The 133198-nt window shown below is 47.7% G+C and overlaps 1 protein-coding gene across 1 annotated transcript; it reads left to right on the top strand.

Annotated features, from left to right (window-relative positions):
• The first annotated feature begins 36750 nt into the window (after nt 1-36750).
• LOC119375974 (N-acetylneuraminate 9-O-acetyltransferase) lies at nt 36751-121491 on the top strand. The gene is made up of 4 exons (XM_037645986.2): nt 36751-36945; nt 37000-37096; nt 37163-37346; nt 121170-121491. The coding sequence occupies exons 1-4, from the start codon at nt 36810-36812 to the stop codon at nt 121449-121451; spliced, it is 699 nt and encodes a 232-aa protein (XP_037501914.1). The 5' UTR covers nt 36751-36809; the 3' UTR covers nt 121452-121491.
• Nucleotides 121492-133198: the final 11707 nt, after the last annotated feature.

Below are 133198 nucleotides of genomic sequence, written 5' to 3'. Positions count from 1 at the left end.
ATGGGTTGATGCCAGATGCAATAGTGAATGCATTAGCAATGGCAAAAACACCACAGTCGTATAAGTTCTCTTGATGCTGTACTGCCTTAGTGTGAATGGTAAGAGTGTTTGAAGCAAGATGCATTATGTTCATTACTTGAGCTGCTACACTCGGTCCCTGCCGGTGGCAAGTTATCTTTTGGTCCACTTTCTTCACCTTTATATTCTATATACTACAGATAACACCCCCTATACTTTCCTTGGCGTTATTGTCTGTTAGTTCTCATTAACATTGTGTCTAACAAAGAAAACGAGCCCTTAAGCGTCATCTCCTTTCCTACACTCGGCATAATGTCCTGGTCTAATGAATCATATAAAAAAACACTGTTGTTGGGGGCTTCACAGTTTGTCACCATAGCCCAATGCCCAAGAATATGCAGAATTTCAATGAATTTGTCTTGCTTCTTGAATTCAAGCTCTCCCCTAGAAGAACACCCTGAAAATTGCACGGACCAGGAACTCATGGAAATAATAAATTGCCCTGCATTTATCTTGCCCTGAAGCCATCCTATGCCTCGTAAGGCCACAAATTCCTTGCCTGGATTAGGAGGATGTCTTGCTGGAGAGCAGAGCAGTCTTATGAATTTTGTTATTGGTTGGTGCAAAACACGATCATCTGCAAAAAGGCATATCTTGGACCACACTTTGAGTGGAAGGTCTTTAATATATGTGTGAAATAGGAGCAGCCTAAGGACAGAGCCCTGGGCTGCTTCTCAATTATTTCAACCTCCAGAGCAGAGAAACTAAAGAAAGTGCACATATTTACAAAAAAGTAAACGTTACTGCCAATATATAGCACGCTAACTGCATTTTTCTACACTGAATTTTAAAAATTCTTTGCACCAGCAGAATTGAGACATGTTTGCCACTGAAGTTCCAAAACTAACAAAAAATTACATTCAATCTTACTTCATTATCTCAAATTTTGATGCTCCTAGGTACAGTGACCATCGGAAGTGGCTATCTAACTGTAAAAAATGCCTGTATCACTCCACAAAACACTTGTAAACTGCTTATAAGTCTGCATTTGGCGCATATACTGTCACTAAAGAACTCTAAATTTAAGTTTCCTTATAACGACTAATGTTAAAAAATTTTGGACTATGATCAACCTGTGCACGATGAACATATAATGCTGGAAAACCCATTGCTATATCTATCCTTGTGCCTAATGAAGAATGCACTGCACCTCTTAATATGACACATTTGTGAAAAAATTTTCTGTCTCCTGCAATGATTGCCTATGTGCTACTTGCCAGAATGATTATGTCGTGGTTACTCCAGTGATTGTTCATGTGGCTGGTGTCACAAAACTAATTTATTTGCTGAAACAAAACACTCACATCCTGGTTCTCAAAATTATGAAGAAAATACCAGTGCCCTTCTAATATTCTAACAAAGCTTTTTCAGCAATCAACGAATACTACGTCTACATTGCCTTACACTGTACACTACACTATATGGTATAAACTCAGCTTAATTTTTTTATATTTACTCATAAATTACATCATTCTCTCAATGCAATCATCATTCACAGAGTGAATTGTTTTAGAATTTGCTAACGCATTTGATAAGGTCTGTCATAAACATTTACTTTAAAAGTAAGTCATCTGGACTTCAGCACTAACATCCTTTATTGCATTGGATGCTTACTACCAAACTGCACTCACTTTGTAACCACAAGTGGCCATTACTCACAACTTTGAAGCATAACTTCTGGTGTACCACAAGGCTCACTACTCCGCTAGGCCCAATTTGTTCCTCATTTATACCAACAACCTCCCTTCCTTGCTATCACCTAACATTCACTCATCATTTGCTGATAATGGTGTTATCGCTTGTGAAACACAGACGATTTTAATCACCTGCCATAATTACTGTAGCTAACTGGTGTGAACATTGCTAAATGAAAGTAGCATGAAATGAATGTAAAGTCATGCATGTGTCCTGTTAAAGTAATTGTCCCTAGGAACTTGTTAGGTATTTTAAATACCTCGGTATGCAGATGTCTGTTAACTTATTCTGGAATACCCTTACTGACTACAAAATTAGCAATATGCTAACCAAGTGCTTGGCTTGTGCCATAAATTTTCGGCCACTCCATCCTTAAAAATACTTCTTTATTCTATCCTTGTACGACCAAACAAAAATATGCACATGCATGTGCCTTTACCACATTTTGTAAACAAATTTGTTCAGTGCCTACAAACAAGCCTTGCAAATGCCTTTTGCCCTGCTTGACACTTCAGTGGCCTCAGCGCACCGTAAGTGCACAGGGCCCCCCTTAAGAAAAACGTTATGGGTCTTACAGGTGACTTGATTCAAGACCAACTGTACAATGACGGTTGATTCAATGTGATATGATACTGTGGTTGATGAATGAGTTAGTTGTGGAGTGTTGGATAATATGGTATACCTAACTTGTGAAAAAGAACCAAACATGCAAATTTATAATGAGGAAACAGTGACATCAGTGCGAGATTGGTTTCTGTGGCAGATTCATTTGCAGTTCTATTGTAATTACAGAAGATGAAAATTGAATTATCTTGAGTGAGTACAAATGAACTAGTATTTAGTTTGTGAATAGCAGTACTATCCTAAAAATCATGCACAAGAGAAAGGGAGGTTTTTGGTACAAATGAGGAACAAACTGGGCCTAGCGTAGTAACATTGTAGTACACCAGAAGTTATGCTTCAAAGTTGTGAGTAATGGCCACTTGTGGTTACAAAGTGAGTGCAGTTTGGTAGTAAGTATCCAATGCAATAAAGGATGTTAGTGCTGAAGTCCAGATGACTTACTTTTAAAGTAGATGTTTGTGACAGACCTTATCAAATGCGTTAGCAAATTCCAAAACAATTCACTCTGTGAAGATGATTGCATCGAGAGAATGATGTAATTTATGAGTAAATATAAAAAAAATTAAACTGAGTTTAACTTTGATGTGTATTTTTAAATTCATACAGAGTAGTGTACTCTGCAGTGTAGGGCAATGTAGACGTATATTGATTGCTGAAAAAGTTTTGTTAGAATATTGGAAGGGCACTGGTATTTTCTTCGTAATTTTGAGAACCAGGATGTGAGTGTTTTGTTTCAGCAAATAAATTAGTTTTGCGACACCAGCCACATGAACAATCACTGGAGTAACCACGACATAATCATTCTGGCAAGTAGGACATAGGCAATCATTGCAGGAGATGGAAAATTTTTTCACAAATGTGTCATATTAAGAGGTGCAGTGCATTCTTCATTAGGCACAAGGATAGATATAGCAATGGGTTTTCCAGAATTATATGTTCATCGTGCACAGGTTGATCATAGTCCAAAATTTTTTAACATTAGTCGTTATAAGGAAACTTAGATTTAGAGTTCTTTAGTGACAGTATATGCGCCAAATGCAGACTTATAAGCAGTTTACAAGTGTTTTGTGGAGTGATACAGGCATTTTTTACAGTTAGATAGCCACTTCCGATGGTCACTGTACCTAGGAGCATCAAAATTTGAGATAATGAAGTAAGATTGAATGTAATTTTTTGTTAGTTCTGGAACTTCAGTGGCAAACATGTCTCAATTCTGCTGGTGCAAAGAATTTTTAAAATTCAGTGTAGAAAAATGCAGTTAGCGTGCTATATATTGGCAGTAACGTTTACTTTTTTGTAAATATGTGCACTTTCTTTAGTTTCTCTGCTCTGGAGGTTGAAATAATTGAGAAGCAGCCCAGGGCTCTGTCCATGGGCTGCTCCTATTTCACACATATATTAAAGACCTTCCACTCAAGGTGTGGTCCAAGATATACCTTTTTGCAGATGATCGTGCTTTGCACCAACCAATAACAAAATTCATAAGACTGCTCTACTCTCCAGCAAGACATCCTCCTAATCCAGGCATGGTGCAGCAAATCGTGCAGGTTCGATCATCATGCAGTGTGAGTAGGTGCTCCCACACGTCTTTTCATTGGGGTTGTAATTACATAGTGCCTTCCCACTACCAACTAAGAACTACATTTTAGCTCAGTGAGAGGCGTTTAAGTATCTAGGAGTGCATATGTACCTAGTGACTTGTCCTGGAACCATCATATGAATGAGTTAACGAATTCCTGCAAATGGTTACTTGGTAATCTATGCCGAAAGTTGTCTTCAGTACCACCTATAGCTGCAGTCAGACGAGCTGCATGTAAAACCTCAATCTAAAGTAGAATATGCCTGTACTATTTAGGACAACCATCAAATTAGCATAATTAATTTTCTAGAATCGGTCCAGAAGAAATGTACCAGATTCATTCTTTTGGACTGCTCGTATACAACTGAAGTGTTTCTGCTCTAAAAACAAGGTTGTGTCTTCTCTCACAGGCCTCTTGCCGCAAAAGTGCTCGACAAAATTTTCTTACTATTTTCTTATTCACTGCCCCAGGAAACTAACTCATCATTCCAGCACATCGTTTCTCCCACCACATGCATCAGAATGCTGCTTATCTGCCACGTTCCCATAATACTACTTATCAATGTTCATAAATTATTTCTGCTTGCTGACAATGTCATGCCCTTCCTCCTGACGATGCCCTAATCACCAGTATATTTCTCGTTTCAAAGCTGTTTTTGAAGATGATCCGTAAAGTTACGAAATCTAACATGACCGGCCATTTTTTTCTGTCTGCCCACCCTTTATGCAATGTCCCATGTCGGAACCTTTGAGGTATCCTGAATAATTAGGTGAATAAATGAATAAAATGAAGATATGCAGTCTCACTTATAGTAGGTAGGTACATAATCTATGTATCATGGTAGAAGGTCAAAACAAGGTCAAGGTCGGGTGTATACACGCAACATCAGATGGTACACGTGTCGGTTGTGTTACTATTTGTGATAATGAAAAAACTCGGCACTAGTATTACTCCTTAGCTTACGACTGAAAAGAGAGAGCGGAGGAGGATGATCGTTCCAGGTTGTGTTTATAAGATTGAAATCACCCAGGAGTAGGATATGGATTACGAAAGAAATCACATGTGAACACGGTTTAATACTATCATATAGCTAATTGAAGAATATAGGTGTTGTGGAGGGTGAGCAATAACGCATGGTATATGATAAAACTATTTATGACTACGACATACATATGGCCAGACAGCTTCCAGATCCTTGCTTGAATACATAATAAAAGATGTAGTGTCATTCGCAATTGCCAACACGGCACCACTTCCTCTGCATGCAGCACAATTGTAGCAAGGAACAGAAAACTGCACGGCACCATTGCATACTTCTGTTGTAGTGACATGTGCACACAAGCACATTAAAGTAAGCATGATCATTTTCACAAAGCATGTGTTGATTGCAGACAATAACAAATGATATAGTTACAGACCCACTTAATTCTGACGTTGGAGAGAATGTAAAACTGAAACTTGAGGAAGTGAAGGAAATGGGCCAATGCCCCTCTCGCTTTCTATGCCGAAGGATGTGGCGGAATGGAGCATGCAGGCTCAACATTATAGCTATGTTACTTAGGTTAAAGAAATAGCACTTGGCAACAAGGCAGATGGTCTGCTCGGGTCGGTATTACTCTGGCAGCCAATCACAGAAGCAAACAATATTGACATCAAGCAACCTTTTTAAAATGGTTTTATTTGTCATTTTAGCATCAGTTCAATAAATGATCAGGCTTTTCATGTTCCACTTCAACAAACTAATGAAGGACATATAAATGTACCAATATTCGATTGTAACGCAACTACAATTGCAACACGAGGGGTGACTTTTTATTGCACCCAGGAAGAAAAAATAGGTATTTCGTGTGCATTTTGGTCTTCGATTGTAATGCGAGGGTTGACATGAGGTAGCAAAAATCTTGAAAAAAACTCGCATTACATTCGAGTAAATATGGTATGCACTTATATTATTGTTTTTGCAGTTATCGCTTTATTTTGTTTACATGAAAATTTTGTAGCGTCAATTACTTGTAGCTACATGAAGGAGCAGTGGCGGCTGACATTATAGGGCATGGGAGGGGTTTCAATACAGAACCAGTTGTACGTTTACTGTTCAGAACTGACTTATGATAGCATATCAGAAAAATTAATTGAAACGCTTGGGCGAGGCCTGGCTCCTATTAAATGCTATTTATTTGCCTTGTGTGGTATATGTGTAGTAATAAAAAAAATCTTAGCTTATACAGATGTCTTATTTATTTTTTTTTATTTATTTAATACTGCCAACTTGTTTTACAAGCCATAGGCAGGAGTGGATTGTACACAAAAGAAAATGTTGAACAATCTGTGAGAACGATTCCAAACAAATCTGTGAAATAAAACTAAAAACAGTGTTGAACAATCTTTTCAGTATGTGAAACAAGAAACAACAGGTTCCAGTAAAACACACACGATAATACAGTTGAAAATACTGGTAAGAAAATACATGGACCACAGAGTGAAAAAATGTTTCAGTTTAGGACAAATAAAATAACTACAAGGGGAAAAAAAGAGAAGAATGTGCAAAAGAGCGCATGTTCACGCAGTAGTCTGCTCGACAACGATAAGAAGGGTGTAATGGCTTTTGTTTCAATGTCGCACGCCATCTGGAAAGCGACAGACGCCACAGGAAACATCTCGGTCATAGATGAGCGAGAGCGTGCATAAACGACGACATGGTTGGGCTCTGTAATACATTTTCAGGCAATGCGTTCCATTCATGGATTGTACGAGGGAAGAACGATTTTTTGAACATGTTGGTTCGGCACGAGTATTCGATTAACTTGAACGAATGAGATGAACGGGTTGGGCGCCTACTACACGGTTTAATATACAATTCCCTATCTATTTTGACATGTTGTCGATAAATCAGGTATAACATCTTGAGCCTGTCTCGATAGCGTCGTACCTCTAGAGTTTCGAGGTTCGCGTCCTGTAAAAGAGCACTGACGGATGTATGACGACGGTATGAATTAAAGATAAATCTGACTGCTTTCCGCTGTATGTTTTCGATTTCGCTTACGTTTGATTGGGTGTAAGGGCCCCAGACAGGAGTAGCGTATTCTAGTAATGGTCTTATGAATGTCTTGTAGGCCAACAATTTTATATTGCTCGTAGATTTAGCCAAGGTTCTTCTCAGGTATCCAAGTTTCTTCATGGCCTTTTTTTTAATGTGAGCTACATGGTTACTCCACCTAAGGTCCGACGTGATCACTAAACCGAGGTATTTATATTGCGTGACAGACGATAAGTTATGGCCATTAATGCTGTACACAAAAGGTAACGACTTCTGTTTGCGTGTTATGGTCATCGATACTGTTTTTCTGAGGTTAATGCTCATTTGCCATTCTAAGCACCAAGTAGCTATAACTGATAAAGATGAATTTAGGATAGCCTGATCTGCCTCGCTGTGGATTTCATTGTAGAGTATGCTTGAATTAACTGCATAGAGACAGTTTTCGACATGGTTGTAGCATTGCATCATAAAAATTTTCTTACCTGGTGTCCTTTTAATAGCTCACAACTGATCTGTTCAATCGACGTCAATTTATATGCAGAGGATCACAGCACCATGTGTGCGTGTGTGTGCGTGTGTGTGTTTGTGTGTTTGTTGCATCATAGTCATGATGCAATATGATGATTCTATTATGCATATATTCCATCATAGAATAGTCTCCTGATTAAAATTAATTTATCAACTATATACCATGGTCACTTCAAAATACCATCCGAACATTACACAATTGCCCCGTCCATGTGCTTTGATCATACTCATCACAACAAGACAGTTAGACAACCATTAAGTCACCTCAACGTGCATCAATATTCATTAATTCCTCATGCTCTTTCATTGCGGAACAAATTACCGGAAGAAGTGGTTAATGCTAACACAACACAATCGTTTGCCCATCTTGTCACTAACCTTTCTCTTGATTTTTAAAATGCTCTTACATATTATTTATGTTCCTCATTGATGTTGAGAGTTTTTGTATTTTTTGCACCTTGTATTTTTTAGTATATATTACATTTGTGATATTGCCATTGACATTTATGTACCCACTCTTGCTTACTCTTCTGTTGATGTGAGACTGTTTGCAGATGACTGTGATATTCACTGGGGTAAAAAGTGTTGCTAACCACGTCTTGCTCAATGATGCTTTGTGTTCTGTTGACGAATGGTGTGAGAAATGGAACATGAAAATCAGTTTCAACAAAACTACCTGTTGGTCGATATCAAATAAGAAAGTGCCACTGCCGTTTACGTGTAAAATAAAAAATAAAGAAGTTAAGTGATCAAGTCAGATAAAATATCTGGGTGTTACAATTACTTAGAATCTAACCTGCAACAAGCATATTAAAAATATTTGTGCTTTGTCTGAATGTAAGCTGGGTGTTCTAAGGTGAAAGTTAAGAGATGCCACACCTAAAACAAAGCTGACAGCTTATAAAACAGGAGTGCGGCAAACTCCAGAGTATGCTAGTATAATCTGGGATCCATACAGTCAAAAGCTAGCTGATGAGCTAGAACAGATGCAACAAGTGGCAGCCAGATTTTATTATTCATACTACCAGATCACACAGTATTACTTCACAGGGCTAACCTCCAGACGCTGTCTACGTGCAGAGAAATCACATGCTTGAAGTTCCAGGACAAGCTGTATATTAAAACACTAAACATAGAGATCCTACCTTGTACATGCACCCTCTAGCCAGAGTGTCACTGCGTATCAATCATCCATGTGCTATTTTACCCTACACTATAAAAATTGATGTATTAAAGGTTTAGGTTCTGTACCGTACAATTATCGAATGGAACAAGCTCATGGGAGACTTAAGGCCCGGTCGGCGAAAGCTCTGCAGCACTATCAATAAAGTTGTTAGCAACCAAACAAGCTCGATTCCAGTGTATTTGTTGATTGTCACTGAGCAAGAGTTTTTCAGCAACATTTGAAACTGCAGTCTTTGTGTATGGTATTGTATAATATCTTTTACCACCCCTGTAACAGCCTGTGGTGGCTTACAGTATTGTCAAAACACACACACACACACACACACACACACACACACACACACACACACACACACACACACACACACACACACACACACACTTATATACATACATGTATTACATTCATGACACAGCACCTGTGTCGTGTTTTATTCATCAAATCTAGTGTTCCACTCTTGCACTGTTCAAAGAAGTATTTATAGTGCCCTCACGGAGGCCTCCACAATCAAACTGCATTTTGTGGACTCAAGTATATCAGGCATTCCTGCGGTTGTCCTCAGCACACCCTACAGGACAAGGATATTTTGGTCATTTCAGGACGTCCTGAGGATGTGTTGTGTTTTCTGAGGAGGTACGTATCAGCGCATGACCAATGCATGCAATCCGCTCTTTGTGCAGCCTTATTTTATCTCCAAAAAATCACGTGATGGCAATATCAGACGGTGAAGTTGAGCCTTTTTGGAGTAACTCTAGGCCTTTCCATAAATCACAGTGCCACGTCCTCCTCTGGGAGAGAAGTGCAAGGAGATATGACAGAAGAAAATGTCGGCCTCTTGAATCACCTGTGATGCCAAGCACAGCAATATTCAGTCGCGCAGTACGTGCTGTGCTTTACACAAACTATTCTTTAATTGTTCGCACTGCTTCATTCACGAAGCTTGAAATACAGTATGCCTTTTTACAGTGAAGCTTGTATTGGCTCACAAGTGTCGATATCGTCAGCATTAGATGTACAAAAAAATAATCATCGTGAAGGCAATGTATGAGCACATATTTCTTCTCTTGTGTTTCGAGCGTTCAATGGGACTTCATTTAATTACCAAGCCTTGCTTGTCTTAGTAGTTTGGTAACATGTGTGATTTCACTGTGGTTGTTTTCCTTACTTTTTTCTTCATTCCTTTTGTTCTAAATGTTCTACTTTTCTGTGTGAAAAACTGCCTCCTCCTTTCCTGATCTGAGGCCCTGCCTCAATCAAACCAGCTAACCTGCATTACAGACATTCAGCTCCATTTAAGTTTGCGCGAATAAACTGTATAAATCACACACTATACACTTATTTTGTAGTTAGGGATACTAAAAACAAGCTGAAGTAATAAAATAGTACTCTAAAATATGCAAAGAAATATACAATTGCTGAACAGGATTAGTGCGGCAGTGATTCCACCCCTGCACCATGCATGGTGTGCTAAACGGTATTCACAGTGCCATCCTGATAAAATCAATGTAAATTTCATCAAATAGAATATCGGATGTCATAGAGGCACGCTGCACACATCCCAGAAAGGGAATGGGTAATTATTTCAACCGCTATTTCTTTCTTTGCCTTTTTCTCCCTTTTCTTTCCTATTTTTTTTTCTCTTTAGCTGTCTTGCTGTTTGGTTTCTCTATATGTCTCAGTGTAGTCGGTCTCTCACCTTCTATGTTTTCACCTATTTCTTCTATCTGTTACTTCTTTCACTCCCCCCCCCCCCTCTCTCTCTGTTGTCGGTCTCTCGCCTAATACCTGTTTCTCTGTTGCTTTGAAACTCTTTCTCCGTCTGTTTCTTTCGGTGCATTTCTGTCTTTCTCTCTCTCTATTCCCTTGCTTATCTCTATTTTTTTTCTCTTTATCTTTTTTTTCTATGTCTTTTGTTGTCTCCCTCTCTCTGTGCAGTTGGTTTTGTCACCTTCTATCTTTTTTTTTCTCTGTTGCTTTTCTTTCTGTCTATTTCTCAGTTTCTATGTTCTCTCTCTCTCTATGTGTAGTTGCTTTCTCGCCTTCTAACTTTTTTCTCTGTCTCTTCCCTTTCTGTCTATTTGTCTGTTTCTATTTTTTCTCTCCCTCTGTACTCGTTCTCCCATCTTCATTTTCTTCCTGGTAACCCTCATGCCTCTCTCCTTCTCACCCTCACTTCCCTTTCTAATAACCTTGCTGAGCTGCATATACTATTCAAGGCTATGCTCTCCTCTGCAAGCGGGCCTGGATAGCCGAGTGGTTATGGTGCTCGCCTTCAAATAGTTAGTTCACTGGTTCGAATCGCGCCTCGACAAAATTTCTTTTTTCGCCAAGAATTTTTTGTTCTCTTTCCTTCTATTTTTTTCTGTTTATTTCCTCTCTCTCTCTCTGTGCTATGGTTCTCTCGCTCATGAAGTTATTGCATCGTTTGCCGGACAAATCGGCACGCGTCTTCTGGTAAAAAAGCAGAAGAGGAAGAAGGCGACGGCGACGACGAAGATGGCACGTGCTGGTTCATGGTGATGATCATTTTCTATCTACGGCACATGGCCAACCTCGACTTTAACAGCTGTGCTGTAAAAGGGTGGTTCGTCGTTGGTGGGGCCCATCTTCCAAAGCCACACTGGCCCAGGGTTGCCAGTTAGCTTCCCAGTATAGTCAGTCAAATAGTTGTGCCTCCCCAAACTACCTATATTGTGCGCACATAATGGACGACAATGAAGGCGTGGCTAAGCTTGTTGCTGACCTATCACCAGCCTTGCTGCAATTGTTTTAAACATACGAGGGCTATGTTTGTTTTCAAGTTCTAATTCGTTCAAGGTGAAAACCACAGCGAAATTAAAGACGCTTATGTTTGGAACATGTAGAAACACTTTCCAGTTGCCCCTGTTCATAGTCGCCACTGCAACTGAGGCATTTATTGTGGCGTTGTGCCAGCGTTCTTTATGGCCCCCACATTGAAGACAGCCACCTTTCAGCCAATTCTGTATGCCGCTCACTGTTGTCTACACATCCTGCTTCAATGTTCCTGCACTGTTGCAACACTTTGCTGTCACTCATGAAGGCTTTACCATACACAATACTCATTCAATGATGAATTTTGGCTGTATTGCTGCATGCATAAATCAAATGACACCACGCACTTCACACATAGTGGGAGACTTAATTGTTCGAGGCATGTTTGTGTGCCCAGTGTGTGCTCGGAATTCACAACTGCTACCTGGCAAGATCAGAGGACATACGAGAGGTGCTGTGCAACACGTCTGCACACAACGTCAGACTTTCACTATGGCTTTAATCGATTAAAAAACTGATAGGACTTCAAAAAAAAAAAAAGGAGAAAAAAAAATGAGCGCCGCTCTCACGTGCAAGGCAGGGTCACTGCAGAGTTGGTGAGCTTTTATCCTCTAAGCTCTCTCTTTCCCAGCCCTTTCGCTGTTCTCTCTTTTTCTATCTTCTTTCTTTGTGACTTTGTATCTCTTGCTCTCTCTCTGTTTATTTCTTTCTTTGTCTTTCTATCTTTTTCTCTCTTTTTTTCCTTTCTTGCTTGCTCTGTGCAGTCATCCCCTCACCTTCTATCCTTTTTTCTCTTCCCTTTCTCTCAATCTCTTTCTCTTCTTCTTATTTCTTTCTATTTCCATCACTCTCTGTCCTCGTTTGCCCCTCCTCCTTTCCTTTCTCCTTACACTCACATCTCTACTCCTCATCCTCAGTTTCCCTTTCCCACCCCCTTGCTATACTATTTACTATACAAGGCTATGTTATGCTCTGCTAACGTGACTGGATAGCCGAGTGGTGACAACGCTTTCCTTCTATTCGTTGGTCCGCAGGTTTGAGTCTTCCCTCGCCAAGAAATATTTTTGCCGAGAATTTCTCTCTTTTTCTTTCTTTCTCTCTGTTTGTCTCTTTCTTTCTCTCTATACTCGTTCTCTCGCCCATACGAGTTATGGCACCCTGTGCTGCAGAAATAGGTGCGCCTGTTCTGGAGCGAAGCAGAAGAGGAAGAAGACGGCGAAGAGAGCGTGTGCTGGTTCATGATGATAATGTTCTATCTACGACATATGGTAAACCTCAAGCATAACAGCTCTATTGTAACTTTACTCTGCTGTAAAAGAAAAATAGCTTTCGAGCAGATACTTTACTATGCCCTAGCCAAAGGCGAGGGCATAGTAAAGTATTTGCTTGACCTATCTGCATAGTAAAGTACCTAAAGTAACATAGTTATCTGCGTAGTAAAGTGTCTGCACAGCGTGGCATAAACTTTACTGTGAGTAAAGTTTATGCCACGCTATGATAAATGTCTCAGTTGGAGTGACGACAGTTTAGAGGTACCTGGAAAGTATGTGTAAGTGTTCCAAATAAAACAGTTGTGAATTTCATTTTGGTTAAAATTTTGCGACCAAGTGGGCTTTGAAAAAAAAAAAGGTCGCCCTCATACTTAAGGTTAAAAAGCACATATAGTTGTGATGAATTAGCAGTGCAGTCTACACTGAGCCATAGGGGTATGTTATATGTTGTGCTTACTGGTTTGCGTGTACCGCTAGCTATCTCCTTAATATTGGCATAAAGGGAAAGTAAAAATATGCATGTTCACCTGCTTTTTTAAGGTGCAAGCCTTTATGTCTCATGTGGAGGCTGCACCGACAAAATGGCGGCAGAAAACACGGTACAAAAATATGGCACAGATACAGAAAATAATGGTACTAGAAAAAAACAAAAACTGGCAAACTCAAAATGTCCTGAAGTAGAACTGCTGCAACCAAAGCTGTGTCTGAGAACACAAGGTGCCCAACCAAATGGGGACAGTCGGGGTGGCTGGCGACGTGTCGTATGATGCGCCGTCGCTCCTAACTCATTTCTTGTTCACTTGGTATGAACAAAAATTGGCATAGAAAGGTAAGAATGTATGACTGATTGAATGTTAACTTTTACAGCCTATGCCAAATTACATTCGCTATGATTTTGGAATCCCTAGGTAAAACGCATCCACAGGAATTCTTTGCTTATTATGCAGTAAAAGGAATTGATGCTGAGAAGTGGTGCATGCACCACGTTTGAAAGGCATTTCAGACATGCACTCTGTCATGGCAGAACCTGGCGCAAATAACACCAGAAGCTGTCGGCCACTGTTTGCAACATGTGTTGTGTATAAGACTCCATCGGTAACAAATATGATAAAAAATATTTCATCGCCTTTTCCCTGTTGCCATTGCATGATTAGACACTCTGAATTGTAAGCTGAATTGTAAGCTTTCCATTGCAATAAAAAAACAAGTACGTTATAATTTGGTTGCCTGTCCATTTAAGGTATAGATAAGAACTCCTAGAAATTTTAAAAACAGAAATACAGCATCTCTAGGAAATAATCATGCCCTTCGAATCCACAGAACTCTTAAGAAAGGGTAAGTGGCCATTGTATAGCTGGTAAAATCACTTTCCTAGATCGAAGTAGCCAGCTGCACTACATAAGCTCTCATGTTGAGTGCTTATAATCTACCAGCAGGGATGAAATTTGTCATACTTTTACACAAGTTTTCTGTTTATTTTGGTGTATTTAACATTTTGAAGCATTCGTAAGATATTAACAAAATATTCAGTTTTACACATAATGCTTATTGAATCGAATACGACAGTATTCAATTTGATGTGTTATATCATTGAATATTTGCACACCCATAGAATATTTGCAGTGTCGGAATTTTCCTGGTGCGTATAATTCTCCATGTTGGCTTTACGTGTTTCCTAGAGAAAGCTTTTGTTCCATGATTTGGAATAGAAGAGCGAAAACTCGTCGATGTGCTACATCGACAAGCTTTCACTCTTTTATTTCAAAACATGTTTCACCAACTAGCCCAACAGTTCATGCTTCTGTGCCATGATCATAAAACTATTTTAACCAAGCCTTCATAGAGAGTGTTGTACTTGTACTACATTTGCTTATTGCAAAGCAACTGTATGGTTCACATATATTCATGTTCGACAAGCACAGTTGTGTAGCTAGGTGAATAATATAATGACCCATCTGGCCTATGACCAATGGGAGGGTGGAGGGTGGAAGAGGGGGGGGGGGAGTTCTTAGGAGTGTACTTACAGGCTGTTAAGAGTGGACAGGCAAATCTGTCTTATTGTTGCATGAGTGGCAGAGCATGTCAGTTGAGAATAAATATGAGGTAAGGATTCGAGGCACGGGTGGTGAGAGAATGGCATGTGAACTGTTGGAAGCATTTCATGATGGGGAAGGAGTGATGTGTGTATTAGTGACCCATCTGTTGAAACTCGGAAAGGCAGAAAAGTTTCTTGAGCATTCTCTTGTGATGGTTGTTAATGTTAAATGGCTGTGACGTTGCACCTTGCCCTACTGCGCATGTGTCTGTTCCCTTACATATTTGCTGGCAAAGCCACAAATAAAGATAGATGGAAGTTAACACATATCCTGTGTTTCTTGTCGTGAGTGGTCACTTCTGCATTTTATTACGTCCCTGAAGATATGCACGTACATCTTGCCGAGTTGTAAGCTTTGTTGAACTATTTATTGTATGTGGCATCGTTGACACAAGATGACAACAGGGCATATGCTAAAGCTCCTGTAAGATCACAGGCCGAAGGTAACAAGCAGCTTACTTTTGTTAGCACAAAAAGCGCTGACATTTAGGATATCACTGTTCGCATATGTTGTAAGTGCTTCAGTGGAGTCTTGTGAGATTAAAATGTGGTGCTCCCACAAAGATTTTTTTCTTTTTGTACTGTCACCAACCTGGAAAACTATGTAGACGATAGGTAAAAGAGATCAGGGTTAGGCAGAATGATGTGATGCCTGACACTGCAAATGAATGCAAGAGTACTTAATTACCATTGTATTGCAAGTGGAATATTATATTCAATATGAACCTCAGCTTGCTTTGCCATGGTGTTCCTGTGGTTGTACACCTTCTTACGACCGTGGCAGGATTGCGAGAACTAACGTCTCTGTCAAAATCTTGTGCAGGTGTGTGACACAAGCAGTCACTGTTTACAACTTCAAGGTACCTCTTACCACCTGTGGCAGTATTGCCAGAACTAACGTCTGTGTCAAATCCTTGTGCAAGTGTGCAAGGGACAAAACAGAAGTGGTCACTGTTTACATCTTTAAAGTCCTAAACAAGCACACCAGAACATGAATGTACAGTGTCTGACAGCTCCAGTGGAATACACATCACGATGGCTGGAGCCATCCCTGTGTGGCACCAGCTAGCCTGTGACAAGCTGCATACTTTTGCTTGCGATAACTGTGTGGGAACAAAAAAGGGACACCGCACAAGGAAAGGCTTTTAGGCAATCTTAACGGCTTGCGGTGAGGGAATTCTGAAAAGGTCTGATGTGCCATCTTGCAATAAAGAAGCAACTTTTATACCTAGTCTGTCTTGTGTTAGTAGGAGTCTGATAAACGTAGACAGTACAAGTTCGTGGCTGGGGAAGGATGATGGTGAGGAGATGCCCTCTTGAAACGTTAACCGGCAGCCCCCTCCCATCCCCTTCTTGGTGCACCGGAAGCTTTGCCCTATAGGTATTAGTTCCTTCAGTGGGTGCTCCTGAACGGCTTGTGATTGAGCTTGCTCTTACTACCTGCTTTACCCAAGTACCAATTCTGGTGTTGGATTTTTCTTGCTCCGTAGCAATTTTGAATAGAAAAAGAGGCTTCAAACATTACGCAAACAAACAGAGCGTTAAATGATTACCATGGATATTCTGCACACAGACCTCCCCTATACAATTCACTAAAGAGTCTAAATTATATGCCTGATTAAACTGTAAGAAAGCATGTAGTTTCTTGATGTTATTTTTTTAAAACAGTACAATAACTTTGCAAAAACCAGAGTGTCATCAGTGGTGCTTGATATACAGTGCATGAAGCCAGTGAATATAAACTGCAATGATGCCACCAGAAGCATTAGCAAAAGTAAATTCACCCTGATATAAACCTCATTCTGCATTAGGACTGTCCAGGCATTATTAACAAAGTATATTCAATAATTTCATTACTTCTAATTGCCCCATTTGCATAATCCTATCTCATCCATAGCATGCTGTGAATCCAATAATTATTGACCTACGAGGGGTATTACTAAAGTTGCCAGCTCATTTAAGGTACCTGCTAGCCCCAGTGCTAACCTCATTAAATTGGAGGCTTTAATAAGTACTGCGTTGTGTTAATTCCTTCAAGAAATTTTTAGCATCCCCTTCATAGCTATTTTTTAAAGATTTGATGATGCATCTCCCCATCTGATGACAGGCACTTGCCTAATTACCACCCCATCTTTCCAACAAGCAGCCCCTGTAAGATGCTTCAACGCATGCTATCATCGCAGGTCACCATAAGTTTCCTGAAACCACCTTGCTTTTAGTTCTGGCACCGCATGGTTTTCGTAAATCATTTTCTTGTAAAGCGCAACTTGCTTCCTTGACAAACTGCACCTATAATTTTTTACCATTCTTCAATAGCTATTTTTCTTGATTACTCGAAAGAACGCAATAATGTGAACCATAAGCTACTACTTTTCAGAGAAAATTAATGAAATATAGATGATCATCTCCTATACCTAGCCTGAGTATATACTTCGTTAATAATCATTTACATTTTGGAGCATATATATGTGATGGCACGAAATCTGGAGTACCACTGGAGTCTGTCATAGGCATTTCGCACTTTTTTAAAGGTGTCATGCAACAATTTTGAATTAATCCTGCAATAAATTAGAAGAATTACTGCCTTGCCAATCGCTTGTCACATTTTTTTTTTCACAGAGTAAATTGATAAGGGCTCATTACAGAGGCTGGAGTTGGTGGTGATGCTGTCCGCCGCATCACCACTAATGAGACAGAGGATGGCGCGTGTATAATTAAGGCCCACACGCGCGCGCGCGTACTATGTGTGCTTCACCGCAATATACTCTGTGCACTTCACCGCATGACACAACTGTGTTGCGGCAATGTTGACTTTTAGAAAGACGTTTAGGTGTCGGGAATGCAAGCTAGACAATGCTCCTAACAATAAGATTTCTATTTTATTTACGTTTTCATTTGTACACAACTACCTAAAGAGGCAGTGCTTATAAAACCGATTGTCATAATCGGCGACAGCATATATGTTAAGCCACTCGACAATAACGCCCGGTGAACGCCGGTTCATATCCCGTCGCTTCCAGCTTGCGCATTCCATATCTGTCACGCGCAGTTACTCAAGACGAAGCTTAAATAAACGTGTTGGTCCAAGTAATTCGCCCAAATGACAGTCCAACTGATAGCGATCGATCCTCGATCACGCAACACACGCACTTCTACCACACATCCACGCACGCCACAACACTAGTTGTGCATCAAAGAGACATTCACAAATCGCATAACACATGGCCTTTATTTCATGCTCGTACAGCTCGTTATCATTGCTTATAGATTTGGCGGCCAACACTTCGGGAGATTGGCGTTAACTGCTAAGCACCGCGGAGAAGCTCCCTCCGCTCATAAGCGTCCACTGAACACGGTGATATCGTAGAACTGGCAGAACTAACAAAACGGCAACGACATGCAGATGAATCGCTTTCTACAACACTCTTACACAATGCGACCACGTAGTACGTCCCCACGGGCAGAGGCGGTTCTCGCTAGTGCACACAGCTCACTGTCAAAATCTACACCAACAACAGGACGGAGAACAAACTACCATAGAGTTTCTCACAGTTAGTGGGAAACTCTATGGTTACCGTACCAACCGTACCCCGTAAACCGCCTAAAAAGTATTTCTAGCCCAGCGATTCAGCGATTCTGCCGCCACCTACTTATACACTTCAAGCCAAGTCAAGCCGGTTTTAAGCGGCTATATGGGTGCGCCGAACGCTTTACCCCATTTTCGTCTCGTACAACCCGGGCGCAGCAACGCCGGCCCGCGCAAAACAGCAACGCGCGCTAGCCGCGCCCAGCAATCCGCCGGAAAGTTTCAGGTGACGCTGGGAGCCGCGCCGCCTGTCGGCGGCGACATGAAGTGCGTCACGCTCCGCCGCTCAGTGAGCGCACTACAAACTTCTAGAACACTGTACTGAAAGCTTACCTTTACCTGCTCCCGCCGGCTGTGCCCCCAAACGCACTTCTAATGCTTCTAGCCGCCCGCCGCTGCCGTTCCTCGAGAGTCAAGCCATAGAATAAAGAACCAGTTTAGAGAAGGGAAACTGTAGCCTTGACAACGGTACGAAAGATAAGCAGCGGTAGCGCATGGAACTACCGAAGGCACCAAGAGATGGCGCTGCGTAAACAGGAAGCGGAAAACAAAATTTATTGTTTATTTAGGTAGAAAAAAGCAAATGGCTGCCCTTTTTATTCCGTACCTGGTGCGTATGCGCATACGCGGGTGCCTCGGCTGGTTTTTTATTCTATTCTTTTTAAACAGAAGTGGACGAAAGAGGCCGGGACTCGTGTAAGGCTACGGAGGTCTCGTTATCTTTCGCCCGCTTGTTTTGAGCGCGTCGATGCGCCGAGCAGCATGCCAAAGCGCCCTTCGGAACGCAGTACCTGTGCGTACGAAGGTTACATGGAACCGAAAGGCATACATTGGCAACTGACACCAGTAAGAACAATTCACGAGTGAGTAGAAGAAACGATAATCTTTATTGACACTGAGCAAGCGGTAAAAGGCCCTTGTTCAGACATCGTGAGCTCGTAAACGACTAGCCTTCGCGGTACTTCAAAGAGACAAAACAAATTAGATGACGTTTGTTGCCCGTTTCCACCGTCAGCTAGCGCTCACAATAACCAACTTGTATTGTAGGACAGGCGTAAAGCATCAGCATTTTTTGCTACAGTTTTTAGTACTTGCTTTCAACGAGTACGCCTGAAGACCCCCGGGTTTGTTGTTATTACAACGTATTGCAGTCAGGCTGAGAATACCAAGCAGGTTCACGCAAAGAAATCACATTATATTGGATGCCTACAGAATGGCAGAAAACATGAGCATTTTAACACGTGATACCGATGAAACAACCCATAAATGGGATATATGCAAGGCCTCAAAGAGGTGCAGAAATACAGAGAAGGGAGAAACGATTTTCTATACCGGTCATTCTCTTATTGTGACATCGCCGCTGAAAAGTAGGCTTCATCAACAGTCTGGCCAAGTCGTGCTTATGCCATCGCATAATTCACTCGTTCATTTGAGCCCACCACACCTTGCAAGTACAAGGAAATAGCAGCTTTGTCCACACGTGTTAGCATACAACTCAAAAGCGAGAACAGTGAAGTGTGATATGCTAACGAGGTCACAAAGCAGAAAGAAAAACGCTGAGCTTGAAAGTACGTGTACCTGCCATCGTCGAGGAACCTGTGGAAACTGACGCCTTCGCTGGTATCGCAGCTCCTGCGGCAACATACAGTAGCACACCGACTGCCCACCATAATTGCAATATGATTACATCGGTGAATTAAAAAACTTTCATGCGTATTTTAGACAACAATAACGATAGAATTCGCAAGAAAACGGGCAGCAACAAACCAGCTGCCAACCATCGGACGATAACTGCGCATATTCTGCGCGTTATCTGCGGCACCCGAGACGCAGCGGCGCACTTTTTGCGCTTCGTCACTGGTCACAGCGACGGTTCGCTTGCTCGCTACCGCGCGCTGCCGTCAGCGGTGAGCGACAAGGCAGAGATGTTTTCAATCACTAAACAACAATTGACTCATCATTCAAACATTACTTTCAGTTACACAAGAAAAAACACTTTTATGCGGCAATGATAGCTGTATTTCTCTTAAATATTGCTTTTATTACGGCGCCCTCTGGCGGATTTTTTGGCGTTGCCGAGGGCAGATTTGAACGGAGCCACTATGGTTTGTTTGTTAGCTGCGACGGGGTCGATTTTTTCGCCCCCCTTCGGCGATGGCTGGAACTTGAGACTTTCCGAGGCCTGGTCAAGCGCCATACAAACCGGCGCCATGGAGGCACTGGAGGAGCGGCACTCTAGGGACTAAAACGGCTAGGGACGTTCGCGCATTTTGTGCCTAGGCCACGCGCGGTCGTCAGAAAAAGCACCTAGCTTCGCGCGCTCGTACTAGTTCACGCCGTGACCGCGCCGCGGCGCTGCAGTCACCGGCTGGGTTGGTCGGATTGTAAAAGCGCACCCTCGCTACTAGAAGGGGGCAGTGGAACGAACGAAGCGGCCGCGCCGCATCTCGGGTGATGCTCCGACGGCGATAGTAGCGGCGGCGCTGTAGTCACTTTGTACTGAAGCTGTGGAGAGCGTCTGCGTTTGGCGCACGCGCGTCGCAGCCTACGAAAGAGTGTAATTGCGCATTTTGAGCGCCTTTAATGCATTACTGAGCTTTAATCGGTGTCTCAACGCCTGCTAGGTGCATGGTGCACGAGTAAATATGCAGGTGTGCTGAAATTGCGCCGCGATATTCCCTGTTCTTGGAGCCTGTCGACCCCCAAAGAAGGCGACAATCGAATTTTGCGCACATGCACCTAGCTGCTCACTGATTGCAGTGCGGTTTGCAAGCAACACTTCGAGCCGCGCTACACTATAAGTGACTACGAACACTGACTACGAAGAAATAACAAACCAGCGACGAAAGCCTACAATCCTTCTGCCGGCAGCCTCTACGATATATCCAATGCGCTCGACTGTTTCATGAGTAACCTGAGTACAAATAACTCTATCACAATATTTATATTAGTAACGGCTGAGTTCTGCCAGTTTCGCGCATTTTCTTTAATGTCGAAAGGCTACCTTGTTTCAACAGCGTGCTTCCGTGGTTACTGTGGATCGGTTATGTGACCTCTGAGGGCTTAACGAGTACAAGGGTGCCGTGCAAGGTAGCCGAGCCGAAGGCGCGCGTTCACCTCCGAAGCACGAACTTCATGCATCAGGGCGTATTTAAAGCATATTGAAATGCGCAGATGTAAATATAGCCCGTCGGTTATTCCGCCTAAATTCACTACAGTCAGTTCTCCTCTTCAATGACAGCTTATATTGCACTTTTCCTGATCTTCTAAACGATGTCATTACAAAAGCTTCTTTTTTGGTAATGTTTTGTATTATAATTTGATTGCTTTATTTGTAAAGTGTCAAAGGGAAGCCAGGAGGGGCGGTGGTGCTCTATGCTTTGCGATATTATGCTTTTATATAACATATGTACGTATATATATTTACACGCACAAATACGGACAATAAAGTATCCCCTCCCCACCCGGCGCCTAGCAATAACAATATCCGTGCAACGCCCCTGAGGACGACCGTTATTTGTACCGGTCGAGTTACCTTTGAGTTCCAATACCTTTGAGCCCTCGTAATGTAGAAAAAGTCACATTTACACAGCGCCTTTGTAGATACACACCGTACACGCAGCTTCGCCAACGCGCGGTAAATGTTCGGTGTGCTTTCGGCACAATATCAGCACACAGATTTCTGAGCACAGTTGAATTCCATTACAGCAGCTAAGTTACTCGGAATAAACTAGACGCCGAAGCACCACCAGAAGAAGCATTAAGACAGAAGAAATTAGAATAAAGGCACGCGATTTGTTTCCTCTGTCTCTTTCTTCTGGCGATCGTTGAGGGTCTATTTAATTGACGCAATTGTTCTAACTATCCCAGCAATGAGTTCGGCTCAATTACACCGAGATCGTAAATCTTCACGGTCGGTGTCAGCCCGTTTTCATTTTTATATTTTGCGTACTTTCCAGCAGTCACTTCGGCTACAAGAATTGACTTGCAGTATCTCTCAAATATATGAAGCAAGCATCCATTAAAATCTTTAGAGTTTCTTCCATCAAGGCTTAGGACGACAAGTCCTACGCTTAATAATGATAGACACGCAACGAAAGCCGCATCAGTGCCGATTAGCCGGGCGCCGCCGACGCACGCTCCCAGTTTCTAGCGCGCGGCGGTGCGCGCCTTCAGTACCGAGCGAGTGCAGCGCCGCCGCTACGGTCGACGCGGAAGGCATCAGGCGGCGAGGCGCGTTCACGCCACTCGACAGTTCTAGTACACTCTACCCTCGCTTCGCGAGTGCGGCCATTTCGCTGGGAGAGTATTTCGGCCGCGCGTTAAAAAAGTCACGTGGTACACAGAGCTGCTCCGCGCGCGGCGGTCGCGGTTGCCTAGACGACGAAGACGCGGCCGCGGCGGCACTCCGACCGTCGTTGGGTTCTGCGGCAGTGCCATGTTTCCTTTGGTATTACAAAGTATTCAGTGGGCATTGCGATGAAGCAGTGACTGCATGAGCTGCACGTCACAGCGCACAAATGCAACATTCAAGGGTAAAATTTAGCACAGCTTCACTGACTTGGCGTCGCGAAGACTGATGAAACTGCGGAGCTGGTGCCTTTTCCTTGGCTTTGGGGTGCGTTTTTTACTAAGTACTATTTTAGCTGTCGATACAGTGATGATAATATGACGCCGCTAAACGGTCCGTGAGCTCCTGCTTTGGCCACTCGCAAGTCAGGATCGGATTCCCTTCGTTGCTGGGCGGCCGACGTCTCTCTTCCCGACGAGTTTTGTCGTGCAGTTGCGGCGACACGCTTCTCTCACTCGAAACTCGGGGTCGGCCCGTCATCGTTGGGCCCATATGCTCTAGCGAATTCCCATCATATTTCCCGCCGCGCCGCTTCTTCTCCCGAAGACAGAACCTTGTTCGTACTCGCCATACTCGTCGCCGAACGTCGTAATGCTCTGCGCCGACAGTGCACGCTTTTGTACTGCTTTGTTCACTCAGAATTTATACTTGCAGCAACAACGAAATGAAACAATGTTAGTGCTGTTAAATCAAGGTGTGCGGCCTAGAGGTAGGGGGCACTCTTGTAAGCTCAGTGCGAGCAGTCCGGCCGCATTAGAATTAACACCACAATTAAAGCACGATATGCAACACGTACGTACGAACTGACGGTCGGATGTCAACAAGCGTGCACGCTAGCAATAAACAAAGATAATGATGTGCGTCTATCCTGGCCTCTCCTAACTCCATCGCACAGTAGTCAGGGAACACCAAGCCCAGCTTTTTACTCTGCCGAAATAACATAACACTACCGCAGAAGGGGAGCGCATACTATCGATACGATGGCCGGAGCCACCGCGTCTCCGTCTCGCCGGTCTCGCTCGCCTGGCAACGGCCAGACGCCCGCCAGAGGGCCGCACCGGCCGCACTTTTTTAACGCGCGGCCGAAATACTCTCCCCATTTCGCTATCGCTTCTATCGCTCAATGGCCGGTTGGCAGGGTCAAGGTCACGCGCTACTGGCCGCTGTCGCGGCCACGCGCTGTTTAGCCCGCGCGCCTGCCCCTTCGGGGCAGGCGGAGGCGCACGTAACCCGCGAGCCGCGTCGCGCTTCTCTGGCAACAGACTTCAGCAACACCTGAGACAAAAAAAAAAAAAAAAAAGAAAAGAAAAGTCACGTAGCAGCGAGGATCGAACCAACGCCCTCGAAGTGCCGAGCACGACACGCTAGCCACAGCGCCACTGAGGCCAATTGGTTCAGTAGATCTGACGGGCTGTATTTGTATCGTCACGCTGGACGTAACTTTTAAGACTCGTTATTCTTACGTCCAGACGTAACTGCAACGGCTCCTACCGTTACGTCTAGACGTAACGCTAGACACTTCCTGTAGGGAAAGCTTTTTGTTTAACGTTGGCAGATCAATTTTTGTGCACTAATTAGTACACCACTTCTGACATATTTCGCAATGGTCAAACGAAGAATATGCACGCACAAAGTTTACTATTGGATGGCGGCGCGGCGGTCGCTCCCTGTAGTGGCCACGAAAACAAATTAAACAAATGTCGCAAGGCGCGTCGGTGGCCCCGGAAAGTCTCAAGTTCTAGCGATCGCCGCAGAGGGCGAAAAAATCGACCGCGGCGAGTTCCATCGATATGCGCGCAGAGTGGAGCTACTGACTCCTCTTTTAGCGGTCGGCTATCTTAGTTTGCATTTTCCCTGCTAGGGGCGCTAAACCACCCAAATTTTCAACTTTAAGAAATTGTTTTGCGCAAGCCAATCAATCATTCAAACATGTTATTTTGCTTTGGATAGCTAGAGGGTTACTTATGTTTAGACCTAATTTGTATAGCTGCTTTTTAATTGAAGTGTCAACGTTTTAAGACTTCAGTGGTGACTAACTAGACCAAAATCCAATTTGTATCCATCTTTTCCGTGGCCGTTGGCGTTCAAATTGTTCGGCGGCAACGTAAACAACGTAAATGCGGAAGCACCTTTCGCTTCAGTTCGCAGACGCCCTTTTATCTTTACAGCAATAGTAGCTGACTCAGTTTACCGGCGAATTTAGGAATGCCGCGGCGATCGAGATCGAGGGGTACGTTTGACGCTTTCATGGAGTCGATCTGTTGATTCCGCACCGTAAACAGGTAAGCCGGAGCGTCAGTTATGCTCTTGTTCAATGGTCCGTCGTCGTTTCTTTGACATTGTTTTTACATCAACTAATATATTGCTATAATGACGAATACATAAACCACATATTGTTCAGTGTCAGCTTTGCATTGCCGTGTAACTTGCACACGCGACACGTCTGGTTTGTGATTTCGGTGTACTGTACCTAAAGGGATTGCGCGTGATTTTTCAATAGGACGCCTAGGCAATTTGACGTGGCTGTGCGTGCAGCGTTTCTAATAATCGAGCACAAGTTTTTTAAAAGAGATTTTATATCCGCGAGGGGCGCGAACAGCGGTGATTATTGAACGTAATGGTAATCGCATTAGGTGAAAGAGAATGTTTAAGTGCTTTGGGGTTCTTCATGAATGATTACATTGTGTTAAACATTAAGATTATTATCAGTAGTCCTTAAAGTCAAGGGGGCTTGAAGTTAATGCGGTCTCTGGGGGTCTCATACCCCTCCACCGATATTGAGATCTAAGACCCATCTCGCCAGAATGTAGGGGTGTGTGTGTGTGTTGGGACCGTCGAGATTGTTCAGAAACTCTTATCATTTTCCTTGGTTTCACGATTACTATAAAATCTAAATTTTGTGACGAATTTTGCCTGATGAGTATTTTGTACCTTCCACCCTGTAACAGCAGTGGTTTCGCGAATAATATTTCTTATGTCACAAGTGTCGAAGCTTCGTTTCGCTGCTTCCATAGATGGTAATTTTGATTGTTTACTTGATTGAAAGTGTGTATTTCATCTGATGTGGTTTTTTTCTAAAGCGGATATAGAATTAATGTAATGATGTGTACTTTCAGAATACCAAGATTTCCCCGACTTCTCTCCAGAGCTCTCAGCATCAAGGCGTGAGACCAGTAAGTGGGAGCTTTCCAAAAATAAAGCGCAATGCCATTGCTCCTGCTTAAATTTATATAGTGATATACAGCATTCTTTTCCAGTGCCCCTCAATATCTCTCCACCAATACAAGAGCCAGCATCCCAGGGGGCACAGGAGCCATTGCCAACAGCACCAACTACACAGAGTAGGTATTCTTCCTCTTATTAAAGCAAGATTAATGCAAGATTACATAGTAATTCCAGTAAGTGTGTCTTCATTCTACAAAACAAAAAGGAATTATTCCCACATGCGTCCCCAATATATATTGGCACTACAACTGGTTAATGATACAGCTCATTACATTAAATAGATGCTTTCATTAAATAAATGCACTTTTGTTTTAACATTTTACTATCTGCCACTGGGTGTGTGCCTACTTTTGGCCAGTCATATACGTGGCTGTGTGACAAAAAATACATTTTGCCTGTGTATATTTTGTTCTCATAACATGCAAAAATACCAAATTAGCCTTTTACACTAGCCTGACCTGGTATTTCAATTTGGGCATAGCTTGCAAATTTTGTAAAGGATGCACACAAAATTCCAGGTAATAATACGTTGCATTAAAATACAAATGTACGTGTTTCTAGTGTACCAAACTTAGCAAACCATTTAACTAAAGTGTAAGTTTTAAAGCCTCTTGCTTAGACTTAACATTAGTGATGTGGCTTTTTGATTTTCCAGGAACCCCAAGAGCCAGGACCAGGACCCGGAAGGTGCTCACTCCACGTTCTATGAAGAGACTTCAGCACTACTGCGACGAGAACTCCCACCTCCATCAAATTGTTGCAAGACTTAAAAAGTCCAAGAAACCAATTGCACCTCATGCGCAGCTTCTTCTTGAAGCAGGCAGGTACCTAAAGAAGGACTTTTTCGAAATTCTAATGCATCTGCAACCACTGAAAAAACATGGGAGACGATCGCCGATGCAACTTAGACAGTTTGCTCTCAGTCTTTACTTTACAAGCCCTGAGGCATATAAATATCTATCAAAGGTACTAAGTAGGGGTGTGCGAATAGTGAAATTTCATCTCGAATCGAATAGTGCCGCATAGTGGCCGAAAATATCGAATAGTATCGAAACGTGCACTGTCAGTAACGGCAAGAGAAAGGAAAAATCAAGAAAGCTACGGCGTGGTGACAGGTTTGTTACGTGCTTGTTCGGGTGTTTTTTTTTTTTTTCAGGTTTTATGGGCTCGAAACCATGTTGATAGAAGAGCTTCCATTCCAGTTAGCCGTGCCACTCTTAACCTCTTGGGCAACAGAGGGTGGTGGTACGCTAGCTAGTTTTTTTTTTCGTATAATTGTACAATACGGCTCATCTGGCAACGGTCACATTATTGTGCTCCATGGCCATGCTCTGGGCCCAAAAATCTTCAGGCGCCCGTTCACAGCAGCGTTTTGTTTGAGCACCGGAACGATGGGAGTCTCTGAACGAGTGAAGCAGTACGGCAGTGGCGAATGTGCAGCGTGGTCAAATTTTTACATGTGAAGCCAATCCTCGATGGTTTCGCATGCCAAATTCGGGACGTTCTACAGCACTTGCGGCATACGCGACCGAACTATTCAAAAGTCCGTACCTTCGTTTCGGAAGTGAAGTTGAGAAGGGCTTGCCACTTTTCTTGTCTTTCTTTTTTTTTACGTTCTGAAATAACATAACCTCCTCTAAAGTAAACATGCGCTCATTTTCGAACCAGGAAATCGGTGAAAGTTTTAACAAAGGCCTATTGTAATGACGTTAGCGTTAGTTTTAGCCACCCCACCTTCACCAAGTTGCACCATTGGCCTTTGTTGCGTTTTAGATATTCGTACTGTCGAATTATACGAAAGTTTGAATACTAGCTATTCGAAAGTCGAATCTAATTATTTGATTAGTTAGTATTCGATTTGAATTCGAAACTCGAATATTCGCACACCCCTAGTACTGAGCCTTCCCACAGTAAAGTCCTGAAGGACGTGGCTGTCGGCCGTAAATATAAAGACAGGAGTTCTGCCTCAGATTCTCGAGTTATTCAAAGAAAATGAAAAAAAAAATTGGGAAATTCAAGACAGAGCTTGCTGCCTAATTTTTGACAAAATTTCATTAAAAAGAAATCTGCAGTATGACCCTAAGGAAGACATCATACATGGATATGTTGATAATGCCAGAGAAAGAACAAATGGCACAGCGCACACTGCAGCACTTGTGGTTTTTGGGATAGCGAAGAAATGGATACAGCCAGTAGCCTTTTTGAGAAGCGAGGGGACAGTTCGCGCAGGGCCCCTTTTAATGTCATTGAAAAAGCTAATCATTGAGCTAAAGGCATGTGGCCTCTTCGTCAAAGGATTGATTTGTAACCAGGGTAGCAGCAATTGCGTTATTGCAAGGACACTGGGTGTGAGCCCTGACAGGCCTTTCTTTATTGCTGATAAATAGATTTCTTTCATATTTGACGTCCCCCACCTGTTGAAATGTATGAGGAATAATCTGAGGAAGCATGATATTCCTGTTGGTGATATTGTTGCTTCCTGGGGGTATATTAAGATTTGTATGAATCAACTCATCACCTGAAACTAAAATGCCTACCTAAACTCACTGAGGGCACATCTATGAAAGTGCATTTGGTAACATGAAAGTAAAGTGGGTGCTCAGCAACAGTGTCTATCTAGCAATAGAACCATTCATAGCATTTAATGTTCTCCACCAGGAGCCACAAGCACAGTTGAGTTTGTTGTGAAAATAGATCACTTGTTTGATTCATTTAACAATTCTTGTGTAAAGATCGCTGAGAGAAAAATGAGGTATACAATTAATACTTCTACAGGGCACATTGAATTCTTGCATTCTTGGAAATTCAGAGAACCTAGGCAACCAAGAGCCATTTAGGGCTGGCAGGTGACAATTAAAGCGGTTTGTATGCTGTGGGCAGATCTGCAGGAATCCTATAACTTCCAAGTTTTTGCTTGCTCGTCGTCTGAATCAGGATCCCTTGGAGAACTTGTTTGGGATCATTCGGAAGCAGCACAGCTGTAACGAGACTGCAAACACATTTCAGTTCACTGCCGGTCTCAGGCATATCATTGTCGGGAAGCTCTTCAAGCTTTCAGATGGCAGCAACTGCCAAGCAGATAAGGCTGTTCTTCTAACTGAGCTAAAGAAATTAAGACTCGATCAAGAAAGTCTTACTGTGGCCGACACCTTCAGCTCAAACCTTTCAGACACCGAAGAACCAGCAGATGTACTTGAATCAAACATAGTTTGTTACGTGTCAGGATACCTAGTACAAGCATTTCTGAAAAAAGCACCATGCTTACAGTGCAAGGATCTCTTGAAAGACAAAAGCCAAGATTTGTCTTCACCAAACCAAATCTCCATGATGTTCAAAGCAGTGGAGATGCAGGACAAGACTCTAGGTAATTTAACAGTGCCCACAGAAGCAGCTTTCAATTTTGTCAGAAAATTGGAAGAAGCACTCTCTGTTCAAATAGGTGCTGTAGCACACTTGAGAGGGGTGTCAGAGAAACTGCTTCGTATTATCATGGAGGTGACTAATGGCCCATTTTGCAGTGCTCACTGTCGCAAATTGTTTCTGCAAATGTTTGTACTAGGGGTGTGCGAATTGTGAAATTTCACCTCAAATCGAAACGAATAGTGGCCAAAAATATCGAATAGTATACTTACACAAAATGTGTACCGCCAGTTACGGCAAGACAAAGGACAAATCAGGGATGCTACGGCGTGCCGACAGTTTCATTACGCACTTGTTCGAGAGTGGCTTTTGTTTCAATTTCTATGGGCGCGCAAGCATGTTGATAGAAGAGCCGCCATTCCAGTCAGCAGCGCCACTCCAAACCTCCTAAAGACTAACAGAGGGGGGTACGGTGGCTAGTTTTTTCCCCATGGTCGCGCAATACGGCTCATCTGACAACGGTAATGCTGTGCTTCATCGCCATGGGTGCTCCGTGCTCAAAAATCTTCGGGCGCCCATTCACAGCAGCGTTTCAACTGCGTGCCGCAACGATGGAAGTTTCTGAACGAGTGGTTCAGTGTGGCAGTGGCGACTGCCCAGCGTGATTTTACAAGCAAAGCCAATGACCGAGGGTTTCGCAGGTCAAAGTCGGGACGTTTTACGGCGCTTGCAGCATACGCGACCGAACTGCGCAAGAAGTCCGTGCCTTCGTTTTGGGAACGAAGTTGTGAAGGGCTTGACAGTATTCTCATGCGTTTTCCTACGTGCGGAAATGACAATCTCTTTTAAGATGAGCGTGCGCTCGCTTTTGAACCAGAATGTCAGTGAAAGTTTTAACGGAAGGCCTAGTGTAACGACATTAGCGTTAGTTTTTGCCACCCCACCCTAACCAAGTTGCACCATCGGCCTTTGTTGCGCTTTAGATATTTGTCCTGTCGAATTATTCGAAACTTCGAATACTAGCTATTCGAAAGTCGAATCGAATTATTCGATTAGGTACTATTCGATTCGAATTCGACACTCGAATATTCGCACACCCCTAGTTTGTACATATTAGGATTCTTTGGGTACTTGGAATTCAAAAACAGAGAATTAAGCCAGGCAAAGACTTGGAAGTCAGCTCCAGAAATTGACTTAGCAGTTCAAGACTATTGTTTTGTGCTCATACACTGCTGTGTTATAATTGTTCTAAGGAAAAAGGATAAGCAATCCAAGGAGCTCATGACTTGGTTGTACAATTTTACTTGTTGTCCACGTGTTTACAAGCAATGTACTGATATTTCCTACAGTATTGTTGTGACCATGAAGTGTTTGTTATGTATCTGTGTTGTGAATTAAGCTGGTTACTTACAATGTGGGAATGCACAGAATGATTAGACCATACCTATTAATTTCTGGGCACTTGCCGTGCTGTCAAGTGGGCTCTTTACCAAGAAAGGTTGGAATTTTCCCAGCCCACTTGTCTGCGTTCAGCTGCAAGCTGAAACAAATTTTGTGCTACTCCGAGCCATTACTTGCCTCTTTGGACACAACTTAGCCGATTGCCTCTGCAGAGAGAAACTAGACGTTAGGATAATTTTTCATCCAGGGCGAATTTATTATAGGTTCGCTCCACCAGTTAAAATAGTTTTGAATCCATAGAAATTTAATATATGAATTGTTTTTGGAGAATTACGTGCTGAAGCCACGATGCGATTACGACGCGCATCATAGTGGGCACTCCGCATCAGTTTTGACCACCTGGGGCTCTTTAATGTGCACCTTAATCTAAGTACACGTGTTTTCGGTTTTCGCACCCCACCGAAATGCCCGTCACGGCGGCCGCATCCATTTTGTCGCCTAGTTTTCCTAAGCGATAAAACAAAACAAATGCGGCCGTCGTGGAGGGAATTCACACCCACGTCCTTGCATTTACCAGCGCGGCACCTTATTTGCTATGCTAAACTTGTCAAGAAACAAGCCAGTAGTAAGGAAAATACGGATTCGGGTGGTTTGAAGTCAAAAGGTCGAGAGAAGTGAGTTTTGCGCTGCAAGCTATCGTATTCTCTCCGCAAGGCTACCGGCCAGGTGATGTCCCAAAGAGGCTACATAAAATTGGCACGAGGAAATAGGGAAATAATTATAGTGTACACGAGCGTATACATACGTTTCGTAGCTCTTCTTGCTCGTGCGTTCGCGCTTTATGAGCCACTACTTCACGATGTAACCGCGTTGTTTGCTTGTGTGAACGTTCAGTGGTGTACTTTGTCTTGTAATGATTTATGAATATGTAATAAAACATTATCAGGCTTACACATCGCCGGTGTTGTGTGCGTTAATGCCAGTTGAGGCATTGGCGTCTCCTGGCACCTTCATAGCATTTCACACAGTTGGGGCACGGAATACACACGAAAGGACAGTTCAGAAGATTCATTACGACACTCGCAGGGCTCGGCAAGTGAACAAAACGTGGCATATACATTTATTTCTTTTGTACGAGCACGGGCGACCGGAGCGCACTGCACAGTTGCTGCTCAGCAACCAAAAACGAGCGACGGCAGCCATATTGCATAAAACTCATTTCCGTTTCCTGTTGTACAACGGCATCTGTTGGTCGGCTACTTTAGTTCACAACGCCACCGCTACCCTTATTTCCGTTGCATTGTCCAAAGGTACAGTTTCCCTTCTCTAAGTGTATGGGTGTTCTCTGCGTCGGTGGAGTCGAGCCGTCGAGCCTCGGAGCAGTTGCCGACATCGCCGCTCGCGGCGGCATGATAAACATCGAGTACATTTTGTTTGTGACGTGAAATAATTCCTGATTGAATAAAGTGATGTTTCAAGTGCGCCATTTCTGCAAGACAGTGCCCGTTTCCAAACCACTAGCGAGATCGCGAGCAGCGATGCAAGGCCATATTCGCAAACCAAGTGAGCTGACTTGAAACGTCATAGGGCTCTCCATGCGGTGAAGCTGCCTTGCAGATGCTGGGAGATGAAAACTTTAAAATCAAACTTAAATATTTATACGTGTTTCCCGGATGTGGTGTGGGGAGAGCGTTAACACTACATGCCAAGGAACCGAAAACGTCCGTTTTGCTGCACTTCAAAATCGTGTCATACTCTTTTAACGTGCAGTGGCTTCGCACGTCACACGCGGTCCTCTAGCACATCCATCGAAATGCGATCGCAGCGGGTAGGATCGAACCCGCGACTTTCGGGTCAGCCGTCGCGCACCATATTACCACGCACGACCGAGGCGGACCACCATTGCTGCAGATCATTTTGCTGCCAAAGACGCTTGCAAAAGCCTAAGGTCTTCAGAAAAGGTCGCATCCGCAAAAAAGTTCCGTCATATCGTAACGAGCTTGAACCGACGTAGCGGTTGCGGGTGTGCGAATAGTGATTTTTGAGGCCGAATGGAATAGTGACAGAAGAATAGAACTGAACAAGGTATACTTTTTGAATAAGCTACGAATTTATGAAACAGCCGGTCTTAATTAGAACAAATGTAAATTGATGTTCTCGTCCTCGTATTCATTCATTCATTCATTCATTCATTCATTCATTCATTCATTCATTCATTCATTTCGCGCTGTTATCGGTATGAATATCCAACTAGCCCAGTCAGCTACCTTAGTAGGTTGGCAGGTTTCAGGAAATTTTATTGAGCCAATGAGGTGAAAATTTATTATTTATTTATTATTTATTATGCTCAAAGGTCTCAAACTAGACATTACATGAGAAGCAATACCAGAAAGAAAGGTCGCAGGCCCTTCACGGCCCGTGTGAATGGGTACATAAATACATGAAAGTATATACACTGCCGAAAATTCATGTTGAAAATTTAGGTTCGCCCATACTCATATACAGCTTTGCTGTAAAAGAAGGTCAATACGTATTAGAATGGGCGCATGCTATAGGTACACAGCATTGTAGGCGTATGGCGGGAGGAATGCACTGGAATGACAGTTATCGTACTTTTGCGCCAATTTGGGCTTTGCTTCATTGCAGTTGACATTTTGAAATATTCATAAAATATTCGGGCTTACAAATGACTGCTATTCGATTCGATGATAGAATCGAAGAAGGCACAAGAAATTTGAATATCGAAATTTTCGAATACTCGCACACACCCGTGAATACGTCACTGCAAATAATGTACCTGTGCATTCTGTTTCACGAAATCGGATGAAAATGACAAGACTTGTTTTTCTGGCTTTCTTGCTGGTTTTTGATTTGGTAGGCTTTTCAACAGCAGACGTAATACGTATTCAGGTGATTTTGGAAAATGATTGATCATTACGGGAGCCTAAGATGATTTGCGCATATTCTGGCGAGAAATTAATGCCAGTTACAACGGTAAACGGAATGAAGGTATATAAGCGAACTGTGCAGTGCTGCCTTTTTCATGTCCTGTCTTACATGCTGCTTGTTTCTTGTTATAATGCTCAGATACACTAAAACGCGTGTTTTACTCGAGCCAAGTGAAATGAGAGCGACTACCACATCGAGGTAATCGTTGTGGTAGTAGCTTGTCGACCCCTTTCAATCAGTAGAGCAGTAGCAGACGACCGCGCCGAGACCAATCCTAACTAAAGTCCGACTTTAATCCTAACGCGACCGCAGCGCCACCGCCTGGTTGGCGATCGCGGCGACCGCTCCGTGCCACTGGAAAGCCGCGCTCTTTGCCAACTGAAATAATCTAAAAACGTTGACTTGAGCTGACTTGAGAGTTCCGGTTTCCGGGCCCTTGGCTGGCCATGCTGTTGGTGTTGCGCTGGCACGAGACCTAAAAAGCCACCAAACATCGCCCAAGGTGTTAGCGGTGTAAGCACATTTCATGGTGGCTACCCTGTGCCACCGAGCAAACTAGCGTCTTTGTGTACCCAGAAATTACCTAGGAAGTCGCCAAGTGAAGTGAAACTTGAGGCACTCGAGAGCGTGCGTTGCGCATTTGCAAAATCTGCAAGGCGGCTTTCCTGCAAGGTTGTTTTTTCCAACCAAAACTCTCAATCCCCGACTGCTTTTCTCGCTCATTCTGTTTTTGCTTCTCTACCCCCTCCCCCCCCTTTTTTTTTTCTTACGAACGACGGCTGCCTTGTCCACCTAGCGAAGGCTGAGGGTTCTACGAGGCGGCCCCACGTAATTGTTGGGGAAAGTAGGTCGTTTTGGTCGTACTCGCGTGCCTTCACTGGAACTATGAGCGGTAAAAGTACAATGAGCGAGAAAACCAGTCTGCGACGGAGAGTTTTGGTTGGAAAAGCACTTTGCAGTAAAGCCGCCTTGGCAGATTTTTGCAAATGGTCCAATGTAGTCCTGCTTTCATGTTACATCGCGAAATTCGCTTGATTGATACAGATTGTTAAGACTATCAGCATCGCTAAGAAATTCATCATCTGCGCATTATTATTGACCTGAAATGTAGCCGTTTGAAGTAGACATCCGTAGCACCTATGCGATCATGCTTCAGGCCACCTTCATTGGTATATCTTGTAATAATCTCTGTTGGCATAAGTTTCTCCATGACACTATTCCAAGAAGTGGCTTGGTCTGTTCTCTAATGAAGAGGGTTGCAGCTAATTCAATTGAAGAACTTTTGCTGTGCACTTGCGCGTTTATTAGACGTTTGGGTGCTCGTACGGGACTGGACTGAGGGGCGCCTGTTTTGTAATTAAAGAAGACAAAGCGTTCAGGCAACGTAATATGGCAATTACGATTTCCCCTGCTGGTGGGCTTCGCTGCACAGCGAATCGTCGATACCGTAATGCACAGTACATGCTTTGTGGCACAGCTGCAATGCCGTTAAAGCTGACTATATGAATCTGTCATCTTGAAACCACTATATATATAATGTAAATATAGTGCATTGAATCCAAGTGGGGCAGTGCAAGCGTGGCGTGTAAAAAGCAGGGTTACGATTAAATATGGGGCGGCGTGCGCCAGCACAGTTTCTTTGCGCTCCACAATGAAGGAATTGCTTTGTAAGTTTTGCCGCTACACAGGGGTGTAATGCGACGAAAACTAAGTGCCACGCTGTGAAGTGCTGTGGCTGCAATTAGTTGCCGGTAGGGTATCGCCAGGTTGCTTCATGTGGCCAAGGTTCTTGGTCCGATATACGTACCGTTTCACACGACCAGGTTGATGAAAAATAAGTAATAGGAAAATTTAAACGGCTTCACAGCAGCTTTAGAACCAACATATTGTCTCGAGGTACAGTCCGAGACGCATCAACGGATCCTTCTAGAATGAATATTAAGTTCCAGACAGGCATTTTATGCATTTTTCATTAGGGTATATCGAACTATTTAGCGATATGCCCTTTGATTCCGATGTATGCGAGTTTTACCGTATATACACTTAGCGCGACAGTGTGCATTGGTAACATATTGGTCGGGTTTCAGCGAAGAGTATGGGTGGAGCATTGATTTTCCGGGCGTAAACAATACTTTTTTATTATATAATATTTAGGAGATGTTGGTGCTTCTGTATAGCACCGGCTACTCCTTTTTCACTGATGATAGGGTATGTCAAAAGCACAGCAATGAAAAAAAAACTATTTCATAAAAGATACAACAGAAAAAGTATTCACAATGGTTTTCATTACGTCTGCTTGATACCGCACGCATGCGATGGGAAACATATGTAGACCGGGAACTCCACTGATCTGATGAGGAAATAAGCAATCCGCATCGCGCCCCCTGTACACACATGCTGTGCTCCAAGTAGGAGCCTGCGCTTCGCGTGGACATTCGTTTTCGCGTGGTGGCTCGATCGCCCAAGCTTTGTTTAAAACAAGCAATAATATTGACATTCGGTGATATCAACGGAATATTGGAGCTAAACGTTTTTCCAAGGTACCTTTTGGGAAAAAAAGCTATTTTTCTGGAACTACAAACAAGGCCCAAGCAGAGCTCATATGAATATAGGTGCTAGCGGTTCCGATCATGTCTCAAACTCGTCGTCCAAAAAGAATCAGCTTCGTAAACTAAGCACTGTGCGGCTACGCCTGCACACGCAGAGGCATAATTGATCTCATTGAGCTAAACAAACTGATTCCCCCTCCTTGCGAATGCCCCTTTAGCAAAAAGTGGCCCTTCCCAAAAAAGCGCAGTATGCACCTTTATTCTGCGTCCTAAATGAAGTCACCTGCATTTCATGGTTAAACTCATGACTGCATTGCAAGCCTCGCCACGCCGTAGAGCCACGGGCCTAGGCCAGACCTAGGCTAGGTACATCTCGCTTGGAATTTCCTAGGGACAGCACCAAAAAGTAGTCTGGCAACGCGGGCATGTTTTGGTGGCTTTTTAGTCGCTCCGGTTGCGCTGCTCTGGCAGCCTGAAATTTTGCAGTTTAGTGTGCTCGATATGGTCGAGGAAGGCCGGCACATCACCGCCAGTTCTGAATTCATTCACCGCATTAATGCGAGAAATTGCAAACTAGTTGCCTGCTTTGTGGTCGTCGGTTTCGTCCTCTACCACGGCGTCATTCACCTGACGTACGGTGCGTCCTGGCGCCTTCGCGTGCGTTTGAGTGCATTGTCAGCTTTCCTTGCAGGCATCGACACGTGCAAGTGGCTGCTGAGCGATGGACGATTTCAGGGCTATCACGTGTGGCAACCGTACGGCTGTATGTTGCACACCTACACCAATGCGTAAGAATCGAACGTTTCTATGGAAATGCGCAGCAGAAAACAGCCGTGTGTGTATTGCTGTTTCAGGGAATCTCGCATGTGCCTGCGCTACATCGCCTATTGGGGGGGCAAGAACCACATTGTGTTCGTTGGGGACTCGCGCATCCGTCAACTGTACGGGGCCTTTGTGCAGCAGGTGCAGCCGTCGCCCGCACCCCAGCAGGGCCACCGGGATTTGCTTTACGAGGAGAAGGACCTGCACCTCACAGTGGTACGTTGCCCGCATCCGAGTTGCTGTGCGAGTCCAACTTTTGTTTTGCTGGGTGTCATCATCATCGACGGAGGGTGGGACGGGACAAGGGTTAACCCCCGCCCTGCCGGACTGACCTAGTAAAAAAAAAAAAAAATTGGCTAAGCTTGCACTAAAGGCTCTGTTATACTCCGGCGTCCGACGCGAGCGCCCGCGAGGACGTTGCGTTTCGTCACGCCAAGCTGGCGACGCAACGCCAGGCGCAAATCGGTCTCCGCTACAGTCGAGCCGGCTCCAACGCGCCGGTGCGATCGTATCTAGAGGAGCGCATGCGCAGTAAAGCGAAGAACGCCCGCGCCACCTGTCAGGAACCGACGGAAACAGCCCGCGAAGCAGTTTCCTGTACATGCGAGCCTGGCGCGTCTGGCGCGAAATGCAGCAGGATCTATTCGGCGCCGAGCGACGCCCGAGCGCGCCAGCAGCCGTCGGCCGCGTCGGCGGTCAGCCGACGCCGGACTATAGAGGGCTGTTTTTTGCGGACGTAACGTCGCCGTGACGCGCGCGCTCGCTCGTCGACGTTACGCTGGAGTATATCAGAGCCTTAAGCCGCGCTAGCCTTGAAACAGCGAAACTGGGCGATTCTGAAGACTAATCTGGTTGCTTTAGGTTGTTTCTAGTTTCTATGTCTTAACGACGACCTGCTGTACTCCATGACCTGCCCAGATAGCGGGGGTCCTATGGGAGCTCGCGTCCCCGCTCTCGTTCAGCCGCTCGCCGTAGGTGGCGTTTCCTATAACCTGTTCGTCTGCTACTCTGCGGACCGTTTGGACGGCGCTGGAGTAGAAACGCCTGTATTATGTGACGAACTGAAAAGCATTGTGTGACTGTTTCTGCAAACTTAGATGGAGGGCCAAGTAGCTATTCAGTGCGGTTAAGTATTTACTGCACAACTGGGTGACCTAACGTGAGAAGCCGTAGACTTGCATAGTGTAGGACGGCTGTGCCCTTTTAAATGCATAAAAATTCTATATCACTTTCCGTATTTTTCTTTCCGAAGTATTTTGCGTTTATGCACAATATTACACGATACAAGCGCTCTGCGCTGGCAAAACATCAAACATCGCCACAATCGTTAGAGCAGACTTCAGCAAACAGGTGCTGACTAGCGCCACAACGCTCATAGGTAACGTCCCTAGTGGCAGGAGGTATGAACTAGAATGTGGGCGCCGGAGAGGGGACATCTGGGCAGGCCAGGAGTACAGTAGGTCAGGGTCTTAACTAGGTGATGAGGGTTCTTTCTAGGTTCCTTCTAGGACGTTGGTAGGCTTTAGCTAGGTGATGCTAGGTTGTTTCTATGATGATTCTCGGTGCAGAGAGGTTAGTTAAATCACACACACAGACACAACATGGATGTCCAAACTCCTGGGACAGAAACTTTGTTGAAACCAAGAGTTCACACCTCTCATGCAGTCGCAGACACGACATGGATGTCCAACCAGGGACAAACCCTGCTGAAACCAAGTGTTTGCACTTCTCGTAGATCTACGGGCATGTCATCATTGGCGTAGGGCTTCCATTGCTTTGGGGTCTTCTCACAGCCGCTGTGTCATCCTGTCCCTAGTGTTAAACTGTTGCCTTCTTGCTTTTTAGTGGACCAGTGGTGAGTAGTGGGGTTACCCAATTCTGTGGCACATACCCATTTATGATGATGATAGTTTCTCACAGCTGTCCTTGCTAAAGCCCCTCCATCGTGTCTACTGCCGCTTTTTTTAAGTATGCCATCTATATGTTCGACGACGACGCCCACTTCCGGTTCCGGAGCTTCCGGAAGGAAGTTCTTGAGCCACTTCCTTCCGCTTTTTCCTTCCATCTTGTTTCTGCGTACGCATGTGCACACGCGAGAAAGCTCATATTTGCTTCTCGTTTCGCAAGTGTTGTTGTTTTGAGGTTCGTCGTAAACTGCCTGCCACCGAGCGAGTTTTCGCTCGGTGTTTCTGCGTCGCGAGGGCATGGGCGGGATCAGGCGGGCATGGGGCAGGTGCAATCAAACCGGAAAAGGCAGCAGAAACAGCATGGGGCACTTCGGCTTCCGCTATGCGGGGAACCGGTTGTAAAGGGAGAGGGGGCGGACGAGTTGGCGCTACTTAACCTAGCCGGCGGAAAACGCATGGAGGGGCTTTGTCCTTGCCTTTCCCGGTCCCTAGTGTTGGGCTAACTATTGCCTTCTTTTTTAGTGGACCAGTGGTGAGTAATGGGATTTACCCAGTTTCTGTGGCACCTGTTTATGATGATGACAGTCCTGATAGGCCGCAGAAATTTCTGTGGCACATACCCGTTTGTTGGGCTAACTGTTGTCTTCTTCATTTTTAGTGGACCAGGAGTGGGTAATGAGATTTACCTCATTTCTGTGGCACATTGTTGTCTTCTTCATTTTTAGTATACAGGAGTGGGTAATGAGGTTACCTCATTTCTGTGGCACATACCCGTTTATTTTTCGAGGTGGGGTCGGGGCTAGCTTAAACAGCTTGTTAAACTTGTTGTTGGGCTAGTTGGTACCATGCTACTGTAATAAAAAAAGATGCGTACCATCGAGGAAGAATTTAAGACAGAACAGAAAATGTGAGAGATATGTGTGTAAGTGACACATCTGTTGTTCTGCGTGGTGGTGAATTTAATTTCTTGGAATCTTTTTTCGATTAAGTCGTTTTTGCCATTCTTGCGAATGTATTTAATGAGCATGTGCGGCTATGTACGTATGGTTGCTACGACTATGTTATGTCGTAAGAAGTGGAAATTTTAAGGGCTCGTTTTCTTTGTATACACAATATTAATGAGAACAGACAATAATGCCAAGGAAAGTATAGGGGACGTTATTAGTAGTACCGTATAAACGCGTGTAAGGGCCGCACTTTTTTTCAAGAAATGAGGGCCAATTTTCAGGGTGCGCCCATACACGCAACATTTTTTTTTTAAAAGCAAAAACGCACCAGTTAGCGATCCGAAGAGCGTTTATTGCAGTAAACGACATTTCTTGCGACATACGTGCTCAATCGGTCGTCACTCGGCGAGTCCTCAGACTTGGAGTCCGAGATGAGATGGTGTGCTGCGAAGCGCCGTCACCCCACAAGCAGTCATCTTCTGTGCCATCCAAGCTGTTAGATATCCCGGCGTCTTTAAACTTCGGGACACAATGTGCGTCGACACCGAGCTCCACGCAGATAGGATCCACCCAAGTACAGTCGCCAAGGCTAGTCCCTTTACACGTAGCAGTCCGTTGTGAGTGCAAGACCATCATTCCGCGCTTCAGTCACATAGCGGAGCAAGTCTTTCTTCCAAATCGGGAAACTTGCACTGCCTCTCCTCGGAAAGCGCGCTTAGTGCTGTGGTGTTTCGCAAGGCTTCTTTTGAGCACACCAACGTCGAACACACTTCTCGTCAACGTCGAATTTTTCTGCCGGCGGCACGTTTCCCATGCTCGAGAGCATACTCGATCACCTTCAACTTATTGCCGGCAGTGTAGCTATTCAGGTACTTGCCCATCTTGCCAAACGTGAACGCCGTGTAGAAAACAAGCTAGCACGAAGGTCATCGAACAGTGCAGAAAACTACAGCAAATGGCTGGCTGAACTGCACAAACCGAACAACGCGAACGCCATGCCAAAGTTGGTGATGCTAATGCCGATATGGATAGCGCCGATAGCGCGTTTGTATAGAGATGTGAGAAGCTAAAGATAAAATCCTGCTTTAACCTTTAGTTGGCGGGTCTATGAATACTAATAAAATAGTTAAATTTTTAGCCCACTTCACGAACATCTTAACACGAATAAAATCCAAAAATATATATATACACTCTGGTGACGATGATGATGGTTGCGGTTCCTTGTGCCATCTATCGACTACGCTTAGAAGCTTACGCGCGCGCGCATTTTGAATACGTATTGGTTGAGGAAAGTGTGGGTGCGGCCCTTACGCGGATTTTTTTTTTTTAGAATATGCACTTCAAAAAAACGGGGTGCGGCCCTACACGGGTGCGGCCCTTACACGCGTTTATACAGGTAAATGTAATGTAAATGTGAAGAAAGAAAAGTGGACGAAAAGATAGCTTGCCGCGGGCAGGGACCGAACCTGCGACCTTCGAATAACGCGTCGAATGCTCTACCAACTGAGCCACCCCGGCGGCCATCCCCCCGTCCACTTTATGGGGTATATATGGTATTTAAAGTGGGAGCGTCAGTTAGTGCAGCCAATAGCCATGGACGGCGCGTGTGGAACACTCTTTTTCTGCCTGTGCACTGTGAACTTGTTACGAGCTGGCAGCTGACCAATAATCCCTCGCATACTACCCTGAAAGCATCAAGTCTTCCCAGAACGAGACCCTCGCTATTAATGAAGGAAAGAAGTGGAAATTACATTTACATTACATTTACTACTTAATAACGTCCCCTATACTTTCCTGGCATTATTGTCTGTAAGTTCTCATTAATATTATGTATGTCGTGGGTGTTCTGAGAATAAAGTTAGTTGCGAGTGGTGCCCTTTCTGTCTTAAATTCTTCCTCAATGGTACGCGTCATTTCGTGTACTTCAGTAAACAGCTCTGCTGTTAAAAACTTCAAAGTAATGAAAGTGGAAAAGGAGCGGTATTTGATGGTGTCCTTGAAAATGCGTGAACCATGCACCGTCTGTTGTAAAAGGAACTGGGCTTGTATTACATGGTTCCCACTATGCATCAATCTGTGTCATTGCTGCGCAGCGAGTGGCCTAAGGTCTAGTGTATGTTTGGTTGAAAGGGTCACCCCTTGAGCTTGTTGTAAAAAACACATCCTGCAGAAAGCTGCTGTGAACTGCTGAGCCAAATATTTCAGTCGTGCGTGCCCGTAAAAGCTACAAGCGGAGCGCGAAGTGCGCCCTCTTTTCAAACAGAGGCCGGTGCTCACTCTCGTCGGTGGGGGGGGGGGGGGCCTGTCAGTTGATGTCGCGTATCTGTTTCTTCTCTGCGTTGCAAAAGACGTAGCATCCTCATTGGCTGATAGCTGACTAAATGAAGAGCGGCATTCGTATCAGATGCGCTTTATGCCACGGGGTGCCACCACTTGCTGGTGCCAGCACTCCTCAGTCTGCTAACTTTACACGGTAGCCACACTTGCAGTCGAGTTTCATGATGCAACTTCTTTCCCCATCCCTCCCTTCCAGTGCACTCATCGGGACGAGAAAAGAGAGAGAGCGTGCGCCAAACCCCCGTAACTCCGCTGGTTCTTGACGTATTTGAGAAATTTTTGCGGCGATCGATTCGGGAGGCAGTGAACTCCAATACTGAGGTCATTAGATCATTACATTGAAAAGTAGTTCATGACCCCTTTAAACAAAGGTACTTTTCACCATTGCTACACATGGAAACAGTTTTGCATGCTGCCAGGTAGCACCAGTGTTGTACACATTTTTCTAAAACAGGAAAGAAAGTTCGTTCTTTGTTTCTTCCCAATCTTGAAAGGAGTTCCAGTTGCAAGTTCCTTTACTGTCAAAGGAACGCGTCCCAGTTACACTTCGACCATTAGAATGTATCGTTACTTTTAAAGTTACATTTAATCCTTTAATATATAGTGTCAGGTAATGCTGAGGTGATATAAGGTGAGCAATTTAAAACTCACATCGAACTATGTATATTAATACGAATTCGAATGTCGCTGGCAGCAGATTATTTGGAGATAGAACATTTATGCATTTGCACTCAACGTGAGAGCTGTAGGAAGGGGTCGCCTGCCCTTCGACGACACCAGCATTCACGGGCCAGCCTGCTTGGTGTGGAAGGACACCTTCGTTTGGGATGCAACCTCTCCCCTCCTCCTCGCCCTCACTTCCCTTCCCTACCCTCTACCATAGGGTGTATGCACAACCGACATGCAGGCAAGCGTTGCTGTGCACTCTGGGTAATCCACCATTTTGGAGCAATAACTTGCAGACAAGCAAAGCAGCGTGTACGGCCGGTCGATAGTTGCCATGGTTTGCTGCGCTGTTGTAGGCTGCAAAAGTCGTACATACACTAAAGCTGAGAAGGAGAAGGCAAAGCAGAAAAACCAGAATGTCAGCAACTTTCGATTTTTCAAAATTCCAAAGGTGCACTTCGGCAAGACGAAGCAGCTGTCAGAATGCCGGCAGTGCAAGTGCCTCAACAGGAAGGGTGTCTGAAAATCCGCACACAAAGTGTGTTGCCGACACTTTTTATCAGGTATGCATGTCTCGCACCTATGTTACCTATTTTAAAACGCTGCCCGTTCCTGACACCTAAAAGTATTATTTTGGGCATCGCGGATGCAGGCCTCTCTTTCGGCAGAGCGTATGCTTATAACATGTTTCAAGCCTACTTGACGATTCCAACGCGGACTGGGCCCCATCAAAGCATTTATGCTATGATGCCAAGAACGCCAACGAAGATCGGTGCAGCCACGAGTTGTCATTGTCCGTGCACGAACGCTCCTGCCACATGCGCACGCTGTACTTGATGTATAAAAACAGTTCCGCGACATGGGAGCACGCCTCGCCGTTCCCGGCCATGCACGTCTGTACAGTGTGCGGTGACGACTTCACATGTTGCTCTTGCACAGGACCCATGAATCAACAGGTGGCTTGTTCAGGCTCAGTGACTGTTTGACCTGGGAAAAAGATAACATTATATTCTGCTAGAAGAATAAAACGTACCTTTATCTTGAGAAACATGGAGTCTGAGGAAACTTCCTTAACCCATGGCTCGCGCACCCAACCGCTGGTCATGAAATTGTGGCCTTCTAATGTTTTTCATGCCTTCAGTTGCTGGCGGTAATGCACCTCGTCCTCAGGGCAAGGAACTCGCTGATGTCTGCGGCATTGACTCGTGGCCACAGGTTGATGTCTCTTACGCAGTCGCTCTCACGAAGCTCAAATTTGTCCACACCATACAGGGCAACTTTTTCACTGTAGTACGCCTGGTCTTTCATGCTCAGCGTCGCTGCAGCAAAACAATGCTGCATTCTTGCACAGAGATGCCAAACTGCATGCACGGAGATCAACTGCAACCTCTCATTGATGAGCTTTCCTCGCGAATTGTCTGCTTGTTATTTGCTTTCAACTGGTGGATTAGCCAGAGTGCATAGCGAGGCTTGCGTGCTTATAGCTGTCGATGCTGGTCATGCATACGGCTGTGCTATGCTTTAGGGACACTAAAAGTGTAACAATCAGTTGGTTTAGATTGATAAATTGTACTATGAGTAGGGGTGTGCGAATAGTGAAATTTCACCTCGAATCGAATAGTGCCGAATAATGGCCAAAAATATCATATCTCGAATACGAATAGTATATTCATACAAAGTGTGTACCAATGGCTACGGCAACACAAAGGAAAAATCAGGGACGCTACAGCGTGCCGACAGTTTACGCACTTGTTCGGGAGTGGCTTTTGTTCCAGCTTTTATGGGCGCGCAAGCATGTTGATAGCAGAGCTGCCACATTCAGCAGCGCCACTCCTAACCTCCTAACGCTAACGACTAAGAGAGGGGCGTATGGTGGCTAGTTTTTTTTCCCCCATGGTCGTGCAATACGGCTCATCTGACAACGGTAATGTTGTGCTTCATCGCCATGGGTGCTCCGGGCCCAAAAATCTTCGGGCCCCCATTCACAGCAGCATTTTAACTGCGTGCCGGAACGATGGGAGTTTCTGAACGAGTGGTTCGGTGCGCAGTGGCAACTGCCCAGCGTGAATGAATTTTTACAAGCAAAGCCAATGACTGCGGGTTTCGCAGGCCAAAATCGGGACGTTTTACGGCGCTTGCGGCATATGCGACCGAACTACGCAAGAAGTCCGTGCCTTCGTTTGGGAATGAAGTTGCGAACGGCTTGACAGTTTTCTCATGTATTTTTCTATGTGCGGAATGACATAATCTCCTTTAAGATCAGCATGCGCTCACTTTTGAACCACGATGTCGGTGAAAGTTTTAACGAAAGGCCTACTTTAGCCACCCCACTCGAACCAAGTTGCACCATTGGCTGTTGTCGCGTTTTAAATATTCGTCCTGTCGAATTTCGAAACTTCAAATACTAGCTATTCGAAAGTCAAATGTATTATTCGATTAGGTACTATTCGATTCGAATTTGAAACTCGGAATATTGCACCCCTAACTATGAACACTCCAATGTTGTTAATTTCGCCACTGTAGGTGTAATAACAGAGGAGAGAAATCAAGGTCAATGTTTCATTTTTAAATTTCAGCCAAAATCGCTGCGCGTGACGTCATAGATTTCAAAGCGTATTTTTCGTATTTCGGTGACATAGGCTCAACGAAAGTTCCTGAATCTTAATATGTTAAGTTACAGCCTCTTCAGAGGACAGTGTACTTGGTTTTACTGATTAGGACCTAGCAGATGCCATCAGAATCTATGACGCCACGGCGTTTGGTGCTGAATTTCAAGGTGGTGATGCCACCCGCATTTTCTTTTCGCACGTTTCCTCACTTGCCAAGTGCCTTTCGGGGCAGGTGTGGTAGTCTTGGAATTGTGAAAGTGTAATTTACTGATATGAGAAAGATCGTTTTTCTCTTTAGTGCCCCTTGAAACCTTGCGATTAAGCAACTGGCGACAATGAGAGCTCCTTGGGGCTTATGCGGTCGCCCATCCACCCGGCATAATGTGCTGCATGCGTCTTTTTCAATGCCGTGAGTTAGGGATGGATAGATGAGTGTTGTACAGTCCTTTGATTATCCAAGTGCACGCTGGCAATGCGAAGGAGGTAGAAGGCAGCGCTTTCAAGCCGATCTCGCCTGGCGGGCTGCACCCAGCGAATTCTCCAGGTCCGTTTCTAACCACTAATTCTCGCTCACTCGCAAACAACAAAAGAATTACACAGACTGCATATGCTCTCTCCAGTAAGGAGAAATCTGAAAAGGACGATGTTGACTTGGACTGCTGGTGGTCACCGATGTGCTTCCTTGGGACCAGTTGGTTCTTCGGCCACATGGCCTGGGCAGCGGGGCCCTACACCAGTGAGCCACAGCCCACTCATACTCTCCCAGACTGACATTGTGGAACATTTACAGAAGGAACGCCGTTCCCTCTACCGTTCCTTCACAGACGTAACCGTTACAGTTCCATTGGTCCTTAATGGAATGGTGGCGTTCCTCCAAAAAGGAATAGTTCCAGGAATGCTGTTCCGTACTACACTCAGTAGCACCCTATTTGCCCCAAGAAGTTGGGGTGCGCCGCCGGGTGGGAGGCCTGAGTGATGTCATGGCACAGACTTTTGATGCCCACCGTGGTGCGTCTACAACGTTCGTTCACTTCGTGCGCTGTTTGTGTTCACTTTTTCTTGTCTCAACTGTCAGATGAATGACGAGAACAGCATCGATAAACGTTCCCAGTAAAACGACAAAAAGCTATACATGTTTTCAGTACAATCGCCAATGGTCCCGCACTCATCATGCACACTTTGAAAGGGGTGATCAGGTTTGTTGTTGTGTCACGCTACTAACCTCGAGGATGGGTCTAACCACAGGAGCCGCATTCCGATGGGGCTAAAAAGCAAGAACATCCCTGTGCTTAGATACAGGAGCACGTTAAAGAATTTGAGGCTAATCTGCAGCGTGCCTCACAATCATATCGAGGTTTTGACATGCAAGACACTATATTCACATTATTAGATTGCATTGTTCACGGGTGATTCCTTTAAAATGGTTTCCCCTCCACAAGTGTTATCGGACGCATATGCGATCTGCGGACAATGTTTTTGCCGATGTGCCAAGCCCCATGCATAATTACAAAAAATGCATGCAGTATTGAGTCTTGCAAAATATCTTGAAAGCACTCGACCTGCAGCTGTTGTTTTAGTTTTTCTTCTGTACTTGCTCACTCGTCATGTGTATAGTTTCAAGTTTTTCCCGCAATAATTTCGGTGCTTCACTTCACTACAGAAATAAGTTGAGGTTTATTGCAGAAACTACTTATTAGTGTGAGATTGTGTTTTCATGCAGCATTGTTGCAATGGTGCAGTCACGCTCGTAAGTCCCAGCTTAGGTATCCAGAGCTCGTTTCCTTGCAGTTGATTACCGCTGAGCAGCATCAACCTGTATGTGGACCTTGAGGGGGTCCGCTCTATGCACGGCTGGTGCAGAAGCATAGCTCCGGTCCCAGCCGCAAATAGTCGTACCGTGCGCGTGTCAGCGTCCCCTTCCCGTAGCGCGCGTCATCGCAGCTATGACGGGTTCGGGCGAATAAGGCAACAGGCTAGCGCAACAAAACAACACTTTATTGCTACGCTAGCAATAACGCGTGAATGTCGCGTAGAGGGATAGTCCGCTCTAGTAGAAAACAAAGGGTAACACCTACACCTTCGGTCGATGTTCGGCTAGCGGAACTTGGGGCGGTGAGGTGTTACCTCGCAGGTCAGCAGGGCACAAGAGCCCGTCTGCCTGCCTGGTCGGCAGTTTTATTTACCTCCCGTGTCCCTCCCCACCGCGAGGGTTGTTTCCCTCGCAGGGCGAGTTCCCTTTCCCGCGAGCCGGGAAGCGATGATTGGCGCGCGTAGTGGCGGGAAAGAAGGGGTTGTCCGGAAAGGGCGACGGTGCTCCTCTCCTAGTGTCCCTCGGCTCCCGCCGTCAGTTTCTTCTTCTATGGTTATTAAGGAAAGGAAAAAGGCACCTAATTTCTGTCTGCCTATAGGCGACACGGCACAGTGCCTTGTAGGGGTGGGGGTAAGGAGGGAATAAAAGAATAGTAGGAAAATAGAGAAAGTGATAGGAGCAATCCATCCAACGAAGAGAAAAGAGGACAGGAAAGATGGGGAAACGGTCACGGGAGTTCAGGGACGGGTCCGCGAAACACAGCTAGAGGCACGGTGCACACATCGGCGAAGCGGCGAAGGCCCCATCGATGAGCGGCGCACGGCATAGCGGGCGAGGAGTCCGTCACGGGGCGCCGATCAGCGAGAGGTACGAGGAGTAATCCAGGACATCGCGGCCGGCACGTCCGTCTTGCTTGAGATCCAGCGAGCGAATCGACTCCGCCGTCAGCGTGCTCTCCCACATCCTCCTCCCCTTAAGAAAGCCTCGGACGACAGAGACTGCACCATGAGGTAATATTTTGTTATTCCTCATCGAGGAAGGCTAGGACGGATCGGTCCAGGTCCGTGCCCTCCTGCGGTCGGCCCTCTGCCGTGGGTGTCGCCGGTGCCCCACTGGCGTCGCCGCTGCCTCCAAAGTAGCCACCACCGGCTCGTTGCGGTCTTCGCTGCCGTGCCCACTTGCGTCATGGCTTCCCCAGTCGTCGCCTCCGCCGTCACTGCTGCGGTAGGTCTGGCCTGCTCCTCCCGCCTCGTGGTCCGGACCGCGCCTCCTTGGGCCCCGCCTCTCTGGTTGTTGGTGGCGATTGAGAGGAGCGAGTCAGTGAAGTTTTTCGTTCCAGGCGGCCTCTCCAGCATGGTTCGGGCTCCTCCGGTCTGGCGGGGCTTGGGGTTTTCGGCGTACTGCGCCCTGGCCTTGAGGGAGCATAGGCCATCGGGGTGTCCACACAACCCTGGCACGTCCTGGTGGCTGCGGCCTCCAGGCAGTTGGCTCTCCCAGTAAGGTTGGCATTGGTCTTCGGGCCTCTTGTGTGGAGGCCGGGCGGTGAGGTGATGGGGTAGCGTGGGAGTGGCGGTGGGATGTACCAGTCGACCTCCAGTCAGGCGTCCATGGCGATGTTTGCCGGTGGTGGTGGGGCTGCGACAACGACGACGTAATGTGGGTATGGGCTCGCCGTGAGGAGGCAGTCTCCTCTCCGAGCCGTCCCGGCGGCACCTATTTCCCTTTTGCTTATCCAACAGGCGGAGTTGTCTCCGCCTGTTTCGCAAGAAGTACCGCGGCTCAGGGCTTTTCACTCGGTTTCGAGCGTTCTCAGCCGCCGCTTGCATGCGGCTCGGAGGAGGACTGATAGTCGTCCGCGCTCCTCCCGTGACACGTAGCATTTCAAGTCGCATACGTGCACTGGTCCGCCGCTCGGTTTGCCTTTCATGTTCGCGAGCCGATAAACAAGCGAGGAAACCTTCTCTCGCACTCGGTACGGCCCGGACGCGTATTATGATATCCTGGCGCGGCAGCGCACGCGAGAGAGAAAAAAGAGAGAGCGAGGAGGACGCCAGCGGCCCCTCGACGAGCGCTTGCGCGCTATTGGTTCTTCTTGTGGGGTCACGTGGCTGGGCTGGCGAGCACGCTTCCGCACGCACGTTCTAGTACGTTGCACGCACGGAGGAGTGTTTACGGCTGTTCCATCGTTCGGAAGCACCCCTCGCCACGCCGAGACGCCGCAGATAAGCGGGTTTCGATAGTTTCGATGAGCAGCGTGGTTCCGAGTGTCAACGTAAAGTGCCTCCGCGTCGACCTGTGCACGGACGGCGACGCACACGAGTGGATCGCCAGCTACAGTAGGAAAACCAACACGACATGGATCGTCGACAGGGAAACCCGAAATCCAAAGAGGCAAGTTCACGTGTTCGTTTCTTTTACAAGTGGCGAATAGGCCCAGTCTAATCATATTTGATGATATCGACGCCAATGGCGGAAATGCTAAATGCGAAAGCGCTGAATGCTCGCTCATCGTATCGAAAGGCGCGACGCTGTGTTTTGGACTGAATGCTGCAATGATATTGTGCACTAAAGCCGCAGCTGCAGCATGGAAATGCCGCTGCTGAAGTCGGCAAAACTGTCAATGACTGGTACGAAAAGTGTACTTGAAAGGTTGTTTTGAACTGAAACCAAGAGGCCTCTGTTTCACTGTGAATTTCGGTGATATTGTGCGATTATTTTCCATATTTGGAAAGATATGCCTGAAATAGCCGCGTCCATTGAACCATGCTTAACTGCAGAAGGTTTTATCACCAACTTTTCCTATTTGCGGCCCTGTCGCCCGTTTGGCTCGTTCAAAAGTTTGAGTGGCAGATCGGATCGCGCCGCAAGCAACGCACTGCTGAAGCATTAACCCCCTAGCATACGGCCATGCAGGCCCGTAGCCAGGAATTTTTTTCGGAGTGCGTCCACTTGCTGAAAACTTTGACTATTTGAGCAAACGCCTATTTCCATTATTTATTTTCGGTAAAACACCGTATATCATAAAAATTTGGGGGGGGGAGGGGGCGGGCCTCCGCCCCCCCCTCCCCTGGCTACGGGCCTGCGGCCATGTAATGTTTGCATTTTCGATAGTCCATTTTCGCGTGTTTACGCCCCCCATTTAACATTTCTACATGTCACTGTACGTCCTAGACCACGCGGTCACCCTTAGCGTCGCGCCTTTCGATACGATGAGCGAGCATTTAGCGCTTTCGCATTTAGCATTTTCGCAATTGGCGTCGATATCATCAAATGTTATTAACTTGTAGAAGAAACGAACACGTGAACTTACCTCTTTGGATTTCGGGTTTCCCTGTCGACGATCCATGTTGTGTTCGCTTTCCTACTGTAGCTGGCGATCCACTCGTGTGCGTCGCCATCCGTGCACAGGTCGACGCGGAGGCACTTCACGTTTGATCGGCAGTTAGAACTTGCATCTAGCTCACGCGTGAACGTCCGCGTGCTCATCGAAACCTGCTCGACGTTACATGGGCTATGAGATCTGGCGTTTATTTCGCACGTAGGCGTACTCGTGTCCAACATGTCACTCGGAAGCACGTTTATTGAAACCCGCTCAACGCGAGATGGGCAAGCGGAACTCGGAACAGGCGCGCGTACTTGAGCGTCCGCCATGTGCATGGCGCGAATCTGCGGCGTGGCTAGGAGGAGGGTGCTTCCGTACGATGGAACAGCCGTAAACACTACTCCGTGCGTGCGTGCCTTCGTAAACGCTCTCGCGTGCCCAGCCACGTGACCCTAAGAGGAGAACCAATAGCGCGCAAGCGGTCGCGGAGGAGCCGCTGGCGTCCTCCTCGCTCTCTCTTTTTTCTCTCTCGCGTGCGCTGCCGCGCCAGGAAATCATAATACGCGGCCCGGACCATTTCGGTGCCATCGAGGCTGCAAACTGTTTGCTAGCGTCGCTAAGAACATGATGGCGTCGCAGCACCAGATCGCCCACTTCGTAATGTACGTTACGATGGGAGCGGTCGTACTGCGCCTTCTGTTGTGCCCTAGCAGTGCCGAGATTACTGCGTGCTTTACGTAAAACTTCCGCTAGCTTCTCGCGCAACTGCGCTGCGTATTCAGCTCGTGCTGATGACGCCACTGGCACTCCACTGCGATCCGCGAGTACCGTCTCCATCGGATTCGGCAGTTCTCTCCCCAGGTTTAGAAAAGAAGGCGCATACCCAGTCGAGCGGTTCACAGTCGATCGCAACGCAAACCCGATCTCTGGAAGGTAGGTATCCCAGTCCTTGTGCCTTTCAGAGAACGCGACAAGCATGTGCTTGATGTTGCGATTGACTCGTTCCGTGGGGTTCGACTGAGCATGGTAGGTGGTTGTTTCTTGTGCTTAATGCCAAGCGCGGCGCACGTGTCAACAAACGCCTTCGCAGTAAAATAAGACGCTTTGTCATCAACTGCTCAGGGAAACCAAACCTGGTGAAAACCTCCATCAACTTATCCAAGATCACTCGAGCCGTCAGCTTTCTAAGGGGGAAAAGTTCTACCCACTTAGTGAAGTGATCCGTGACCACCAGCAAGAATTGTTTCTGCTAGGAGTTGTGGGGTACGGTCCCATTACGTCACATGCCGCGATTTGCCAGGGAGTCTGGCTGGTTGATCGGCTGCATGAGGCCTGGCGGTCGTCCGCCTCGGGGCTTGACGCTTTGGCACACGTGGCACGAACGGGCGTAACGAATCACATCCCGCTTCATGCCTGGCCAGGTAGCGAGGCGACACAACTTAGCATAAGTCTTAGGGCCGCTCGCATGCCCAGCAATGCACGAGTCATGAAAGTAGCGAAGCAAGCAGTGCTCCTCTCAACTTGCGCGGTATCACGACCTTGAATGACTCACTTGTGTCATCGTCGGATGGGACGTACCTCAGCAGGACGCCATCAGAATCCAGCAGATAAGAATCCAGAGCGCTCACAGCATTACCAGCTGTTGCCGAGCGCTCCGCACAGACAGCAATACCAGCTGCCCCCGTGTGCGCGGTGGCCTCGCCACCCGGCTCCCGGAGCCCGTCGAACACCTTTCGACAAAACGGATCTTTCTGCTGAGCTTCTAACAGCTCCCTTCTGCTGAAAACAATCCCCGCGCTAACGACAGCCTCTACGTGGTTCACGCTTTTGCCTTGAACTGACGTTGTTCTACTGTTTCCGTTAGCGCTACCTCGAGTGTCTCGCTCTCAGTCCGTTCCGGGTCAGTCTCGTGACGGACTGGAGCACGCGATAGTGCGTCGGCCGCGGCATTGTCCTTGCGGTAGCGTACGGTGAAGTCGTAACGCTGCAGAAGCAATGCCCAACGAGCCAGGCGGCCACTTGGTTCGTTCAAGCGCCTCAACCACGTGAGCGCCATGTGGTCCGTCTCAATAACAAACGCCACTCCGTCGATGTAATAGTCAAACTTACGGAGAGCGAAAACTATCGCGAGACACTCTTTCTCTGTTACTGAGTAGTTCCTCTCCGCCGGCGTTAACGAACGGCTCGCGAACGCAATCGGTCAGAGGGCACCTCCATGCTCCTGAAGCAAAATTGCTCCTAAGCCCAGGTCGCTTGCGTCTGTTTGAATCACAAACTCCCTGTTCAAATCGGGTAGCTGCAGTTCAGCTGTGTTAGCCAGCAACTTAGTGAGGCGATGCAGTGCGGCCTCCTGCTCTTGACCCCAAGCCCAACGCTCGCCGTTCCGCAAGAGCTTTGTCAAAGGCGCCTGCACTGCCGCGCAGTGCAGGCGCCTTTGACTTCTATCGCGAATGAATTGGCGATAGTTCGCCATCCCCAGAAAGCGCCTCAGCTCACCGATATCTTTCGGCGACGGAAAGCTGACTATCGCTTCAAGCTTACCCTTATTCGGCAAAATGCGACCCTCGTCAAGCGTGAATCCCAACAATGTTATTCGGGTCGCCGCTATTTGAGCTTTAAATTGTTCGGGTTCAGAGTGATGCCCGCAGACCTCAGCCTTTCTAGAACGTCTCTTAAGTGGCGCAAGTGCTCATCGAACGTTTTCCAGTAAACCACTATGTCGTCTCGATATGCGAGGGCGTGCTGCCACTTTGCATCTCCCAGAGCTTGGTCCATTAGCCTCTGATAAGTAGCGGGAGCCCCCACCAAGCCAAAAGACATTCTCCTGAATTGAAAAAGTCCCCTGTGGCATGTGAAAGCTGACTTCTCTCTGTCCCGCTCGTCCATTTCGACCTGAAAATATCCACGACTAGCATTGAGCGTCGTAAAGTACTTCGCCCCGCCTAGGTTGGATACTAACGATGAAATGGATGGAAGAGGGTATGCGTCCTTCTTCGTAACCTCGTTCAACCTGCGGTAGTCTACACAAAGGCGATAAGTATCATCCTTCTTTGGAACTAGAACCACCGCGAAACCCCATGGGCTGTTTGACCTTTCGACCACGCCTGTGTCGATGAGTTCGTCCAAGGCGGCGTCAAGTGCTTTCCGCTTAGCCAAGCTAATCGGTCGGGGATTGCATTTCCAAGGTCGTGCGTCACCCGTGTCGATAGTGTGCTTGACCAGCGTAGTGCGGCCCGGGCGGTCAGTGAAAATCGCGTCGTACTCGTACAACAGCAACGACAGCTGCACCCTTTCCCTTTCTGGCATGCTGTGTGCTTCTGCCAAAATCGGGTGCACTGACCTTCCCTGTATCGCGGCACATTGTTCTGGCAGGGTTACTCGCTTACTCCGCGCGCTTTCCTCCTCTTCACTCGCGCTGCTCCCTGCGATTGGCATGCCGTTGTCAATGCGGGTGCTTTCGAGAAAAGCTTTAGCGCGTCTCCGTCACGCTCGGTTACCCCCTCTTGCAATGTCAATGACAGTCCCTGACTTGGCGAGAAAGTCTCGACCCAGGATTAGAGGCATTGACAACCCGGGAAGATGGACAAAGCGTTGTCGCCTCACGCGTCTTTCCCAGCGGATCACAAGTCTAGCAGCACCGCTCGATTGCGCTGTGCCCGAAGCAAGGCGGAACGCGGTGTTGCTTGTCTCAAGCGGATACTGTTCTCGCAGAGATGGTGCAGTACCTCGTCCCCAAATAATGAAGCGCTTGCCCCACTATCCAAAAGTGCTACAAAATTCTTTCGAGCTATCGTTATCTCGATTAACGGTGCGGGCGAGTCTACGGCATCACCTGCGCGACAGACTGTAGGTGCTAGTGATCCGAGCGCATCGGTAGGACTACTGATCGCCGCGCGGTGCCCGACGTGGTTCACCGGCGGCGTCGTCCGTTTCCCGAACCGCGTGTTAGCTCCTGAACCGGCGTGCGGCCGCATTCGCGGGCGATGTGCCCCGGTGCGCCGCACCGGTAGCAAGGACCGCGAAAACCACGCCGGCCCGGGCGCTCGTCGCCGCGATCCGGCGGGCCTCGCTCCGCGTTGCGCCGCTCGTCTGGGCTCGTGCTCTCCCACCATCTGTGCTCTCCCACAACCTGACGTGCGAGACCAGTCGTTGGTACACTGAGGCGAAGGACGTGTGATTATTATGTGGGTCCAATCTTTCAGTGTGCCTTCGAAACACTCGTTGTGGCACTTGTCTGCCGAGCGATTGCTATCAGCAGTTCTCCCACGTGAAATGAAACGTTTGTGACGTGACGGTTGATCGGATCAGTAGTTCACGCAAATCATTGTATACGGCTACATAATCCCCTACAACTGTTGAGAAGAAATCGGTACATGTGATCCAAGTATGCTAGCATCTCGGCATATCCAAAACCGTTGTGTGTGGCAGTATTATTTCTTGTTTAATTTTCCGAATATGCTAAGTGATTCTTTACGACAGACAGATTCATCTAGTCTCCTGTAGCAGAAAGCGCAGTCCTGTCAAATTGAGATTATTTACAGAGGCAGACGTAACTTGCATGATAAACAGTAATGTATTTAGTGAATTAAAACGTATTAATTTCATTTGTAATACTTTGGGACACAAGCTTTAACCTCGAAATCTATGCCGTGCTGTAATGAAGTTAGAACCATTTAGCATGAATATTTTCTTAGCACTGATTTCGTGGAGTACGGGGTGAAAACAACAAGTTTCTTGCTGTCCTGCATCAGCTTTTCCAGTTTTTTTTTTGTTTGGACGAGAGTTTCCCCATTCTAGGCTACATTATTCAGACTTTCCATAACTTTGTTCACTATTGCTAACAAAGAAAACGTCTGCCTTGGGAGAGTTGCGTCGCAAAATTGACGGGTAATCACCACTGTATTGCGAAAGAGCGGGTAGATGGCGGGCGCATACTACGATTCTCGGTGGCGGAGCAGGCAAGTCCTTGCCGTGACATCACATCGCCGCAACTGCAGCGACGCCATTGTTCGTTTTCGGGGCTAGTAGATGTGCTCTACACAGCAGCGAATGCCGCTCTGTTTCACTGAAAGGCATTTCATTCATATCTGATGCAGCAATTGGACATATTGGTACTGTGCTGACAGATTGTCCATTTTGAGCAAGGTTTTAAATTATATTGTTTTAAGGTGAAAATTTTAGTGATATCCAGGACAGACCATAAAGAGGAGACTGCTTTATTCTTCTGCAATGCATATAACCCCACAACCACGCATGGCGCATGCCAGAATTTTTTTTCAGCAGGGAAGGGGGGGGGGGTTCGTATATCCTTTATTTATGTTCATGCATGTTTGTATTGTGCGTGTATATGTACACATGCAAAATTAAAAAAATTGGGGAGGGGGATTGAAGCCCCCGCCTGGCTACGTCAATGGCATATGCATAACAAGACAGATAAGTGCCTAAGTAACATCAGAACTAGTTTATGAAAGCATATTGACTGAGTCAAGGTAGCATGACTGATACAATCATTGTTTCTCTTTGTGGGGTACGCTCCCAAGGCCAGTCATGCGCATTCATACCTGCTTTGTAGATCTAAACTAGAGTGATCAATACGAGATCCATCTACAGCACAAGTGATATACTTACAGTAAACTCTTGTAATTCAACTTGATGGGACCTCAGGATTTTGTTTTAGTTAAGGTGGCGGTCTCACTCCGGCGGCACGAACACGTCGTTTTTGTCACTTTCCAGCCGACGCGGCGGCTGTTCTCCATGTTTTATATAGTCGACTTATACATCATTGAAAAGCTTGATCTTTGTACATTTCAAATATATTTATTAAAAACAAGTCATAACCATTAGTATTTGGGGATGGATAGCCAAGAATAAGCGCAAGTTACACGGTTTTGGCTGACTGTGCCTCAGCAGTGACCTTTTTTAAAAATCTGCTTCAGTTACCGCACTGTTCTTTGCGCAGCACTTTCAAGACATATTTACCTGTTTCCTCAACGTAGCAAATTGATGTTGGACGTCTACTTTTTTGTGCTTAGCTTTTGAAAACAGCGAAATTTAGTAACTTTTGCAGCAGATTGTCCAGTAACTATTCGCTAGAGAAAGTTCATTTTCGGGGCTTATGTAGAATATAAGATTTTCCGTTGAATGCTCAATTTCATCGATGTGCACGTGCTACTTTTAAAGTGGGCTATATTCTCAATATAGCGACCTACCTTGGCCCATTTTTGTGGAAAGCTACTGAAGTTCCATGGCCGATTTTGCGCGTAGAGAAACTAGAGTCCCCGACCTATTTCCTCAACGTAGCGTTTTTCAATAAAGCAAGCAGAAATGCGATACGAAGCTCGTAAACTGTCTTAATTTTTCATGCTCAAAATGTAAACAAAAGCGGAGTAATCTTCAAACTGTGCTGAAATCTCAGCATGCATAGCTTAAAATAAACAGTTACGGTCTCCTTATATAATTCTACACACTAATCAACACAAATACTGCAGGAACACTGAGAAATCTGCATTATTTCTATCACTACAACGAAAATCTTCCTCTAGCACCACCTAGACGGAGAACACGAAAGCGCTGAATTGGAAAGCTCCTCGTCTCCCCGACTGTGGCGTTCGAAAACATTTTACCTCAGGGGAGAATGTCTTTTCTAATGGTGAATTCCATTGGCAGATTCGGAGCACTTCCGGTAGCAGTTTTTCTGCTCCATTCGGAGCAAGTCTGTTCCATTGGCGGATTGAGAGTGCTCCCTGTATGTTTCATTGGCAGATCTAGAGCAGCTCCGGCGCCAGATCCACTCCACGGAGCAGCTCTCGCTACTCCGCGAAAAGCACCGTATTCGACCAGAAGTTGCAAGCTCCCCGCGCGTGCGCAGAGCGTGGCGTACTGCGTGTGCGATGAAATGCGCTGTCCGACCACGCCCGTTCTCTCCGCTCGTGCCCATGAGGCGAAAACTGCGCGAACCGCGAGGAATGCTGGGCGCTTGCGAAGTAGATGTGCGCTAGCGCCCCCTACCGTTTGCTCTGGCGAGGGCGCTTGTGTTCCATTGGCAGATTTCCTTCGGATGCTCTCCACGGAGTGGAGTGCTCCGGCGTAGAGTTCGTCGGCCACTCCGAATCCGCCAATGGAATTCACCATAACTTCAAACCATGCCCAGCATCTGAAGTCTTCTCTTTTGTCTGCCCTTCTGATGGCTGCGCGGAAGAGCGTGAAAGCAGGTGTGAAGCATGGGCGTCAGCAGAATTTTGCCTTGGGGGTTGCAAACTCGTGTTGCATCGTGGCTGGGGGAGGGGGGGGAGAGAGAGAGGAGAGAGAGAGAGCTGGCATAGCTTGGGTGGGGACAAGTGCCGGTGTGGCTTGAGGGGGCAAGTGCCCAAGGGAAAAGAAAAGCCGTACCTCTGTGGGGATCCGAGGCGCGCCCGAAGCCACTGCGCGGGCATTTCGAATCCTTTCCCTCTCCCGTTCTCCCGCGACGGCAAGTGGCGCCATTTTGCGCTACGCGCCGACACTCGTGGTGGCGCTGCGCGCGGTCGGGAGAGCCGCGAAATTCGGCGACTGACGCGCGGGCAGGCCGGACGAACTCTCTCAGACGCTGCGCCGTGCTCCCTATAGGGCTGCAGAAATTAGGCGTCTCATTCTTCCTCTAATCACACATCATCAATCAATCACTCTCTCTATCCTCGAACGCCTGGTAACAGTATTTTCTCCCACTTCCCCCTTGGGCACGTGACTTAGCCGCTGGGTGCCTCGGCATCCTTGCAGGCGTGTTTACCTCAGTGTTAGCTCCGGTTCGTACGTGAAGCCAAAGAGCGGTGCCTAGTGCTCGCGCGCGGTCGTACCACGCCGAGTCGCACTTGCCGGAGGCCCACACGTACGGAGATTGCCCTAACCCTCGCGACCAGGCCCAGTGGTCATCGCGAGAGTGCGCAGCATAGCCGCGAGGGACCTTTTCCCGAGCGGCGTGTCAAAGCTCGCCATTGCGAGCTGCGACGTGCTTCGCGGAACCCCTTGGTGTATCGTCCGCGGGAGCCCTTTGCTTCCCCGTGCCCCGGGAGCGGACGTGTACTGTGTGTGTTGGGGTGCCGCAGAAGGCAAATAAAGTGTTTGTGTGTGTGTGTTAGCTCGAACACTGTGTTTATGCTGCGCGGCGCTCAACGCCTTTGCTAGCTGAGCGCGTGCGGAGCGGTGCGCTAAACGTAAGCAGGCGACGGTAGACGCGGCCCTGTGGCTCGCTAAGCCTGAACCCGCGGTAGTCTTCGGCTCCGGTGAGCATCGAGGCTACCACACTGGCGCCCAACGCGGTATCAAAGGCTCATTAAGCCTTTGATTAGACTTAGTCGAGTCAGCACGCCTTTGCGTATCAGGCTCGCCGTGTTACCCGCGTTATGTCTGCTAGGCGTGAGTTTTGTCCGCTGTCGTTTTTAGCAGATACCGCTTTGCTCGAAACAGGGCCAGTGCCCCCTTCGAGCAGCATGCGCAACAGGCGCTCCCCGAGAACGGTGCTACGGCCGGTATCCCTTTTGAAACCGCGCCGCTTATCGAGCTCGGAGACAGTTCCCCACCGCTCGAACGCGCCGTTAACGCACCGACAGCTTCCTTTGAAGCGGTGCACAGACGCTGCTGCAAAATGCCGCCCAAATGATACAGGCGCTCACAGGGGCAGTCCAAACGCTTTCGGCTGTTCCGAAACGCACTCATCCCCTGTCATGTTGGCCGTTCCGACCTACAGCGGGTACGGTGATCTGCAAAGTGCGATTACCTGGACTCCCTCACACGTTACCAGAGAGCCACGGGTCTGGACGATCAGGAGGTGCTCGGACGCGTCGTCCCAGCTGCACTGACTGACACGGCGGCTAGGTGGTATCGGCTTTCAGGCCACCGAGCAGCAACCCTCGATGAGTTCCGCGCGGCCTTCCTGCGCGAATTCTTACCCGCTGACTACGAGAGTAGGATGCGGCGCGAGCTCGAGCTCCGCACGCAAGCTCCTGATGAGTCGCTTCAGGAGTACGTACGCGCGATGGAAGACCTTTTCTCTATCGCTGAGCCCAGAGCTTCGAACGAGGAACGCGTCGAACGGGTGATCAGGCGCATCCGACCTTTTCGGCGTACCTGCGCGGCAGCCGCTTCCGAGATTTAGAGGAATTGGCCGCCGAGGCGAAGCGCATTCAAGGCGACATTCTCGCCGCGCGCGCCTATCGCCCGCCACCGCCAGCCAGCGTGGCCCTTGAACCGCGCTGCGCGTGGGGAGGGGCCGTGCCCTCTCCCCAACGGCAACAGCCCGCCGGAGCTGCCTTTGCGGCTCCCGCTAGAAGCGGGCACGTTGGGAGCTGAGCGATCGCGCTCTAGATCCCTACGCGTACGCGAGGGCGCGCAGCCTGTGCTGCACCGCAACTCGACGCGCGCGAGCAGGGACGCTATCCGACCCAGCGCATCGATGAGGGTGACACTCGTCATAACAGATCCTTTGATCAACAGGCGAACCGACCCCTGCCGCTAGAGGCTGCTCCTCCTCGGGAGAGGGGCCGCGACGGCGCATCTTCCCTTTCCCGGACGGAATGCGCTGCTTCCGCTGCCGCGAGCGAGGGCACATAGCGAGGGAGTGTCCCGTATCTAGGCCTCCTGTGAGGCAGGGAAACGGGGGCGGGTCGTTCGTGAAGGCACGAGCGGCCGAACCCTTGCTTCTCCCCTCCGCGTACCGGGCAAGCAGTCTTGCTGGTGCGCACGCGCCGTTTATTTCGGTCATTATTGCCGGCCGCGAATTTTCGGCGTTGCTAGACACGGGCGCAGCGCTTCGTTGTTTGGCGAACAGGTTTTGTCCCACTTGCGGAAGCACTCGGTGCGCTTGCGGGACAGCCGAACGACATTCACCCTCGCGAAAGGCGTGGCCCAGTCGGCTGGCGCCGCAAGGTTGACTGTCATGGGGAGATCGAAGAGACGCACGCGTTTCGTTCATCTTCCAGGGCTCAGTGTTCCTGTGATTCTCGGTCGGGACTTTCTCCTAAAAACCGGTATCGTTGTGGACATTGCGAATGGCGGCTATCGCGACGGACCTTTTTCCCAGCTCAAGCCGTTCATCAGCCCGCCGGCGTATACAACTGCCTGTGCAGTAGAGGCGTCGGAACCGTGTCGCGTGCAAAGTTCGGGGGCAGGCCCCTGCGCTATGCGCTCGTCGGCTCAAAATCCCCATCGGGATCGAGCGGCACGACACGCAGAGGCTCCGCATCCTTTGACCGCCTGTGCGACTCATTTGGATGATACACAGAAGGCTCGTTTGTCGGCACTGTTACGCGAGTACGACGAGCTCTTCACCGATCAGCCGGGCTGTACTGAGTTGGTGAGCCACGCGATCGAAACTGGCGACGCGCTTCCTTTGAAGTGTAACCCCAGGCCCGTCAGCCTGGCCAAGAGGCAGGTTATTGACGGCTTGCTGGACGATATGCTTTCAGCTGGCATTGTTCGCCGTTCGTCCAGCGCCTGGGCGTCTCCAATTGTGTTGGTGCCTAAGAAAGATGGCAGTCATCGCCTGTGCGTAGACTACCGCCGTCTGAACGGAGTGACTCGTAAGGATGCCTATCCGCTCCCCACGATTAGCTCCATCGTAGGAAACCTCGGCACTGCGCGGTACTTCACCACGTTAGATGCCTCCAAAGGTTACCTACAGGTCCGGATGGATGAGCGTGACCGGTGCAAGACCGCGTTGACCTCCCACAGAGGGTTGTTTGAGTTTACTCGTATGCCCTTTGGTCTTTGCAATGCTCCTGCGACTTTTCAGAGACTCATGGACCGCGTCCTCGGGGGAAGCAAAGTGGTCATACTGCATGTGCTACCTCGACGACATCGTGATTTATTCACAAACCTTCGAAGAGCACTTGGCTCATTTGCCGATGTGCTCGGGAGGGTGAGGGCTGCCGGGATGACGTTAATCCCGCGAAAGCTCAATTAGCGCAGACTCGAGTTCAGTTACTTGGGTTTACGCTGGGCGAAGGCTCCATTGAGCCAGACCGGGAGAAACTTCGAGCAATCCTCGATTTCCCCCGGCCCAAGGACGTACGCGCCTGCGCCGCTTTCTGGAATGGCCAACTTTTACCGGTCGTTCATTCCGTCCTGTGCCCGAGTGCAGGCGCCCTTGACCAAGCTCTTGGTAAGTCTGCGGTGTGGCGATGGGGACCTGAGCAGCAAGAGGCGTTTTGCCATCTGTCTAGCGCCATTGCGGAGACAGCGCAGCTCAAGCTCCCCGACCTGACCAGACCGTTGTTGTCCAGACTGACGCGAGTGATCTGGGATTAGGAGCAGTTCTCCTACAGGAATACGATGGCGTGTTGCAGCCGCTGGCCTTTGCCAGCCGCTCGCTGATACCCGCGGAGAAATTATTCCGTGACTGAGAGGGAGTGTCTCGCCATCGTGTTTGCACTGCGTAAGTTTGACGTCTACCTGGATGGGACGAAGTTCGTGGTGCAAACAGATCACAGCGCGCTAAGCTGGCTGATGCGGCTCCGTGAGCCTGCGGGCAGGCTGGCGCGCTGGCTCTCCTAATACAGCATTATGACTTTTCAGTGCAGTATCGGAAGGGGAGCACTAACGTGGTAGCTGACGCGCTATCTCGTGCCCCAGTGTCTACCGGGAGCCTGGATTCTGGTGCGACAACCGCTAGCGGTGCCTTTGCGCAAGCAAGCGTCGGGGGCGAAACGGCGGCCGAGCCGCCGAGCGGAGAGAAGGGTGAGTGCGCCGACGAGCGAACCCTTTCCGCGAGCCAGGCAAGCAGCGCGCCGCGACGCGGGCGAGAGGGTGAGCAACACGAAGCGAACCCATGACGCCGACGCAGCGGCAGCGATGGCTGCAGTCCTGAGTAGGAACGATACCAGGCTCCCCTTTGGGAGAATGGGAATCGCTTTCAGCAGGCAAGAGCTACTGAAGGCCCAGCAAGATGATCCGTTTTGTCGCGAGTTGAGCGACGGTCTCAGGGAGACGGAGCGCCGTGACGCTGCTGGTAGTGCGGCGGGCGCAGGGGGACGGGAACCGGCGTGTGTCGCTGGGTCCCCCGCGGATACATACTTGCTGGACCATGACGGGCTCCTGCTGAAATACATAGCCACCGATGAGGAGTCCGTGGACCCGTTTAAGGTGGTTATGCCCAAAAGTCTGAGAGCCGCACTGTTGCGATCCTCTCACGACGAACCCATGGCCGGTCACCTGAGTGGCTCCAAAGTTTTTGCAAAACTGAGCAAGACTGTGACCTGGCTTGGCACGAAGCGTGACATTTTCCGCTATTGCCGTTCCTGCCATGTCTGTCAAGCGGTGAAATCAAGGGGTGGCAAGCCGCCCGGCCTGATGAAACCGATTGTCAGTGAGCGTCCGTGGCAAGTAGCCACCTGCGATCTAATGGGGCCGTTCCCCAGAAGCAAGCAGGGGTTCATACATCTGATGGTAGTCGTGGATCATTTTCGAAGTGGGTGGAATTGTTTCCGCTTCGGAAGGTGACAGCGCGAGCGGTGCTTGAGAGGCTGCAGGAAGTGTTTGTCGGTTCGGCTTTCCGGAAAGACTGATTACTGACAACGCGTCGTATTTCACCGCTCGGGTGTTTGGTGATACGTGCCGTTCCCTAGGAATTAATCACTGCACCACTTCGCCCTACCATCCCCAGTCCAATTTGACGGAGCGAACCAATCGTACGCTCAAACCGATGTTGGCGGCCTTTGCCGAAAGTCAAAAGGACTGGGCAGACCATTTGAGTGAGCTCGCGTTCGCAAGTCCGAACCTCCGAGAGTCGCTCTACTGGTTTCTCTCCTGCTTTCCTCAACTTCGGAAGGGAGTTGGCAAATCCGGTGACCAGTGTCATGCAATGCCAGCTCGGAGACTAGGAAGCACCAGCAGACTGTTCTGCTTACGCATCAAAGCTTCGGGACAGGCTTTGTCGAGCTCTCCGTAGAGCAAGGCAGAGTTTGGCAGCGGCCAGGGCTGCGCAGAAGGCCCAGTATGACCGGAAACATCGCCATCTTTCATTTAAGGTAGGTGATCTTGTCCTGAAGCGCAACCACGCTCTTAGCGACGCGAGCAAGGGGTTCTCAGCCTCGCTCGCTCCTAAGTGGCTTGGTCCGTACCGAGTGGAGAAAGCTTGGACTCCGCTCGCGTACTTGCTGAAAGATCTCCTTTCGGGAAAACTCAGCCGTGCCCACATCGCAGACCTGAAAGCCTTTGCATCGAGGTCTGACGAGCTCCCGCCAGCGCCCAGTGGCACTGCGCGCAAGCAACGGGGCACACCCGGGACGGCGGACCGCATTCGGACCACGCACCGGTATAATCTGAGGAAGCGGTCACCTTAGTGATTTCGCGCCGGACGGCGGACTTATTTCCGCAACCGAAGGCCCTCACATTACTATCTAGCCTCAGTTGCCTAACTTCTTTACGGCCTGTGCTCGCAAAGAAGTCGGCCCCCGCCCAGTTTGCTGCTATTTTGTGTGTTGAGTGTTCATGTTATACTTGATGTGTTTTTTCTTTTTCGTATTTTCCGCGTATGGAGTGTCATTTGTTTTGTTTGCTTTTCGCTGTTTTTTTTCCTTTCGCCTGCGGAAGGGGTCGTGCATACTGGTGCTTACGCGGGGGGAGGACAACGAAGGACGCTTCGCGCCTTCCATTCGCGTGGCGCGTTGGGAGAGGCCCGTCTTCGGAGCTGTGTGTGCGTGTGTGTGTACGTGCGTGGTGGATCTGTGCGTGCCCTGGAAGTGTGCGCGTGGTGACGACACCATAGGAAACCACCTTCACCCTGTCGCCGTGGACCCTGGAAGGTGTTCGGGAACCCGCTGACGTCAGGCGGACCGCCCGACTGTGTCCTTGTCTCGGCCGTCGTCGAGAAGCCTAGCTGCCGTCTGCCTCACGGCTGCTGCGCGAGGCTAGCTGACATGGTAGCTGCGCCCGGCTCTCTGCCGACGCCGGGACGCCTTGCAGGATTACAGCAGAAGGACCGGCCGTCCCAGCGCGGTCTTTGGTCATCCAGCCTGGAATTCGGGACCTCCGAACCACCACCGAAGCGGCGTTCGTCGGACTCGCTGGGTCTGTCGTCGACTAGATCGACGAGACGAAGGTGAGCCCGTTCCGGCATGCGGACATCAAACAGGCCTCTTGCCTCGCACTCTGGCCAGCAACATTACGCACCGCCTCCCCTTCGCGCCGTGGACGCTCTCCCGTGTGAGCATCACGAACATTCGCCTTAATTTCTTTTACCCCCTTCCGTAGCATCATATTGTATAGTATAGTGTATTTCAAGTGTATTGTGTTATTATTTCTTTTTTTTTCATTTTTTATTTGTAGAGTAATTAGCAGCAGTTGTGGGCCTGGGCTGAGGTTAGCTGTTGCTCATTGCATAACGCCTTTGCATGCATGGGCGACGACCGGCTGCCTTTGCGGACCGGTATAGGGTGATTTAAGGAGAGGAGGATGTGGGGATCCGAGGCGCGCCCGAAGCCACTGCGCGGGCATTTCGAATCCTTTCCCTCTCCCGTTCTCCCGCGACGGCAAGTGGCGCCATTTTGCGCTACGCGCCGACACTCGTGGTGGCGCTGCGCGCGGTCGGGAGAGCCGCGAAATTCGGCGACTGACGCGCGGGCAGGCCGGGACGAACTCTCTCTCTCCTCGGGACGCCGCTGGGTAAGCACGTATTTTCCTTCCGGTCCAACGTCCCCTTTGGGAATCGCTGGACTGTAGCCTGCCTGGGTGCCTCGGCATCCTTGCAGGCGTGTTTACCTCAGTGTTAGCTCCGGTTCGTACGTGAAGCCAAAGAGCGGTGCCTAGTGCTCGCGCGCGGTCGTACCACGCCGAGTCGCACTTGCCGGAGGCCCACACGTACGGAGATTGCCCTAACCCTCGCGACCAGGCCCAGTGGTCATCGCGAGAGTGCGCAGCATAGCCGCGAGGGACCTTTTTCCCGAGCGGCGTGTCAAAGCTCGCCATTGCGAGCTGCGACGTGCTTCGCGGAACCCCTTGGTGTATCGTCCGCGCGGGAGGCCCTTTGCTTCCCTGTGCCCCGGGAGCGGACGTGTACTGTGTGTGTGTGTTGGGGTGCCGCAGAAGGCAAATAAAGTGTTTGTGTGTGTGTTAGCTCGAACACTGTGTTTATGCTGCGCGGCGCTCAACGCCTTTGCTAGCTGAGCGCGTGCGGAGCGGTGCGCTAAACGTAAGCAGGCGACGGTAGACGCGGCCCTGTGGCTCGCTAAGCCTGAACCCGCGGTAGTCTTCGGCTCCGGTGAGCATCGAGGCTACCACACCTCGGAAGGTCCCCCTCGTGTGTGTGCGAGTGTTTGTGGCCCCACTCGGGCGACCACGAAAAAACGAGGGGTGTGCAACTACAGACAAAAGAAAGCAGAAAAACGGACAGTGTGCGTGCGATGTGAGTGAACTGAGCAGATCTGTGTGGGCAAAGTATGTTTTGAATAGCACCACAGTTTTCCCTTTTTTCCTTTTTTTTTCAAAAAATGTATTTTTCCAGAAGTGTGGTTTGCTGGGCTTGTTCGTATGAATCCCCAGCAATAAACATCATAACTACGAGATGAGGCACACATATGTAAGAATGACACGTACGACAACTGTTTTGTACTTGCTGTGTGTTCCTTTCTGCCATTGCTAAATAAACACCGCACAGTTAAGTGAACTAAATTAACAATTAAACACAATTAAGATGTATACCTCCGCTTCTACAAAATTTAGGCCACTCGAACTTCTTTTGTACCGGCTTCCTTTCCTTTATGCATCGCAGCATTTACCCCGGGCAAAACTACACTCACAGAATAGATCGAGTAAAAAAGGCGTCTTTTTGTCCCACAACAATAATCGTCATTTATTGTGCCTGCCTTTCCTTGCATTATCGCTGTGCGCCCGGCACTTTCTAGTCACTAACGGCGCATGCGTTATCAACGTGACAGCATTCCTGATAGGAAAGTGGCCAGCGCCGAGTTTTCAAGAAAGGAAACGCAAGCAAGGCAGATAACGATTATTGTTGTGGGACAAAAAGACGCCCTTTTTACTCTATCTGTCCTGTGAGTGTACGGCACGATAGGAGTACGTGTCGCGAAAGTATAACCCATCATGTTCAACTGCACTTGCTGTGCTCTGTACTTGCTAGATTAGGCTACAACCGAAAACTTGGCAGGATACTCTCGCTCCGATTCGCCATGTATCACATACTTTGGCAAGTTGTGCATCGGACTGTTGCGCTTCAGGACGTGGCTTCGATTTCCGCCTACAACAGGCGCATTTCCATGGCAACGAAATCCAGGAACACCCGCGTATATATTTCTGTGCACTCTAAAAGTGTTCAGGAGTGCCCCATGGTGGTGTTCCTCATAATTACATCAAGCTAGCTCCAAGGGGACGCGGGCGCTTGCGAACTCTTCACTCTGAGTTGGAACACCGTGCAACAAGGCGCTCGCGTGGTTACCCTGCCTCCGCCCCCGCTTCTGTCACGCGCACCTTTAGACAGCCTGTGGTTACAGCCTAGGAACTGCGAGCTCACTTTGCGTATTTCTCTGATTCATTGCTCTTGCTTTTAATGATTGAACTTTGGGTTGTGGAACGCGGTTTCTGTCAGCCCAGTATCGCAAACCTCACACCTCAATTTGTATACCTGTTTGCTTGAATCACAAATAAAGTTTATATAAAAAGCCTTAGTGGTAAGCTTCGGCCGTATTTGCGGTCACCCTGTGGCATGTGTGAACACATATTCATTGGGATTTTCTGAATAGTCTACATCTCTTCTGGCACTTGGATTTGAATGTTTCGGCCCTAAATAGTAGGCCTCCTAAGTTTTTTATTCTTCAGTAAACTTCCTCAGGCAAGGTTTTACAAACGGCAGGTAGCATACATGCGTGATACGCTTGGGGTCCCGGTTCGTTCGCTGCTGTATGTCCTTGTGCGCAGCCCATATCAGTGACCATATCAGTGACGTATCAGCAATTCTTGCTGTAGCGGGAATTTGCGTCCAATGCTGATGTGGTGAGCAGGAAACCCGAAGTATGACATCGTTTCACGCAACACAGCTTTGCCGTCAGAAGACAGTGACATCCGATTGATAGCCTCCGGCCGGGAATCTTATGCGCGTGCCTGTAGGCTTGTGTTGCTGCACTGGTGGCAGAAATCAACAGCTATTCCTCGATATCTGCGCAGTGCATGCTGTTGTGCTCGTGACACGCGATCGAACACCTCCTCTCTGTTTTCTTTGATCAGGTCGGGCTTTATCTGCTGCCACTTTCGCCTGAAGGAGAAACGTTAGGGGCTAACAATTCAACATCTTTGGAAAGTCTGCCGTGCTGAGAACTTGTGATGTCTGAGGATAGCGGGTCGTAAACTCGTAGCGTAAGTCGTAAGGCTGACGAGCCGACGTAGCCGAACTAAGACTTGTGCCTAGTAGCCAGACAAGAAGAGAAGCGGTTTTGAAAACGATAAGTTTATAAAAAGTATAGTGGGTATCGTTGTGCATAAAACACGTTTACATGAAAGCGACAGATGTGCATCGCGTTCATGTAAACAATGGCAATTCGCTAGGAAGGCGCATTGCACTAATACGTCAGACAGGGGTGGTTTTGCGAGTCCTGGTCGAATCACAGGCTGTAAATCATGAGGAGAGTGACGGTGGCCTCCCGTCGTGCGAACTCTGGGCGTGCCTCTTTCGCTGTAAGGGATTCATATTAGCGCAAAGCAAAAAATAAACACTCGAGAAGGGAGTGGGAGGGAGCAGAAAGGTCAGGCGCTGAAACCTTTCTGCTTCCACCCACTTCTTTCTGTAGTCTTTATGTCTCTTTGTTCGCGCTAATATGTATCTCTTTATATAGTGGTTCATGAAGGAGAAAAAGGTGGCAATTTTTGTCTCCCGTGCTTGAGACACGGCTAAGCGCATGTATCCCTCTGACATCAACGAACTCGGCCAGCAACAAGTCTTATGGTAAATTCCATTGGCGGATTCGGAGTGGCCGACGAACTCTACGCCGGAGCACTCCACTCCGTGGAGAGCATCCGAAGGAAATCTGCCAATGGAACACAAGCGCCCTTGCCAGAGCAAACGGTAGGGGGCGCTAGCGCACATCTACTTCGCAAGCGCCCAGCATTCCTCGCAGTTCGCGCGGTTCGCCTTCACGGGCGCGAGCGGAGAGAACGGACGTGGTCGGACAGCGCATTTCATCGCACACGCGGTACACCCCGCTCTGCGCACGCACGGGGAGCTTGCGACTTCCGGTCGAATCCGCCGCTTTTCGCGGAGTAGCGAGAGCTGCTCCGTGGAGTGGATCTGGCGCCGGAGCTGCTCTAGATCTGCCAATGAAACATACAGGGAGCACTCTCAATCCGCCAATGGAACAGACTTGCTCCGAATGGAGCAGAAAAACTGTTACCGAAAGTGCTCCGAATCTGCCAATGGAATTCACCATTACTCGCTCGCTATAACCCGACACCACATGGCCGCTGCGGCGAAGAAAAGACGAGGGGTTCTGTAAACGGCGTCGCATCGCCTTTCCGAAACGCGCTTGCAAAGCCGATGCGCTGTCGCATTCACGTAGACGGGATTATAACCGGCCAGCTGGGGCGACTCCATTCATTCAACAAGACACCGACACGCCATCTCCGTCTGAGTGTGGTCCTGCTCGTCTTCCCACAGTAAGGAAGTGTGCCTGTGTTGACAGTTTGCCGTAAACTGGCACGGCACGCACCTCGTTCACATGAATGCGGCAACTGGCGCATCGCATCCATGTAAACGGGTGTAATGCGCTGGGAAGGCGCATCCCACAAATGCGCCAGGCAGGTGTGGATTTCGAGGGGTAAGTCGACTCATGAACCACCTTACACAATTGAAGGGGAACGCCGGCCCCCCCGTCGTGTCGGCTTCGAGTGCACCTCTCCGATACTACACAACAGCTGCGGGGGCAGAAAGCGAGGACTTCTCGAGAGGGTTCATGCGCTCCATGTAAAGGGCGGCGCATTGCTCTAGGAAAGGTGATGTGCTACCGCTGCATTCTGTCGCATTCTTGTAAACGCAGCTGGAACGTGGTACTGTTTTCCATGGCAACGCAGTCTAATTGAGTTAGTGGGGGAGACAAGGGTTTCCCGAAAGTCTGTAGGCTAACCAGTCCTTCCCGGGGAAGAAGGGGTGCATGATGCACGAGGCAACACCACGAAGACTGAGGTAGTCTAGACTAAAGTCCCTAGATTTTTCCCTGTTCTTGCTTAAGTACCGACAACCATTGAAGCGCCGCCGACGAATCTCATTGGCTAACGCTCGTTTTCGGTAGCCATGTTCTTCCTAACGCTTTTCCAGCACCTGGTAAAATGCGTCCCCCTGCTCACTAATGACAGGGGGTTGACGGGAGGGGAAAAGCGCGTCGCGTTAGCATATTGTCCGCTGAAAGATGCGTGGCTAATGTACTTAGACGCACATGGCTTTGTAAATCTTCCAATTTAGGAAGAAAATGGCGGCGGACGCCAGCTGCACAGAGAGGGCCAGTAGAGGAGGCAGTTGTCGGTACTTTAGTAAAAAGGAAAAGTCTAGGGACTTTAGTCAAGACCACATGAGTACAGGAGATGGGGCATAACATCCACTGTGCTAGCTTGAAGCTGAGAGGCAGCATGGGGGGGGGGGGGATTGAGTGAGAATGAGAACAGGTAATAAAATGTGTGCTGCAGCACGAAAGCTGACAGTCTGTGCTTAGTAACGGGAGACACTAGAGAATGGAACGCATTTCATTCGCATCCTCTGGTGTCCACTGCTCGCGTAGAGTGCTTCTTTTGAGCTTGTCGAGCATGCGCTGTGCACTCTTAGAAAAAAGTTAGTAAATGGTTAGTAAATGCTTGCATTTACTAGTTTCGAGCGTATTTTACTACCTTCGTGAAATCTGTTTACTAGCCAGCAGGTAGTAAAGGTCGTAAAGTGCTGCCTTCACTAACCAGAAAGTTTACTTGGTGTTTTTAACTAACTACTAGCCAAGCACGTGGCCAGACCTTTCGTAGATGCGCAGTATACTTTGCCGTAATCGTGATGGTATTTAGCGAAATTTAAACATACTTCAATTTTATTGATTACCTTGGAATTAAAGTTTTGTGCTACGTGATGGCACGCATATAAGCAAATATAAGGGCACACGATAATGTGTAGAAAACTTCAAATATTCTTCTAAATTCTACGATTGCTAACCAGTACACAGTGTGCTATCCCAAAGTAGGAGCATAAATAATCTTCAAGCCGAGTAGATATCGGCTACGTAAAAGTCTTGCTATTCTGTGTGTGCGCTTGCGTGTGTGTTCTCATTTGTGATCAGTTCATGCCTCTATGTATGTTGCTGTGATGTGTACTTACCATGGTAATTACATGAAGTAATTAGCGGCCATTAGTTGCCCCGCCACGGTGGTCTAGTGGTTATGGCACTCGACTACTGACCCGAAGGTCGCGGGATCGAATCCCGGCCGCGGCGGCTGCATTTTCGATGGGGGCGAAAATGTTTGAGGCCCATGTACTTAGATTTAGGTGCACGTTATAGAACCCCAGGTGGTCGAAATTTCCGGAGCCCTCCACTACGGCGTCTCTCATAATCATATCATGGTTTTGGGACGTTAAACCCCAGATATTATTATTATTAGCGGCCATTAGTTAATATACGAGGACAATGCCACTTCGTTTTTTTAATCCTTTAGGTACTTTTGTAATAGAATCATCTTGATATGGCAATGCACACGCACATATAAACAAAATAGGCGTAAACCTCTAATTGGCTAGTTGCTAGCGCGGTTACTAACTTAGTAATGGACTAGCCATTCCAGCTAGTACTATTCACTCACTAACTAGGTAGCAAGTTCCACTAACCTGCATTTTACTACCTTCACTTACTAAGAGGCTAGTGTATTTTGTGACAAGTAAACAGTTAGTATTTAGTTAGTGAATATGCCGACCTTTTTTTTCTAAGAGTTGTTTCGATCGGCGAATCACCCTTTGCCGCGGGCGCCGGGACGGAATAAAGGCAGCCGCCTCACTTTGCGGCGATAAGGAAGACGCCCGGCTGTTTCTCATGCACCAGGAGGTGCATAGTTGCAATTGCTCGAAACAACACCATTGTCACTGGTGCCGGAGCGGAAATGCGACACATGGCGCGTTTGTGACCCAGGAAAGGCCGCGACGCCGAGTTTCCGCCGAAGACTGACCTCGGACCACCGCACTGTGCGTCTCCGGCTGTTGGCCGGCTTTCGAACATTTGGAAGCTTAGGTTACATTCGGAAGCTTATGTTACACGGTGAAGGAAGAGCACACCTAGTCAAATAGAATTTGTCTTCTCCTACAGACGAACTAGAAGTGTTGGGTATTGGCCTCGGAGTTACGGAGTCGCCCTCTATCGGACGCGCCTCGATTGCGTGCTAGGCAGGATACCGCCAGCGCGCTCCCCATAGGTTTTGCTGTCGGCGCTCTACAAAAACACCTCGCGGAAGCCCTCCAGGGCATTTCTGTAAGTACTTTCGAAATGAACTGTGTTCTTTAATGTCAAAATAATCATTTTCGACGAACTGAAAGCACAAGATAGTCTACAGTCGCTGTCTCTTTGCAGAAAACCGAGCACCCGCTTCACGCTGTCACCGCGTTGCAGACCCCTGAACCGGCTTCTTGCGTGAAAGGTAGTCACTCACTGAGTGCAAACTATGTGAAATATCTTGTTAGAGTAGACTGCCTGTATAACCAAACGGAGCATAACAGAAAGAAGCCCCAAGCCAGCGATCGCACGGGTTTGCGACGACTGACAGTGCCTCTGCATGTATGAGCGTCTGCATGTATGTTCGTACTGATGGTTTCGCTTTTGCTACGAGCGCATTTTGGCACCGCGCTGTGAACTTTAGGCCGCAAAATAATAGAATTTGTGAGTAAACAAACAACTACTGTTGCGCGGACGCTATCAGAGCAGTTCAAAAACAATTTCCTTACAACTGCGGCTTCGGTGCGCATGGCAACTTTGTGATCTGCCGTCCCGACGATTCAGTGTTTTTTTTTTTTTTGGTTTAAATTCGGGTATGTTTCAGTGTCATTTGACAAGTTGTCTCGCACTGTGTATTGATCGGTCTTCTCAGCGGGCAAATGCCGCTGCTTATGTTTCTTTATTCCACGCATTCGTTTCGTTTGGTGCTCACACAAAACGTGAGCAAATGCGACGCCTTTTTTTAATGCTCCTTAATTATCGTTCCGTTTGCATTCCAGTGAACTTGCCGCTCTCTGTCATCAACAAATTCATAGACCAAAGCTTCACCACTTCGAGATTGCTGGTGGAAGAAGAACCAGTCTACGAGACCGAGCATGTAGTAGCATGCGACGCCTAGGAAAAGAAAGAAAATACAGTAACGTTTGCGGACTTGTTCTGCAAACGTCGGCTGTGAACTAGGACCCACATGAACTTGAAATAGCGGTGAATAAAATAGAAGTTATTGCAGCAACCAACAGCCGCAAAACAGGATAGTAATTATTTGGCATGTACCCCAGCAATTTTGGCAGCAGTGTCGTGTCTAACGCCAACAGGGTGGCATCTTTCCCACGTAAATAAATGAGGCTCCAAGAAAATACATAGGGTTGGCCGGTGGGCCGATCACGGAGGCAATGCAAAATTTATGTAGCTTATGAAGCAATGCATGCCTCATCAAATAGGAAGGTTGCCCATCGGCGTCAACACGAGTGATGCAAAAAATAATCGTCACGTGATGGTGTCACCATATGACGTCATCATGACGTCACAGATCGCCAAAATATGTAGCGTCATTATGACGTCACATAATGCGACGTCACATGATGACTTATTCACGTGCACGTCATGGTCGCTTTGCATTGCCTCCGTGATCGGTCACGGAGGCCGTGCAAAACCGCGTTAGGCGCAGAACGCTTTTGGAGGGGGGCGCGGGAGAATCAGTGCATCGACTGACAAGAAGAAGATGGCTTTCGCCTTCTAGTCATCTTTAATGAATGCATAAGGGACCCTGTGCGTTTTTTAATTTAACGTATCTAAACAATGACTTGCCCATCTGCAGCCGATTTTGTGGACGCTGAGCACGGGGCCGACGATCAAGAGGTCGCATTGGAGGGTTCTGAGATGGCATCGCACGTGGTAAAAGGTAGCGCTTTTACCATCCTGTGGCAGATAAGCATCATTTGCCGGCGGGAAGCGCGCGCGAGCCATCGTCTCAGTGCGCGCTGTCTGCTACTCACCGAACATCGCAGGCCCGAAGCAGTAACAAAAGTCTTCGTCGCGGAAGTGCTTGTTGCACACAAGACTCGTAGCGGATGGCTACTTGCCGGTTCTTAGCTTTACAACCCATGCTTCACGCTGTTTCTTGTCCCGCGGTTACCTGTGCAGGCTGACACTGGGCTCCTTTGCGTAAGCGCGGCACGGCGGCACCGAACGGTAGAGCCCCATGTTCGTCGCCTTCGGAGGCAGCCACTCTATTACAATGGTTTCAGTTGAGTAGAAAATGAGAGAAAACTTCCGAATTTGAACAGACAGCAGCGCATGTGGGACTTGAAACTCATTTTCAAAGCATGCGGCAGTGCGCCACAAGCAGCCGACGCGGCCGCTGAGACCACGTGATCCTGCCAAGCACGTCACGCCGACGGTGGCGCCGGCGTTTCCACTGGTGGGCCTTGAGGCCAATAATGAGGGGAGGAGGGGGGGATGGGGGAGGTGTTACACACAATGGCTGGGCGCGTTTCTTCCATGGGGGAAGGAAGGAGTACATACGAGTTTGCTTACATTCCGTGTTGCAGGTCAGGGTAAAACTCAGCAGTGTTCCCAACAAGGGCTGCAGAAATAGCGTCACGAGCCTCTACAGGGTATCACAAATGGCAGGGTTTTGACAACAGGAGAGACTTGACTGCTATCCTGGAGGCCGACTCGTCTTTATTCTTTTTTTCTTCCTGTGAGACCACCCTGTCTCACGTTCCAGCACAATTGCAGTGACAACGATGTCCTCTGGATACTTTTGGCGCAGGAAGTTTGCTGTCAATTCTACTGCGTAAATATATACGCCGAAACAACGCAGTGTTTCTAGGTTCGGTGAAATATTCTCAGAAAAGTCAGACACGCGTGCGAAGCAATTTTATTTACGTTCCGCTCGGGGTCCGAGCTTTATCTGAATAAAGCTTAGACCTCCAGCGAAATGTAAATAAAATTGCTTCGCACGCGCATTTTTTTTTTTCACTTTTCTGTGTGTGTGTGTGTGTGTGTGTGTGTGTGTGTGTGTGTGTGTGTGTGTGTGTGTGTGTGTGTGTGTGTGTGTGTGTGTGTATATATATATATATATATATATATATATATATATATATATTGCCACATGCCATCATGTATGAGCCATCCCTGTGGCACGGGCACGCGAGTGGAAGAAGAAGAGAACGTTGTTGTTGCTGGTCTGGTTCTGGGGAAGACGTCAACACCTGGCTGTCTGTTTTATTTCGCCCGTGACACTGGTGGAGGTGCTGGGTACATGCACCTTGGCTCCCAATTTCCAGCCGTGACTCCTAGCAACTTGGAGACAGCTACAGCTCCCACAGCAAGAAGCAGCCGCCGCCTGCTAGGACTACCCCCCGAATTCGGTCCCTTGTCAAGACGAGACAAGATGACAACCTCGACTATAAGCCAGGCGAGTCAAACCAACGACGCCTATTCTTCTCCGCTCCCACACGTTTTTCATGCACTGCAGACACCCCGGTCTTTCCACGGAGACATTTTTGAGGATGTTGATGACTGGCTCGACCACTTCGATCGAGTTGCCAGCATCAATGAATGGGATGAAGGTCGCAAGCTGCGGAGAGTTTACTTCGCATTGGAAGACTCTGCCAAAACATGGTACGAGAACCACAAGGGTTCCTTTGCGACGTTGCAAGAGTTTAGCCGCCAGCTCCGCGACGCGTACCGCAACGCCGAAAGGAAGGAGAGAGTGGAACAAGCCATCTTGTCTAGGAACCAACGACCAAACGAGAGAGTTTCGATGTTTGTCGAGGACATGCTTCGACTCTTCAGGCGGGCCGGCCCTGCGATGTCCGAGGAAAAGAAGGTGCGGCATGTGATGCGTTGGGTTAAAGAACAGCTCTTCGCCGGACTAGTACGCTATGCACCAAAGACCGTGGCCGAGTTCATCAGTGAGGCGACCACGTTGGAACGTACTCTCCAGCAGCGGTCGTCACAGTACGAACGCCACGACATAACGGCCACGGCATGCTCTATCGGGTCTGACAGCGAGTGGCAGGCCCTCGTAGACTTCATAAGAAGCGTCGTGTGGGACGAGCTCCGCCAACTCCAAGCAGTGGGACCTCAACCAACCGCGCCAGCATTCGTGGACGTCATCAGAAATAAAATCAGACAGGCGTTCGCACCACTCGCACCACCAAGACCTGAGGTCCCTGTCCTGACTTATGCGCCGGCCCTACGATCTCCTGCACCACACGCTTCTGGTCCCACTTTGCGGACAATGGACCCGCCTAGTCATCTATTCCAGGACGCCTCTTCGACTTCGCCCCCTGCGTCAGGGTTCCCGAGCGCACCCACGCATCAGCCGTCCGGCTCAAGACAGAACGCTACCAAGGCAAGCGTGTGGCGCACGTCGGATAACCGTCCGCTATGTTACCACTGTGGCGAGGCGGGCCACGCGTATCGTACATGTCCGTACCGCCAACTTGGTCTCCGCGGCTTCCACCCTGATGCTTGGTGCCCACGCTACGGTGAGCGCCCCCGTGAAATCGAAGCGTACCTTACGGGCCAGCAAATTCATCCCCCTTTTCAACGCCGCGAATCACGATCACCGTCGCCTCGCCGCTCCACGTCACCTAGCTTGCCCTCGTCGTGCTACGCTCCTTTCAGAAGCTGGTCACAGAGTCCCCACAGGGGAAACTAGGAAACGCGGCTTCTGGGGGTGAAGTCGCTTCCCAACGAACTGTCAAAGAGCCTCCCTCGACGCAACGACCCGATGATGACCGCTCAGATTTTTCGTTATTTTCCGAGAGTAGCAAGACTGTTTCTGCCGACATCACCGTATTCGTTGATAATCATGCTGTCACTGCCCTCGTCGACACTGGCGCCGATTATTCAGTTATGAGCGGCGCCCTGGCATCTAAACTGAGGAAAGTTACGACCCCATGGCAAGGACCCCCGTTGCGCACGGCAGGTGGCCATCTGGTGAAGCCGACTTGAATGTGCAGAGCACGTATTCGGATACGTACATCGACGTTCACGGCGTCCTTCCTCGTATTACCTGTTTGCTCCCATCCGCTCATTCTGGGACTGGACTTTCTTCGTGAATACGGCGCAATAATTTTTCTACGTGAGTTGCTAGTGTCGGTCGAGGACCCCTTTAATCCTGAAGCTGAAGCTGACAACACCCACTTCTCGAAGACAGCCCTACGCGTGTCCGTCGAATCTGTGACTCTGCCTCCTCGTAGCAGCCTCTTTGTCAGCGTTGAATGTGAGCAGGACGTCCCCGACACTGTAATCACGGAGAGAAATTTGTCTCTCCTTGCACAACAAATCTGCGTTGCCCGAGGTGTTATTCAACCCACAAATAGACAGGCTCGCCTACTAGTCACGAACTTCAGCGAGGAGTATCGCCATCTTACAAGGCGCACCGCGATCGCATACCTAGAAGACCTTGCCGACGTCTCGGATCCCTCAACGTTAGCTGCCCTTACGTCGTGCGACCATTCCGTCATGACATTCGCAAGCACTCTCGACGTAAACCAGGATCTACCTTCAGCCCAACGGGAACGTCTTTTGGATGTACTCGATTCATTTCGAGATTGCTTCGCTACAACCTCGAAGGTCAAACAGACGCCGCTTGCCAAGCATCGTATCACCACCGAGCCTACCGAGAGACCTGTTCGACAACATGCCTACAGGGTGTTGCAAAAAGAACAAGACGCCATACGTCAGCAAGTCCAGCAGATGCTCAAGGACGACGTCATCCACCCATCGACCAGTCCCTGGGCTTCCCCTGTTGTGTTAGTGAAAAAAAAAGATGGTACCCTGCGATTTTGCATTGATTATCGAAAGTTGAACAAGATCACGAAGAAGGACGTTTATCCTTTACCCCGAATAGATGACTCCTTGGACCGTATACGGAACGCTCGATACTTTTCTTTCGCGTATCTACGCAGTGGCTACTGGCAAATCGCACTTGACGAGTGTGACCGCGAAAAGACCGCTTTTATTACTCCTGACGGCCTCTACGAGTTCAAAGTCCTTCCTTTCGGCTTATGCTCGGCGCCAGCTACTTTTCAAAGAATCATGGACACGGTTTTTTCTGGGCTCAAATGGCAATCATGTCTTGTCTACCTAGACGACGTGGTGGTCTTCTCGCACACTTTTGAACAGCACATCCAGCGCCTACAGACAGTTCTTCAGGCGATTCGAACAGCTGGACTTTCTCTCAAACCTGAGAAATGTCATTTTGCCTACGAGGAACTCAAGTTTCTTGGTCGCGTCGTGAGCCACGCTGGTATCCGCCCAGACCCTGAGAAAACAAGCGCCGTCGCCGCATTTCCCGTGCCAACAAACAAGCGCGATCTACGCCGATTCTTGGGGCTGTGCGCGTACTACTGACGCTTTGTCAAAAGTTTTTCCAAAATCGCTGAACCCCTCAACCAACTCACGAAAGAAGGCGTACCGTTTGTTTGGGGTCAGGAACAGCGGCATGCCTTTGATACCCTGAGAAGCCATCTCCAGGCTCCCCCTCTACTCGGTCACTTTGACGAGAACGCTGCCACAGAGCTACACACTGATGCCAGCAACGTCGGACTTGGAGCTGTATTGGTTCAATGGCAAAATGGCCTAGAGCGTGTGATTGCCTATGCCAGCCGAACATTATCATCAACAGAGAAAAACTACTCTGCAACAGAAAAAGAATGCTTAGCTGTTGTTTGGGCTATAACAAAGTTTCGACCATACTTGTACGGACGCCCATTCAGAGTAGTTAGCGACCACCATTCTCTATGCTGGCTCGCCAATCTCAAAGACCCTTCAGGTCGTCTGGCACGGTGGAGCCTTCGGCTGCAAGAATTTGACGTTACCATCATTCACAAGTCAGGACGCAAACACACCGACGCTGACTGTCTCTCACGTGCACCAGTCGGAAGTGCCAACGCAGACCTTGATGAGGATGACACTTTCCTTTCCTCTGTATCAGCAACCGACTTGGCTTGACAACAGCGCGACGACTTGGAGCTCAGCCCACTCATTGACTACCTGGAAGGGCGCACATCTAGTCTTCCTCGAAATTTTGCACGCTCGCTAGCCTCCTTTTGTTTCCGGGATGGAGTCCTTTATAAGAAGAACTTCGACCATACGCAAGCTACTTACCTGCTAGTTGCGCCGACCTCACTTCGTGACGATATTTTACATGCTTGTCACGACGAACCATCGTCCGGACACCTTGGCTACACACGCACATTGCAGCGAATTCGCCGCTCCTACTACTGGCCACGTCTCACGAAGACTGTCAAGCACTACGTTCGCACATGTCGCGACTGCCAACGTCGTAAGACTCCACCTGTTCGACCAGCGGGACTGTTACAACCAATTGCCACACCGAAAGCACCATTTCATCAGGTTGGCATGGACTTGCTGGGATCATTCCCCACGTCTGCGTCTGGAAATCGGTGGATTGTGGTCGCCACCGATTATTTAACACGATACTGCGAAACAAAGGCCCTGCCCAAAGCTACCGCAGCTGACATAGCCCACTTTTTCGTCAACAATATCGTCCTCCGTCACGGAGCGCCAGGTGTCATAATTACTGATCGTGGAACAGCTTTCACTGCAGAGATGCTACAGGAAGTCTTGAGGGTCAGTGGCACAGAACATCGCAAAACCACGGCTTATCACCCCCAAACAAACGGACTCACTGAACGGCTGAACAAGACCATTGCAGACATGCTGTCAATGTATGTGGCCATTGACCACAAAAACTGGGATGATATCCTCCCTTACGTAACTTTTGCTTACAACACTGCGGTGCAAGAAAGTACAGGTTTCACCCCTTTTCGCTTGGTACATGGTCGAGAGGTCACTACAATGCTCGACGCAATGCTCCTCCCCGACAACCAGGGACTGTTTAACACGGACGCTGCCACGTTCGCTCAACGCGCCGAGGAGGCCCGTCAACTCGCCCGACGCCGTATTGAGAGTCGCCAAACTGCAGACGCACGCCGCTACAATCTTCGGCACCGAAATGACCAGGCGATGAAGTCTGGGTGTGGACCCCCATCCGACAGCGCGGCCGGTCAGAGAAGTTACTGCGGCGCAACTTCGGCCCCTACAAGGCTCTACGCCGACTCAGCGACGTAACCTACGAGGTTCTCCCAGAAGGCACCCCAAGACGTTCCCGTCGGCTTCCACAAACTGATGTGGTTCACGTTTCAAGGCTCAAGCCATATTTCTCGCGTCAAGCGAACGTAGAGTGACACTGACTACAATGGCTACTTCGCTTCTTTCTTTTCGTTGCTTTTCTGCTTGTTCTTGTGTCCCGCTTTCTCTATTTACTTCTTCAGTGACGGCAGCATGTTCATTTTGCCTTACGGCACAATTGCTCCGTTTGTATAGTGACGTTTTTTTTCTTCTTTCCTCATTTTTTTAGTGCGCATAACCAGCATCGAGACGATGCTTTTCCAAGAGAGGGAGTAATGCCACATGCCATCATGTATGAGCCATCCGCTGTGGCACGGGCACGCGAGTGGAAGAAGAAGAGAACGTTGTTGTTGCTGGTCTGGTTCTGGGGAAGACGTCAACACCTGGCTGTCTGTTTTATTTCGCCCGTGACAATATACGGTAGAAAAACAGGTCGACAAACGTGTGAAACACAGGTTTTACTAACGTTTCGGCAGGAGGGCCTGCCTTCGTCAGAGTGAATGGTTACAGATGCCACGCAGGGCACATGTATAAGCCGCTTCTTTGCGTATCACACGGCTAAGTCGTTATCAGTCGTTTTAGTTTAAGAAACAAGATTATACATCACCAAAGGCATGTGGCTGTAGAGTACATACAACTGAACACGCGTATCATTATACAGTAGTGAATTGGGACGTATTAGATACCTTAGAACTTGTGTGCAATGAACTAGGTCTACAAGATAAACTGCGCATGCAGTCGCTCACTTGGCCATAAATGCAGCGGGATAATTGCAGTCGAAAGACATTCAGCAGGCCTTTAAAAAAGAAAAAAAAAATTAGAGAGATAAAAAAAAAATCAAAAAGCACGCAAAGCGAAATGGATACGAGTAAAATCATGAAGCGATAAAGGCCACGGACATTATGTACGTAATAACTGATAATAGGTCAAGATGATGCAAAAAATAGGCACTAGCCAGTAGCACAAAACGGCGATTTACTAAGGCAACATGGAAGTAAGCGTACCCGTGCTCTCGTTCATGCCGTCAGAAAGTGTTTTGAATTTATGAATTAGGAATGACTCTTTCACTTCACGTTCATGGTGTGATTTAAAACTCGATTCCAGTATTGTAGCCATAATGTTACTGAAAGAATGACCTGCCTCAGTGACATGTCTTGAAATTGGTAAGTTAGGAAGGGCATGCACATGAGCTTTATGATTATTGAAACGATATCGAAAAGCAGTTTCGGTTTGACCTATGTATTGTACATGACAGATTGAGCATTCTAGCAAATATGCGACATTTGCAGTATCACAAGTAAAATTGCCCTTAATCTTGAATTTGAAGTTAGTCGCAGTACTGACTGCCAGTGTTGTCGTGGTCTCTCCTTGTCACTCTCGATGTTACGTCTCTCTACACAAACATACCACACTTGGATGGTATAAAGTCCGTGGTTGAGGCTTACGATCACTTCGCTCTCAACAAGTCCATTGATAGCTCGACTATAGCTATATTACTTGAAATGATTCTTCAGTACAACTTTGAATTCAATGGAGTGCATTATGTTCAAGTAAGTGGTACGTCTATGGGTACCCTAATCGGGCCAAGCTACGCGAATATATTTATAGGATCTCTTGAGAACAAGTTCTTGTCGGGTCGTTCGCTAAAACCTTTTTACTATAAAAGATTTATTGATGACATATTCATGATATGGTCACATGGAGAGGCGGAACTGTTGTCTTTTATTTCGGACTTTAATAATGCTCACCCTTCCACATCCTTTTCGCACACATATTCACCAGAGACCATTAACTTTTTCGATGTCACAGTATGTCTGAAGGATGCGAAATTAACCACTAAGCTGTACCGCAAGCCGACTGACAGACAGAGGTATTTACATTTTCAAAGTAGCCACAAAAAACATTGCAAATCCAGCATACCTTACAGCCAGGCCTTATGCTTTAAGCGAATTTGCTCTGAGCAATCTGACTTCGATAACAACTGTAACCAACTACGCACTGCACTTCTTAAACAGAAATATCCGGCCAAGTTAGTCGATGACGCAGTGAGGCGCGCCGACGCACAAGACCGTGCAGTACTCTGTGTCACCAAAGAAAATCCAAAAAGTCATTCACAGGTTAACTTGGTTTTAACCCACAACGCATCGGCGCCTAACGTCGCATTTATTCTACGCAAACACCACAACATACTTATGCAGAGCGAACGCCTTACAAAAGCATTTCCAGAACCACCGCGTGTTGCCTACAGACGAGGCAAAAATTTGCGGGATTTGTTAACTTCCTCCAAAACCAAACAGAACAATAACATCCAGACGGTTGGTTGCCATCCTTGTAAAAAAACCCCGCTGTAAAGTGTGTGCGCACATGACCACGACAACACTGGCAGTCAGTACTGCGACTAACTTCAAATTCAAGATTAAGGGCAATTTTACTTGTGATACTGCAAATGTCGCATATTTGCTAGAATGCTCAATCTGTCATGTACAATACATAGGTCAAACCGAAACTGCTTTTCGATATCGTTTCAATAATCATAAAGCTCATGTGCATGCCCTTCCTAACTTACCAATTTCAAGACATGTCACTGAGGCAGGTCATTCTTTCAGTAACATTATGGCTACAATACTGGAATCGAGTTTTAAATCACACCATGAACGTGAAGTGAAAGAGTCATTCCTAATTCATAAATTCAAAACACTTTCTGACGGCATGAACGAGAGCACGGGTACGCTTACTTCCATGTTGCCTTAGTAAATCGCCGTTTTGTGCTACTGGCTAGTGCCTATTTTTTGCATCATCTTGACCTATTGTCAGTTATTACGTACATAATGTCCGTGGCCTTTATCGCTTCATGATTTTACTCGTATCCATTTCGCTTTGCGTGCTTTTTGATTTTCTTTTTATCTCTAACTTTTTTTTCTTTTTTAAAGGCCTGCTGAATGTCTTTCGACTGCGATTATCCCGCTGCATTTATGGCCAAGTGAGCGACTGCGTGCGCAGTTTATCTTGTAGACCTAGTTCATTGCACACAAGTTCTAAGGTATCTAATACGTCCCAATTCACTACTGTATAATGATACGCATGTTCAGTTGCATGTACTCTACAGCCACGTGCCTTTGGTGATGTATAATCTTGTTTCTTAAACTAAAACGACTGATAACGACTTAGCCGTGTGATACGCAAAGAAGCGGCTTATACATGTGCCCTGCATGGCATCTGTAACCATTCACTCTGACGAAGGCAGGCCCTCCTGCCGAAACGTTAGTAAAACCTGTGTTTCGCACGTTTGTCGACCTGTTTTTCTACCGCATTTTCCACCGGATCCATTGAATTTCACCCCACCATATATATACGTATATATATCTACGAGAACAGAACTTCCCTGAGCATTTGCAAATAATTCATAAAGTGTGAATAGAAGCCCTCATGTCACCATAATTATTTGGACAATAATTACTGCATAATTATAGCGTCTTCTCTGCAACATATTGCTGTCAATTCTTTCTCGAGAGAAATAAAATCTTTAGTACATATATCGATTGTATCAGGGTGTGTCAGAGTGATAGACGTAAGTGGCTGTTTGCTTGAGGAAGTATATAGAAATGGAACAAAGGAAAAGGAGAGTTTATTATGATGACCGCTGTCTAGCTCAAGCAGATGACTGAGTAGTGACAATCAGTAAATGAGGTAGGAGTAAACGACGGCGACAGAGGGGATTATTTACATATGTACACTGTACACGGAAGGATGTGATGTCTCATGGTTCGCTTGTGATGTGACCTCCGCGATAGAGTTTGTCACCCAACCCCGCATTCCGGCACTGCGGCACTGTATGTCACGGAGAGCAGCTGGCCAGGCAGCCTACGTGAGCAGTTTGCAGCGCACTTGTTCCTCCCATGAAAAGAACCGCACCGTTGGGGACAGGGACAAGTGAACGAGGGTCATCACAGAAGGAGAGATAGAAAGAAACGTCGTTGAAGAGGAGAAAAAAAAAAAGCAACCCTTGTGGCAGCGTGGCTCAGCGCGTCAATAGTTATACCTTTTCTGGACAGTTGCATGGGAGTACGAAGGCTCTCTGGGCCGTGCTTTTTTGGGGGGGGGGAGCGGGCGGGAAGGGGGGGGGCGTCAAGCACATTTGAAACTTTTCAAAGGAGCAGCGGCGCCCCTGAAAAGAATGGATTAGTTGCAGCAGGGGCAGGCTCTTCGCTGTCCCATGCTGCGACAGCGGAGAGTGCATTTTCCTCTCTTTTTTCCAAACGTGACTTGGTGACGTCTTCTGGTGGCTCAGAATGAAACTACACTTGAGTAGGACCACCACCTTAAAGGGGTCATGAAGCACCCCTTGGGCTTGTTGAAAAAACCATCCTGCGGAAATCTGACACAGCTATGAACTGCTCTGCCAAATATTACAGTTGTGCGCGCCGCGTAAAGGCCACAAGCGGAGCGCGAAGTTGCCGTTTCCTCAGGCGCCCTCTTTTCAAACAGAGGCCGGTTCTCACTCTCGTCGGTGGCCGGGGCGTCTGCACGTTCACGTCGCGGATCTGCCAGTTTACGTCGCAAGAGACATAGCATGCTTATTGGCCAATAGACGACATAAATAAAGAGCGGTGTTTGGATCAGATGCGCTTGTTCCCGTTGACACTGTGTATAATAGTTGTTGTAGTTAAATAAACAGGCTGAAATATGGAAAAACTTCATTGCGAGTTTTCGAAAAAATGACTCACTTCCGGTAGAAGCCAACTGTCGTCTGCTGAACTCGGTGCACCCGCGCACGTTCGAGCGTAACTTAAATTTGGCCGCACGACCTTTTCGGTATTGCAGTTTCTTGTGCCTCGCTTGTTTCGATTAGTCTTGTACGTCATAACTGGCCTCAAACCTTACAAAACTTGTGTGTGGCATTGAGTTCTAACGGCACTGATATCGTGCCGACTTGATCAGTGCGTGCACAGATCGAGTTGCAAGCAAGTTCTTAAGTAACAGACCGGAGAGCGGCCCCTCGCGAACCATGAGGGTTGGATTATAGCTGAGGGTTTTAACACTATTATTTTGTTGACAGAGAATGCACACGATCCTTTGACCTTTGGATAATAAATACACTTCACGTCGAAGATATCCCGAAGATGGATTCAGCGCTAAGGTCCAAATAATACAACCTGAATTCCACTGCCAACTCACTGAGAGTACTTTTGCTTCCAGTCGTCTTCAAATAACAACCATCGGCCTGTGTTTAAGCTACATAATTTGTGGGGTGTCATGCAGGCTGAAGTGAACACCTTCGGCTCCGAATTCTTCGGTTCGTCGTGTCGTGCCGTTATAAAAATGATAAACGTGTGCCCTCTTGAGTGCTTCTCCATATATCGACAATGCTTCGCTCGCCCGAAATTTGTGGATACCAGCGTGACAAAGGTATCTTCAGTTGGCCGAATGTATCTGCATTTCATGGGCGTATGCTGTGGGGCAATTTTAGTAATTTCTGCCGCGAGCTGCACGCGTCCAGTGGCAGCAGCGTGTTCTGAGCTGTTCTAAAACCGCCTGTGTTTGCATTGTAGGGGTCTGGGCCAGCTGCCGCGCAGAACCCTGCAGAGACGAGGACGAGACGCTGAGCACGGTCGCTCGATCTCCCCGTGCACTGAGCAACACGTCTTTATCATTCCAAGACTCGGCCGCAACTCACTGTCAATGGCCACTGAGCGCGAGCCGCGAGCGTGTCCATCGCTCTCTTCTACCGTCGGTGCGCTCGCGGCTGCCGCTCCCATAGCATATAAAAGCTACACACGCAGACACCACAGTTACAAGGATATTGTAACGCGCCTATATTAGGTGCATTTAAAGTGCGCCTACTGTCGCGAGCTGCACGCAGGGGCAACAGCGCCTTCTGAGTAGCCGAACGATAATCTATTTCCGCAATGAGCACTTATTCGCGATTCACGCTTTAACGTGGCATATCAGTTATAGATATTTTGTATTTAGTTGCTTTCATACTCGTAGACTACCTACTATCTTACTAATTAACCGTTATTGTTAAGCATCACACCACCGCGTTAAAGCGAATGCCAAAAGCCTGCCCCGATGTCAAGCTAATCTAGTAACGTTGGTCAAGCATAGCATCCACAAATTTACCAGTGACATGTCTCCCGCCAAATAAAAAAGTTAATGCACTTGCACATCACCCTTGTGAACGTCCATGTGTACTTGGCATTCCCCATGCACAGATGACGCAGAACGAATTAAAAAAAAAATGTATTACAGTCCTCCTCAATGAAACAGGTGTTCTCCAGAAAATAATGGTTCGCTTGAATTGCTAATATACTATATTCACAGCAGTAGACAGGTTGGCTTGGTCACAATTCAGAATGTTACATACATAACACAGAAACACAAGGACTATAGCAAATAGGTACAAAACTGGAAAAACTCGGTCATATGTGCACTCCCTCGTCCACCTGCACATTATGTTGATGTTCACTTATACAGCAGGCACCTTCAATTATGCTACGATTAATGAAATATCACCCAACCTACGTTAGAACACAGTGATGACTAGTTGCCTAACTGGCTGTCACCTATTTCTCTTCCACAATGTTTTCTAATGTGTAAATAATCTGTTTTACTTGTTTAGTAATAAAAAACAGGCCGTTACATTGAGCGAGCAGTGTTTCACCAATTTGTATTGCATGCAGAAGTTCATTTCTTCCATTTGCATGCACGACAAATAGTCATACCTCTACTGATACAAGACACAGTGTTTGCACTATTTTATTGGAATCAAAACAGAAGCAGTCCTCATGTCACTGTAAGCATATGTATATTTCCATTTTTGTGCACAGAACCTGCACCCAATACTGAACACATGGAACAACATATACAGTATAGCCCAAGCACTATATATAATTCACAGCAGTAAAGCAACATGAAAGTAGTGTGTAAAACCTCCTCATAATGCATACTGATATGTGCACTTCACAGTGCCAGTATCTAAGCTCAATCCAAAAAAATGGGATGCACAAGGAACTTCGTGTCAGCCTACACATGAAGGCAACTAAATTAGTACAATAAGGCTAGCTTTACTTTTGAGAAATATGGAACCATACAGATAGGCATGTTCTAGTATTTTTATTGCATTAGTTTGCACTATGGCATCAAAACATGTTGCACATGATCATACAGTTGAGTTTCCTGCAGAAAAGTCTAAAATTGATTGTAGATCCACTTACCACAATTTATAAAAGCATTCAGCAATGCCCACAAAATGACAACGTGGCCTTCATATATTGATGCACATATTTGCCCACAGATATCTGAAAACTAACGTAAATTTCTGGAATTATGCTTGGGAACTTGTCGGCGTTATCACATGACTACAATGTACCAATACTTCTATTATGCATAATTAGTACATCTGTGTTTGCAGTGCAGTCAAACCCCGCTACAACGAAATTGACGGTGCTCGGAAAAATGTTCGTTGAAGCGAACATTTCGTTGTAGTGAAATCGAAAAAAATATGACTGACCTGAGCTAGTAGAACAGTGAAACTTTTATTTCCAATATTCAAAAAGTGTTTGCTGCTTCCTTTGCGTCCCCAGCAGCGTTACGACGCGATTCTCATATATGCATAGCGACGCCACGTTGAAAAGCACGCAGAAACAACGGCTTCCGCGAACGAATCAAACAAGCACGGGCGCGCAACACGAACAGCACAGTTGCACCAACACGCTAACACTGGCTATTCGCCGACAACGGCGACATGCAGGCGTGCTATCGCGGAGCGATGACTTACGCCTTATTCTATGCTATTCTTATCCACCACTCGCGGCTGGCTGATCCAGTTGATAACGCGGACGAATTGTTGCTCCGACCACCGGTCGCACTGGCCAAGCGCGAAAAGCACGAAAAGCATTGGCATTCGAAAAGGCACCATACCGCGACTGCACCCCACGGCTGCTCGCGTCGATAACGCGGTTGTGGCGGATGTACCGTCGCTCTGACCTCTAGCAAAGCGCGAAAAGCACGAAAAGTATTGGAAAGCCGTCGGATTAGCTATCGTTTCGCGATTGCACGATTGCACCCCAGTGTCGACAACTGAGCTTTGGCTTCGGATTGTCTGCGACTCAGAAGCAACTCAAGCCAGTTGCGAAAGCAGGGCAGTCTGATCGCCGTCGCTATCAAGCAATGGCGGCCCCCATGCTCAGTCAACAGCGGCGGTTTCTGGTGGTTCCAACACGCGATTCAGACTTTGAATTCGTATTTTTATGTTCTAAAATGCATCAAAATGTCCGAGATTGTGTTTATTGCACGGTAAATTAAATTTTTGAGCCCGAATGGCATCGTCAAATTTCGTTGAAGCGGAACGGCAGCAGAAAACGTGTTCGTTGTGGCGAGCATATTTATGCATTGACTCCTATGGACTGTTGACGGGGAACCGAGAATTTTTCGTTGTACCGGAAATTTCGTTGAAGCGGAGTTCGTTGTAGCGGAGTTCGACAGCCATGCCAGCTAGTGCCATCTGCAACTTAAAGTTCTTCATATTTAATTCCTCACTTCATGGCTTATGCATAATTACCACATTGAAAATTAAGCCCAGCGTTATGGCTTCAAGATGAACTAGACATTAGGCAATAATGTGCCCGAAATTAAAAGTTTCCTATAAATAGTGGCTGATGGCTTGGCACATTGGATCCTAGGACTTGATATGCCATGAGGTTGAATAAAATTTCACCACACACTTATAGACACTGTAAAGAAGTCGGGACTTAAGTTCATAGTAAAAGAAAGTGGGAAAACAAAACCACAACACACACAGAAATGAAGGGGACAGGACGACGCAGTACTAGCAACTGAAGTTTAACACGTGCTTGGCTTTTTTAGACGTTTTTACTCTTTCTGCGACTGCGTGATTCTTTAATTTTGTAGTTTTTCATACTGTGGTGTGTATATCTTTCTGCGGTTTGCATTAAACTTCAGTTGCTAGTAGCGCATCATCCTGTGCCTTTCATTCTCATTTCTCTGTGCTGTGGGGGCTTTTTCCGCGCTTTCTTTAACTATGAATACACATCAGCTCGCCCAGCTGTCCATTTTAGGATAAAGTTAGCTGTATAAAGCCGGTTCCACTAAGCGTCATTTTGAACAATGCGAAATTTTCAAATGCACGTGCTACTGGAAAGGTTGCATGCAGTATCATGCATAACACTCTGCATCAATCCCAGTATTTGCCCAACTGCTGTAAGATGTAAGAAATGTTCGAGATAGTACAGTAGACCACTGCACGGGCCCGGGCCGGCCCGAAAGCCCGGGCCCGGCCCCGCCGCGGGCCGGCCAGGCCGGGTAAGGGCTGTTGGATCGGGCCCGGGCCGGCGGGCCCATGATCTTCGGGCTCGGGTCGGGCTCGGGCCTGAGCCCCCCGTATTAGGCCCGGTCACATACGTATATGTATATTGCGTGTGTACGTTTGTGCTTTGTTTTTGTTGTTTTGTGGGGTTTAACTTCCCGAAGCGACCCAGGTTATATGAGACGCCGTCGTTGAGAGCTCCGGGTAATTTAACAACCTGGAGTGCATTGGCGTGCACAGAAATCTGCACAGTACAAGACGTCTACAATTTTGCTCCATCGGTATGCTACACGAGATTTCAAGAAACGCCTAATATCAGTTTCCGCCATTATAGTGAGTGAAAGACGTTCTTGGGTACCGTGTAATGAAAGCAACGGTAAACTGCCTAGATTAGTGTATATAAAATGTGCGCGTTCGTATCTAGGGAAACATTTCGAGTATGCAGCTACGCTCGCATGCCCGTAGACTGTGGCCAACGCGACTTGTGAGTCATTAATATCTCAGGAGCTGTTTTTCGTGCATTTTGAGTGCAAGATGCGGAGCGACTCTTATCACAGGGACGAACGCCGTTGTTGATTTTGCCATTACTAGTGGTGAGGCGCCAGACCATAGAGACCTCGTTTCCCCGAGTGTGGCTCACAACTGGAGTGATCAGGCTAGAGAAGCGATCCGGGAGTCTGGGAATAACCACACCAGACTGATTAGTTGTATTTAAGCACCCTTTATTCAACACGACCGTTACTGTACACACATCTGATACGAGGACGGTTGGCTCGCTCGTTAACGAGTGTGCCTTGCTTTGACAGATCTATGGCACTGCGGGTGGCGGTGACTCGGCGAAGAAGGGTGGGACAAAGAACCTTGTTGTTTTTGAGCACGAAAACGTAGTGTAGATTGGGTGCAGTTGCCTGCCGAGGAGCCACCACGACAGTTTTAATTTATGTAACGCTGCCCAGCCTGGTGTAATCCTCCCAGAAGCAGCTAGAGCACGTTTTACAGCGAAAGCTGTTATGAGATCATTTCACCGGCCGTTTTTGGCGCCGTAGTTGTCCGCCGCCGCCGCCGGTGTCCGTGACCAGTATCGCTCGAAATAAGAAAAAAAAAACGAAATAAGAAAAAACTTCCAGGATGGAACGAGGTTCGAACCTGGGCCCTCTGCGTGGGAGCTCAGTATTCAACCTCGAGCCATGCCGGTGCTTCAAACTGCTTCGCAAAAAGGTCCTATACAGGCTTTATGTCGGGAAGGAACCACATTAGCACATGCAATATAGCGTGGTAGGAGAGTAAAATAAGCACCAGCGTCGCACAACGCGAATTCCTGTAGCCAATCGTCACACAATGCGAATTGCGCAACGTGTAGGTTGTTGAATTGCTTCCAACCATTACAAAGGGCTCTGCCATAATTCTTCATCGTCATCAGGCACAGCATCAACAAAGTGCGCATAATGCCTTAACATGCGTTTAGCAGGTACCAACGCTTTCGGTAGAATGACGAAAAATGGCACAGTGCTGCTGCCCTACTTCTCAAAAATTACAATAATTTATAGCGTAGTGGGTTCCTCGCAAGTGCACTTGTATGGGTTGCCAAGGAAGCCCATAAGCGCATGATCCACTTCCTCGGGGTGTCGAGTAAAGTTCTTCGCCCTCCCCCCCCCCCCCCCCCCCCCCCCCCCCCACCCCCCCCCACCCCCCCCCCCCCCACGTTTCTTCTCTTCCTACGTCAACGTATGTTATACAGCATGACGGGAGAAGGGGAAATATCGACCGGGCGTCACCCAATGCAAAGTACAATAACTGGTGGGCCGTTTAAAGATTCCAACCCCTTGCAAAGGGCTGAGCCATAATTCTTCATCGTCATCAGTCGTCGCGTCAACAAAGTGCACATAATGCCTTACAGACGTGTAGCTGGTTCTCGCTTCTCCGCAGAATGACGAATAATGGCGTAGTAGGTGCTTCCCAACTTCACAAAAATTGTTGATTACGGCGTAGTGGGTACCTTTCTAGTGTACTTGTATTGTAGCCGCAAGAGAACTTAACGGGCTCTAGAAACGCCGCTCTTCCAGCTTTCGCTGTGACTGTGCTGCGGTTTCAGCGCAGGCCTGGCGTTTTTTTTTTCATTGCATTGGCAATAGATGAAGTTTGCAGGAGACTTGCTAATTTTACTCAACAGCCCTAGCTCGTATGCAGTTGATGTAGACTCAACCTAAAAATGTCTGCCAATGCTTTTTTCTCCACTTCATGCAGGTATATATTTTGTAGTTGTTCTTTCAAGTGCAAAAATGAGATGCCGTGGTTAGCACTGCGTGCGTACATGAAAGAGCCAGCTATGACTCACTTATATTTTATATTGCCCTGCAATCATTTCGCAAGAGTGTTACGCGTGTAATTCACCGAAACTATACACCGTACCAGTGAAAGCGTGACACTGAAAGAGTTCCTAAAACAATCTCTAGAAAATATATTTTGTGCGGCAGGTATCTTCACAAAAACGAAGGTTGGACAGTGCCTCCTTTATGCTCAAGGCATAACTAGCTGCAACGGGCCGGGCGGGCCGGGCCCAAACCTTTTCGGGCCCGGGCCGGGTACGGGCCACATTTAAGAACACCGGGCTGGGCTCGGGCGGGCCGGAGCATGGCATTTTCGGGCCGGGCCGGGCCCGGGCCGAAAAATCGGACCGTGCAGTGCTATGGTGTACAGTGAGGCACAGTGGAGTGTTCCCACAATACACTGTCTCGTACACAAGCAGCGGGCAAGCAACTCTTGCTGCTTTGCCAGAAATGTCTTCCTGAAAATGATACAAAAAAGACGTTCATTAAGCTTTCTGTGTCCATAAAAATGAATTTCTCGCCAAGGACTCACACTTCACTATACTTATTGCAGACCTTTTAACAAAACGTGAAACAAATGCACAATTGTGAGGCTGCTAAGTAGTTCCTTGTCAACTTTTCAAGTACACAGGGCGAAAAATACACGAAGGTAAAGAAATGCGAAACAACACGAGAAGTGTTACTCTTGTCTTGTGTACCACCATTTGGGTAGATTTCGATGTCAGTCAAGTTATCATTATAGTGTAAAGGGGTGTGAATGTTAGTGAGGTTCACTTTGTATTTAAACACGTTGGACACTACATTCTTAATCAACCACAGCTGAATATTGGGCAACTTTGGTATTGATTCATGGCAAAAATTAATAGCATACTTGTAATGAGGACAAAAGAAGACCTGGACACAATGCCAGCGTTTTCACCTTGTCAGAAATTGTGTCAACAGTGAGAATACTGTGTACAGATAATAAACACTATGGCAACATAATCCAAAACAATATAACGAGAGGGAAGAAACAAGGTGATTCAACAAGGTGGTTCAACAGGTTCAACTGGCTTATATCAATGTGATTAAAATAGCCTTGCATAACTAATACATCTCCTAAAGGCTATAAATATGCATATTTAACCCTGGCGAGTTCCAGTGCTGATATTTGACTAATAAAAGTGACAATACCATAAAATGCATGTTCTTCACAACAACACACACTGTCACTTAGCGGATGTCTGTCACATCATATGGCCATAATTGTTTCATCATATGGTCATAATTATGTGACGATTATGCCACATGTCAACGCGCACAAATTGACATCGAGACGGAGGATCAAAACAAGCATATCAAGCATGAAAACAGCATAAACAGAAAACAAATTTGGCCTCAATGCACATTTCCTCACATGACAGCGTGATAATAGCAGCTTTTTTTTGCTTTAGTGTATACTCCTTGAAAGCACTCTGCTTCATTTATGCTTTATCGCAAGGAAGGAAATTATGTTGTACAAACATCTTTTTTCACAGCGCACTCGCGCATCAATTAGCTGGCTGTGCGAAGCATGTGCTATTTTCACAGGAGTTTCTAAACACGCATGACACATCGTCGCTATGTGAGCTTAATGACGGTTCTTTCTTTCTTTTTCGATTTTTCATTGCACTTTTCACTCGACGCAATGTACGGGAGGATACCTTCAGCTGCCGGAGCGACGATAAGGACGCGCGAACAGAGGAAACATTAGTATTACTTACCATTGTGTTCCCGATGGTACCCCGAACGCAGCGTGCCCATCATCTGCTTGGTAATACAGCGACAGGCTCGCTTGAGTCGCCGCGACATTGTCACACCATATCTCACCCGCAGTAAGACCCGCAGTAAGGCATATTGCAATGTCATCAAACCACGCATTTCACGTCCAGCGGCAAAGAGCAGGCACAAAACGCGCACACACGGCCGACACAGCTGGGCAGTTCAGAAGCAGCGTTCCCAAGGCCAAGGTAATCCCATGACGGCTTTGCTTGGGCATCCTGCACGCTGCTGGGGCCAGCCTAAAATGACTCTCTTCTCGCGTTTCTTTCTTTTTTGCTTTTTTTTCCCCCTTCGCGCGCGCATACGTCGCGACGCTTTTTCAAACCTCGCTTATATTCCGACGCGTCTAATTGTCTGATTTCCTCGCTCTCGCCCACAGCAGGCAGGCTGCAGCCGTCCGAAGGTCGAAGGGCATTTTATCTCATTTCCTCCCGTTCACAGCGGCCGCTTAAAAAGAATCGCCCTTTTTTGTTTTTTTGCTTTCGCCTCGCGTTTTCTCCGCATGATGAGGCAGGCCACCTTGGCCAGTTCGTTATCTAAAAGTGTATACTGAGTGTACATGCCATGCTAATCGGCTGCATCGAGGGCTTGCCGGCTTTTTCCTTTCAGTTTAATTTTGATTTGATAGAAAAACGACATAAGCGAAGTCATGAAGCGAAGTAATGACAGTACCAATGCGAAGTATCAATATCAATACGACATAAGCGAAGTAACGACAGTATCAATGCAAATAGATAGCGTCAGTGCTTACAACCCAGACGCGATAGACTGAGCCACGCCGCGAGAAGCCGCCGACTGGAACTATTAGTTTCCAGCAGCAGCCGTCAACACCGCCAAGTTACGCGGAAAGGAAACCACACAACATTGAAGCGAGGTGACGTAAGGCACTGGGCGGGGCTCCTCGAACGGCGCTGTCCTCTCCTCCGGAATGAAGTGAGTTGAGAGGGAGTTGAGAGGGGGTAAATATTGCGATCGCTATATCTCCGGTCCTTCTTTAGCTTTTCGAAAAATTCTTTCGGCTATATATTCCTGGGAAGGGTCCGACTCATTCCAGGGTGTTTTTCACGCCAAGCCCGAGGGGTCGTTCATGACCCCTAAATATGAGTCAGGGCAACATACAATGTAGCATTGTTAATGAAAACCAGCAGATAGTGAAGCCAAGGGTGGACCCTGTACCTTCCTTGGCTTCATTACTGCTGGTTTTCGTTAAGGTTGTGTCAAACAAAGAAACGAGCCCTTTCCTTATTCATTCGTGGTGAAGGTCTTGTTCTGGCAGACGATGCATGCGAGGGCTTACTGGTCAGCTGTCCGCTCGTTGTAGGATCACGCAGTGATGCAACAGCTGCGCCAATTGCACCAATTTGATACAATTCGGTATTTTTGCGCCAAGCTGAGCCAAAACAGTGAAATTTGTTGAAATTGCGCCACGCTGCACCAAAATGCCCGACCAGCTTCAAAATTTTCTCAGTTGCGCAAATTTTAGCGAGAAATGGAGGCCGCGTAGGTCATCTGCAGTGTGGGCATCATCATCGTCCAATACAAGACGTGCAGACCCTAGCCCTAACCCCCCAGCGAAAGAAAGGAAAAAAGTCAGTTTCACCGCAAGGACGAAGCAATATATGCGATACCAACAAATTTTAATGTTATACGAAGTGAGGCTGGCAGCAAACGTTTGCATTCGATCTCATGTTATTCTACAAAACGTTGGTCTAAGAGAACACGGCCGCTCCAGCGAAAGATGCTGTTTTTGCACAGTGTCTTCGCATTGAGAGTGCAGCACGTAGCAGGATATACGAGCTGCTCGCTGATGGCTGCTGAGATAGCGTGCGCGCCAGCGATCGCGACCGCGGCCTTGGAATCAAAGTTCAAAGTTGCTGCTCAAGCGATAGCCCTCCCCCCCCCCCCCCCCCCACCTTCGCGTCTTTTCATGCTCGTTCAAGACGGGCGGGGCGTTTCGTCTCTGCTTTGTTGGCAGGCCTCCCGAGTGGAGTGGGGTTATCGCATGCACCCTCCGAGTGAGGGAGATGGGCTGGCTCGTTTGCTCTCTGCTTCAGCCGCGTTTGTCACCGGCACTCGCGTGCTTTTATCCGCGGTAGAATATACTATGCGCGGTAGGATGTTATCAATTTGAACTTTATACGGGACATGACAGCAAAAACCCGTCGAGAGTGCCCATATAATTGCTATCGCAATAAAAAAGGACAGTGGTTCTCAAATTTCCTGATGCTTGTTTTATTGCGTGCTGAACGCTTTTTAAGCCACTTTTGCCGCAGTACACTGGTTTTCTTTTCCTGCAGAAAAGCATATTGAGATTTGGAAGGGGCTATTAGTACTAGCTGTCAGGGACACAGCACATTTTGTTCCTTAATTACTCATTCGTGCACGCGCCGTGTAATTACCAGTCCTAGTATGATCGCTGATGTCTAAAAAAATTATTGGCAATCATTTGGAGCTGCTGTGTATGGCGTCTATGCGGCCTTGAGAAACAGACAAAAACGTATGCCAGTTTTATTTTTCCGCCACCCCCACTTGCTCCTACTTTACGAAACCCCCGAATTCTGAGGTTGCCAGGTTTGCAGGTCCACATTAGCATTTGCAGTGCCTGTCGAATTATTTGACAGGCCCTACAAATGCTAATGTGGATTTAGTCATTGTTCGCACTGTGGGGTGGCTCAACACACTGCTTTTATTGAAATAGCAGTGTTCACGTGCACTGTGCACGAGTTAGCTGATGTTGAATGGTTTGTTTGTATTTTTGTTTTCTATAAGTAAGCCTTCTTTGTTATACTGCTTCAAATTTGGGATTTCGTGCAAAAAAATTCAGGGTTTTTTTTTTCATAACCTGCTCCAAATTTGGATTTTTGTGCTCCAAAAGCAACATTTTGCTGCTCCAAAAATTGCTCCAAATCCTATTTCAGCTGTTGCACCCCTGATCACGTGCTGTGGGATGCCAGCTGACAAAAGAAAGAGTGTTACACACTCGCCGTCGTGGCTACGAGTGGCACTGACTAACACTCCCAGGGTTTGCATGCACATAAATACCCGATAAAGTGGACGAGGGGACGCTGCTGTAGCTCAATTGGTAGAGCACCGGGCCGCGTTATCCAAATGTTGCAGATTGGGTCCCTGCCGGCGGCAAGTTGTCTTTTTGTCCTGTTTACTTTCCTCACATCTATATAACAATTACTACAATACACTTAAGACCTATACCTTCCTTGGCTTCATCATCTGCTGGTTTTCGTTAAGGTTGTGTCAAACAAAGAAACGAGCCCTTTCCTCATTCATTCATGGCAACAGTCTTGTTTCGGCAGACGATGTCTTCAGGTAGTATGCGAGGGCTTACTTGTCAGCTGTCCGCTCGTAGGATCACGTGCTGTGTGATGCCAGCTGGCAAAAGAAAGCGTGTTCCACACTCGTTGTGGCTACGAGTGGCACTGACTAACGCTCCCAGGGTTTGCATGCACATAAATACCCGATAAAGTGGACGAGGGGACGACCGCTGCTGTAGCTCAATTGGTAGAGCACCGGGCGCGTTATCCGAATGTTGCAGGTTGGGTCCCTGCTGGCAGCAAGTTGTCTTTTTGTCTTGTTTACTTTCCTCACCTCTATATAACAATTACTACAATACACTTAAGACCTATGCCTTCCTTGGCTTCATTATCTGCTGGTTTTCGTTAAGGTTGTGTCAAACAAAAAAACGAGACCCTCAAAATTTTCCTTCTCTCAAACTAGCGTTATTGTTTGTCAGGGCCGCAGTAAGCTCTGCAGCCGCAGTGTCGGGGTTGCCGACAGCTCTGAATGCCTGCCAGTAAAGTTTTTTGACATCGGTGATCATACTGGTACTCGTTATCAGACAACAGATGCATGCGTGAGTCTGCCGGGGTGGTGTAGTGGTTAGGGTGCTCGGCTGCTGACCCGAAGGTCGCGGGTTGGATCCCGGCCGCGGTGGTCGCATTTTGACGGAAGCGAAATGCTAGAGGCCCGTGTACTGTGCGATGTCAGTGCACGTTAAAGAACACCAGACGGTCAAAATTTCCGGAGCCCTCCACTACGGCGTACCTTGTAATCGTACCGTGGTTTAAGCACGTAAAACCCAAGATATTATTATTATTACATGCATGCGTGTGTAAATAAGGTATGAACTGTGTTGTGTCCCGTGACCGTAGGTCGGCAAATTCACTCATGAGTCAGCTCACTCAGACTCTGGTGAAGCCGTGAGTCTGAGTGAGTCCGGGTGAGTAATATCTTGGCGAGCTTGAATTCAAGTGAATCTGATTGGAGAAAGTTTTAGTGAGTCTAAGTCTAAGTGGGGGGGAGTCCAGTTGAAAATATTGGTGAGTCTTAGCCCGAGTGAGCACTAAGCGCAAAACATATTTCTTGAGTGAGTCTGAGTGAACTCCACCTTTTGTTGCAGACTTATGGTCCTATCGACTCATCTTCAGCATTACTATCAACCTTATATCGGCTTATGTTTATGCTCAAGTCTGTTCATGCACATCTCAGCGCATAGCATTCATATGCCTCCTCAATATTTATTGATAGAGACGTGAGTTAGGGGAAGGGGTGCCATGACCTCCCCCCGCAAACTCTTTCATGGGAAGTTCCTGATGAAAATATCTCGTGTGAGTCACGTATTTCATAAAAATGTCCTTACTGGATCAATATATAATAATGATGATATATGATATGTGATAACTCGTATTTGAAGGTACAAGATCAAAAGGCGTATTGTAGAGCACTGATTATGTGAGATATTGGCGTTAAAGAGGCTTGACACCATGATCGAAAAAGCTAATTTTACTCCAACGGATTCGGGAGTTGACTCAGGCTCAGATGAAGCCGTGAGTCTGAGTGAGTCCGGCTGAGCAATATGTTGGTGAGTTTGAGTCTGAGTGAGTCCGCCTGAGAAAAAGTTTGGCGAGTCTGAGTCCGAGTGAGTCCGGTTGAGGAAAATTTTGGGGAGTCAAAGTCCGAGTGAGCCGTCAGGGCAGAATATATTTCTTGACTGAGTGAGCTCCAATTTTTTTGCCGACCTATGCCCGGGACGCGAGTTTGTAATATGCAGAGCGCTCAACGCATGGCAACGGCAGCGGCGCGCTATTGGCTGCGCGCACACAGGGACGCCGCTGCGGACTCCGCCTAGCAACGGCCGCCACGACGAGACGACGCGCTCTCCTTCTCGGGGTGCCTTTCGCGGGAATTTTAAACGGTGAATGCGGCCGCCGGGCCCCGTGGAATTTTCGTCGCCGCTTGTGAACTGCTACTGCTCTCGTGTTGACCGAAGACGCCGTCGTCGCCGTAGGGTTCGACTGTGCTTTGTGTATTTTGTTTTGTTATAACGGTGAACACGTTCGCCCATGAACATTTGTGTTGTCGCCACTGTCTTTTGTGCCTTGGCGCTGCAGCAAGATGCGATCGGCCGTTGTGTTCTACTGTGCGTTTACGCTTTTGTTCTTTTTTTAACAGTGAACACGCTCGCCCTTGAATATCTGTGCTGTCTGCTGTGTCTTTTGAGCCCTCGCGTGTTGTCGCAAGATATAATCGTTGTTGTGTTGGACTGATTGCTTTTGTTTATTTTTTTAACGCTGAACACGCTTTCACGTGAATATATGTGTTGTCGCCAGTGTTTTTTGTGATCTCCCGTTGTCGCAAGACGTGATCGCCGTGGGTTCGAGTGTGCGTTGTGTTTTTTTTTATTATTTTTTTTTTCGCGGCTGTTCTTGCCAACGCATTTCGCAGCCCTGCAACGCCGGTGTTGTACGGCTATGACCACGGAAAACAGCGCATGTGAGACGTCGGCGCGCCGCACGATCGAATGCGTTGAAGACAATGACAGTTCATCGCCTGACGTTGACGTGGTTCGGGCGAACATCACTGATGAACAAGACGCCTGCAGCTGTGTAGAATATTACGGCTTGAAGACAAACACATCGTGGGTTGTAGACTTCGTGAAGTCAACAGCAAGGTGTGAAAGGTAATACAAAAATGGTGTTTCATAACTTCAAAAATAACTTGAAGCACCTTCCGTGGTAATTTAACTTCATGCTTTGGGGATAATGTCCAATGATGAGCCGTCTCAATTAGGTCGTATTATGTGTGCACTTCGCCCCCCTTATACGTGGCATAAGCGGCTGGCGAAACAAAATCGAAAAAGTGCCGCAGCCACATAAGTAATTGTGTTCTAGTTATTTTCCTATCTTATGGCGTAGGTACCATAAGGTGGGAAAATAATCAGAGAAATCAGAACGAAATGTGAACCAGAGCTACATTACGGTTTCGCCACGAAAGTATTCCACAAACCTGCACATTTGGCCATACTCACTTAGGTCACCAACTTAAACCTCAGAGAAAGATCATACAAGTACATCCGATACTTCCTAACGAATAGGAACGTTACCTCCAACATGGGGTAACTCGAGTCTGAGGTGAGGAGCAGGGGCGTAGCCAGAAATTCTTTTCGGGGGGATTCAGCCATACTTTATGTATGTTCGTGCGTGCGTTTGTATGTGCGCGTGCATACATACGCAAGCAAAACTGAAAAATTTCGGGGGGGGGGGGGGTTGAACCCCCCCAACCCCTCCCCCCCTGGCTACGCCCCTGGTGAGGAGCATGGACAGTTTAGTTACACCTCAGGGCTCCATGATATCGCTCGTGCTCTTAATCTCATTATGACAGGATTGTCACAAAAACGTGAAGACATCGAAGGAATCAATCGCTCCGTATACACGGATGATGTTGCCATATGGATCTCGCAAGGCAGTGATGGGTAAATGGAACAGAAGTTACAGGAAGTGGTAGATAAAGTGGAAGTCTACCTCACAGGCTCTAGGCTTTAATTTTCACCAGAGAAATCAGAACTCCTTTACAGACCCATACTTAACTGCAGGTGGCCCAAGATATACATCAAAGAGAGAGAGTGCGAGGAGATACAGACTTGCGCGAAAAACGTGGGGGGCATCCCCATCATTGAACAAGTTAGGGTCCTTGTACTCAACATTGAGTCAAAGCGAACTAACAGCAATACTTTTATAAAAATAGTGTCTAAGGTCACTAAGGCAACTGGCTGATCAGGAGAATCACAAACAAGTATCACGGGATGAAGGAGGCTAGCATTCTTAGGCTTAAATGGAACAAGACAGAAAAGGACAAAATCAATATGTTCGTAAGGAACGCTTTTAAGCAGGCCCTAGGCTGCCCGAAAGCACCAGCATAGAGACATTAACGCACCTGGGCGTGCATAGCCCCTTAGAAGGATTGACTGAAGCTCAGTTCGAAAGAATTGCCAGCACCTGGACTGACAGAATATAGTTAAATTACAAACAATAACGAGCAACGACCCAAGGTTGCATCGGCCAGAGATTGGGAGCCAGATTGACATTGCAAATTTACTAAAAAAGAAATACACACAAAATTCAATTAGGGCAGTAGAACGAGCACACATAATACGACCTAATTGAGACGGCTGATCATTGGACATTATCCCCAAAGCATGAAGTTAAATTACCACGGAAGGTGCCGCAAGTTATTTTTGAAGTTATGAAACACCATTTTTGTATTACCTTTCACACCTTGCTGTTGACTTCACGAAGTCTACAACCCACGATGTGTTTGTCTTCAAGCCGTAATATTCTACACAGCTGCAGGCGTCTTGTTCATCAGTGATGTTCGCCCGAACCACGTCAACGTCAGGCGATGAACTGTCATTGTCTTCAACGCATTCGATCGTGCGGCGCGCCGACGGCTCACATGCGCTGTTTTCCGTGGTCATAGCCGTACAACACCGGCGTTGCAGGGCTGCGAAATGCGTTGGCAAGATCAGCCGCGAAAAAAAAATAAGAAAACACAAGGCACACTCGAACCCACGGTGATCACGTCTTGCGACAGCGCGAGATCACAAAAAACACTGGCGACAACACATATATTCACGTGAAAGCGTGTTCAGCGTTAAAAAAATAAACAAAAGCAATCAGTCCAACACAACAACGATTATATCTTGCGACAACACGCGAGGGCTCAAAAGACACAGCAGACAGCACAGATATTCAAGGGCGAGCGTGTTCACTGTTAAAAAAGAACAAAAGCGTAAACGCACAGTAGAACACAACGGCCGATCGCATCTTGCTGCAGCGCCAAGGCACAAAAGACAGTGGCAACAACACAAATGTTCATGGGCGAACGTGTTCACCGTTATAACAAAACAAAATGCACAAAGCGCAGTCGAACCCTACGGCGACGACGGCGTCTTCGGTCAACGCGAGAGCAGTAGCAGTTCACAAGCGGCGACGAAAATTCCACGGGGCCTGGCGGCCGCGTTCACCGTTTAAAATTCCCGCGAAAGGCACCCCGAGAAGGAGAGCGCGTCGTCTCGTCGTGGCGGCCGTTGCTAGGCGGAGTCCGCAGCGGCGTCCCTGTGTGCGCGCAGCCAATAGCGCGCCGCTGCCGTTGCCATGCGTTGAGCGCTCTGCATATTACAAACTCGCGCCCGGGACAGCTGGTAGCCCCTTCCTAATTTTAGGACGCTCTCCCGCATGACACCAGTGTACTGCAGTGAAAGTGACTTTAACTCTTTGCGGTTTGAAACATTTTTCCACCTTCCCTTCGTTCTGCTCCGAAACTAAATGACTCAGAGGTGAAGTAAAGGAAGTTTACTTACTCTTTTACAGATGGCGCATAATGTAGTGAGAAAACGCGCGTGAATCAGCTGCGAAAAATTATCCACCAGTGCCCGACCACGGACCGCTGCAGCCGCGTTGGCCAGGGGCCGACAATGGACCGCAAAGGGTTAAGAAGCGTTCGGCATGCGATAGACCAAGGCCACGCCGTCTTGTTTTCTTTTCTTCCTCATTCAGTATGTAATTGTTGGTGATGATGATGACAAACTTTTTTTCAAAAACAGGCACAGCCTTTGTGGATTGCGCCGAAGGAGCTTTGCTGAAGGTCAAGGCCCTAGTATAGGGCTATGCAGGCTCTCGCCATCCTCGCTGCCCTCTGGGCCAGCCTTTGCTCTCTCGTGTCTCCCATTGCTCTCTTGTGGTGTTCATATTGTGGTGTTCTAGGTCGTGTGGCATGCACTTCCACGTAATGTACAGGGTTGGTGTGGCCCCGCACCATGGACATTCGTTCCTGTAGGCTTTGGGGAGCATGCGATGTAATGTGTGTAGACTTTTGTTGGTGTCATTGCTCTCTTGCGGTGTTCATGTTGTGGTGTTCTAGGTGTGCACTCCCACGTAATGTGGTACAGTGTTGGTCTGGCCCCACACCATGGTCCCTGTAGGCTGTGGCACGGCCGTTCGATGAAAAAGCGCACGGTACGGCCTGCCGTGTCGGGCGGCTTTCTATGGGAGAGCGTGTGTCGGCCCTAGTTGCAGTTGCGGCCGCTGCGGCGGACAGGGCGGGACGGGGAACGGGTGCCGGCTCCGTTGGGGCAGCAGCCGCAGCAAATTAGTTGGTGGTGGTCACAACAGCGATCTCACTCAGTTGTTCTAGGCAGTTTTTTCTATCTCATCTATCGCAGTCATAACATATCATGCATTCAGTTGAGTCCGTTGCGTAATCTCTTTAAATAGCCACTTAAGTTTCCGTGTACGTGCCGAGCTCCTGACATTCTTTTTTTTCCAGACTAACTTTTGGCTTTGTGTCTGAAAGAATATTCCACAATTGCGCGATTGCAACATTATATGGCACTGAATTTGTGAAAAAGTGGTTGTTATATTATGTGCGTGTAATGATGCATCGTTTGTTTATTTTAACATATTGATTTCCGTGGCATTTCTTCAGCACCTTTGCAGTTTTCTTAGCTGAAAATGCTTGGACAGGTATTTATTTGAACATCTGACAATACACGTTCATGTTCTTTATATGCAGAAAGGGCATGTAAAAACATACGTTGAATCTTTTTCGTGATGTCTGATACATGATACTGTGCCAAAAAGTAATTCAGCTTTGGATGCTCCTCATAACTTTGTTGAAAAGGCTGTGGAAGTATACATTCATTAGAAGTGGCTTACAAATTTCTTGACAGTTCTTAGCAGGGCAATGTCATGAAATTGATGTATATATAAGGCTGATTACCGGAAGTGACTAATATCTCGAAGAATGACGCTGACAATCATAGGCCACAAACTGAAGTTTTCCTTAAGGAGCACTGACATCAAATTTTAAAGTCGAGATGTGCCATTCATTCGATTGCTCGGTATGCAATAGGTCTTCTTGGCCAAATTTGAATGGCGTCTGTCGCGTGGAAGTATATTTATTTCGAGGGCAAACAGTGTACAAAAGCTCACGGAAGATTGATCACGCTGCGACATCGACACTAGTGCTACGTGTAAGGTGTGATACATTCCGCAAATACCATCCTGCGTGACGATACGCTAGTAACAGTGACGTCGCCGATCTGAGTGTATTTATTGTGGCGCCGACGCCAGTGGCTTTCCTTGCTGTCCCGATCCATGCTTGCAATTCGTGGTGTTGCATCGACTAATTTGTCGTATGCTCCACAGCGCGAGTGCGATCAATCGGAGCGACTACGTGCCAGCATGTTGGGGAACCGCTGCGTAGCGCGGACCTGCTTGTCGAGGCGCGGAAAAAGCGGAAAGTGCGTGGCGTTTCATTACCAGTATGGTACACGCCAACACGACCACAAACTATCAAGTGGAGTAGCCTATAGATAAATAACATCGCTAACAAGTAACACGCATGTAGCGTTAATAGTGAATGTTAGTTCGTCCGCGGACTTCCATGCGCTAGCATAATACCGGGTTACTGCAGCCGTAACGTGAGAGGCCGGATAGGTGGGGCCATCTGGCGGCGCAAAGAAGAACCTGGCAAGCGCAAATGCCGAATTGTTATTGTAGAAACCTATCGTATTCGATTTCTCTGCTGGTGTGCATTCTCTATGCCGATATTCCATAGACCCCTTTGCATATACCGGAATGCCGTGCACACTAAAATTCTCTGATATAGCTAATTGAGACACACCAGCGAGTATTGCCCAAGCGTGCGTCCCCGGGCACCTCCTCGTTGCTGCTTGGAACGGCGTCTATTTCTGAATCGCTGTTTTGCAAAGGGTCGAGGCGAAAATGATTTGCGACGTCGCGTATCGCGGGTGATTCTAAGTTCCAGAATGTCGTCTTCAACACAAGTCGATACTTTTGACGGCGACGACGGTGACGATGGTGACACTGGTGACAAGGCATGACTGAACGTGCGCGCCTAGCAGACGAAATGTTAGCTGAGCAGCTGATCCTCACGTCACTCCTTTCTGTGGACCAGTGGTAAACTGGGCGTGTTCTGGAGTTGACCGCGAGGGTAGTGCTGCCAGCGCTAAAAAATGGCGGGCTTCAGGCCGTTTTGAATCGTGCTTAGATACCGGTGATATAAATCAATAAAACAGATAGCTATTCGTCCCTCAGTTGCATTTTCGGTCGCGATCGCTACTATGGGGTAGAGGACTACTCGTGGATGCACAAAATCTTGACACGCGTAAAGTTTGATGTCAGTGCTCCTTTAACTCAAGAAACAAAACCACGAAATGGCGGGGGATCAACAATATATATATATATATATATATATGATATATATATATATATATAATATTTTTTTTCATGCATGCCCAGTTTTTTTCGAGACGGCCGGGTCAACTGACAACCACGTTTTCATATTTGCACAAGTATACTGTAGTAGCACGCAGAACCACGGCTGCTGTATAGGACAGTCGAGTGCGTGCTTTTTGTTGGAGCGAGCACGAGTGCCTTTGTAGACAATATATAATAGGGGAGACCCGCTCAAGTTTGCCCGCCGACGGCCAGCGCCTGCCATTCCCCTGCCCGAAAAAGCATACACTAGTAGCGTGTTACCACGGCCGGTCTGGAGGCGTGCGCTCGCTCCTTACGGCCTGCGTACTGGGGCTATTTCTACCTATGGCTGCAACTTCGTGGGGGCACTCCGAGCCAACCTGCTCCTCGGCCGTTGCGGAGGCTAGCGCGCGCAGCGAGTGCTTGGCTTCAGACTTACCGTGGCCCTTTCTGAAGTTACTCTACGTGGTATGCATGGTACTAAATTCATAGAAACCATGGTAGCAAGTATATATGATGACTCTGTTAATCCCGCTTTTCAAAAGAGTTTGGCGCAAGCCGCTCATATGCCCGCTTCTGTTGCTCGGCAGAGCATTGATGCGGTTATAACATAGCCTCTTTTTTTAGTTTTCTGTAGCTTCGAGAGTAGTAAGAGGATGAATACTGCATTTGGCGCGCACGTGCGATCGTGCGTCACACTCGGAAGGCTCGGCCGCATGATCCGTCACCGACCGGGTTGTAAGAAATGATGCAAAACTTATTCTTTGGGAAAAAAATGCTTTAGGAAACATTTATTTGAAATGCACATGCCAGCCGTCGCTGTACTTGAAAATAACAAAATGCACATTTTTGTAGAGGGCATATAATTCGTGCTTTAATATTGAAATAAATAGTTCAGAAAGGGGAAATGTCGCTTGCAGAATGGGGACAGGCCTGTTTTCTTCGCAAGTAGCTGAGTTGCAATCCCAGTAGCAGGAATAATAATAATAATAATAATAATAATAATAATAATAATAATAATAATATAATCATAATACATTGTTCCTCATCAGCAGGGAATTGGTGAAATGACACGCCGGCAGTCTTTCCAGACCGCGACTACAAAATGGCACAGAACAGTACACCATGTGCGCGATGTGCGAACGCTGCACCAGAACACCAAGCACACACGAAGGTCGCTTCGCAAAAGCAGGCAGGCTACGAATACGAAAAGTTGGTCGGGGAAACTGACTGCGACACGTATATCCAAGTGCGGTGCCTATGGCAGCAAGCACTTTCCCGAATGACGCAACCGTCGACGATCCCAGGCTTCATGAAGTAACTTCATGCATCAGTTATTTGGCATCCCCACCGGATAACCCTAACTTCTAAGGGAAGCCGTGCAGAATAAAGCAGCACGATTCATCTTATCATCATAATCGCGATTTCAAAGCGTTTCATCTTTGAAAGAAACGCGGAACGTGTCGCCGCTTGCTGTGCCACCAGTTGCCAAAGTTTGCCGTTCTACACAAACACCCCCGAAAAAACTTCCTGGGTGCGGCCCTGCTGTCTCCACACACACCTGTACTTCCTTCACCGCTTCCTACAACCGGAAGAAGTAATTAGCACGAGAAATTGGCCGGGCACAGCTGGTTTACAATACGAAGCGCAAGCGGCGCAACGCGGTTTGGGGGGTTGGCTCGCGACGCCTTCACGCGGAGCGCGGCGTCGTGAGGGTATAGAAAAGTTCCATTGTACTCCCGCGACTTCTCAGGCCGTAAGGAAAGGAGCGAGCGCGTGCCTCCAGACCGGCCGTGGTGTTACGACCCTTCCGCTCCCTTTGGCTCCAACGCATTTGCGAAGTGTGTGCTGCACGTGATATGCCCTCGTTCCACGATGCCACCCCGACAGAAAGGGGGAACAGTTGCTGCGTCGTCAACTGTCACAATGGCCATGCAAACACGACGGGGTCGGCTCCACCAGTGAAATTCTACCGATTCCCAAACAGATGGCACGAAAAAAAGCAGACAACGGGCATGGATGCGAAGCTCATGCTTGAGTGGGCACGACCACGACAACTACGAAAAAGAAAAAAAAGCATTAGCCGTTTGCATGTCCATTGGTTTTTTTTGGCAGATGCAGTGAACTAGTTGTTACTGAGTGTGCAGGTACAGCCCGTACAGCACGGTGCATTTTCGATAGTGACCAAGATAAAATGCCTTGACAGCAATTGGCTCTTCCCCCGCAGATTGCACACAAAAAAAGTGTTTCTGAAAGCTGGGCGCTCGTCGTTTCCCTATTAATAATGCTATGTCGCGTTGATAGTACGCATGCTGTTCGTGAACTTGGAGTACCGGCTATGAGAACGGCGATAATGCAAGGAAGGACACGCGAGATGGACGTCAATTTTTGTTGCGGGAAAGAAAGAAGGCCAAAATAGACCATTTATTTTTGGAGTGTTGTGTACCGCACGATAACTCGAATGGTTGCTAGTAAATTAAGGTATCCCAACTAATGGCAGTCACAGGGCCAGGGCCGCTTAACCTAAAGCACAAGAAGCAGCCTTACTCATGCATCCAGTAACAAACATAGAGAGTGCGTAGTACACACAGCAAACCAAATAAAACAGGTATATAATTATGAACGTACAGAACATTGTGCTAACTCCACGTTGTAAACAGCGTCGTCCTTCACTTGCAAAATGCCCTTCGCTCAGACGAGCCCGGCGTAGTCTGCCCATCACTTGCGCTGCATCTGCTACATGGCTGAGCAGACACTGAACCTTCACCAAATTGCTGCCAGCGGACAGAAGCGTGTACACGTAATCGCGCGCGTTCGCGAAATTCTCAAAACACGTGCAGAACGCGTGCAGCTTGCAAGCAAAGCAATGCGTTTTCAAGGCATTGCTTGAAGGGGACAGCGGAGGGGTCAACACTCGAGTAACTGAGTTTTCTCCCCACATTGACTGACAGCGCCCGGCACCGCAGAGCGCCTCCCAGAGCGTGGGTTCCCCTATAGAAAATATAAACAATAATAGATGAACAGAACACATGACGGAGCCTGTCAGAAGACAAGCACGTTGTTGTGTAACGACGGATTACGTCAGTGCCTGTACAGTGGCTATCATACAAAAGGCCAAAACGAAAGGTTTTATGGTCTGCACAGACTGGAACTAGACAGGGAAGCCAAAATTCGGGCCCCCAAGCTGGAGGCCATAACAAAACACTAGTAAACAAATAAACGATGAGAAAACAGAAAAGGAGTATTAGGAAAGCGTTTACCCCTGCTCCCCCTCCCCTTTTTGTTGTTGTTTACCATATAGCTTTCTAAAGCGACCCACCTTAACTTGTCCCTGTGAGTGGCTCGCAACGTGTGTGTTGGCTGCCATGTATATTTGTTGAAATGAAATCTTGTCATCGCCACCAGCCGCTTTTCTGCACTTTTTTTGTCCCCGCATATTTGCTGAGGTTTTGAGTCTGTGCCCCGTTCCGCAAGTTACAGACAACCCAACTCTGAATGAAAGGGATACATGTGCTTTTCACGGCAACCAACATCAGCACCATATGGCATTGCGGGGCAACGCACGCCACCGAAACGCGACAGTGTTCGGAAACAACCGGAACCGGTGACAAAGATGCCGCGGGCTAAAAGGTGGGAACTAGAAAAAAATGAGAGATAAGAGAAAATGGGAAGGTGGTGTCACAGCCGCTGGATTTCAGCAACGTTTGCAACCAGCCGCCATTTGCAGCCAGCAGGGATGAGCCCTGAATTGATAATGAATAAATAACTTCTCACATTTTGTCCAGATTTTATGTTCACTGTTGAACTCGTTACATTATCATGAAAACGGCGTGACGGGAAGAGACAAAAATACTGAAAAGTGCAGGAATGCAAGCAGTTGTGTTCGTGTTTTTCAGCCTTTTCATCACACTTTCCGTCTGACCGTTTTCATATTAATAATCCATAACAGCTCGCCCAATTGTTGCTATTGAAGGTATACAGTCACTGAAATTTCAAAGGGCTCGAACCTCCTTTTATGAGATGGTCGCACACATGATAAGCATTATTTCATGGCAGTTGCATGTGACACCATATCGTATGTGTACTATAAACATGTTCGGAGGAAGGAAAAAGTTTATCTTATTTTGTGTAAAATAAACAGTGGCCGCTGCAATTTTTGAGATCACTTTTTCGAAATGAAATGATTAAATCTGAAGCAACATACTCAGAGCCAAAATAAAGAATTTTGATGCATTAGAAAAGGTGTAGCGCCTCCAGGTTGGTTAATTGTGGTGTTCTAGGATACCAGAAAAATATGCCCGCGATTACGTCCGCAAAAAGTGATCGGTGCGCGAAGTTGCATCTTGGGCAAGGCAAGACCGAAAATTCCCAAGAGCTGCAAGTATGTACAAGAAAGATCGGTAATTAACAGTGTACACGCTAAATGGATTTTAAAAGATTTCGGGCGTCACATAAAGGCGCTCAAGCATAACTGCCGCAAGCGCGCCACGCATGTGATCCCGCAAGTGTCTGCGAACACCCCCCCCTTCCCCCCCCCGTGGCGCCGTGGCGGTGGTCCGGGAAACTAACCCAGTCACGCCGGTTTCGGAGAACGCGGCAGGCCGTAGCCGTGCGCTTTTTCATCCAGCGGCCGTGGCTGTGGGGTGCATGCGATGTAATGTATGTAGGTGCCTGTGTGGAGTCTACGCCAGGCAGTGGCCTCCTCCAACTTAAGCTTTTGATGAGGTGGTGGATACTGCAGGCGACATCCTCTGTGGTAATTCAGTATTGTGGCAGTATTGTGGACTGGTTCCGGGTCCTCTGCAGTCAATGTAAGGAGCGCTCGGTTGTGTACAAAGCCTCGAGCTGCTCTTTCAGCGTGCAGGTTACTCGTGATGACAGCATGTCCTGGTGTCCATGTGGTGGTCTGGGGGCTGTAGTCCTCCTTGTCTTCCCTTGACATTTGTGCAAGGACTTGTGCAGCAGGCACACTGATTCTGCCCTGTAGGAAGTTCCTGCAGGCCGGCAGTCCGTGAGTATCGTCAGCGGCCTGTTTGCTTGCTGGCCTTCGGATGGCTAGTGCAATGACCAGCTCTTAGGCTTCCATGGTCTTGCAGGGGCCATAGAGTTTCATATAGATACACTAGAGGGAACTCTGGCGCTAGTGTCTATGGGAGCTGCAACGCTTGTCACTTCAGCCAGCATGGGAATGATGGGTAGTACACGGATTTGTCTAAACTTCTTCTTTTGGCTCTGTTTGGCTCCGTGTCGCCCGCATCCGCTTTGTCGCAAGACGAAGTTCAGCAAAAGTCACCAGTTCCACTTCACTACTTAGGCTCACCAATTCTAATCTGGTCACGGAGTTCACAGTGGTCCATTCTTTTATCCGAAACGAACGCCAAAACACAGCAATAAACAAAGCCACAAGTGCGTTCGAAGCCGAAAGTACAAAGATTAGGCAGCTCCGTGTACTACCCATCATTCCCATGGTGGCTGAACGATCGCAGCGCCAGAGTTCCCTCTAGGTAATTTTAGGAAACTCTGTGGCTGGGGCGGGTCACTGCACCAAAGGTAACATGGCTCGGCGGTCGCAAACCACTGCCACTGCGCCCTTAGTCGTCCCATACAAGGTGGCGTTCGTAAAATGGGCCGTAGTTTGAAATCTATACGTTTTCTGAATGTAGTGGGCCCTTGCTCTCCCTATGCTGCAGTGTTCTTTGGTGATGTGAGCTGCAGTTTCCAGACGCTCTTCCTTTTCAGCGAGTGATCCTGTTGTGGTTCAGAGTGTCATGTTGTCTGCGTAGAAGGCATGGTGGAGGCCTTCTACTTTCTGCCGTTTTTAGGGGCGAAGCACCTTAAGGCCGAGGCATGTCCGTCCGTGTGGCATCCGTTGCCGTGCTTACACACCACTCGCCCACTCGTCATGATTCACTTCGTGGAGATGCGTGGTTTTAACAATTGGTTTAACAATAGACTAATATCAATTATAATTGTGACAAAACAATATAAAACACCTGCAAGCACAAACCCTTTATACTAGTCGGCGACTTCAACGTAGACATTATCGACCTTAAGACCTAGCTTTGTCGTGAACTCTCACTGGCCGCTGTCACGGTATATAGAAAACCATTGCTATAGTCGAAACATATGTGTGTATGCGAATAAAAAAAAAAGGTTTACAATGGACGAACATCATTCATAATTGTAACAGAACAATAAAAACACCTACAAGCACAAATCCTTTACACTAGTCGGCGACTTCAACGTAGACATTATGCACCTGAGCTTTGTCGTCGACTCTTTATGTCACTCAGTTTACATTATATGGGGCAACACTCCGGTAATGTACGGTTACTCACACATACGGTACCCAGAGCTTCGCCCACTCACCATGATTTGTTGAAGAGCGTGGGTGAGACTACAGCTCCTTGCGGTGTGCCCTTGTTGGGTGGTTGGTATGCTGGAGTCTGAGCTCTCAGATATTCAGCTCTGCCGTGTGGTGGCTTAGGAAGCTCTGAACGTACTTGTATGTTCTTTTGCCACAGTTGGTGTTGGCAAGCCCCTCCAGGATTCCTCAGGGGCTGATGTTGTCGAAAGCCCCTTTTATGTCGATTGCTAATACCCCTGTCACACGGCAACTCTAACGTCATTTACAACTAATGACATTAGGTGAACGTAATGTCACCTGCCTGCTGTCACACTACGAAAACAAATATCATTTTAAAATGGTGACCATGACCTTAACTCTCCTGAGCCTTGACTTTGGGAGAAATAAAAATCTATTAAAACTTGCATCTAACGTGCGTGTATCCTCGAAAGTAATTTTCTATGACTAAAAAGCTGCTCCAAGAAATAAACGTTGCCGTTTTACACAACTTGCCACAGCTACATGACACAAACAACGTCAAGCCAAGAACCAAGCGAAAACCAACATGGCCAACGATATGTGCGACCGGGCGTGGGAACAGTGAACTGAAGTGTGGGAGCACGACTGACCCCGTCTGCAGAAATGAGAAGGCGGCATCTAATTCGTGTAGTCACCACCTTGATCACCAAAGCACGTGCAATCGGAGATCAAGATCCGCGATCCAGGCAACAACAAGAGAGCACAAATGAAACATGGCCAGCGTCCAGCCGCTGTAGTTTAGAGTAGCTTTCGTTTAGAAACTTTCGCGCGTGCTGTTACGTCATCAAACCAGTAATAAGTTAATCTAGTAAAGAATAAGATATTCACGAAGTACAAAAGTTACGTATCCATAAGTCAACAATCATCTCCCTAAAAGGTTCCTGGCATCGAGACTACGCATTCGGTCTGAAATCGAATGTGTTTCATGAACTCGTTCGACAGGAAATGTCGTTTTCATCAAATGGCATTAGCTTCCCGTGTGACAGCAAACAAGTGACATTACAAGCGAATGACATTAGCTGTAAATGACATTATATTGCCGTGTGACAGGGGTATAAGAGGACGAGTTCACCGTTGCGGAGAGCATTGCTAAGAATCTCATCCTTGATTTGGAGTAATACGTCTTGCGAGGACAGGCCAGTGCGGAAACTGAACATGGTGTCCAGCAGGTGCTTGTTATCTTCCAAGTGCTTCTGTAGTCTAGTGTTTATGGTTCTCTCATGCACCTTGCTGCAGCAGGATGTAAGCGAAGTGGGTCCAAGGTTTTCAGTTGCCAGTTTCTTGCCTGGTTTGGAGATCATGATTATTCGTGCGTTTTTTCCACATCTCTGGTGCCGTGCCTTGTTCCCAGCGTTGGTTTGTAAAGGTCGTGAGCATGGAGATGGTCTTGTCGCTGAGGTTTCTGATCATGGGTATTTGTGATGCGGTCTGTGGCCACTGTTCATTGTACCAGTCTGCCAAGTTCGTGATTGTGTCTTCGTCCTGTTCTTGGGCTTCCTTCACTTTTCGCCACTCGGTTAATTTGGCTGTGCCGGTCTGTAGTGTTACGTTCAGTATCACTTCCCGTGTTTTCGAGGATGTTGAGCCTGTATGGTTTGTGTGATGAAAGCAAGTAAAAAAAATGAGGTTTTGCATGAAATTGTATGACATAAATGCAAGGCACGCCACCTAGATTAATTTTGAACATCTCGTTTTTTAAAGGGACACTAAAGGCAAATATTAAGTCGACGTTGATTGTTGAAATAGCGGTCCAGAAACCTCGTAGTGCTACTTTTATGCCAAGGAATTGCTTATTTTGAAATGAAATCACGTTTTAGTGGTCCGCATCGCGTTAGCGCACTTCAAATCACCCGCCTGAAATCAGACTTTCATATGTCACTGCTGCCATGCCCAACGATGCCCGCCTTTACTGCGCGGCTGCCGACACTAGTAGCAGCAGAGCGAAAGTAGCGGGACCCACAGCAGCAACAACAGCCATCGAAGCCATCGAAGCTTGCTGCAATCGCCGCAATGGATGTGGACGGAGAACTTGACGAGACATTGGCTCGCGACGCTGGGCTCCAATTCAGCGACTTGAGCCCCGATGAACGCGGTATGCTGCTGAGGGCTCGTAGTGCCGGCGTCATTGCATGCGGCATTTTGTCGAACTTTCTGTCAGAGCGACTTTCACGAGCGCGCAAAACACACGTGGCAGTACGCGATCCCGAAACTACCACCGAGACACGACCGCGTGAGCGAAGCAGGGCGCCGGGCGAAGCGCAGTTCGGCGAAAACGGAACCTTTGAACCATGATGGCGGTCATCCTTAAGAGTCACCTTCTTTCCTTCATTCATAGCAAGGGTCTCGTACTGGCAGACTTGATGCCTTCAGGTAGTATGCGAGGGATTATTGGTCAGCTGCCAGCTCGTAAAAAGATCACGTGCTACGTGACACCAGAAAGGCAGAAAAAGAGTGTTCCACACTTGCACCATGGCTGCGATTTGCGCTGACTAACACTCCAAGGTTTAAATGCACATATATACCCCATAAAGTGGACGGGAGGATGACCGCCGCCGTAGCTCAGTGGTAGAGCATCGGACGCGTTATTCGAAGGTCGCAGGTTCGGTCCCTGCGGGCAGCAAGTTATCTTTTCGTCCACTTTACTTTCTTCACATTTATATTATAAATACTACAGATAACACCCCCTATACTTTCCTTGGCGTTATTGTCTGTTAGTTCTCATTAAATTAATTCCATGTTCTTCTGTTGTTGCTGCTGGAGCCCTTTGTCATTGGTTGATACAGTGGTTTCTGCCTGCCGAATTTATGCACTGATGCAGTTTGAATTAAGCGGCTTTAAAATATATTGAAAACATAGCGAACCAGCCAGAAATGTAAGATTTGTTTGAATTATCAGGAGTCCTCATGTTTCTCAAGATGCAGTTATTTGCGCTGCGCAAGTATATCCACCATCAAACTAGCCACGATGGAGAAGGAAGCTCACTCAGTTGTCTCTTGCAAAGTCATTTTACTAATCCAAAAACTGACCTTCTCTCGCCACCTTTTATATATTACCACGACATCGAAGGACAAGTTGCCCGGCAATCTTCCATTCATTCCTGCCTCAGACAGCGTCTAAAATGAATAAATTGTATGTATTTCTGGCCTAATGCTTAGACGACAGAGTGCCAACTGTTTATGGGCAGGGAAAGCTGGAAAGCATGCGCAGTGGCAGGAAAGAGTGACGTCAAACATCTCATCACGTACGCTGCCCATTAAGAAAGCATAACTTTGATCCCCTTCAGCGGCAGTGTGTACAATTGTACACAGACGAGGTGCAAACAAAGCAAGCCTTCGGGAAGGATGTGGGATGTAGCTAATACTACAAGGATAATCGCCAACAGCTACATGGTTAAAACCAGTCAGCCACCACGCTCCAGCCTGCATCTCCTCCACTGACATGGTAACATCTCAAGTTAAAGGGACATTGAAACGATTTTTCTCGCATTAGTAAAGTAGTCTTCCACGATACCAAAAACACCACGCTTGCTGCGAGAAGACGCTTAATAAGCGAGAAAACGTGCAAAAGGAAGATACAGGTGGCAACGCCACCTTGGAATTCCCGCACCATTTACCGTGACGTCACATATTTTTGACGGTGCCTGCTTGGGCCTACGTAGTTCTTAATCGGTTAAATCGAAGTACATTGTCCTCTGGGGGCCAGAGACTTCACATAATGAGTTTGTGGAAACTTCGTCGAGCCAGTGGCGCCAAAACACGTTAAATGCTCTTTGAAATCTTCTACGTCACGAATTACAAAGTTCGGTGCGAAATTTAAAAATGAAACTTTGAACTTGGTTTTCTCCCCAATAATAAACCTATGGTGGTGAAATAAACTACACGAGTTCTCGAGCACACTTTATCAATCTAAACCAATTCATTGTTTCTCTTTAGTGTCCCTTTAACCCCTTAACTGCTTTATTTTTTGAAAATTTCCCAACCAAAAGTGCCTATTTTTTTTTATTGTTGATTTCGAATGTGATTGTACTAAAAAAATTGGCCGCGTATCTGCGTGCTTCGCTGCAAATGTCGTGTAAAGACGATAGAAGAGGCGCTGTGTGAGATATGGACGCGATCTGGCAATACGTCGGGAAACATGAGTGCTGTGTTGCGTGCTGGTAGTCCCGGCGCAGGCAGGCGAAGACCGGCGGTGACCAACGCGACCGGCGGGGACGCCAGCCAGCCCGAAAACGCGGTTTGGCGCGAAGTGCTGAAGCAGAGAAACGTCCGCACTCAACGAGTACTCTCCACACACTCTTTTATTTACACGTCGCCTGGGTAAAACAGGAACGCCAGAGCGGCGCCCACAACCGGCAGCCTGAACGCCGCCACAACGCTGCTTTTTCATTTTTTAAATATTTTGTTTTTCACCTTCTTGGCCTTCTCAAAAGTAAAGTTTTTCAACACCAACCCATGGCATTCGTACAGTGCAATACAGAACCGAAACCGAAACACAACAATGAGCTCGTGCGAAGGGCACGGAGGAAGGCAAATTTCAGCGCAGTCGCATTTTCAGCTTTGTTGAAACAGCGCTCACTAGACGACGACGAAGTAAAAGAAGGCACGGGACAGGCAGCGCCTGTCCTGTGCCTTCTTTTACTTCGTCGTCATCTAGTGAGCGCTGTTTCAACAAAGATGAACGCATACCAACTCGCTCAAGCTTCCATTCTTATGCATTTTCAGCGCAGCTTAAGAAACTAGGGTCCTTAAAATTACGTATGTGTGCATTTTCTATTAAAGGAACACGCCACCTAACTACTTACCTAGTGATGTTGCACCTCAGATATGCATGATATTTACTTTTGATCGACAACGTTCACAAGTATGAACAGCTGTACCAGTTCAAGACGGCTGGCCCTTGGGCAAGTGGTTCAACTTTGGCCGAGTGGCTGAATCGAGGGACGTGCCGACAAACAGAAAGACAGACAGAAGGACAGACCAAAATTTCTGCGTTTAAGTTCCCCAAGAAAGACTATCGTCTTTAAAAGTAGCTAGTCGATGTTGAAAAAATATTTGTACCACATACTTAGTCAAATCAAAACACGGAATAACGCAAGGGAGCCTGTTGCAGCTCCTGCACTAAAAGCGAGTTTCCTTTCTCAACTTTTTCCCGTTTTCTCCTCGCTTCCGAGAGCAAATGAAGCACTTTTGAAGAAACTGCTGAATATATTCCATAAGGTCATCTGGCGATGACAAGTTGAAAGTCTTGTCTGGAATGGCCAAGAATGGGAAGCGAGGAGGCTTCACAGCAGGATTTTCCGCATCACGCAGGATCCACTGGCGAGCACTCGCGATGTTCGCTTCCGAGCTGTTTTCATCATCACCGGAGAGATGCTCAGTTCACCGCCCTCGCTGTCTTCACTCCCGGACACAAGATAAACATCTGTATCCGAATCATCATCACTTGAAGAAGATGACGAAAATGGAAAGCTTCTTTTTCGTGTTGACGAGCCAGCTATGCATGGGTGGCCGCCACCGCAATTAATCTTTTCATACAACAGCCGCGCTCTTTCCGCAGGAAAAAAATAAATTGTCAAGTAAATGCTGCCATCTGGTGGACTACACGCATTCTAAGCTGTAGAAGAGTGCCTCTTGTCCTGAACGCTAGAGCAGTTAAGGGGTTAATGATCTCGAAAATGAAAGCCCACCACAACCACCACTCACAGGTCACTCAGGAAATGGAGGCCACATCCACATTGGACACCACAAGCCCCAACTTCAGCAAGGGCTTTTGGAAACAGCTGTACCTATTTATGCATGCATTACACTAACGAGAAAGTTACAGGCCATGCAGGACCTGTGTCACATAAAAAGGTTTTCTTTTGACAGAGCTAGCGAAGGCTTGCTCACACACTTAGTTTGAAACGTACCATTTTTGCTTCTGTAGGAATTATCGTAGTGTGTTCATCTCGGGTGGAACGGTGTCTAAACATAGAACCAACCTAAAGAAAAGATGCTGCGTTGCAGAACATGTGTCGTCAGCCGTTGTTTTCACAACTGCTTGGTTGTGTTGAGATGCAGAGGTGAACTCGCTGGGCTGATTCATGAAGAGGCAACAACAGCATGTCTAAAACCAAGTGCTAGCTTTGTAAAAAAAATGTTTTCTTAAAGGTGACTTGCATACATATAGACATGATAAAGCATTTGTTGACGTCTGTGTGTCTTGTTGCTGAGCTACGCCTCTAGTGGAGGGCAGAGACATTGTTTGCTCGTGTATACAAAAAAGAAAGCCTAGTTGATATGTACAGTGTTCTTTAGAGCCCATTAACGTAGTGGATGTATGGGACAAAGTGATTGACGGGATCAACGTCCCGTAGTGAAGATTGAGACTTGATCTCGACGAATGAATCAAGTCACTGGTGCCATCTGAGCTGCATCACAACCATGGTTGTTTCGCCGATAGTCCAACCTGCAACAGAGCATCTGGCTCTTATGCATTGGTAAAAGTAACAAGTTTTGATGCCATCTGTATGAGAAGTCCCATAGGCATCGAGAGCTCTCTCTTGCTCCATGTTCAGTGTTCTTTCCTGCATGCAGAAAATGGTCATTATTGCTGCATTGCAGTAAAAAGGCTGCTGATAAGTTCTTGCATTTAGCAGATGGTACAGCATAACCTTTGCTATCTTTTGCATGGTTGCAAGTTGTACACATACCGAGAGAAATTTAAAGAAGGAATAACATTGAGGCTAATCATGGTTAGAGTGTACTGGAACTTTTAAGTTGCGTGACCAAAATGCTCCCCCTTGCTTTCCCCATCCCCAACTTTGCGGCGAAAGTAGCGGCGGCGCTGCCATCACCCACTTTTCCCACTTGGTTTGCTCAGCGGCGTCTCTGTTTCGGTTGTGAAATGACATAAAAACAGCGTTTCAACCATTGTTACGCGCCAGGCTGCAACTGGATAACATGTGCAACTTGCAAGTTATCCCTTTTTAAGGCCCCGAAAGATGAAGAACGACGACTTCCTTGGGAGTGGAACCTCCATCGGCTTGACAAACCGCTTGACGCCGATTGTGCTGTGTGCGAGTTACATTTCGAATCGCATTTCGTGAGAGACTACGTGCATATTATCAATGGTGTTGAAGTCCGAATTCCTAGGGGAACGTCGACACTTGCCCCTGATGCAGTCCCGATGATCTTGCCCAACCGCCTGCATTTGAATGGAAACTCCGGCCGTAGACCCAAAACAAAACTGTGGTTCGCTTCATAGCAGCTTTTTGACTGCACCAGACCACCCATACGTCATTCAGCATAGCGACTCGAGGCTTACGTACTATGTGGCAGGCTATGTTGCTAGAAAATGTGTGCTCCAAACAAAGTGCAGTGCATGCATGAATGAGCTTCTGCTGCCTGCATCATATGGCCAATCCCTAAATGCTGCTGTTTTCACAAAATCTTGTGATTTCGGTGGTCTTCTGTACCCTTCACTGAAACTTTTCGTTTTTATTAGTGAACTTGAAGACATTTTCACTGGTTGTTTTAGTGAGTGACTTACACAGAAGCATCTTGGCAGTAATCAGCAGGAGAAGCATTGGGGGTGTTGGCTGCAATGAACATTGCAAGCCATTAACTGCTAAGCTTTTATGTGGCCGCACGTGTGCATTTTCAGGTCAGGGTTTGAACAAGTTGCGGGATGAGAAACGAAGTGCACAGCAGCACCTGAAATTGAGTAGGCTATAAATTGTTACAGTGGCGTAAAAAGGATGTAATTTTCGTGCATTTTTTTGCACTCTTAATTTTTTTGAAGGTACACCAAGAAGAAAAACAATTTTTTCAAGAAGACTTGTGAGCGAGAGAACGTGCAAATTCCTGACGCGAAATCTCAAAATAAAACTTTGATGTTGAATCTTTTTGTATTAATAAACTTGGGATGGTAAATTTAGCAGCATTAGGGTTTTTAGAGCACAATTCATCGATCTAAGCCAATTCATTGTTCTACTTTAGTGTCCCTTCAAACGATTTTACAACCATAACATCTTTTTTTATTTAAATGCATGTTGGAAAGACAACCTAACTCTGTCCTTCTGTTTTTTTATGTTGGAGGGAAACAGCGTGAAAGACGAAAGACCAGGTAGAGAAGGACACCAACAACAGCGCTCTTTCTCTGCCTGGTCTTTGGTCTTTCGCGCTGTTTCCCTCCAACATGTCGTCGCCCAGCAGCCACTTTAGTTTGTTTGTTATCTTTTGATCCTGGCTCTATAATTTTAGGCTTTTTACAATTTCCTCATTGAATGTGTTTTTTATAAATATGCAACCTTGTATTTTTTATGTTATTAGTTATTATTAGCACTACAGTTACGACTCTGCTTTGTCGTGGTGTTGCATTTTTTAAACTCTCAAAATCTTCCACTACTATGTTTGACTGAAGACATTCTTCTGCAGTATTACGTATTTGCTTTTTGTGGGTCTTACAACACTGAATCTATCCCATTTCAAAATCAAAGGGAGGTTTGGAAAAACTCTGCTGTTGTTCAAACAATGTCAATAAAGCCTGCTTTTTTGTCGTGTGTGCACGCAGCCACAAGCAACGTGCCCTTTATTTGAGTCCAGCTTTGGTGTTTACATGGAACGGGCCAAGAGTTCTTCGTTTTGTGTGCAGCATATCCTTTTGTGGGGCTTCTGGTGTTTACTGGCCAGCTGGTTTCTCGTGTAAGAAGTGTACACTGTAAAATATGGAAAAAAACGTGCTCGTTATACTGTATAATGTGCTATGCTACTTCGAGCTGCAGTGCGGTCAGCAGCAACTTCAGTAACAATAATGTCAAATAATCTTTATCTGCATTTATGAAAAAGAGGAGGTAAAGATCTTGGGCACAACGGAGAGGTACCAACACGTACACGGAACGTCTGACAGCCATCGGCCCGGGAAGATTGCCAGCGCCACCGCATCATTCCACGCTGAAACGCCGCGGTCAGGCAGCCGCTGTTGCCACTCAACAGCTTCTCATGGTGCCCATACAGCTTATCTTACCATATGAAGGTGCAGCTGTAGAGAACAACTTTGTAATGATTCTGCAAGGCGATTGAAGCCGCTTCCTCTAGTCCTCACCTTGTGGGCACTAGAGCTAGTGAGCCGCTCTTTGTGCCATCTGGGAGCGAACATATGTCAGTTAAAACAAGAAACATGTATTTAAAAACATTCTTGAACCTTCCCACGGCTGCCTGGCCCTCGGTGATTATGGCAGTATTTCTTCGCTGCTATTTTCGATGAATTTTTCTGTAGAAAATTTTTTGATCGATAAATTTTGCCAAGTCTTCCCTTTTCAGAATAAAAGGAGAGGTCGAAGTGACCCTTAGCACACTCTGTAATCAGCATCAAACACAGTGTGGAGCTGTGCATACTGCCTTGCGGATGTGTAGTGGGTACTTTGCAATTTGCATTATGAAGGTGTAATGGGCAGCTGCATTTGCAGTAGGCATACATTCTAGGAGAAGTTCAAGCTGCCACGTTACCCACACAGATGTTCCTTCCCTGAGGTGTCCACTGAGAAGCCGAGTCTGCCGAGCGAATGATAAGACGAGCCCGATCATGCTGTTACGTTCTATTCTTGAAGGCCAAGTGTCCTCAGGTGTTTTATACTCCCTTGGGCATGCCCACCATAATTTCTAAACACATTGCAGGAGTTCCTCTGGCATCCGCTGGTCGATGGTTCGCTGCGTTCAGCTGGAGCACGCTGGCTGCGGCAGCGGCCTGCCCTCATTGTGCTGGGCAGTGGCACTTGGGCCATCAAGCAGAGCAATGGAAGCGATGCCATGCTGGCTGAGTATGCGGCCAATGTGAGCCGGCTGGTTCCCCTTCTTGACGGCTTGCCAATGGCTCGCGTGTCCTCTGGATGCTGCAAGACCCCGTCCAGGCAGACCGGCTCAGCCCCAGCGCCATGCCATCTCCAACGAGCTCATTGATGCCTACAACCAGGCGGCTGTGCATGCACTGTAAGTCCTGACTCGGGGCATGCCCTAGGATCAGTACTCGGGGCAAGTCTGCTGCAGACCGACTGTGGTCACTTTTTTTACTAGGCATCTAGTCCACGAACCTTCTTTAGGCAGTGTGACGTAATACCTATCTTGTTCTTTTTTATGTTCAACATCTCTTGCATTGTAAGTAAGAAAGTTTATGCTGTGAAGGATTTAGTTTTTGTAGCGTTAGCTACACTTGCCTAGCCGGAACCGATTTTGCGTGGAGGGTCATGAGCCGTGCTGTGCATGCGCGAGGATCACTGATGTCACACAGATAGGTCACCGGAGCTGGCATCTCACGCGCTCTCCGACACCGTAGGCGCGGCTTGCCGCTGCTCGTCTGCGCGTTCGGGAGGAGTGCCGTCGTAGGCGCGGCAGACACGCTGGCGCGGGCGTACGCGCAGACTCCACCACCGCCGCGCGCTGCTCGCCGCCGCTGGTCTGCGCCGCATTCGAGAGGACTGACGTAGCTATAGACACAGTGGTGCCGGCGCGCGCGCAGCTATTTGCCTTCGCTGTGCAGTCGCCGTCTGACACTGTGCTGGGGCCGCTTGATAGCGCCTCTGACTGGCGTTTGCAGGTGGGTAACGCCATGGACAAGGAGAGCGCAAATGCTGCTCGATGGTACAGAAGAGCCGAGAAACTTATCTCATCGGATCCCGAAGTAGTTGCCTGGCAATTAGCGGTCAGCGTACGAAGAATGAACAGAAGGAGGCTAATAAATCCTAGACAATCTGGAAAGCTAAGAATAATCAGCCGAACCTTTGCTAACGCTACGTATATCCTGGCATAGCCGAGCTAAGCCACTGCAAATTTTTTTGCCGTTTCTAGTCTTCTGGTGTTGATTTTGTGTTTTCTTGGCCCTGTGAACAAAATGGTGTCACTTGGCTGCAGCAGGCGCGCATCGAAGCTTGTAAGTGAGCATGAGCGAGTGTTCATAAGCGTATCTGTATTCATCCAACAGAAAGAAATCAAGGCGACTGTGTGTTGCAAAATATTTTGTTGTCGCATTAGATCACAAGGAAGTTATGAAAAATTCTTCAACACAAGGTGTCGCTGGAGCCAACAACAAGCGGGGTTGTTTTCTCCAAGGCAGCAACTGCCTACCTTGTTGCATGTGTGGTATACTTCGTACCCTCTCTCACAACCAAGCAGAAGAGGAAGGTGATGGTGGAGGAGAAAGAAGAGCTGGTGTGCCGAAGGGGTATTTCAATTTCGCTGAAATGTGGTGGTCAAAAGTAAGCACCACTGACAGTGATTCCTAGAAGAAAGGGTCACTGATTTTGTTAGGTATCTACCTTATCAGATGGATTCGAGAGCCCCTTTTGAAACGGCTATACCTGTATTAAACTCTTATATTTTCGGTCTCTCGACCGGAAGTTTGATCCCAGTTGACCTTGGAGGATGGCCTTCAAGAGTAGAAGCGATAGCTTAACCGGGCCACAACGCTTTACACCTGCCGCAAGGAAAGGAACGTCTGTGCACGTGGCCGTTTTCAACTGTCCTAGAATGCGTACTGCAAGTACAGTTGCCAAGTGCCCACTACGCCACATTTCTTCCTTTTGCAGATTTGCTCACTACACGTGGTGCCAAGTGCACCTGCACAGCTGCACACTTTGTAATGGGTGGGCAGCTTAAAACCACCCACTGTTGCGCACTTCGCATGTTTTGATACCTGGTGCGGCTCTATGATTCTGCCACACAATATTACATGCATTAACCCTTTCAGACGCCACCTATAAAGAACCCTCTGTAAATGCGTCAAATCGATACAATGTTATTTCAAGGCACTCAATATATATTGCAAAAAAATAATTCGTAATACAGTCGAACCGCTTATAACGAACTCGAAAGTGTTGCGAAAAGTGGTCGCTATATCAGTAGTTCGTTGTATATGGACTTGCCTTTAAAAACGTGCGTTTAGTGGCCAAGCCATTTTTTTTTCTGTGCACTTTTATTAAAGCGCACTCAACCCCTCGGTGATAAGCTAAGCCTTTCGCGTCGTGAAGCGATGCCCGCTACGTGCTCACGAGTGAATTACCCGCCTTTGCTGTCACTTGACACCGTTTCACCGAAGCGCGGTATGCCACGTGGAGCCGATCATCCCTGGCTAGTTGTGTGCAGCGCGCCCTACTCGGCTCGTGGAGTCACTGCCGGGCGCTTGCTGTATGCGTTGCGCGCGCTTGTAAGTTCTCGTGCCTGCTTCACATCCGGACCGTCACGGGGGTGCGGCGAGTAGCCTGTTCGTTTAACACGGCGAAAACAAGCAGTTTGCAAGCAACGCGCACTCTACGTCTCCGCGTGCTCTCGCGGCCCTGCACGACGATGCGCGGCGCACTTGAGTTTCCCTAGTAAACGCAGTATATGCTCGCTGTCAGTGCATCGAGTTCTCGGTGCCCGCGCCGCTCAACAGTAGCTACTTTCGTTTTACAAAGCGAGGTGCACTTTTAAAGCGGTTCGCACGACACGGCGGCGGCGAACTTGCGAACGGCAGCATGGCGCGCTCGTACGCCGTCAATCGCGCAGTGTACGGCGTACTACGCCACACGCAGCCGAGCAGATATCTAGAGATGACTGTGATATAGGTTGTCGGCTGTAAGTCAAACTTCACGTTCACGACGGCCGCCACCTCGCCTTCGCTCTTTTCTGGGCTTATCCGCGAAGGCATCGCCGCAATCGTGCGGAAATCGTTATCACCGATCGACCGGTCTCTGCCGTTACCGAAAAGACGCACGACCTTTTGCGGCACATTGTGGCGTCGACGAGTTTGGGACGCAGTGAACCTTATGCGATGAAAGCTATCGCGGTTATCACTTGCATTTATGCCTTCTTGCGTTCCAAGGCATTGTTTGGTTCATCGTAGGCGGTCGTAGCTGCAGAGAACGGCGTAGGGAAAGGTTACCGTGCGAAAGCTGACCGCAAGGCTTCATGCTGCCTCCTTTTTTTTTTTTTTTTTTTCCTCACTGCCATCCTGCCACTGAAGAAAAGGCTCAAAAGTGAGCGACCTCGCTCGCAGCGTCCGAATCTGCGTGCGGTGCTCGCCGATCAGGGATATGCGAGTAAAGTGGAGCGGGGCGCGCCACCTCTCACGCTTTAGAAGGCCTGTTTTAACTTTTTTCGCTTAGTATGCCATATTTTACCGCGACCGTGTCTGAAGTGTTCTGTTGTAAAAGTAGGAGGCTTTGAAAAATGTTCGCTATATGTGGACGCAGCTTCAATGTTTAACATTGGAAAATCGTAAGTGCACCCAAATATGGTCGTATAACCGATAGATCGTTATACGTGGGATCGTTATAAGTGGGTTCGACTGTACGTAATTTATATGTGTATATTAATCATTCCTAATTATGTTGTAATTAAATATCTATTTATTCTGAAGCTATTCATGCTCTGTTTTTGCATAAATGAATGAAATCTCAGGCTAGAAATATAGTGCAAATTCGTTTTCGGTTATGTCCATGTTGAGCGAAGAAAAATTGTACTTTTGACGTGGGTCGCGGGAAGCGGCAGGTCAAACGACTCGTCGAATATGCTAGTGCCTTCAGCAAAGTGATCATATGCAACAGTAAACTGCAAAACGATGTTAAATGAAGCCAAATTTGTTGCGCAGGGGTCCACTTCATCTCAAGCTAAATGTACCTCGCTCTTTCTTAGCCCCTAGTCGAAACAAATAGCAAAAGCAAGTGGTCTGCACATTGTGTACTATCCGCGTCAAATGAAACCCGAACAGCACAAGCCTTCGCATGGTATAGTGCGCGCCGTCCTGTCATCACCATTGACGGGCGCGCGCATCCGGTTTGACCGTGCTGCGCATATGCGCTCCTGTCTGTGCTGATAACTGGACAGCATGCACTATACCACTGCGAAGGCTTGCCGGTGTTCGGGTTTTATTTGACGCTGATTGTACATAGCGTCTCAAAGGGTTAAGGAGACTCCTCCCACTACATGAAATTCTTATTGCGTTTTTTTTTTTGAAGAAGTTTCAAGCACTGGCATGGCTCTGTAGTAGAAGGTCTGGGTTCGATTCTCACTTGGACTAAAACTTTTTATTATGTGTTTATTGCATCTATCTCAAATTTTGGCTCACGGACAACGCCGATTTTTCGCTCACAACCAACGACGCCAACACTGACTACGAAATTTGTGGGAAACGAGCTCTTTAACATGATAGCGTTAAAATTCTATGTTGCTTCTTTTGGCGATTCCTTCGCTCTGACCGCACGATGCCTGTTTAAGGCCCGTATTCACAAACCAACCTTATCCTTATCTTTTGCCCTCCTTACCTTTTTTGGCACCTTAACGCGTTTCATAAACAAACCTTATGCCTCAGTCCAACCTTTCCTTAACCTTATCGCCGTGAAAGGGTGGCGTTCGATAAGGTAGCCTGGCAGGTAATTAAGGTGCCACTTATATGGCGCGCTATGGCTAATTACGCAAGAAGCTTTACAAAATCGTTACAAAAAAGGTGACGTACGCTAATATGCAATTTACGCTGCGAGTGCTCGGGAACCGTCAAAATTTCATGGAAGAGTTCAGCGACGGTGTGTTGCTGAGCAGATTCTCGAAGCGAGCACTTCATGTCCCCGAGCTTGCCACTGGAAACGAACCCCCACTACGTCGGTTTTCCCGTGCCTCGGCTCCTTCAGCTGCTGGTAACGCTCGGTTTTTATGGCGCAGGCACTTTTCAAATTGTGCGTGGTGACTTGGTGGACATACCCTAGCCATACTGCCCCACATTATTAAAAGTGTGGAAAAATCAGCGTGGGTATGGCACGGAAGCGAACGTGTTTCACTGCAGGATGGCATATTCTTGCTCCCTTTTTGCACTCGCGAAGCCGCTGCTCGGTGCGTGGCCGCACGTCGGTCTTGCTGCTTTGAGCTGCTCCCACTTTCTTGTTTTCCATCTCTAACAACGCGTTTATCACAATTTTTTGCTCTCACAATGCAACACTTTCAAGTCAATGAGCAGCACTGGATCATTAGTAAAATTCAAGTTCCGCCTTTCTGCCGCACTCAATAACAAGGCACATGTGTGACACAGGCAACATCCACACGCGCATACACGCAGGCAGACGGAGAAAAACGGATTGTAATTTCACGCGCCTGTCGGCGCCCTCGTAGAAACCAGCGCTTCGTGGACCGGCGCGTCAGACTCCGCGAGCCGCCGGTTGCTATGACAACGGTAAAACGTTAACAAAGTAAAGGAGCAAATGGTGCGACAAGACGAGGCGCGTTCTTACCGAAACTTGCACGGGTATGCGTTCCTGCATTTTTCGTTATGTTTTGAGGAGCATACAGCTTTTTTTTTCTTGCTAATAAACCAACAATGAGCCAGTCAAAGTTCATAGCCTCGCTCTCATGCTCGTTCCTTATGACGACAAGGCCGCCTTCTGTAAGGCTTCAAAACCGAATAAGGCGAGTTTATGAAACGCACGGAGACCTTTTTTTCCTTACACTTTTCCCTTCCTTACGAAAGGCCGCCTTATAGCGTTAAGGTAAGGGTGGTTTGTGAATACAGGCCTAACTTTCTGGCCCGCTGTCGGCCACCGTCCGACGACGGTGTTTGGGGTTGAATTTTGCAAGTTTTATCTCTGCGATACGCGTGCATTTACCCCATTCCTGATGCGCCATCCCTTAAAGGGCCCCTAAACCACCCAGAGGTCGAAATTTAGTTGTGGTGTTGCAGTTGTGCACGAGTCTACCACGAACATGTAGCCGTGAGAATTTTTCGAAATGGTGCGGTAATAGCGGAGTTGCACACGTTTGATGATACGAAAGAGGCCCTCGCTTGTTTCTCTCTCTCCTTTGCTATGCTCCGTTCGTCAGCTCGTCTCTCCTCCCGGCCGGGCGCTCCTTGCCGTGTGAGGAGGAAGAGCAGCAAGTGCGCGTACCTGTGAGTGGACAAACAGGTGTGGTATATGATGAGCAGACAACATGTGGACGCTGAAGGTTGAGGGGATGCCAAAAGGCACGGATAGGAAAAAGGATTGTTTCTTGGAATTTGTGGGGCACCCGCGGCTCGTAGTGCTGCCGCGTTTGGCTTTATTGATAGTGACGGCATTCTGACTTGATGTGTGCGTTTACTGAAATGTTAAAAAGTTATGAGAGGTGGTCCAGGGGCCCTTTAAGGGATAAATGAAATTCATTTTGTCAATGCGTACTTTATTTCACATGAGGTGCAGCAGAATATTCAGCTCAGATTTCCTGGATATCCGAGTGTTCTGACTGGTGCATTTTTCGCTGTGAGGCACGTCCACTTTTTCACTGCATGCCTTTTATAGCAGTCCCCACAGGGGCATCTGCGGGAGCAGGTGTTTGGTGAGCGGCGTAACTACGGACACGAGCCAACGGAGGGGGGGGGGTTGTGACGCCCCCTCCTCACCGTGCATGGCTTTGCTGTGTCCAGGGAAACGGGGAAGCTGGCTTCACTAGACGGCAACTGACCCACCCAGGGGAAATCAGCAGTCGCCTTTTATTGCGATAGCAATTATACGGACAGTCTCGGCTGGTTTTTGCCGGCCCCGTCGCCGCCGACATGCACCATATATATATATATATATGCCGGCCCCGTCGCCGCCGACATGCACCATATATATATATATATATATATATATATATATATATATAATATATATATATATATATATTATAATAAGCCACAAAGAAAAATAATTCAGAAATACTTTCCGACGCGCGGAATTTAACGGCCGACCTCTCGCTCCGAAACGCGCGCTGTTAGACGGCTATGCCACGAAGAGTACTGTCTTTCAGCATGCTAACGGCGAGCTATTTATATACACCATTACTTCAGCGTGCTTTCTTACTCAGCAGCGAGATGGTGCGAAGTGCGCGCGGGGCGTTCTTTAAAGGCCGTCGCCCCGCTCCTGCGAACGCCGAGCTCTTTGCCCTACAGGGTATGGTCGCCTTTGTGTGCTTATCTCGAGGAAAGAAGGGGGTCGGGTAGGGGTTTATGTCTTGTGCTTTCCTCGCAATGTCCGCGCTGAAATCACGAGCGTACGAAGGTCACTTCACTCGCTGCAGCAGCCCGTTGCGGAAAGAGCATGCTGTTTAAACAGAAATAAGTAACAACTGCGACATTTAGTTCTTGCTCATCTTGTGTGTACCTGTTCTTTCGTTTCGTGCGTCCTGCTTTATGTTTCAGCAGTGCGCCTGAAGTATCGAGCTGTGACGCATGGTAGTTCGCGCTCGTCCTGTGTGCGTTCTTTTCATGCGTCCTTTGGGCTCGAGCGACGCGCTGGCAATTTCGAGCTGCTTTCCATTCTTCGCGTTACATTCCAATTTGTTGCTATCGCATTCATTGCTTCGAAACTGTGACTTTTTTCTCTCTGTACATCCTCGCCTTTCTCTCCTACTGTCATCTTCTCTTTTCCATTTACTTCTGTTTTTTCTGGTGGCTAGGTTAACCTTGTGTGGCTATCCAACCTAGGGTAAACCATAGTGGGTTATAGTTCGTAGCTGTACTTTCGTAGCTGTCACAAAGCCTCATTCACATTCAGATGCTGCAGCATAAATGTGACTGCTTAAAATATGAGGCTGGTGCAGCCCATGCTGGCGTGTCCTATGCACCGGTTGGCCCATCCTTCTCGGATGCCGGCGTTCTGCCCGCCAACACAAGCATTTTCACAGCCAAGGTTTACGTGTTGTTTGCAGCCGTTAAACACATTAAAGAATTAAATATACCAAGGGCAGTTGTATACACCGACTGCTTGAGTGTCGTAAAAGCTTTGGAAACACTAAAAAAACAGAAATTCTGCAATTACATTGCACTATTCAATGTTATGCACAACCTACACGTTCAAGCTACATGTCGTGGTGTGGTGGGTGCCAGGACAGCACGAGATCAAAGGAAGTGTGTTGGCTGACCAGCTGGCCACATCCGTCCACGTCAGCACTGTCAATTCTTCAGTCGCTGTTCCTGTAACGGACTTAACTCTTTCGTTGCTGTGGGAAAATAGGCCACATTTTATATGTTTTAGTAATTTTTTGTTATAAATAATAATATACAGTGTAATAATAATATAAAGCTAAGTGATTGTACTTTTCAATGGTATTACTTTAAAAAACTAATATTAGGGTATAATATGCAAAATTTTATGAAATACAAGATCTATTGAACATCGCATAGAACATTTCTGATGTTGTGCTCCCAACATGAAAAAGCAAAAAATAAAAAAAAACGAAAACTGATCAGAAGTATACAAAAAGTTAGCTCATAGCTTTCTAAATCGGTCGGTCGGTCGGGTCGGTCGGTCGGCGGTCGGTCGCGGTCGGCGGTCGGTCGGTCGGCGGTCGGTTCGGCGGTCGGTCGGTCGGTCGGTCGGTCGGGGTCGGTCGGTCGGTCGGCGTCGGTCGGTCGGTCGGTCGGTCGGTCGGTCGGTCGGGGTCGGTCGGTCGGCGGTCGGTCGGTCGGTCGGTCGGTCGGTCGGTCGGGGTCGGTCGGTCGGTCGGTCGGTCGGCGGTCGGTCGGTCGGTCGCTCGGGGTCGGTCGGTCGGGTCGGTCGGTCGGTCGGTCGGTCGGTCGGTCGGTCGGTCGGTCGGTAGGTCGGTCGGGCGGTCGGTCGGTCGGTCGGTCGGTCGGTCGGTCGGTCGGTCGGTCGGGTCGGCTCGGTCGGTCGGTCGTCGGTCGGTCGGTCGGTCGGTCGCGGTCGGTCGGTCGGTCGGGTCGGTCGGTCGGTCGGTCGGTCGGTCGGTCGGTCGGTCGGTCGGTGGTCGGTCGGTCGGTCGGCGGTCGGTCGGGGGTGGCGGTCGGTCGGTCGGTCGGTCGGTCGGTCGGTCGGCGGTCGGTCGGTCGGGTCGGTCGGTCGGCGGTCGGTCGGTCGGGTCGGTCGGGTCGGTCGGCGGTCGGGGGTCGGTCGGTCGGTCGGTCGGTCTCGGTCGGTCGGCGGTCGGTCAGGTCGGGCGGTCGAATCGGTCGGGTCGGTCGGTCAGCTCGGATTCGGGTCTGTCGGTCGGCTCGAGTTAGGTCGGTCGCGGACGGTCGGCTGTGTCGGTCGGTCGGACCGGTTGGTTCGGTCGGTCGGTCGGTCGGTCGGTCGGTCGGCTCGGTCGTCGGTCGTCGGGTCGGTCGGTCGCTCGGTCGGAGTCGGATCGGCGGTTTCTGTCGAGTCGGTCTGTTCGGCGGTCGGTCGCGGATCACGGGGTCGGTCTGGACTCGGTCGGTCGGCTCCGGGCTCGGACGGCTCGGCGGTTCGGGCTCGGTCGGCGGTCGGTCTCGGTCGGCTCGGTCTGCGGTCGGGTCGAGTTCGGTCGTTCGGCCTCGGTATCGGTCGGTGGCGAGCCTCGGTTCGGTCGTTCGGCTCGGTCGGCTCGGATTCGGTCGGCGGTCGGTCGGTCGGCGGATCGGTTCGGTCGGTCGGTCGGTCGGTTCTTTATTTCCAGCATTTCATTACAATCTGTTGGGGGTCCTTCAGGCGAAAAGCTGTTGTAAACAGCTTGAAAGTGCCTGAAAGCCCTTTATGACAGCACTATAGATACCCTACACCAAACTAAAGTATATAAGTGTACATGAGTTGTATTAATGATAACATGTAAGAAATAAGTTTGTGTACAACAGTGGTCATTTGACAAAGTCATTGAAAAGTAAAAAGCACTAAAACAACGCAACTTCATGTCATAAGCAAAACTACAATAAATACCATGAGTATACCACGAAAGAGAGCGATACATTAGCAACAGTTTAATAGATTCACGCACTTGTATTCACACACAGGCGTGATGGATCACTGGAAAACAAAAAATGCCATCTCATTTCTTTCCGGGTTAAGGCATGAACGTCAATACCTTCACTTTCATGTTTATTTAAAAGTGAAGGGACATTGTAGACCAGTGATTGCATTAGGTAATTAGTACGCCTTTTCGGGACAAGCCATTTGTCCTGGCTACGGGTGCGTTGGTCACTGAACTGCCGTTGTAGTCCTGACAGTGATTTTAGAAGTGAAGAGAACTTTTTAGAGGAAAATAAGTATGAATGCAGCAAACGAAAGTGATACACCTCAGTAACTCTGATTATGTTAAATTTGGTGAAAAGGGGTAATGTTGTGTGGAGATATGGAACGTTGGCTATAATTCGAAGTGCACGTTTCTGAAGAACATGAAGTTCGTGCATGTTAGTAAATGTAGTGGTGCCCCACACAAGCATGCAGTAGTTAATGTGTGATGCAAATAGTACCTGATAAATTTGTAATTTCACCTTTTCCGGAAAGATATGGCGACATCGTGACAAGGCACCTGTTGTTGATACCAAGGATTTCGACAATATGTCAACATGGGGTGTCCAATTCAGTACAGTATTGAAAATGACACCAAGTACCTTACGTTCGCGGACAGTCTCAATTGGTACATTATCAAGCAGTAGTTCGTCGCATAAAGGTACCTGTCTGCCCCTGGTCCTAAACAGGATTGCTTTAGATTTTTTGTTACTAATTTTAATGCCGCTGCGGATGGACCATTCTGATAAAGTGGAAAGGAGTGCGTTCGCCTTACGAATCATATCGCCAGCCACTGGACCAGAGACAAACAGGCTGGTATCATCCGCGTATAGAATGATTTTTGCCTCGTTCTGCGTGTCTATCATGTCGTTAATGTAGATGTCGAACAGAAGGGCGCCTAAGATGCTGCCCTGTGGGACACCTGACCCTATTGCCCTGTCGGAAGAAATACTATTTCCTATGACAACGCGCTGCCTACGATCAAGCAGATATGAACACATCAGAGAGTGAGCCACTCCGCGTACACCGTAGGCCGTCAACTTTGCTAAAAGAGTGTTATGTTGTAGACGGTCGAATGCCTTATTATAGTCAATAAATACTCCGAGAACTAAGTTTCCTTTTTCTAGGTTATCCATAATGATTTCCTTCTGTACAAGCAGTGCGGTTTCGGTAGAGCGCCCTTTGCGGAAACCATGTTGTCAGTCGTTTAGAGCGTTATGTTTCATAAGGAAGCCATGAAGACGAGAGAAAATAATTTTTTCCAGACCCTTGGAAAATATTGGCAGTATTGAGATCGGTCTGTAATTACCTAAGTCGTTTTTGTCACCACCCTTGAATATGACTGACACTTTGGCTGTTTTCATGGCACTAGGGAAAGAACCAGATTCTAAGACCAAGTTAAATATGTACGTTAAGTAGGGTGCAATAATATCAATCATGCATTTTACAGGACCTACTTGGAACCCATCAATATCACTTGCTTTACTATTTTTCAGTCCGATGAATGTTTGACAAACTTCTGCATTATCTGTTGGCTCCAGAAAAATAGTTCGCGGGCACTTATCTGTGATCCCCGCATCTGTGGGGCCCAGTGTGGTTGCCGCCACGTTTGTGAAGTACTGGTTGAATTCTTCGGCCAAGGGTGTGCCAGAGATTTTCTTATTATTTAAGGTTATTTCCGACTCTGGAGAATTGGGACTTTTTGGATTGAGTACGTCGTTTATAATTCTCCAAGTCATGTCTGGTTTCTTTTGCGTATCGCAAAACAGCTGATTATAATAAGAATCCTTAGCTTTTCTGAGATCTTTGTTCAATTTGTTTCTGTATTTTTTTTAATGTTGCAAGATCCGACGATTTGCGCGACCGCAGAAATTTCCTGAATAACTTGTTTTTTTCATTGATCATTTTCATATGTTCAGGACGGACCCAAGGTTTTCTAATCTTCTTTTTCAATTTTACTGTTTT

Source organism: Rhipicephalus sanguineus, unplaced genomic scaffold (genome assembly GCF_013339695.2).
Source record: "Rhipicephalus sanguineus isolate Rsan-2018 unplaced genomic scaffold, BIME_Rsan_1.4 Seq10518, whole genome shotgun sequence".
Lineage (NCBI taxonomy): Eukaryota > Metazoa > Arthropoda > Arachnida > Ixodida > Ixodidae > Rhipicephalus > Rhipicephalus sanguineus.
Note: the sequence above shows the minus strand (reverse complement) of the source record. Positions and strands in the feature narration are given on the sequence as shown.

Excerpts from the sequence above, each read along its gene's own strand:
- LOC119375974 (XM_037645986.2), top strand. The coding sequence starts at position 36,810 with ATGGTCGAGGAAGGCCGGCACATCACCGCCAGTTCTGAATTCATTCAC. Across the intron at positions 37,097-37,162 it reads TTGCACACCTACACCAATGC|GGAATCTCGCATGTGCCTGC; the intron begins GTAAGAATCGAA and ends TTGCTGTTTCAG. Across the intron at positions 37,347-121,169 it reads AGGACCTGCACCTCACAGTG|GAGTTCCTCTGGCATCCGCT; the intron begins GTACGTTGCCCG and ends AACACATTGCAG.